Consider the following 144,179-nt stretch of genomic DNA (forward strand, 5'->3'; position numbering starts at 1 on the left):
AATTAAACTCAAGACCAGACAATATATCAGAGCACCTGCCTTGCAAAGACTTCTTATTGAGCTGCATTAGAAAGTCTGTGATTGGACAGCCACAGGAAGTCTAGGCGGAGTTACAAGGGATGGGTTTGCAAAGGTAGCGGATAAGAGAACTTCATGTTTTGCAGCTATTTTTAGATTTACCCCCAATGAAAAAATGCATAATTAAATTCATGTACATTTTCATTGGGGGTATATCTACTAAACAGTGATTTTAAAAATGAATTCTGTATTTTGACAGTGAGGTGTCCCTTTACGAACAGGTAGGCAAACATGTGGAATCAATTTATATGGCATTCTGCAAGGTATTTGATAGCCCTTTGTAAAGTGTGACAAAACTTACATAGCTCATAATTAGAGTTGAGCGGACACCTGGATGTTCGGGTGCGCCGGGTTTGGCCGAACTTCGGCAAAAAGTTCGAGTTCGGGACTCGAACTTGACCCGAACTTGACCCTGAACCCAAACCCCATTGAAGTCATTGAACTTTTAAGGCTCTAAAAAGTCCTGGAAAGGGCTAGAGGGCTGCAAAAGGAAGTAAAATGTATTGCCTAAGTACTAATATACTTACCCAGTGGAAGAAGAAGAATGTTACACTGTATACAATTTTAAATAAAAAATATACAAACATAGCCAGGATTCAGCTGTAAGCATTTGCAACACTTACAACAATCAGGTAACACACATTCATATAAAATTTTACTTGGCCAGTCAATGTAATGACAGGTATCCCACGGTATAAGAGCGCTATCTACTAAAAGGCTGAAAGACCTGAATTGGTCTTGTAACCGCTGGCGGTTCCCTTATTTACCACTATAATGTCTTAAAGCATAGAACTTAGTAGGGCTAACCATACAGATATCTTAGCCATAATTTTACATAGTTAGTAAGAGATCCTCTATTTAACATATATAAATAATTGAGAATACAATATAAAATAAGGATTGTCTTGGATGCAATAGTTTTGTCTTTTAGATATTTATTATATAAAAATATAAATATAGACATATAAAATCCATTATAGTAGAGTTTATAAGATGAAATTAAATGCTTGCAAATATCATTAATAGGTTAACATACCCTTCTGAACATGTCATCATGTCAGCCTCTCTGTAATTTTAAGATGGAGCAGTCTCCAAGTCTCTCCTGTGTTAACATTTAAAATTACACCTATTTATACCTTAGGTGTCGTCATTTTATGGTCACTGTAGTTCATATATAAAAAAGTACCACTTCTTTTACTTTATTCATTTTAGGACCTCCCTTAACTTGGCAAAAATACAAGTCCATAACTAAAGGGTGTATGCGTCATGGAAATTTTCCTGACTTAGTTCAAGATGGCATCTTAAAGTCTGGACATCCTTATCTATTAAGGTTACCACAGTATATTGGGTACTGCAAGAGTCATAGGATAGCCTTGAAGCTTGTTTATGCATTATTGTTTTTGTAATTCGTCTGGGGCAAAATGGCGCAAACATGTAATGACCTGAGGTTATTGCTTAAAGAAACAGGTATGAAAAACATTGTGTTCCATTTCTAACACCTTGTCAGTTTGCAATATCTCTTAAAGACAAAGTACACAGTTTAAGAAATACATTTCATTCTAAACCTTGTAATATTTGCATTTGAACCTAACAGTCTTTCAGCCAAATTTACTAATACTAAGTAAAAATTACTTAGTATTAGTAAATTATGCCCCTAATCGCTATACCGCGAGTAGGGGCATGTCTATTAAACAGTGAGCAGCACTCCTGAACCCCACCCCTGAACGGCGGGTCTGGGCCCTAAAGTAAAATAAGTGGGGACCCCATGAGCGGTGGGTGGGGGCCCTAAATTTGAACAGGGGGGACCTATTGTCCTCCCCCTGGCCCCTACCCTGGAGCGTCGGGTGGGGGCCCTAAAGTAAAATAATGGGGGGAACCTATTGTCCACCCCCGGCCCCCACCCCTGAGCAGCGGGTGGGGGCCCTAAATTCCAATAAGGGGGGGGACCTATTGTCCTCCCCCTGGCCCCCACCACTGAGCGGTGGGTGGGAGGCCCTAAATAAAAATTAGGGGTGACCTAATGTCCTCCCCCCTCTCCCCCACCCCTGAGTGGTGGGAGGGGGCTCTAAATTAAAATTGGGGGGGGGGCTAAAGTCCTCCCCCCTGGCCCCACCCCTGAGCGGTGGGTGGGGGCCCTAAATACCAATAAGGGGGGACCTAATGTCCTCCCCCCTGGCCCCCACCCCTGAGCGGTGGGTGGGGGCCCTAAATATCAATTAGGCAATTAGGGGGGACCTAATGTCCTCCCCCCTGGCCCCCACCCCTGAGCGGTGGGTGGGGGCCCTAAATTAGAATAAGGGGGGGGACCTAATATCCTCCCCCCTGGCCCACACCCCTGAGCGGGGGTCCTATTGCTGCTCAGGGGTGGGGGCCCTAAATAAAAATGAAACCTCCCCAGGTGACTAGGGGTCCCAAAACCCCTAGTCACCCCCCTCCCCCCAAAAATTAACCCCTACCTACTCCCCTCACCCTAAACATAATGAGGGGGGGGACCTTTAACTAAGTACCTCTAAAAATAAATACCATTTGATGTTTTCTTTCTTATAAAATATTATTTGTTCAGCCCCAAAAAAGGCCAAATAAAAATCCACAATAACTGACGCACTTAAAAAAAAAACAAAAAAAAAAACAAGCGCAAATAAAAAAATCAATTTTCACCCATGGATGGCTCCGCGCAGACTGAGCTCTGCAGGGCCCTGCAATTAGGCTCAGAGCACCATGATTGGTGGGTTTAAGCAATCCAATCAGAGTGCTCTGACAGGTAAATGAAGATACTGACAGGTAAGTCTCTACATTTACCTGTCACAGCACTCTGATTGGTTGACTTGAAATCCACCAATCAGAGTGCTCTGTGTCATTTTACACACCGTGGGAAAGTTCTTTGGAATTTTCCCACGCTGTGTAATTTGATTCATAACACTTTGATTGGTGGATTTCAAGCCAACCAATCAGAGTGCTGTGACAGGTAAATGTCCTGCCCCCCTTATTCTAATTTAGGGCCCCCACCCACCGCTCAGGCTCCCCTCCCCCAATTTTTATTTATTGACTTGCTTGTGTGGCTGTATACTATTATAACTCTGAATGGCACTCCAGTGCCCGTCACTTGTGTGTCTTTCACTTTGGGCCCATCGTCAATCCTTCATTCTATCTGCTCTTGAAGACCTCCCCCTCTGCCTCATTTGAAGTCAAAATACCTCCTATGCTTTTTGTATGTCTGTCCCTACTGTCTCATCTCTGTTAATACATCCCAGGTGTGCATCCCTCCTGCCCATTTTCTCTAGAGTTGCTCTCTTTCACTTACACACTTGTGAAAATAACAGATACATGGGATCGACGGCAGGATTACAACATTGTCTGCATTGGGACTGCCTGAGTTGTCAGGTGGTACCCCCAAGATAGAATTAATAAAACAACATACTAATGGAAAATACTATATAAATATACACTTAAAATTAATTGATAATGTAATAAATAAATTATAAATATACAATTTCATTTTTAGTCTATTTTGATGCATGTATAAACTATTTTGAGACCTGAGTGAGGATTTTCCAAAGGTCAAGCTACTGAGTTCCTCAACGCTTTTGACCTCTCAGAGTTTTAGTATTCTTTGTTTTTGTTGCACTAACTTGGCTCTCTCCAAGTTAAAAGGGTAATGCAGATGTGGACCCCATGCTCACTGTGCCTAGAGGGGTATCAGCTACACCTTGCTGATGAGGCCCAAAGAAAACTGAAACGATTGTCCAGGGTTGTTGTATCTCTAGTGCAGAGAGAACTTGCCAGAATTGTGGTTCAAAACTGCCCTTATGGATGAGAAAAGTCTCACCTGCCCTGGGACTGGTTCTTTCAGTAAAGGCACAAGTGAACAAAAATGCAGAATTTCTCACACTTGTTCTTTAAGATTTTATGCAAATTAAATTATGTTTCATATAGAAATATTTTATGTGAAATGCAATCCTTACTTCAACTGGAGCAAAATGGTACATAATAAATGTGCGTGCACTTAATATGAAAGAGGTCAATTAAGGTTGAACAGACATATAAAGTTGTAATCAAAATTATTCAACCACTTGAAGCATTCGCTGTGTTGAGCTATTTCATTTGCTTTTGTTTGATTTGTTCATTGAAAATCTGTTCATTTTGACAATAAATCTGATTTTCACTGGGGTTTGAAAAGTTTTGATTACAACTGTAGCTCAAATTCTAGTTTTTGTTTTGGTTTTGGTCAGTACAATTTCCTTTGTCCTTAAAGGGTTCATTACCTATACTGGACCTGTTTGTATGCTTTTAAATCACCTATTTATTACTCTCCATTGCTTCTTAGCAGGCCTGTGTGCTGTACTTGGCATTTTAAAGTATTTTTGGTGCTATTTTCATGACATAGTGTTTATTCTATTGGCAAGCTCGAATTTGAAAGATGCAGAACCGTGGATTGGCTGTTTTCCTTTAATGTTGTTGATTTCCACAAAACTTCTGTTGGAATATAAGTGTGTGTGCATTTTAAGCAATCAGTATGGAGTTATACCAATAAGTTAACCTACGCTGACAACATTGGAGTAATGTGTGAGTTTACCTTTGTTGGTATCTACGCCGATAATACATATGAATTAAATGTACCATATTACTAGCGTGGGAAGCAATTTTCAGAAGTAGTTGTGTCCACAGTAAATGATTTTTGTGACAAACCTACTTTGAAATATTTGTATTCATCACTTATTTTATGTTAGTTAATATAGAGCTTGATTAAACGTTTTCATCTGTCTCTCACGTTTTGTTTGATGGCTCAGTTTTTTGCCAAAATGTATAGTTAGCTTTCCTCTTACTTATCTGAATAGCTCTAAGAATTCTTTCATCACAATCCAAAAAGGTGTTCAACTGATATGCAAGTGCCGAATATACACAATGAAGGTACTTAGGAAATCACAATAATACCAACTTGGCACATACATGAATATTGAATCTGAAGCTTTTCTCAAAGTCCTGCCATGTGAGAAAAACACACATCCTTTTTTTTTATTTAAATAATTCTATTAAAGTTCATAAAGTGAATCAGAGGTAATATTAGCATTGCATTATTGTCAACAGCAGACAGCAACTGTGGAAAACCAGTCAGAAACAGAAAAGTTCAGAATTCTGTCAGGTATACAAAATGAGAAGTGGGTTACAATAATCCATGCGGGAAAGTACTAGAGCATGGAAAAGCTCCTTGGTAGCATCTTGGTTGGGAGCATATATAACCATATATATGCCAGCGTGAGCAGTTTATCTGCGACTTTCTCCATCACAAAGGTATCTGCCCTTTGGGTCTCCTCTGCTCTTTAGTTCTTGAAATTGTCGCTAAATTATATGTTCTTCATTTGTCTGTTAGTGCGCCATGTGTCGGGTGTGTATCAGGTAGTCCCCCATCTGCGTTCCTCTGTTTCTCCCCCTCCCGCCGTTTTGTTTTTGTTTTATTTATATATGCCCTCCTTTTTGGTCGTTTTGGGTGTCTTTGGTGATAGGCAGAATGGGAAGCCCCATCTGTAGGGTATCCTACGGTCTTGCAGGATGGTAGACACTGGTCTGAGTGCCCTCCTAGCTTCCCGTGTGAGTGGCGATAGATCGTTGTAGAGGGCCACTTGTACACCCTGAAACTCCCAGGTTTGCCTGCTGCGGGCCTTACGCATTATAGTGTCCTTCAGTTTGTAGGAGCTTAGGCAACATATTAGATTCCTGGGAGCGGAGTTTTCCATTCTTGGGCGCAGCGTGCGGTGTGCTCTCATGAACTCCAAGGAGCTTGGTGCTTCTTTCCTGAGCATGGACCGGAACAGGCGGGTAAGTAGCCGCTCTGCATCTTCTTCACCATTAGATTCAGGTACTCCCTGCACCCTTATGTTGCACCTGCGGCTGTGGTTGTCAAGATCCGCCATCTGGCGTCTCATTTCCAGTAGCATGGTGCCTTGGTCTGTAGCCGCGGTCTGGGTCACGAGGCCCTGGGAAGTGGTTTCTAGGGCCTGTCGTCTGGAACCCTGTGCAGCTACCTTCGTGCGGATGAGTGCCATTTTCGTCGTGATGGTATCATGGAGTGTGGAGGTGAGAGCCTGTAGGTCAGTTTTAGGCTGTAAGGGACCTCAGTTCCGAGCAGTCGCTATTCATTGTAGAGTGGTCCAATCCCGCTGGAGAAACTCGTCCATGAGTCCCGTATTGGAGCTGGGATTTGTGCTCCTTGGGATCTGGGGTGGATCTGGGCATCAAGTTCTCCCCATTTGGACTCACTTAAGTAAGGTAAGTGCAGATTTTTGTGCAGAATTAGGGCTTGGAGGAGCAGAGCTCGTGGACTCTGCTGCCATTCCGGTCGCAGTTAACCCTTGTGATTATGCTGTGTCATCTCTATTTCAATAACCTATTTCATTGCTTTATTCATAGCTTCATCTCAGCTCAGTTCAAGTAGATTTACCTTCTTAACATTATAGGTGTGCAAGGTCAAGGGATCTAGACTAATTGGTGCTATAATAGATTATCTATTATTGTTTTACTACCCTTATCAGACCCTTGTAGCAAGTGAGATTATTTATCTGTCTGCCTGTCCGTCCATTAAGAAAGTATTCATACACACTCTAGTATATCCAGCATGTGGTGGTACAATCTTCACTCAGGATAATTATGAAGACTATATTATCATATGATGCATGTTGTACAGATGCATAGTGTACATCTAATTCCTATAGGGGGATTATACCGCTACATGCTGGCTGTCTTGAGCTTGTTGAAAGAGCTAAACTTTTGAGTCTGTTGCTTTATCACTACATTATTGTAAATAACTACTACACTATCAGTATTCTATTTGTGTCAGTTTATTTTTGTTCCATATGCCTCATGAGGACAATTAACCTAACTGGGATTGCACCAGTACACACTGCATAAAGTTCAACTAAATGCTTTTCTCTACTTTCAACCTGCATTGACATATTACACAATTGGATTTTCTCTTTTGTTTAATCCATATATTATAAAGATCTAGATATAAACCAGGAGTAGGCAACCTTCGGCACTCCAGATGTTTTGTACTACATCTCCCATAATGCCTTTGTCACGTTCCGTTCCTGGCTGCGGATCATTCTGGTAATGGCTTCTGGTATCCAGTACTCCTTTTGCTATTCTTGTTTAAAGGGACACTCCAGGCACCCAGACCACTTCAGCTCATTGGAGTGGTCTGGGTGCCAACTCCCACTACCCTTAACCCTGCAAGTGTAATTATTGCAGTTTTTTTAAAACTGCAATATTTACCTTGCAGGGTTAAGTCCTCCCCTAGTGGCTGTCTATTAGACAGCCACTAGAGGACACTTCCTGCTTCATAGCACAGGTTTTCTGTGCTAGAGCGTCACTGGACGTCCTCACGCTGTGTGAGGACCTCCAGCGTCGCTCTATTCCCCATAGGGAAGCATTGAAATTCATTTTCAATGCTTTCCTATGGGGTGCGCTAATGCGCATGCGCGTCATTGCCGCGCATGCGCATTAGGTCTCCTCGGCCGGCGGGCGAGATCAGTCTCGCCCACCGGCCGACGTAACCAGAAGGAGGAGCGGCGGGGGAGGAGGAAGCAGCGACGTGGGACCTCTCGCTGCCCCTGGTAAGTGACTGAAGGGGTTTTCACCCCTTCAGTAACCGGGGATTGGTGGGTGGGAGGGAGAGGGACCCTCCAGTGCCAGAAAAACGGATCGTTTTTCTGGCACTGGAGTTTCCCTTTAATATTTCTTGGTTTTTGGTTTTCTATTCTATGTCTGGTTTTCTTTATGCTGGGATTTCTGGGTTCATTCCTATAGTTCGTCCCTGGATTTCCCAGTCTCCAGGTTTCCTTTAAATGTTTGTTTTATGTGCCACACCCTTATGTTTCCAGCTTTCATTATGTGTTTGAGTTCCTGCAGGCAGCAGCTCAAAGCTTCTGTCCTTTCTTGCAGGTATATGTGTTCTTAATCTGTGGTTGTTTTAGCATACATTAGGCAGTGTAGGACCTGCCAGATATGGGGTACATTGGCGTTGTTGGCAGGCTTATGCAATGTATGATCATATAGTGTGACTAAACCCCCATGATTTCCATATGTAGTACTTAGTTATTTCTCCTCTTGTTTTGCCTATGTTTTCTTGTCGTGTCCTAGTTTGTATTTACCTGTCCATGTTCAGTCCTGTCCAGTCTTGCCCATGTTTAGTTAATGTTCCCTTATGTATTGTGTCATGTTCTGGGTTTAGCTTCCTATCCTTCTCTGCTTCTGGGTTCTACTAGTTCTGTCTTGTTTTCATGTTTGGTGCCTGTTCTAGCTTTGTCTTGTTTCTAGTACTGGATACACCCTTGCTGCAGAGCCTCCCTATTCAGCTCCTGGGAGGTCTGCTTATTTCCTAGTTCCTTGGATCCGCAGAAGCTGAATCAGGGTTCTGGTTGTGGCTGCACAAACGCTGGTGCTCAACACCAGGGGGCGTGCGGTTACCCTGCACCAGACCCTGCTAATCCACCTCCACGCTGAAGACTCCCACTTAACATCAGGCATATTGGGTCCCGGTCCATGCGCCGCCACCTGGACACTGTGTCTGGGTTCCGGCCACCGGACTACCACCCTGACAGCCTTTAAAGCCATAATGCTGGCAAAGCATCAAGGGAGATGTAGTTCACAACATCTGGGGTGCCGAATAGTGCCTATCCCTAATATAGACAAAGACTGGGACGTTACCATTGCCATATTTGTGTATGAGACATTTTTTTTTTCTATACATATGTTAGACGCAACCTGGTTTTCTTTTGATATATTGATAGATATATATATATATATATATATAGGTGCTGCCACATGCATCCATGGTGGGAATCCCCATCTATTCCAGTTTGATCCAGAATGATTTATTTTTCTGAAGAAAAAACCTTTAAAATGATTTTCACAATTCCAGGAACCAGAGATTTTCTTTACTGCAGGGATGAGATAATGCTGGGACCTTTAGCCAAGCTAAGTTTGTGCAGCTTGCTATACTCAAGTAGAAGTCCCAGTCTGTCAAATACATTCCAGGTTTAGATATATTAAATACAAGGGACGTTCCAACCACACTATTAAAATATCCACTGAACGAAATGAGGTGCAAAAATTTGTGCCATCAAGTCTATTGATTTATTTAGAAAAATATACATGGACAGAGAGAGGGACACACAATACAAAATAGGAAGGCAATAAATATTATTATACCAAGATACCACAGTCCCACAGTCAAAAAGTACCAGATGAGGTGAATAGAAAAAGGAAAAATAAAACAAAAATCAACATGGTGACGGAACTCGTATTGCTCTCACAAAATGGCACTTCATCTTAAATGTGTTAAACTTCACTATTGTCCATTTAAGAAAATTGCATTGTGAGTATGAATGAGCATGGTGCTTACCTTATTTCCAATGGTTCTCTCAGCACTCTATGATACACTCACTAAGCTTAGTAGGCTATATCTTGTATAAGACCATATGTTTGAAAACCCTAATCTATTGTGCCTTTAAGTTTATAATTATAGGTGATACTCGAAAAAATTGAATATCGTGCAAAAGTTCATTTATTTCGGTAATGCAACGTAAAAGGGGAAACTAATATATGAGATAGATGCATTACATGCAAAGCAAGATAGTTCAAGCCGTGATTTGTCATAAGGGAGATGATTATGGCTTCCAGCTCATGAATACCCCAAATCCACAATCTCAGTAAATTAGAATATTACATGCAATCAATAAAACAAGGAGTGTACATAGAACAATATCGGACCTCTGAAAAGTATAAGCATGCATATGGACTCAGTACTTGGTTTGGGCCCCTTTTGCAGCAATTACTGCCTCAATGCGGCGTGGAATGGAAGCCATCAGCCTGTGGCACTGCTGATGTGTTATGGAAGACCAGGATGCTTCAATAGCGGCCTTCAGCTCTTCTTCATTGTTCGGTCTCATGTCTCATCTTTCTCTTGGCAATGCCCCATAGATTCTCTATGGGGTTCAGGTCAGGCGAGTTTGCTGGCCATATCAAGCACAGTAATCCCACGGTCATTGAACCAGGCTTTGGTGCTTATGGCAGTGTGAGCAGGTGCCAAGTCCAAATGAAGTCAGTATCCCCATAAAGCTCGTCTAGGGAAGGAAGCATTAAGTGCTCTAAAATCTCCTGGTAGATGGCTGCGTTGACCCTGGACTTAATGAAGCACAGTGGACCAACACCAGCAGATGACATGGCTCCCCAAATAAACACAGACTGTGGAAACTTCACACTGGACTTCAAGCATCTTACAGTGTGTGCCTCTCCATTCTTCCTCCAGACTCTGGGTCCTTGGTTTCCAAATGAGATGCAAAAGTTGCTCTAATCAGAAAATAGGACTTTGGACCACTGAGCAACAGACCAGGTCTGTTTTTCTTTAGCCCAGGTAAGACGCTTCTGACGTTGTTTGTTGTTCAGGAGCGGCTTGACAAGAGGAATACAACATCTGAAGCCCATGTCCAGGATCTGTCTGTGTGTGGTGGCTCTTGATGCACTGACTCCAGCCTCAGTCCACTCCTTGTGAAAGTCCCCAACACTTTTGAATGGCCTTTTCTTGACAATCTGCTTGTGCACCTTTTTCCTCCACACTCTTCCCTTCCACATAACTTTCTATTAATGTGCTTTGATTCAGCACTTTGAGAACATCCAACTTCCATCGCAATTACCTTTTGAGACTTTCCCTCCTTATGGAGGGTGTCAGTGATGGTTTTTTGCACAACTGTCAGGTCAGCAGTCTTCCCCATGATCGTGATTCCTACTGAACCAGACTGAAAGACCATTGAAATGCTCAGAAACCCTTTGCAGGTGTTATGGCTTACTTAGCTGATTAGAGTGGGACACTGTGAGCCTAGAATATTGCACATTTTCACAATATTCTAATTTACTGAGATTGTGGATTTGGGGTTTTCATAAGCCATAATCATCGCACTTATGACAAACCACGGCTTGAAATATCTTGCTTTGCATGTAATGCGTCTATCTCATATATTAGTTTCCCCTTTTACGTTGCATTACTGAAATAAATGAACTGTTGCACGATATTCTAATTTTTCGAGTATCACCTGTATTTCTATTTCAGCTTTTAAAATACACAAGTAAGATGAATGCGATCAAAGGTTGATACTAAAATACATTCAAACCAGTTTAGCTTATTCATATAACCATTTAATTATAGCGATATATTTTTTACTTTCACAAAATTGTAAAAAACATTTGAAAAACTTTTCAGCTGTCGCTTTTAAGAAAATCACAAATGGAGACATCAAAACTAAGAAAACATTTTTAAAGTAAAGTACTGTTTTGGAAGGAGAAGAGCACAAGTGGAAAAATAGAAACTCTGGAACATTTTGTAAATTATTAAAAAAAAATCTATACGTTAAGCTCCTCAATCTGCCAGGAACAGATGTCAGAAGCTTACTTAATGTGCTGCTACTAGAATGATAGATACAAAGCTTTCTGGCATTAAACCAATGATCGTAAATGTTGTACATGTCAAAGTTTCCTTATGTAACAACCACAGACTTTCTGTTGATATGGTAAAGTTCTGACTTTAAAAAATACATGCTTCTGCTTGCAATATTTTCTGAATTATTATACTGTCAATGGGGAACATGCCCTGCTAAGGTGGAACACGCAATTATCACAATATATAAGTTCTGATACGCTATGCATCACAGTTGCATAATTTTGTGGCAAATACAATTACATTCATTATATTATTGAAATATTTCATAATTACCTCATCATACTAAATGTTCTTCCTGATCTCCTTGAGGGATATGTACTTTTTAAGCTGGCCTTACAGTGCTTCCATTGTAGTAGGAGAAAACACTCTCACTTGGAGACAGAGGATAGGGTGAAAGGATATACTCAGTTTGAGCTATGCAAAAATGATTGCACACTCTTTAGATTATGTTATAAAATAAACAGAATTTACATTTGGAGTTCATCTCACATTCTGATTTATTCACTTTTATGTTTTCTCGTGAATAATTATTTCAGCTATTTAAAATGTTACAGACAATCTCTACTCTATAATTTGACCACACATGGACTACCCCATAGACTAGGGCTTATCTTGGAGGGTTGTTCATTTCCCCACATTGACTCACGATGTGCCCATCAGTGGCGGAACTAGTGCCGGTGAAACTGCACCAGGCCCCGAGCGCTAAGGGGGCCCAGCACAGGACCACAAGTTCCCCCACTGATTTATGCTGCCACTACCAATGGGCGGTTTCCGCTGACCTGATAAGCTCTCTGGACGGTGCAACTGTAGAAGCGAGTGGTAAGTCTTGGGTCCCACCTCCTCTCAGAGAAAGAAGAGGGGCAGGGCCAACCAACTGGAACACTATGAGTGACTATTTGCCTAGGAGGGGGCTTCCAAGTTCCCATAACTAAACCAGCTTACTCAAATTGTGCACAATTGTCTGCAGTCCATGCTCTTCTCAAACTTAATTAAGCCAGTTAAGGCTTTGGTGACTAGAAAAATGGGGAGAAGCCTAAGCTCCGAGGATAGGTGGGGATAATAACTAGAATCAGTGTGTGAGTGTGTCAGTGTATTTGCCTGTGTGCCAGTGTGTGTATCTGTATGTGGCAGTTTCTTTTAGTGTGTGTATGTGTATCTGTATGTGTGTCACTTTGTTTATCTGCATGTATCTGTCTGTGTGTATCTGTGTGCCACTCTGTCTTATGTCAGTGAGTCTATCTGTATGTTTGTGTATCTGCTTGTGTGTCAGTGTGCACATGTGTGTGTGTCTGTCTATATGTATGTGTGTCAGTGTGGGTATCTGTCTCTGTGTCAGTAGGTGTATCGGTATGGGTGTCAGTGTGTACATTTGTGTGTCTCAGTGTGTGTGTATATATATATATATATATATATATATATATATATATATATATATGTGTGTGTATATATATGTGTATCTGTGTTTCTGCATGTGTGTCAGTGTTTGCATCTGTGTCTGTGCACCTACATGTATGCCAGTGTATATATACCTATATCTGTATATGTGCCAGGTATGCATCTGTGTATCTATGTATCTACATGTTTGTCAGTGTGTGTATATGTATGTGTATCTGTGTGTCCATGTATCTATATATGTGTGTCTCTGTGTATGTATATCATCATGTGTGTCAGTGGGTATATCTGTGTATTTGCGTGTGTGTGTGTGTGTGTATCTGTATGTGTGTCAGTATGTTTATCTCTGTATGTATGTGTATCATAGTGTGTGGCAGTGTATGCGTATATAGGAATACATTCAAATGCCAACATTACACACACCCTTTCATTAACACACACACTCCATACAAAAACATGCTTACATTCAAAAACACAAACACTGCTCAGTGCTAACTACAGCCCTGCATTGGATTAGCCCCTTTCGTCCAATGTAGAATTATTGGGGGTGCTGGCAGAGGAATCGGGCCACATTCCTAAATTAGTTATCACAGCTTCATGCAAAAGTTTCCAGTCTATTTAAAATTGATTGGATTGACGCCTATTTAAACAAAAGAACTTTGACAAAAAGAAAATCTCTTATTTGGCAACCTTATGTTGACTCTTTAAGTAGATCTCTCTAGTCCAAAATCAAATGTACTTTTGAATTCAAAAACTGGTATTTTCCTAGAGTGATAGTTTGTCAACTTGCTCATAGTATGAACAAAACCAATCTCTTAATGCTGAGCACATTTATTCTGTCAGCCCCCTCCCACCCTCAGTGATGCTTTAATCTCAAATGAGTGGGAGCCAATAGCTGTGTTTTTTTTTTTAAATACGAGAACATATATGTTTTGTTTCGATTTTCTGTTAAATGTTTATGTTAACAAAAAATGCTGTACACACTGAAAGGTTATAATATCATATTGGCTAACTTGAAATGTACTGTTTGTGACTTTTATGTTTGTAACCTCAAACTGACTCATGATATTAGAGTTAAAACTACAAAATGTTATGGGCAGTGAATGGGCTGGACTGGCTCATGCCATACATGCTTACTTTAAGTGGGGGTTTGAGGTAGGTGTCAGAATCCCTTTTGGACAGGAAATTCCAGGGGTGATTACAGTGGAGACCCTCAAGCCTCTTTCCACTATGTCAATCTGTTCTTTTCTGAAACTGGTTCCAACTCATGCATTTTTTATCTTTGCCTAAGCGTAGATGAAATTGACAGGGAGGTATATGCCTTTCAGTGTTGCGGTGTTGCTGGTTTAGGATTCATTAGTGGTTGTCTGATGGCAGAAGTGGTCAATTTCTCTGGTCTATTATCATGACCATTTTCCATGTGGACCCCAAGGTTTTGGGGTCCACATTGTCTGCATATTTCATGAATGACATTATGGGAGATGGATATGTGTAGATTTCTGTTGGTGGAGGATTAGACAGAAGGTTCTTCCTGCTGTCTTACTTTTTGGGGTTTGGAGATCAATTAGTTTCGATAGGTATCTGGTAGAAAGGCTCAATGTGGCTAAATTAGCTATTGATCTTGAAGATGGAGTTTGTCATTGGAAGGCTTAACTTTTCCTGCCAAGTTATCCTAACTGAGGGAGGTATTCTTGCGGAGATTAAAGGGGGCAAGTGTTAGCACTGTGTGGCAATCAAGTGATCAACAGGATGGTTACCTTCCATTGCAAAAAATGGAGGATTGTCCTACGTATTTTCATATTGGGGAGCATTATGTAAGTGTGTATAGGTATAATTTGTTTGATGCATTTTATACACTAGTGTGGTATTATGAGCTCTTTTTGATTTCCCTCTGTGCTTATACCTGTGTTTTGCTGAATTAATCTACTAAAAAATGACTTCAGCAGACTCAAAGTGGGATAAGTAAGATCTCTGTCCAAAAGAGTGCAGTTCTTGGAACAGCTAAGGTGCTGAGCAGAATGTTAAAGAAACTATACAATATGTATTTGGTTGTGATGCATAGTGACTTTTTAGAATTTAACTGACAAACTGGAATTGAAACTCAACCAGATGTATTCCTGGTCATTTTTCTTCCTTTTGGGAGCAAGGATGAGGAATGCTTGAATACCTTTAGATCTGCAATCTCTTTCATTATGAAATACAATGTCCAGCTGTTGTATTTAAAGTGTACTTGTTATGGAAAATACAACTTAATCTACAATCATAGAAAAATCTAAATTCATATATACATTGTGTTAGAAGAATTGCTAACAAATGTCTATATATGTCCAGCATGTACATTTCCAAGACTCATTATCTCAGACAAATCTGGACTAACCTCCCAGCTAGATATATATTGGTTAGATTACCAGAGTGATAAGATGGCATACATTAATTTCCAGAGTTTTGATCAGAAATTGCATATAAGCTTGGCCATCATATCAACTCCTGCTATGGGAAGGGCTCTACTAACTTGGCAGGCTAGTGGCAGATGAGAATCAATATAAATAAATGCAGAGTCATGCATTTTGGAATAAGGAATCCACAAGTCACTTATACATTAAATGGGGTTGATTTCAGGATAGCATTAAATAAAAAGGACATGGGAACAATTATAGATAACAAATTGGGCAGCCATATATAAAGAGGTATGTAATCAAAATGTAATATTATCTCTTTATCAATTAATGGTAAGACCCCCACCTTGAATTTGTGGTGCAATGTCAGGCACACACTTTTAAAACAAATACAAAAACTACAAAAGCTTAGGGGGGTCTGCCTTGACGTTGGAAGGCGGGCATTCCCTCCAATGGCCATTGGAGCAACTAAATGACCTCCATTTGTCTAAATATACATAGGGATTAAGGAGAAAGCGCAGGTAACATTTTCTTTTCTTTGGTTTTTACACACTTTTAAAAGAAGGATATTGCAGAACTGAAAAAAGTGCAGAGAAGAGCTTTCAAATTATTAAGGTGGATGGAGAATATTAGTTATGAAGAAAGGCTAGCAAAACTGCACACATTTTCTTTAGACACAGGGACAGTACAAACCACTATGTGATAACCTGTTCTTTGGCAGGAATATAGAAGAGGTCACCCATCGCGACTGGAAGAAAGGCTCTTAAACTTACAGTAGCGGAAGGGGTTCTTTCAGGGGCGGACTGAGAACCCTCAGGGCCCCCGGGCAAAATAAATCAAGGGCCCCCTTACAGGCCCCACCCATACTCCGCAGCAAGTGCCACCCATGTCCCGCCTCCATGCACCGCCTCCAGCCACACCCTACACAATCTTTAGACACAAGGAACAAAAGTGCAATAATCCCTTCAAGGCCCCAGTAGAGACTACAATTGAGGGCTAATGGGCCATGGAGGGGGGGGAGCATTCTAGCAGAGGCTATCTCAGTGTCCTTTAGAGAGTGTGTTAGAAAGAATTTCCTCCAGGTCCCATTAGAGACTACAATGGAGTCTAATGGGGCCTGGAGGGGGGGTCTCTCCAACACTCTGGTTCCTATTCACAATATAGCAACACAACATAGCTCGCTGATACCTAGGCCAAGTTGGCTCCTCTTACCTTAATTACTGTTGCTGGCTGGCAGTCTGTGGGCTTTCTGGAAGGCTGTGGGCTTACTGGCTGCGGCTGGCAGGCTGTGGGCTTACTGGCTGCGGCTGGCAGGCTGTGGGCTTGCTGGCTACTGCCGGCAGGCTGTGGGCTTGCTGGCTGCGGCTGGCAGGCTGTTGGCTTGCTGGCTGCGGCTGGCAGGCTGTTGGCTTGCTGGCTGCGGCTGGCAGGCTGTTGGCTTGCTGGCTGCGGCTGGCAGGCTGTTGGCTTGCTGGCTGCGGCTGGCAGGCTGTTGGCTTGCTGGCTGCGGCTGGCAGGCTGTTGGCTGGCAGGCTGCGGCTGGCAGGCTGCGGCTGGCAGGCTGCGGCTGGCAGGCTGCGGCTGGCAGGCTGCGGCTGGCAGGCTGCGGCTGGCAGGCTGCTGCTGGCAGGCTGCTGCTGGCAGGCTGTTGCTTGCTGGCTGCTGCTGGCAGGCTGTTGCTGGCAGGCTGTTGCTTGCTGGCTGCTGCTGGCAGGCTGTTGCTTGCTGGCTGCTGCTGGCAGGCTGTTGCTTGCTGGCTGCTGCTGGCAGGCTGTTGCTTGCTGGCTGCTGCTGGCAGGCTGTTGCTTGCTGGCTGCTGCTGGCAGGCTGTTGCTTGCTGGCTGCTGCTGGCAGGCTGTTGCTTGCTGGCTGCTGCTGGCAGGCTGTTGCTTGCTGGCTGCTGCTGGCAGGCTGTGGCTTGCTGGCTGTGGCTTGCTGGCTGGCAGGCTGTGGCTTGCTGGCTGCGGTTGGCAGGCTGTGGGTTTGCTGGCTTTAAGCCTAACTGGTGGCCTGTGGGCTGGCTGGCTGGCTACTGGCCAGCCTGTGGGCTGGCTGGCTGGCTGGCCGGCCTGTGGGCTGGCTGGCTGGCTGGCTACTGGGGCACTCGCAGATTATTTAAATAAATAATCCATGCACAATAACCACTACTGCTCTGTGTAGTCGTTATGGTGCCAGGAGGGCCGGGCCCCCCTCCTAGAGTAAGTAGTTGTAGCGGAACGCAGTAAGCCTGTCCTGCAAAATGCCTGTGTGACTGTATTCGTTATATTTTTACCTATGTTGAAATTGCTATTCGCCTATTTAATATGTGAATTGTATGTTATTCGGTAGTTTCCATCCGTACTATATACTTATGGAAACTACCGAACGGAGAGACCACCCCGGAGAGAAGTGTGCCAGCAATCAAGGTTCACATTCTCTCCAAACCGCAAGTTAACCGTCTCATTAACATTATGTCTGGGTGGCCGCCATTCGGCATGCGTACACGTGGCAGCGGCCATCTTACGCATGAAAATCTCAGCGGTGTTTTGTCGTTGAGTGTCTGGAACTCAAATCGGACACTCAAACAACCAAACACCGCTGAGACCTCCAGAGCTCCGTAACTGCCGAACGGAGGGACCTAACGAATCCCCATTCGGTAGTTACAAAGTACCGAATGAGGGAATCACTATCTAGGTGAATTAAAGTATGGATGGCAATTATAAATGTCTGTTTTAACTGCCGAACGGAGACCGACCGCAGGGCCCATTCTCATGGAACCCTTTTCGGATACCAACTCGTGTGCGGTCGGTCAAACTTCACCTTCCTGTAACTGCCGAACCACTGGTCCGATCTGGGTGAATTTTGGATATTATATTCACCCAGATCAGGGCTACCTAGCGGTACCCTAATATTAAGGATATGTGATGGTTTAGGGGTACATCCAAGTTTGGGGTAAAGTACTGTACAAGTTAAGGGGATTATGACTCACTCTGAGGGGAGGAGATGTGTGGGAGGTAACAAGCACTGCATTGGTTGCTGTCATAATTACTGTAGTTCCCTCCCTTGCATGGGAGCAGGCTTTATAAGAAACCTTGGAATAAACGATTGTCAGTTCTACTCCTGAAACTGTGTGTCGTCCAGTTATTGGGAGTGCTGTGGGGATTTTGCTGTACCTTTTTACCTGCTGGAAACTCTGCTGTGGATTTACTAATGACTTGTTCCTGAGCCTTCCTTGGATCCAAAGTGGAGAATAGCTGCGAGAAATCAGCTCTCCGCTACATTGGTTGGCAGCGCTGGGATCCAGACTCACAGAGGAACAAGGATTAATGGAGATTGACCTTTCTACGCTAAAGAGAACCACATTGAAAGACCTTCTGGAAGCGAAAGGTGTTTCTGCCAGCAGCAAATCCAAAGCAACGCTTATCACCGAAGTAATGGCAGAGTACAGAGCAGAAGAGGTCCAGGCCATGGAACAAAGACCTGAAACAGAACAGGAGGAGTTCCAAAGGCATTTACAATTCAGACTGGCCTTTTTATGGGGAAAACCCACCAACAGAGATCATCTCCAAAACAATGACAGAGGTGCAGGAGTTTGTGATGAGAAACAGGAGACCACAAACACCGGAAAGAAGTGCAGCAGGAGCTGTGACACAAGAGGGTAAGCCTAAAATTCCCTATCAAGCTTTTAAAACGTATGTGGAAGCAGAGGAGGATATAGATGCCTTCCTCCAAGACTTTGAGAGACTGTGTACGCTGCATAACATACCAAGGGAAGAGTGGGTACCCATATTAGCAGGACGGCTGTCAGGAAGGGCAGCTGAAGCTTACCGCACTGTGCCTGATATTGAAATTAGGAACTATAGCCGGGTAAAAGAGATTATCCTGGCCCGGTATGCAATAACACCAGAGGCATACCGGAGGCGCTTCAGGGAATTGAAAAAGGCGGACAAAGATTCGCACGCAGAGTGGGCTTGCCGACTAGAAAGGGCAGCTCTTAGGTGGATGCAGTCGAGTAAAGCACGGTCCATGGAGGACTTGTTACAAATGCTGCTGTTGGAGCAGTTTTATGAGGGGATATCCTCAGAACTACAGGAATGGGTGAGGGATCGTAACCCCACCACCCTCACCGAGGCTGCCAAAAAGGCAGATGATTTTATGGACGCTCGCAGACAAACCAAGGCAGTGAGTACCAAACCTGTCATGCGGCCACTAGGGGGGAATTCCTTCTCTCCTAACCCTCAACCCCCACCAAGACAACTCCCTCCACCAGCACCAGCAGCAGCGCAGCAGAGATACCGCACACCTGCTTCTGTGCAATGCCACCGATGCCAGAAGTGGGGACATTTCCAACGAGATTGTCCGCAGTCTAGAGACCGCACCACCTGGATCCGACCAGGGCCTCCACCACCACCACCGAGAGCAGCAGCGCATCACTACCAGGACGAGGTACCACTTCCCTACAGCTCTGCCGTTCCAGTCACGACTGTAGAACAGTGGGAAGTGCTGCATGAGGCCAACCCCTTACAAGCACAGGCGGATAATCGACAGCACCATAGGCAGACCGTGTATCTGGAAGGGAAGCCTATGCAGGGGCTCAGAGACTCGGGAGCCACCATCACCCTGGTGCAAAGTCATTTGGTTTCGGACAAAGCCAAACTGAATAAGACTGTGGCTGTCAGGGTTGCAGGGGGAGCCGTGTATCGGCTAGACACAGCCAGGGTACACTTGCATTGGGGTGCGGGGTTTGGGAATGTGGAAGTGGGACTAATGCTGCAATTACCTGCTGAGGTGGTCCTAGGGAATGATCTGGGCAAACTCACCTCCGCATTTGAACCACAAACTACTGAGGAAGCACACCCAGTAGTCACCAGGCAACAGGCCCGCACCCAACACAACAACGCACTGCCGGAGGTCCAGGTAAGAGATTCCTCCCCTTCCCTAGACTGTATCCCTTGGGCCCCTCCTGACGAGTTTGTAGCCGAGGTGATCACTGACCCTACCTTACAAGTATACCGAGACAAGGTCACCTCTATCCAACCGGGGGCGGAGGGGGAAAGATTTGTATGGAACAGGCAGTTATTATACCGGGAAACGAGTAAAGAGATAGCTGGGTCAGACCCCATTACTGCAAGACAGCTGGTGGTACCTCAGAGGTACCGAACCGAATTACTCCGGATAGCGCACGATATTCCGCTATCCGGACATTTGGGGGTCAGCCGTACCAGATATCGGCTGACCCAAAGTTTCTTCTGGCCAGGGATTAGCCAGGAGGTGCGCAGGTATTGTAATACCTGCGATACGTGCCAGAGGGTAGGAAAGAGAGGGGATAAGCGTAAGGCGAAGCTGCACCCCCTACCCATAATTGAGGAACCCTTTCATAGGGTTGCAGTAGACATTGTAGGCCCCTTCCGGAAGCCTAGCCCATCAGGCAAACGGTACATTTTGACCGTAGTGGACTACGCCACTCGCTACCCCGAGGCGGTAGCCTTAACTAATATACATGCAGAGACGGTGGCTGAGGCGCTGATGCAGATTTTCTCCCGGATGGGGTTACCCAGGGAGATCATCTCGGATCAGGGCACTCAGTTCACGGCAGAGGTCACCCAACAGCTCTGGAAGTTCTGTAAAATTAAGCCCATAATTAGTGCTCCGTACCACCTCTGAAGAAGGCGACAGCCTACCCCTCCCCGATCTGTTAGAAGACGGACAGCTGGCTGGGGATTTAGGAGCAGTTGTACTGGGGGATCGGTTGAGCCCACAGGAGCGTATCGAGGTACAACAACTACTGCAAGAAAAGCAGGAGACCTTTTCTAATGTACCTGGATACACCCCTCTGGCTACCCACCGAGTAGAAACCCCTGGTCAACTTCCCATGCGCCAGACTCCGTACCGCATCCCTGAAGCGGTACGGGAGAATATGCGCAAAGAGATTGAAGAGATGATACAGTTAGGAGTCATTGAGCCCTCAGATAGCCCCTGGGCCTCTCCAGTAGTCCTCGTACCAAAGCGGGACGGCACGACCCGTTTTTGCGTGGACTACAGGAGATTGAATGAGAAGACCGTATCCGACGCATACCCGATGCCTAGGATAGATGAGTTGCTGGACCGGATGGCCAGGGGTCAATACCTTACCACTATTGATTTGTGTAAAGGGTATTGGCAGATTCCCTTGGCCCCGGACGCCATCCCTAAGTCCGCCTTTGTCACCCCATTCGGCCTGTACCAATTTAAGGTCATGCCGTTTGGGATGAAAAACACGCCGGCTACCTTCCAGCGGATGGTGGACCGCCTCCTAGATGGGTTCCAAGACTATACCTGCGCATATCTCGATGATATTGCCATATTTAGCGATACCTGGCAGGAACACTTGGCCCATAAAGGAGCGGTTCTAGACCGGATCAGGGAGGCTGGTTTGACCCTAAAACCAGCGAAATGTAGCATTGGGATGGCCGAGGTACAGTACCTGGGCCACAGAGTAGGCTGTGGTAAACAAAAGCCGGAACCAGCCAAAGTAGAGGCAGTATCACAGTGGCCTACCCCGAAAACTAAAACCCAGGTGTTGGCCTTCCTAGGGACAGCAGGGTATTACCGGAAGTTTGTGCCCAATTATAGTGCCCTGGCCAAACCCCTCACTGACCTGACACGTAAAAACCTTCCCCGCCAAGTAACCTGGACCCCGGAGTGTGAGCAGGCATTCCAACACTTGAAAGATGCACTTGTTAATGCCCCTGTCTTGGCCGCTCCCAATCCAACTAAACGTTTTCTTGTTCACACAGACGCTTCTATGTTTGGATTGGGGGCAGTATTGAGCCAAGTCGGGGCCGATGGCGGAGAACATCCAGTGGCTTACATCAGTCGCAAACTTTTACCCCGGGAAGTAAGCTACGCCGCCATCGAGAAGGAATGCCTGGCTGTGGTGTGGGCCTTGAAGAAATTACAACCCTATTTGTATGGACAGGCTTTTTCTTTGCTCACGGATCACAACCCGTTGGTCTGGCTGAACCGGGTGGCTGGGGACAATGCCAGGCTGCTGCGCTGGAGTTTGGCGCTGCAGCCCTTTGACTTTAACATTCAATACCGCCCGGGTAAGCAAAATGGAAACGCCGACGGGTTGTCACGACAAACTGATCTGGAGAAATAATCCGTGAGCACCCCGGTCATCCCCAAGCCGATCCGTGTGGGATCAGACTGTGTATGCCGGCTTGTGGGCAAGGGGGAGCAGTGTAGCGGAACGCAGTAAGCCTGTCCTGCAAAATGCCTGTGTGACTGTATTCGTTATATTTTTACCTATGTTGAAATTGCTATTCGCCTATTTAATATGTGAATTGTATGTTATTCGGTAGTTTCCATCCGTACTATATACTTATGGAAACTACCGAACGGAGAGACCACCCCGGAGAGAAGTGTGCCAGCAATTAAGGTTCATATTCTCTCCAAACCGCAAGTTAACCGTCTCATTAACATTATGTCTGGGTGGCCGCCATTCGGCATGCGTACACGTGGCAGCGGCCATCTTACGCATGAAAATCTCAGCGGTGTTTTGTCGTTGAGTGTCTGGAACTCAAATCGGACACTCAAACAACCAAACACCGCTGAGACCTCCAGAGCTCCGTAACTGCCGAACGGAGGGACCTAACGAATCCCCATTCGGTAGTTACAAAGTACCGAATGAGGGAATCACTATCTAGGTGAATTAAAGTATGGATGGCAATTATAAATGTCTGTTTTAACTGCCGAACGGAGACCGACCGCAGGGCCCATTCTCATGGAACCCTTTTCGGATACCAACTCGTGTGCGGTCGGTCAAACTTCACCTTCCTGTAACTGCCGAACCACTGGTCCGATCTGGGTGAATTTTGGATATTATATTCACCCAGATCAGGGCTACCTAGCCCTAATATTAAGGATATGTGATGGTTTAGGGGTACATCCAAGTTTGGGGTAAAGTACTGTACAAGTTAAGGGGATTATGACTCACTCTGAGGGGAGGAGATGTGTGGGAGGTAACAAGCACTGCATTGGTTACTGTCATAATTACTGTAGTTCCCTCCCTTGCATGGGAGCAGGCTTTATAAGAAACCTTGGAATAAACGATTGTCAGTTCTACTCCTGAAACTGTGTGTCGTCCAGTTATTGGGAGTGCTGTGGGGATTTTGCTGTACCTTTTTACCTGCTGGAAACTCTGCTGTGGATTTACTAATGACTTGTTCCTGAGCCTTCCTTGGATCCAAAGTGGAGAATAGCTGCGAGAAATCAGCTCTCCGCTACAGTAGTCAAACCGTTTAAGAACAGTTTGACAACTTACCTGGGGTCTGCTGGGATATGAGGCTGTAGTAGGGTATAGGAGCAGTGGTGCAATGTGTAAGGGGTGCAGTGTGTGTGTGTGAAAGGTTCAGTGTGTGTGAGGGGGTGTAGTGTGTGAATGTGTAGGGTGTGTGGGGCAATGTGTGTACGAGGGGGCTGTGTATGTGTGTGGCAATGTTAGTATGGGGGGCTGTGTGTGTATGGGTGGGCAGTGTATGTGTATGTGTGTGTGTGTGTGAGAGGCAATGTGTGTAAATGTGTATGGTCTGTGTGGGGGCAGTGTGTGTGTATGGGGGGCAGTGTGTGAATGTGTATGGTGTGTGGGGCAGTGTGTTTATTGGGCTAGAGTTCACTCTCACCACTGCGACCACCAGGAATACCTGGTGGTCACAGTGTTGAGAGTGAACTCTAGCCCGTAGCTCTCTTTTAACCCCCTCTCTCTCTTTTAACCCCCCCTCCCTATTTTAACCCCCCCTCTCTCTTTTTACCCCCTCCCTTGTAGCGTGGCCGCGGTCCGCGGTGCCCGGCCGGACTGACAGGAAGGTGCACACACAGCAGCTTGGCCACGCTACAAGGGAGGGGAGGTGAGAAGCTGCAGCCGCCTGAGCGCTCTTAAGAGAGCGCTCAGGCGGCTGCAGCATTTAAAGGGGCAGCCGGGCCCCCTGATGGCGGGCCCCCCTCCCGGCCGGGCCCTCGGACCATGTCCGAAGTGCCTGACCGGTCAGTCCGCCCCTGGGTTCTTTACAGCAAGAACTTTACCCAGAGGTTGTCTAATCAGATTCTGTAGGCCTGGATGTTTTTTATGTTTTGCAAAAACAGAATATTCAAGGATATAATTAATATATGTGTAAACGGTTGGCCAATCTCCCCGCTCTCCATTTCCATTTTATTCAGTCCCCACTGGGCCATTTTGAACTGCTTCTGCCGCACTTACCTTGTGCACCGAGTGACCACTGAGACCTACTCCAGCCACCTCCCCCATTCAAGATTGTGGTTGTCCTACACCATGACACTCTGGGTCTGGGCTCATGAGACTATGTTTTGCTGTGCCTGAAGGAGCACTTTCGGGCCTTCAGGAGAAAATTCTGGGAGTGCTGCACGGCATCAGTGCTCCAGCTGCAGGATGCCAGAGAGGGGAGATCCACCATGGGGCTAATCAAGTTGCATATTGGCTAACACTGTTTTTTTTTCTACTGTTTACTTCATATCTGAGAGTCAAATAGAACCGTCAAATACTGCTGTGACACAGTGGTGGCTCTAGACTTTATGAGGCCTTAGGCGAAACTCAAACAAGAGGCCCCCAACTAACACTCATAATAAAAAAAACATATAGGGGTTGCATCTTGTGTATAATGAGCTGTAGTTATAATGTATGACAGGTTTGCAGTGCTGGATACAGAGTGCTAGTCTCTGTATTCACTGTTGGGGTGAGTGTGGCATGTCTAGGCAGGATGAGTGACAGGATAGGAGAAGTTAATGTGATAGGGTAAAGAGGGGGTGAGTTTGACAGGGTTATGGGTTATGTGTTGAACGGCTGGAGTAGGGAGTGTGACAAGGCAAAGGGAAAGTGAGCCGGACATGATTACGTGACAGGGTGAGTGTGGCATGGTTGGGCCCACGTGAAAGGGTTAATGTGAAAAAGGATGAGTGTGACAGGGTTGGTGGTGAGTGTGACAGTATGAGAGAAGATGAGTGTGATAGGGTGAGTGTAGAAGAGCGAGGGCCAGTAATTGTGGTATGGATGGAGGGGGTGAGAGCAACAAGATTAGGAGAGGTTAATGTGAGCGAGGTGAAGGGGGCATGACAGCATGTGGGGGTGAAGTGTGTGGGGTGGCTGTATGTGTGTGTGGAATTGTGACGGTGGGTAGGTGAGAGTGTGGGAGGCAGTGTTGGAAAGGGTGACAGTGTGTGCAGGGGCAGTGTGTGGGACTGTATGTATTGATGACATAGTGTTGGGGGCTGACAATATGGGTTGCAAGTGTGTGAAAGGGTAACAGGCTGAGAGAGCAGTGTGGAGGAATGTGACACTTTTGGGGGCAGGGTGTGAGTGGGTGACAGTGAGGAGGAAGATGACAGTGTGGGGGCAGGGTGTGAGTGGGTGACAGTGAGGAGGAAGATGACAGTGTGGGGGCAGTGTGTGACAGTGTGGGGGGACAGGGTGTGTTACAGATTGGAAGGGCAAGGTGTATGGGACACAGTGTAGTGAGGGCAGGGTGTGTGACAGCATGAGGGGGCAGTGTGTATGACAGTGTAGGGGGGCAGGGTGTGTGACCATGTGGGTGGGAGAGCAGGGTGTGTGACAGTGGGGGGCATTTTGTGTGAGAAATTGTGTGGGGGCAGAGTGTGTGGCGGACAGCGTGGGGGGCAGGGTATGTGGTGGTCACTGTGGGTGGCAGGGTATGTGTGGGAAGGTTATGTGGTGGTCATTGTGGGGGTCAGGGTATGTGGCGGTCAATGTGGGGGACAGTGTCTGTGGCGGTCAATGTGGCGGACAGTGTCTGTGGTGGTCAATGTGGGGGACAGTGTCTGTGGTGGTCAGTGTGATGGTTAGTGAGGGGGGCATTGTATGTAGTGGTCAGTGGGGGGAGACAGTGTCTGTGGTGGTTAGTGTGGGGGCAGTGTATGTGGTGGGCAGGGCAGTGTGGGGGGCAGGGCAGTGTGGGGGGCAGGGTATGTTGGGGCAGGGCATGTTGGGGCAGGGCATGTTTGAGGCAGGGCATGTTTGAGGCAGGGCATGTTTGAGGCAGGTTATGTGGGGGGCAGGGCAGTGTATGTGGGTGGGCAGTGGGGGTGGGAGGGCAGTGTTGGTGGGAGGTCAGTGTATGTAGGTGGACAGTGAGGGTGGGAGGGCAGTGTTGGGGCAGTGTATGTAGGTGGACAGTGAGGGTGGGAGGGCAGTTTTGCGGCAGTGAGGGTGGGCAGTGTTGGGGCAGAGAGGGTGAGAGGGCAGTATTGGGGCAGTGAGGGTGGGTGGGCAGTGTTGGGGCAGTGAGGGTGGGTGGGCATTGTTGGGGCAGTGAGGGTGGGTGGGCATTGTTGGGGCAGTGAGGGTGTGCAGTTTTGGGGCAGTGAGAGTGGGTGGGCAGTTTTGGGGCAGTTAGGGTGGGCAGTTTTGGGGCAGTTAGGGTGGGCAGTTTTGGGGCAGTGAGGGTGGGTGGGCATTGTTGGGGCAGTGAGGGTGGGCAGTTTTGGGGCAGTGAGGGTGGGTTGGCATTGTTGGGGCAGTGAGGGTGGGTTGGCATTGTTGGGGCAGTGAGGGTGGGTGGGTAGTTTTGGGGCAGTGAGGGTGGGCAGTTTTGGGGCAGTGAGGGTGGGCAGTGAGGGTGGGTAGTTTTGGGGCAGTGAGGGTGGGCAGTGAGGGTGGGTGGGTAGTTTTGGGGCAGTGAGGGTGGGTGGGTAGTTTTGGGGCAGTGAGGGTGGGCGGGTAGTTTTGGGGCAGTGATGGTGGGTAGTTTTGGGGCAGTGAGGGTGGGTGGGTAGTTTTGGGGCAGTGAGGGTGGGTGGGTAGTTTTGGGGCAGTGAGGGTGGGTGGGTAGTTTTGGGGCAGTGAGGGTGGGTGGGTAGTTTTGGGGCAGTGAGGGTGGGTGGGCATTTTTAGGCACAGTGTGTGTGGAGGCTGTGACAAGCCTCCACACACTAAAATACCTTTTTTTATTATATAATTACCTGGTGGTCCAGTGGTTGAAATTCCCTGGTGGTCCAGTGGCAGCAGTCCCTGGTGGTCCGGTGGGATGACTGTTCTGTCTGCAGCTCCGCGAGAGCTGCAGACCTTGTTCTCGCGAGAGCCTGTCAGAGCGTTGCCGTGGTAAACCGCGGCAACGCTCTGTAAGCCCGCGGGAACCACATTATGTGATCTGCAGCTCTGCACTCGGCGGAGCTGCAGATCAGAGGCTGGCTCTCCCTGTGGGCAGACCATGTGGAGGGGCCACCCGGCGGCATACTGGGCAAGCCGCCGGGACCCCTCTCACTGTCGGATCCTCGGTCATGGACCGAGGACACGACAGTTCAGTCTGCCCTGAGGCGATTTAGGCGGCCGCGAGGCCCCAGCAAGCGCGAGGCCTTAGGCGGCCGCCTAAATCGCCTAATTAGAGAGCCGCCTCTGCTGTGACATTGCAGTTTGACTAATTCACATTTCTTTGGTGCTAAAAAGTAAATTTGGGGCGTGCACTTCATATCTGAGAGTCAAATAGAACTGTCAAATACTGTGGTTACAGCGCAGTTTTAAAAGTTCAAATTTTTCAGCTGCTAAATAGTACATTTGGGGCCTGCACTTCATATCTGAGAGTCAAATAGAACGGTCAAATACTGCGGTGACATTGCAGTTTGACTAATTCACATTTCTTTGGTGCTAAATAGTACATTTGGTGTGTGCACTTCATATCTGAGAGTCAAATAGAACCGTCAAATAGTGCTGTGACATTGCAGTTTGACTAATTCACATTTTGTTTGTGCTAAAAAATAAATTTGGGGCGTGCACTTCATATCTGAGAGTCAAATAGAACCGTCAAATACTGTGGTTACAGCGCAGTTTTAAAAATATATTTTTTTAGGTGCTAAATAGTACATTTGGAGTTTTCACTTCATATCTGAAAGTCAAATAGAACCGTCAAATACTGCTGTGACATTGCATTTTGACTAATTCACATTTCTTTGGTGCTAAATAGTACATTTGCGGCCTGCGGTGCATTTCTTGCAGTCCAATAACTTCAAATAAATAATTTTAAAAAATGTTGACTATTGGCGGTTACATTGTCGCCTGACATAAACCATCTGTTAGTTTGGTGGGTGAACGCGAAAAATGAGGAAAGCATCAAATAAGGGACGTGGCCCTGGTCGTAGTGCTGCTGGTGTTGGTGGCAGGGGTGTATTAGCCGCGAGGCAAACAAGGCATTTGCCTTGGGCGGCATTTTCCAGGGGGCGGCAAAAAAAGCTTCCCCTGAGCTGTCTGCTCAGCTCCCTCGCCAGCCGCAGAGTGAGGCTGGGAGGCGGAGCCGGAATATGACGTCATATTCCGGCTCCCAGCCTCACTCTGAGGCGCGCGAGGGAGCTGAGCAGACAGCTCAGGGGAAGTGCTCCCTCGCCGGCCGGCCGCCCGCCCGCCCGCCAGGCAGTGCAACCCGATCGCCCAGCAGCCACTGGACCACCAGGGAGGAAGAGACCCCCCCCCAGCATTCCCAAAGGTAAGGAGGCTGGGGGGGGGGGGGGGGCTGTGTTAAAAATAAATTTTAAAAAAAGTGTTAATAATAAATTTAAAAAAATGTGTTAAAAAAAAATTTAAAAAAATGTGTTAAAAATAAATTTTAAAAAAATGTGTTAAAAATAAATTTAAAAAAATGTGTTAATGTGCGTGTCTGTGTCTGTCTGTGTCTGTTAGTGTCTGTGTCTGTTAGTGTGTGTCTGTGTCTGTGTCTGTGTGTCTGTGTCTGTGTGTGTGTGTCTGTTAGTGTGTGTGTTTGCCTGTGAGTGTGTGTGTTTGCCTGTGAGTGTGTGTGTTTGCCTGTGAGTGTGTGTGTTTGCCTGTGAGTGTGTGTGTATGTTAGTGAGTGTGTGTGTCTGTTAGTGAGTGTGTGTTTGTCTGTTAGTGAGTGTGTTTGTCTGTTAGTGAGTGTGTTTGTCTGTTAGTGAGTGTGTTTGTCTGTTACTGAGTGTGTGTGTTTCTGTTAGTGTGTGTGTGTTTCTGTTAGCGAGTGTGTGTTTCTGTTAGCTAGTGTATGCGTATCTGTCAGTGAATGTGTGTGTGTGTATATAGAATGCGGGGCGGGGGGAAAGGTTGGGTGGGGGTGGTGTAGGGGGGAAGGGGGGGCGCCTGAGTTTTGTCCTGCCTAGGGCAGCACAAAACCAGGATACACCACTGGTTGGTGGAGCTCCTGTTGCAGGGAGAGGACGTGGTCGATCTGTGCCAGCTACACGCACAAGTGAAACACCTTCCCCAGGTGCGAGTACGCGACAGAACCTTCAGCATTATTTGGTAGGCCTGAATGCCGCTCTACGAATGGTGAGGCCAGAACAAGTACAGGCGATAGTAGATTGGATGGTTGACAGTGCCTCCAGTTCCTTCACATTGTCTCCCACCCGGTCCCCTGCTGAAAGCTCAGAGTTGGCACCTGCAGCCCATGGCCATCTGTCTTTCACCACACCCCCTTGCAAATCAGCCTAACAGTCTGAGCCACAAGTCATGCAGCAGTCTCTTATGCATTTTGATGACTCTGCTGGCAGGGGTTCCGTGGGCCATCCACCTAGCCGTGCCCCAGAAGTGGAAGAGATTGAGTGCACTGATGCACAACCACTTATGTGTCAGGATGTGGACCACCGCAGCACGTCTCTGATGATGATGAAACACAGGTGCCAACTGCTGTGGCTTCATGCAGTGTGCAGACCGGCAAGGAGGGCAGGGTTGAGGAGTGGGTGGAAGATTATGTGGAGGATGATGAGGTCCTAGACCCCACATGGAACAACAGACCGATGAGTGGTTGTTACCACTGAGCCTCAAGCCCAGTCTAGTGGTGTGTGATAATGGGCGAAATCTCGTAGCAGCTCTGGGCCTAGCCGGTTTGACGCACATTCCTTGCCTGGCGCATGTGCTGAATTTGGTGGTGCAGAAATTCCTGAGAAACTACCCAGATATATCAGAGCTGCTGCAGAAAGTGGGGCCGTCTGTGCACACTTTCGGCATTCTCACCCTGTTGCTGCTCGCCTGTCTGCGCTGCAGCATAACTTTGGCCTTCCCACTCACCGCCTCATATGTGACGTGCCCACAAGGTGGAACTCCACCTTGCACATTCTGGAGAGACTGTGCGAGCAGCAGCAGGCGATAGTGGAGTTTCAGCTGCAGCACGCACGGGTCAGTCGCTCTGCGGAAAAGCACCACTTCACCACTCAGATGCCTGTGAATAGCTAGCAGTGTAGGTGGCTTTCGTGAGGTTGAGTGGGGACTGGGCTGGCCAGGTACAGGTCAAGGGCAGGAGCTGTGATAGCTGAAGTGGGCAGCTCTACTCCAGTGCAGATTCCTATTCATAAAAGCTGGGAGGAGATGATCTGAGATAATTTCCACTAAGTGTTGCAATGTGTAAATTCCTCACAACCTGCAATCACGCTCGGTTTGCAGTAGCAGATATCTGATCTCCCACTGGGACGTCTGATAAGCCAATGTTTATCTCCATCAGCCTTGAGTGCTGTGCAAAACTACCTGTTCTACTTTATACTCTTCGTAATGCATATTCATGGATAAATGCATACCTGCAATCAGGGCGGTTGTCTTGGGCCTGGTGGCCCGGTCACCCGGGCCCCACATGGAGTGGCGGAACTGCCACTGGTGCATCTGCACCGGGGCCCACACGCTGATGGGGCCCATCAGGTGGCCCAAGCCTTTATTTTCAGGGGCCTGATACACACACAAGCTTACTACAGACAAGCTCACTGTCACACACACACGCTCACTACAGACAAGCTCACTGATGCGCACACACTCTTCCTACAGACAAGCCCATTGACAATACAGAAGAGCTCACTAACACACAGATTCACTGCAGACAAGCTCGCTGACACACATATGGTCAATACAGACAAGCTCACGATCACACCCATGCTTACTACAGACAAGCTTACTGTACACACATGCTCACCACAGACAGGCTCCAACACACCCATGCTCCTTACAGACAAGCTCACTAACACACACACATGATCCCTACAGACAAGCTCACTGACACACATACAAGCTCGCTCACTAGCAGGCACACACACACACACACAAACTCACTAGCAGGCACACACACACACACACAGGCAGACAGTCACTGACACCGAGGCAAACATCCACACATTCAGAGACAGGCAGACAGCCACACCCACACAGGCAGACAGCCACACCCACACAGGCAGACAGCCACACCCACACAGGCAGACAGCCACACCCACATAGGCAGACAGCCACACCCACACACAGGCAGACAGTCACACCCACACACAGGCAGACAGTCACACACACACACAGGCAGACAGTCACACAGTCAGTCACACACTCACAGGTAGTCACACACAGACACACTGACCTGCTTCTTACCTCCTGCTTGGAGCTCCTGGAGGCTGGTTGTTGGGGAAGCACGGACTCCTTCCGGCTTCCCATGCTGCAGTTAGCCAGGCCCCCGCCGCACAGTAAGCTCCGCCCCCGCCGCACGCTAAGCCCCAACGCAATTTTTATTTTTACTTTATAATCCCGGCCGGCCATGTGTGAGCTGTGCCGGCCGCCTGGCACCCCCTGCTCCAATGGGGCACTGTGCGCAAAATGCAACTTATGACTTCTCCAGTCTCAAAATTATTCAACCCCCTGAATAGAATCACTCACAACAGCACAAATATGCAAAACAGGTGTTGTCTCAAGCACACCTGATGCAACCAGTCAAGGGCTTCATTAGTTGATGTGCTTGAGCTGGAACACTTGAAATACCTGAACTGGATTGTGCAGTGTCATATTTGAATGAATGTTAGAAATATGGCTAAGTTAAATGGTCCACAAAGAGAAGAGACAATCGATCTTCACAAACAAGGAACAGGATACAAAAAGATAGTAAAGATACTGAATGTTCCTGGAGACAGTGTTGGAAGCATAGTTTGCAAATTCAGTTGATGGAACACTGGTTACACTACCTGGACAGGGCAGAAAAAGGAAGCTATCATAGGCGTGCGCAGCCTATTGCATTAGGGTGTGCACCCTAAAGCACAAGCACACGCCGCATATATATATATGTGTATATATATGTGTGTATATATATATATATATATATATGTATATATATATATATATATATATATGTATATATATATATATATATATGTATACACACACACATACATACACACATACACACACTGCTGTGTGTGTGTGTGTGTGTGCTGTTAGTGTGATGTGTGTGTGACGGTGCTGGTAGTGTGCTATGTGGGTGAGGGTGTTTGTGTGTGCGCGCTTGTGAGGGTGCTGTTAATGTACTGTGTGTGAGGGTGCTGTTTGTGTGTGTGTGTGTGCGCTTGTGAGGGTGCTGTTAATGTACTGTGTGTGAGGGTACTGGTAGTGTGCTGTGTGTGTGTTTGTTAGGGTCCTGTTTGTGTTTGTGAGGGTACTGTTAGTGTGCTGTGTGTGTGAGTGTGCTGTGTGTGTGTGAGGGTGCTGTGTGTGGGTGCTGTATGTGTGTTGGTGCTGTGTATGTCTGTGGGTGCTGTATGTGTGTTGGTTCTGTGTATGTCTGTGGGTGCTGTATGTGTGTGGGTGCTGTATGTGTGTGGGTGCTGTGTATGTCTGTGGGTGCTGTATGTGTGTGGGTGCTGTGTATGTCTGTGGGTGCTGTGTATGTGTGTGGGTGCTGTATGTCTGTGGGTGCTGTATGTCTGTGGGTGCTGTGTATGTCTGTGGGTGCTGTGTATGTCTGTGGGTGCTGTATGTCTGTGGGTGCTGTATGTCTGTGGGTGCTGTATGTCTGTGGGTGCTGTATGTCTGTGGGTGCTGTGTATGTCTGTGGGTGCTGTGTATGTCTGTGGGTGCTGTATGTGTGTGGGTGCTGTATGTGTGTGGGTGCTGTGTATGTCTGTGGGTGCTGTGTATGTCTGTGGGTGCTGTGTATGTCTGTGGGTGCTGTATGTCTGTGGGTGCTGTATGTCTGTGGGTGCTGTATGTCTGTGGGTGCTGTGTATGTCTGTGGGTGCTGTATGTCTGTGTGTGCGCTTGTGAGGGTGCTGTTAATGTACTGTGTGTGAGGGTACTGGTAGTGTGCTGTGTGTGTGTTTGTTAGGGTCCTGTTTGTATTTGTGAGGGTACTGTTAGTGTGCTGTGTGTGTGAGGGTGCTGTTAGTGTGCTGTGTGTGTGTGAGGGTGCTGTGTGTGGGTGCTGTATGTGTGGTGGTGCTGTGTATGTCTGTGGGTGCTGTATGTGTGTTGGTTCTGTGTATGTCTGTGGGTGCTGTATGTGTGTGGGTGCTGTATGTGTGTGGGTGCTGTATGTGTGTGGGTGCTGTGTATGTCTGTGGGTGCTGTGTATGTGTGTGGGTGCTGTATGTCTGTGGGTGCTGTATGTCTGTGGGTGCTGTATGTCTGTGGGTGCTGTGTATGTCTGTGGGTGCTGTATGTCTGTGGGTGCTGTATGTCTGTGGGTGCTGTATGTCTGTGGGTGCTGTATGTCTGTGGGTGCTGTGTATGTCTGTGGGTGCTGTGTATGTCTGTGGGTGCTGTATGTGTGTGGGTGCTGTGTATGTCTGTGGGTGCTGTATGTGTGTGGGTGCTGTGTATGTCTGTGGGTGCTGTGTATGTGTGTGGGTGCTGTATGTCTGTGGGTGCTGTATGTCTGTGGGTGCTGTATGTCTGTGGGTGCTGTATGTCTGTGGGTGCTGTATGTCTGTGGGTGCTGTATGTCTGTGGGTGCTGTGTATGTCTGTGGGTGTTGTATGTGTGTGGGTGTTGTATGTGTGTGGGTGCTGTGTATGTCTGTGGGTGCTGTGTATGTCTGTGGGTGCTGTGTATGTCTGTGGGTGCTGTGTATGTCTGTGGGTGCTGTGTATGTCTGTGGGTGCTGTGTATGTCTGTGGGTGATTGTGGGGGTACATTACTTGCTATCCCCCTCCCTTCTTACCTTTTGTAGGGAGGGGGGATCCTTGTTGCTGCTGATTCCATCCCTGGTGGTCCAGTGGAGAGTGAACTCTAGCCCCTCTGGGGCTAGAGTTCACTCTCGCGAGATTTGAGCATTGCCGCGGCAACGCTCATATCTCGCGAGAGGAACCCGGCAGAGCTGCCGGCAATAGCTCCGCCGGGTCCTCTCCTGCCTCCCTCCCTGCATGTGGGTCAGTGAGGAGGGAGGCTGAGAGCAGAGCCGGCGCTCGGATAGCGCCGGCTCTGCATGAGCCGACAGGGGAGATCCTGAGATCTCCCCTGCCGGTCTCAATATACATAGGCGTGCCGCGGGATTAGGGTGTGCCCAGGCACACCCGGCACACCCCGTGCGCACGCCTATGGAAGCTATCAATTGCTGCAACCAGATGTCAGAGAAGGCAAGTAGTGAAAATACCTTAAGTGACTGCAAAAGACTTACAGCAAGACTTGGTGGCAACAGGGACTGAGGTTTCAGTGAGCACAGTAAGACGCGCACTATATACAGAAGGTTTCCATGCCATACAATACTAGTGACCCAAAAGCACAATAAAAGTCAGCTCCAATATGCTCAAAATCATATAAATACACCACAGACGTTTTGGGATTCTGTTCTATCTGTAGGAAAAAGAATAAAGCATACACTAAAAAGAGTACTCTGCCTATAGTTAAGCATGGTGCTGGCCTGTTGATGCTTTGCGGCTGCTTTGCATCCTCTGGTACTGGAGAAAACATAAGTTGCATGTTCAGTTGAATTTGAGGAAACCACTTATTGCATTCGTTTTGTTGAGCTATTTCAATTGCTTCTGTTTGATTTGTTTTGCAAACAGCTAAAAGTCTATAAATTTTGACAATAAACCTGATTTTGTTTACAACTGTAAGTATTTTATGTAAAATGAAAGCCCTGCTTCTCCTGAACAAAAAATTATATGTAATAAGTTTAGGTGCACTTAATATGAAAGAGTTAAATTATGTTTTTATAGGGAATCAACACAGTAAAGGAGGAGACTAGATTTAACTCCTTAAGGACCAAGGACGGTTCAGGACCGTCATCTGCATTTTTGCGTTGCCGACCGCTGACGGTCCTGAACCGTCCTAACGGTCCAATGTACTTACCCGATCGCCGTCGTTCCCCCGGCGGCGATCGGCGGTGCTCCCGTTGTGGGGAGACTGCCTGCAGCCCAGACAGTCTGCCCATGGCGGATTAGGACCCCTGTGGCCATGTGATCGCTCAACAGGGCGACCACATGGTCACAATAGGTGTCCATGTGTCTGCATGCAGGGGGACTGTCTGTGCTGACAGGCAGTCTCCCTGCCAGTGTAAAATCCTAAAAAAAAATAAAGTTAAAGTTAATAAATAAAAATAATAATTATATATGTGTATATATGATATATAGACGTATATTATATATATATATATATATAATATACGTCTATATATCATATATATATATATATATATATATATATAATGTCATACTAAGTGTATTTTTATATTAATATGTACATATATTAATATAAAAATACACTTATAATTAAATTACACACGTGTGTATATATAATATATATAATAACTATATATATTGTATATATATATATATTATAAAATACAAATAATAAGTAATTTAAATAAAATAAAAAAATTTAAAAATAATAATAAAAAAATATTTTTCTATATGAAATGTTATTCTAACTGCATTTTGATATTAATATATATATATATATATTTATATCAAAATACACTTAGAATGAAATTGTATGTATATATATTTGTAAATATATTTTTTATTGGGTGTTTTCCATTTTTTGTGTTGATATACAGTGTGGACACGCAGGTCCCAACAGAAACTTGTTTAGAATCTAATATGTTTAGGTAATTGAGAGAATGGAGTAGTTGAACATGCAATCATAAAGTGGTGACACGCAGGTCACAGTGTAGCGACAGTAGCAGTTACTAGTTGGACTCGCAGGTCCCATGAAACTTAAATATATACATATACATTTTTTTTTTTTTTATATTGAAGCAAAACATTGGGCTATAGCATAAAGAAAATTGGGATCGAGTGATTAGGTGGTGGCATGCAGTGATTATGTCAGTACATCACAGATCCCTGCTACAGAGTGCCTCTCAACATCTTCTGATAATTTTCGTAATTTTCGTAACGTTGCAACAGTATAGTAACAAGTCGAACTTGGATCACTCGGAGTACATGAATGTTAGCGGGGGGGAGGCGGGGGGGAGGTGTCAGACGGTGTGGGAGGTGGGCCTCTTTCTGGTCTCTGTGAAGTATGTCTGGTAGGAATGGCAATTCGTAGTTGAGCCTTTCGGCGGTATACCGCTGAGTGTCCGTGTTGGGCCCCTTTGCCTGTGACAATGTGTTAGGGTGTCTGGTTTGTTGACGCGTGTTGTGTACTTTAGTCCCCATGTCCGGAGAGCCTATGTGGCCTGGGCTGGGTGTGTGTCTTATTCTTTACTGTTACCTTGGTTTCTGGCAGCAGTGTCCCTGCCCATGTCTACCGTCTATGTGTTTCAGCCTTAGGTTTAGGTGGCCTGTCAGGCGATGGTTAGTATCGGTCATCATGTATCTCAGGGAGTGGTCTCCTGTTTATACGCTGTTGGGGTGTGGGTAACTGTGCCTGTTCTGTGGTAGTGTCGGTTTGGGCGTAGTGGGAGCTATATTATAGCTGCCTTGTATCGGCCTCCGATAATGCGCGTGTGTGTAGTTAAGTTTGATCGGTGTGTATGTGAGGTTGCTTGGGTGTGATAGAGCGGGGGGGGTGGGAAGGAGCCTAGAGGTAAGGGCGGGGGGGAGGGAGGGGGTAAGAGGGGGGGGAGGATGCTGCCAAGTCCCCCCTCCGCGTCTCTCGGACCTTCTCCCCTCAGTGGTCATGATCGCCCCTATCGCTAATTAGGCCGTGTACAGTATCCAGGGTGTCCAGCTTGTAATGTGTTTTTCGTATCTCCCTTGCAGTTCTGCTATTTTGGCTTCTGCCGTCCTAATGTCTTCTACTGTGCGCTTCCAGTGTTCCAGTGTGGGTGGAGTCTCCAACTTCCAGTGGAGAGGGATGAGAGTCTTGGCCGCGTTGAGCAAGTGTCTTAGAATTGATCTCCTGTAGGCCGGCACTGGGAGTTCCGTGTGGTGTAAGAGCGCTGCTTCCATGGTCAGCTGTGTTGGCTCATCCAGGATCTCTTTAATTTCGTGTTCGATACTGGTCCAGAACGGTTTGATCTTAGCGCAGTCCCACCATATGTGTCGTAGGGAACCAGGCTCTTCGCCGCATCTCCAGCAGATGTTTGGGATCGTTGGGTTATAGCGGTGTATCAGGCTTGGTGTGCGATACCAGTGGGATAGGAGTTTATAGTTTGTTTCTTGAAGGTGCGAGCTGGATGAGCTTTTGTGTTGTAGAAGAAGTATCTTTTCCCATTGTTCGGTTGTGAACGTAGTCCCTGTCCAGTCTTCCCATTGCCGTTTGTAGAGGGAGTTGTGAGTTCGATGTCCCGTTACCAGGTTTTGGTACATAGTTAACACCCTGCTTTCCGTTTCTGGTGTCTGCGTGCATAGACCCTCGAATCACGTTAGGTCCCTGTGTAGCAATCCCCTGCGCGGTATGTTGTGGTAGTAATGTGCGAGTTGGGCGTAGTGGAATTGGTGCATAAGCGTGGGTGTTCCCATCGTCGTTATGTCCCTGAGCTGTCGCACTCCCGAGTTATTAAGGACCGCGTGAATTGGGATATATCCGGCTCGGTTGGCCATCGGCCAGGCGCTCGGTGGCAGGTTGTCTCCTAAGTTTGGGTTGTACGTGATTGGTATGAGGGGGCTGGGTTTGGGTGAAATTTATTGGTCCTTTCTCAGGGTGGTCCAGTGTTGCAGGGTGTGCGCGATGGGTGAGTCGGCTCCCAGGACTGTTTGTGTATCTGTGTCCTTGTGCCAGACCAGCGTGTGTAGTGGTTTGTCTACCGCTTCCCTCCATAGTGTCACCCATCTTTTGTGTGGTGAGTCTGTGTGGAGTTCCTTGATCCTCTGTAAGATTGTTGCCTGATGATATTTTCTGATGTCTGGTAGTGCCAGTCCTCCCCAGGTCCTGGGGAGGCAGAGTTTGTCATAGCTGATTCTCGCTCTTTCCCCCCGCCATACGTATTGGATGAGCGCTGTTTTAAGTGTTGCGAAGAACGTTTGTGGGACTGTCTGCGGAGTTGTTTGTAGGACGTATAGTATCCGCGGGAGGACATTCATTTTTATGACTGCTATCCTCCCTAGCCAGGAAATGTGGGGATAATTCCACCGTTTAAGGTCCGCTAGGATGTTAGCCAGGAGCGGGGCGTGGTTATGGGCATAGACCTCCTTGGCTGTGTCCGGTATCCACAGTCCGAGGTATCTCATTTTGTCCTTACACCAATGAAAAGGGAACCTACTAATTTGTTTCTCGCAATCCGCTTTCGGGGTCGTGACGTTCAGGATGTCGCATTTGGGGAGGTTTAATTTGAGTCCAGATAGTCTGCCGTACCTGTCGAATTCGGCCATTAGCTTGGGGAGTGTGTCCACTGGATTATTAAGGAAGAAAAGCATATCATCCGCATATGCGGCTACTTTGTGTTCGGTCGTTTTGTACCGAAAACCCATGATCTGTTCGTTTCTCCTTATATATTCTAATAGCGTTTCCAGGGTGAGTGCAAATATCAGGGGTGACAGTGGGCAGCCCTGTCTCGTGCCATTTCTAATGTCAAAGCTTTCAGAGAGTGCTCCGTTTACTCTGATTCTAGCTGTTGGTTGACTGTAGAGTGCTGTGATCCAGGCGAGCATACCCGTACCCATCCCCGTCCTCCGCAGAGTTTCTGTCATGAAGTCCCAGTCGACTCTATCGAATGCTTTCTCGGCATCCGTGGAAAGCAGCAGCAGTTTGGTCGATGTGTGCCTGGCCAGGTGTTGGATGGTAAACAGCCGTAACGTAATGTCCCTAGCCTCTCGTCCCGGTATGAAGCCTGTTTGGTCGGGATGCACCAGTCTGGGCATGTGAGAATGAATCCTCATCACCAGTATCTTGGAGAAATCGGGCGATAGTTCCCTACCTGCTCAGTATCCTTTCCCGGTTTGGGGATCACTGTTATGGTTGCCGCCAGTGCCTCTCTATGAAAGGTGTGTCCGTCCTTTACCCCATTGAGGGCCTCGGTCAGGTGCGGTATTAAAATGTGCCTGTATTGTTTGAGGTATTCCACCGGGTAGCTTTACCAGATTTAGTCGTCTTCAGGGCTTGGCGTACCTCTTCCTCTGTGATGGGGGCATCCAGTTCTTCAGCTTCTAGTGGTGTTAAAGTGTCACGAGGCAGGTTGCCTAGGTATTTCCTAATATCGGTCTGTCTTGCGGCTATATTCGGTTCGGTGTCCCCTTCGCGGACGTTATACAGACCTGTGTAGTATCGCTTGAAAATATCTGCTATCTCCTCTGGGAATTGTGTCGGTGTCCCCTGGGTCGTTCGTAGGGTATGTACTTGCGCTCTCCCCTGCGTACCTCTCAGCATCCGGGCGAGCAGCTTGCCCCCCTTGTTGGCATGTAGGTAGAAAAATGCCCGCGAGCGTTGTATGGTTCTGGCGTGTCTGGAGGTGAGGAGGTCCGTTAATTGTTTCCGTGCAGTTACTAGATCCCTGTAGGTCTGTACCTGTTGATCCCGTTTGTGCGTTAGTTCTAGGTCAGAGATCTTCTGTGTGAGGTCCCTGAGTTGCGCAGTAGCTTCTGTCTTCCGTCGGGATGCCATCTGAATAAGGTGTCCCCTCATGACACTCTTATGGGCTTCCCAGAGTGTCATGGCTGACATTCCCTCAGTGTTGTTTTCGGCGAAATACTGATTGAGGTGTTCCGCGATCTGAGTCTTCGTGGTCGTGTCCAGGAGTAGGGAGTCATTCATTCTCCAGGAGGTCCTGCTCGGTCTGAACAAGGGTGATGTGGTGTTTATCTGCAACACACTGTGGTCTGACCACGGCATAGTGAGGATATCGGCTTTCCGTAGATGGGTCAGCCCCTCTTGTTGTAAAAATATGTAATCGATTCGGGTATAGCGATGATGAAGTGTGGAATAATAGGTGTAGTCCCTGGTATCGGGTTTTAGGGCTCTCCATGCGTCTATCAGGCGCAAGTCTCTGAGCGCTTTTCGTATCGTCCGAATTGCTGAATCTGGGACACTGCTGCTACCCGTTGAGGTATCTATTCGAGGGTCCAATGGTATATTGAGGTCACCCCCAAATATGAGGGTGCCTTCAGTGAATCGTGATAATTTGGTCAGAGTTCGTCTGAGGAAACTGGCTTGTCCGTTGTTCGGTGCGTAGGCGGTATCTGCCTCCAGTTTCTGACAGCACATCCATGGGGGTAAATTGTAGATGGGCCGCTAGGAGGATCGCTGTTCCAGCTTTGCGTGCGGTCGGATGATTGCTGAAGTAATTGTGTACGTAGTGGGTATCTTTTAACAGCTTGTTCATTTCGGGTCTGAGATGTGTTTCCTGCAGCAGGGCGACTGACACATGCTGTTGCCTAAGGCTGCGTAGAAGGTGGGATCTTCGTTCTGGAACATTGAGGCCTCTACAGTTTTGCCATCTATGCGTCCACCAGGGGGGCAGCAGGGGGAGGCTCCGTATAACTGGGGCCCCAGGTACACCCCACCGGTGCACACCTCTCTGGTTGGTAAGCCCGGGCGCGTCCCGGGTGGGGAGGGTGGGGTAAGTAGGGGAAAAGGGGGTCGGAGGGATGTAGGCAGGAGGTGGGGGGGTAAGTAGTTGTGAATAAGGCGGCTGGTGAGTGTATGGTTGTGTGTGAAGTGTCGTGGTTAGAGTGTTGCGTGGGTGTGTGTGTGTGTGTGTGGAGCTGACGTTACCAGATGCTCTGCTGCGTCGGCTGTGGGGTGTGTGGGGGAAGTCGGTTCTGACGGGGATATGGTGTCACCCCAATGTGGGGTGTCTCCGTGTATCTGGGAAGATAGACGATGCCGTACCGCTGGGTAGTTTGCCCAGCAAGGCTTCGGCAGGGGTCTCCCAGTGGGTAGTCTACACGGGTATCAAGTTGGAGGTGGCTTGTGCCTGTTGGAGTGGTCGTCCACCGTTCTGTCTGGTGGTGTAACGTGAGATGAATCAGTCTTTGTCTCGGGAGTTGTCTGTCCCGCGATAGTTGTAGCGGTGTGGGTGCACAGTGCTATGTCTTAAGGTTGTGTTAGGGATATAACCTTGATAGGGATGAAATTAAATTAGATTAAGCGGGGCGCCCCTGTACGTGGGCGTCCGACGGCTGGAGCATCAGCCAGTGCTGCGCTGTCATGCCATGTCACCTCCCGTTGTCTGTCGGTCATTGCAGTCGTTGAAGTCCCGGGGTCTATCTACAGGTGGTATGAAGCAGTGTGTGTCTAGTTTATACAGGGGTTGTGGGTTTGTAGGTTTCCCCCGGAGGGGGGGGGGGGGGGGGAGGTCCCGGGTCACTAGTGCCGGGACATAGAGTCACCGGCGGTTTTGCATAATTTGAGGTTGGTTCCCCAGGGGCTGGCTCCTCCGTCCTGTTAGGTGTCTAGTGGGGCGGGAGCAGAGGGGGGGGGGGCAGGGGACAGAGTGTCCCGTAAGGTCAAACAATTAAGCAGATATTAAGCATTTACAGTATTTACAACAATCTTATCCTATAACTCTACTGGTCTGCATAGTATATAGCGCATTTACTTTTCCAACAATATCTCATTGCTCTGCTGGCCCACATAACGTACCTCCCCCCAATGGTGCCCCCAGTCATGTCCCCCCACCCCCGACCCGATGCCGGTGTCCGCACCACCCCGGGTGAAGCCACCCCAGCGGTCCCCCCCAGTGGTTATATACTAGGTAGGAAGGAGACCCGACCGGTAGGTTATCATGTCTGCGTGGCATCCATGGGGTTACCCCCGGGATTATCCCCCCCTCCCGGGGCTACGCAGACAGGCCCGGTCCCTCCAGTGTGTGTGCTCCGCACCTCTTATCGGGGCCCAACTGTAGGACGGTGGCCCAGTGCAGGGAGCCTCATCACCTTTCCCATCCGCCGTCCCCCCCCACCCTCCATCACGCCCCCCCCCCCACATCACCTGTTAGTATCAACATTGGCAGTAAGACATTTTCAGCATATCCCCCCTCTACCGTATAGCGTTCGGATTTCTACAGCCAATAGCCTCAGTTATGCAACGTTTAAGGTCAAATTTATTTTTATTTTTTTCTTCCTCCTCTATTTTCTTTCTTCCCGTGGGGGGTTCTATGGTATACCTTTCCATGCCATCAGAGCTTCGACTCTATCCCCTTCCCATACCCCTCCCAATCATCGGGAGCTTCCCCGGGTGTTGCTGTCGGCCAATGTTCCAGGTGGTGGTGGGGCTTCTGTCTGTAAGTATAAAGGGGGGCATACAGGTCACCTCGAGTCTATGGGGTTGATGAGGTGGGGTGAGTCCCAGAATTTGAGTGAAAGTCAGTATAGTAATGTCAGTCCAAGTCCGAATGCGTCGTGTACTTATCTTTTGGGTCAGCAAAGTGGGTCGTTGTCGATATCGGTCCACGGGAGAGTTCATGGCTCTGCAGGTGTAGGCCGCACGGGCTGAATTGTGTCCTGGGGCCTACTCATCTTCAGGCGGTGCAGGGTTTTGGTGCCTTCGGGCCTGGCGTCCGTGTGGCGAGTCCTCTCTGCGGCGCCTCTGAGCTCTCGGTGCCTGAATGTTGGGTCTGCGTTCCAAGGGGCCCAGGACCCAGTCTTCCACTTCGGTGTGGGGAAGTCCCAGCGCTTGCAAGAATGCGGGTACCTCATCTGGCCAGCGGAGGGATTTCCATGCGTTCTCGTGTCTGGCATTTAGGCAGAAGGGGAAACCCCATTTGTAGGGTATATTGCGGCTTCGTAGTAGCTGTGTCACTGGTCTCAGAGCTCTGCGGGCCTCCAGAGTGAGGGGTGATAAATCTTGGAATAAGGCAACTTCTGCTCCGCGGAACCGCCATGTTTGCCTGGCTCTCGCTTTAGTCATAATGCGTTCCTTCATTCTGTACTCATGCAGGCAGCAGATAATGTCCCTAGGCGGGTTTTCCTATGTGCTCTGTCAAAGTCAAAGCGCTGCGGGGCTTCTGGGCCTAAAATTACGCTGAATAGCTCTGACAGTACTGCTTCTACGTCCTCCTCACCCGGGGCTTCTGGAATATTGCGGATCCGTATGTTGGACCTGCGGCCTCTATTATCCAGGTCTTCTGTTTGCCTCCTCAGTTGGAGTAACATGTTACCCTGTCTGGTCACTGCTGCATATGTTGCGTCAAGTCGTCCTACCGTGGTGTGGTGAGTGCCTTCCAGGGTTTGTAGGCGGCCATCTTGGGCTGTGAGATCCCGCTGAAGTGTGGCAACTTCTGACCTGATCGCCTCATGCAGGTTATCGGATAGGGCTTGTAGGTCAGATTTTGTGACCATCGTGGTAGTGAGAGCCCTGATATCGGCTCTGATATCCGCCAGTGAGAGTCCCTGTGGATCGGGTGTTCGTGCATGTGGCGTTGCGGCCTGTTCGTCGGCCATCTTGGGGCCTGGTGCAGCCCGTTGTTGCCTACCCGGCGTGCGGCGGTATCCGTCTAGCGTGCCTGACTGGGGTGATTGTTGGGAGCCCCTCTTCGTCCGGTGAGAGTCCGACCGTTTGGTGCGTCACATCGAGCAGGTTATGCAGGGAATTGTGCGCTAATTATAGCAGATCGGGACGGAGCTCCTCAGTTAGGCTGCCATCTCCGTCGGCGTTCAAGCCACGCCCCCATATCTATGTATATATAAATAAATAAAAAGAATATGAAATATACATATGTCCATATACAAAATTACATAAATAATTATATAAATATACACGTAGACTTCAAATATATAAATATGCATATATATTTAAATTCTACATGTGTATCTATGTCATATTTTTACATAATTAAGTAATTTTATTGATTGCAATTTAAGGGACCTGCCTGCCAACCCAGGTTGAAAGTCCAGAGAATTTAATTTGTTAGCACTGTATTTTACCCTGTAACGTTCTACGACACCCTAAAACCTGGACATGGGGGGTACTGTTTTACTCGGGAGACTTCGCTGAACACAAATATTAGTGATTCAAAACAGTAAATCATATCACATGATATTGTCAGTGAAAGTGACTTTTTTTTTATTTTTCACACACAAACAGCACTTTTACTGATGATATAATTGTTGTGATACATTTTCAAGTTTTGAAACACTAATATTTGTGTTCAGCAAAGTCTCCTGAGTATAACAGTACCCCCCATGTACAGGTTTTATAGCGTTTTTGAAAGTTACAGGGTCAAATATATGGGTCAAATATTTTTACATTGAAAATGGCCAGGTTGGTTACGTTGCCTTTGAGAGCTTATGGTAGCCGAGGAATGAGAATTACCCCCATGATGGCATACCATTTGCAAAAGAAGACAACCCAATGTATTGCAAATGGTGTATGTCCAGTCTTTTTTAGTAGCCACTTAGTCACAAACACTGGCCAAAATTAGCGTTCAATTTAGTGTTTTACTTTTTTCACACACAAACAAATATGAACGCTTTGGCCAGTGTTTGCGACTAAGTGGCTACTAAAAAAGTCTGGACATACCCCATATTAAATACCTTGGGTGGTCTACTTTAAAAAAAAATATGTACATGTGGGGTGGTTTTCAGAGATTTATGACAGATAATAGTGTTACAATGTCACTATTGATACATTTTAAAAATTTATGTTTTGAAACCGCAATATCCTACTTGTACTTATAGCCCTATAACATGCAAAAAAATAGCAAAAAGCATGTAAACACTGGGTATTTTTAAACTCAGGACAACATTTTGAATCTATTTAGCAGTTTTTTTCATTCACTTTTGTAGATGAGTAAAAGATTTTTCACATAAAAGTAAAAAAAGTAATTTTTTCAATTTTTCATCATATTTTTTCATTTTTTTTAAATTAAATTACATGAGATTATATAAATAGTATGTAAAAGCCCCTTTTGTCCTGAACAAAACAATATATAATTTGTATGGGAACAGTAAATGAGAGAGCGGAAAACTACAGCTAAACACAAACACCACAAAAGTGTCAAAAAGATGCCTGGTCGCAAATGTACAACATCGCAAAAACAGTCCGGTCCTTAAGGGGTTAAAAAAAGAGAAACTACCACAAGAGGACAGTCTTAAATTAGAGGGGCAAAGGTTAAAAAAAAATATCAGAAAGTATTACTTTGCTGAGAGGGTAGTGGATGCATAGAATAACCTTCCAGCTGAAATCGTAGAGGTTAACACAGTAAAGGAGTTTAAGCATGTGTGAGATAGGCATAAGGCTATCCTAGATATAAGATGACCAGGGACTAATGAAAGTATTGTGACAAACTTACTTGCCTGCATGTGTTTGTCCAGGATCTTTTGGCAACTGCACAGCCCTCTAAGGTAAGGAAACCAGGTCAAGACAAAGTCCAGTTGCAAAGGCCTCTGGCCTGTTTATTTTCTGTTGTTACGAAACAACGGGATACAACGGGATACAACGGGATACAACGGGATACAACGGGATACAACGGGATACAACGGGATACAACGGGATACAACGGGATACAACGGGATACAACGGGACCCTCCTTTCTCCACAAAACACTTCCCTCACTCCACCCTGCTTTAACAGCAGTTATAAAGCTGCTCACAACCCCTACAGGTGAGGCTAATGAGCTCATTAGGCAGTAAGCCAGAACTCCTCAGAAAACCTTGGCTGGACTCATACACGCCCACTCTGACAGTGGGTGGAGAATCGGCCGACCCTGCTCTTCCAAATACTCCACCCCAGGGACTCAAATAACATAGAAAAAAAAAAACTACATTTAAACTTAACTTTCCCTGGAGCTGCATGTGCTTACCCACATGTCAGGATAGTGGCTCCGCAAAGGTCTGGGTGCCAGATATACATCCCTGACCACCATCCCCAACACTCTGTCATAGTATTTAGAAAATTGGGCAGACTAGATGGGCTGAATGACTCTTTTCTGCCGTCACATTCTATGTTTCTATGGTTGAACAGAAATAAATAGTGATGTACCGAACTGTCCGCCGGCGAAATTAGCGTGTTCGCGTTCGCCGTGGCGGGCGGACACATGCGCAGTTCGATCCGCCCCCTATTCGTCATCATTGGGCAAACTTTGACCCTGTGCCTCTCGGTCAGCAGACACATTCCAGCCAATCAGCAGCACTCCCTCCCTTCCACACCCTCCAACCTCCCTCCCAGCATCCATTTTCGATTCATTCGGAAGATGCATGCTTAGTGAGAGGAGGGAAAGTTTAGCTGCTGCTGATTAGATTGGGAAATTGATAGCTAGGCTAGGGTATTCAGTGTCCACTACAATCCTGAAGGACTCATCTGATCTCTGCTGTAAGGACAGCACCCCAAAAAGCCCTTTTTAGGGCTATAACATCAGGCTGCTTTTTTTTTTTTTCCTGTGTAATGTAATTGCAGGTGCCTGCCTGCCAGCTTCTGTGTGAGGTTCACATTGGATACTGTGCCTATTTGCCCAGTGCCACCACTTATATCTGTTTTAACAATAGGTTAAGCTTTACATTTAAAATAAATATTTTTTTTTTCACTGTAATAGAAGAGCAGTTGCCTGCCTGCCAGCTTCTGTGTCAGGTTGGATGCCTTGCCCATTTGCACAGTCAGTGCCACCACTCATATATGTTTTAACAATTGGTTAAGCTTTAGATTTTAAATAAATATTTTTTTTCACTGTAATAGAAGAGCAGTTGCCTGCCTGCCAGCTTCTGTGTGAGGTTCACATTGGATACTGTGCCCACTAGCCCAGTGCCACCACTCATATCTGTTTTAACAATTGGTTAAGCTTTACATTTAAAATAAATATTTTTTTTTTCACTGTAATAGAAGATCAGTTAGTTGTCTGCAAGCGTCTGTGTGTCAGGCCTACTTCAGCGTGTGCTCTGCAGACCTGTGCAAGCGTGCTTTGACAGTTGCCAATCATATCTGGTGTCTCTTAAGCGTGCTTTTACAAAGAAAAAAGGTTTCCAGTGTAAGCTAATAGCAGACAGTCAGTGTCCTTCAAGCGGCTCTGTCAGGCCTTCCTTCAGCGTGTGCCCTGCACAACCCTGCCAGCGTGCTTTGACAGTTGCCACTCATATCTTGTGTCTCTATAGCGTGCTTTTACAACCAAAATTTGGTTTCCACTGTAATAGAAGAGCAGTTGCCTGCCTGCCAGCTTCTGTGTGAGGTTCACATTGGATACTGTGCCTACTTGCCCAGTGCCACCACTCATATCTGTTTTAACAATTGGTTAAGCTTTACATTTAAAATAAATATTTTTTTTTTCACTGTAATAGAAGATCAGTTAGTTGTCTGCAAGCGTCTGTGTGTCAGGCCTACTTCAGCGTGTGCTCTGCAGACCTGTGCCAGCGTGCTTTGACAGTTGCCAATCATATTTGGTGTCTCTATAGCGTGCTTTTAAAACCAAAATTTGTTTTTCACTGTTATAGATTGAATAGCAGTTACTTGTCTTCAAGCGGGTGTCTCAGGCCTACAGTGTGTGCTCTGCAGAACTGTTCCAGTGCACATTGCCAATCATATCTGGTCTCACAGTAGCTTGCACGCATAGTACCACTAATCCCCCAAAAAATGACAGGCAGAGGCAGGCAACCCCGCAGGGGCCGTCGTGGTCGTGGTGCTGTGATTCCCTTTTGCCCTAGAATAATGCCCAGTTTTCAGAAGCCACGTACCCTGAACTTGAAAAGTTCTGAGGACTTAGTTGACTGGCTAACACAGGACACCCAATCTTGTACAGCCTCCGCTCGGAACCTTGACGCACCATCCTCCTCCAGCTTAGCTTCAGGCACCTCTCAAGATAGCACTCACCCGTCTGCCGCCACCACCAAAACTAGCACCACAGCTGCTTTACTTGGTATGTCAGAGGAGTTATTCACACACCCGTTTGAAGAAATGAGTGATGCGCAACCATTATTGCTAGAGGATGTAGATAACAGGGATATGTCTCAGGCAGGCAGCATTAAACACATGGAGGTACGGTGTGATGATGATGTTGTACCCGCTGCTGCTTCCTTTTCTGAGTTGTCAGATACAAGCGAAGCGGTTGATGATGACGATGCATCCATGGATGTCACGTGGGTGCCCGCTCGGCAAGAAGAAGAACAGGGCGAAAGTTCAGATGGGGAGACAGAGGGGAGGAGGAGGAGACGAGTTGGAAGCAGGGGGGGGTCGTCGCAAGGAGCTATTGGCACAGTCAGACAGCATGCATCTGCACCCGGGGTCAGCCCGACAGCACGCCAATCAACGCATGCTGTGTCCACCACCAGAATGCCGTCATTGCAGAGCTCAGCAGTGTGGCATTTTTTGTGTGTGTCTGCCTCTGACAACAGCGATGCCATTTGCAACCTGTGCCAAAGGAAACTGAGTCGTGGGAGGTCCAACACCCACCTAGGTACAACTACTTTGCGTAGGCACATGATCTCACATCACAAACGCCTATGGGATCAACACATGAGTACAAGCAGCACGCCTACTCTAAGCCGCCATCCTCCTCCTGGTCCAGCATCTTCAGCCACGTCAACCACTGCTGTCCTTCTTGCCCCCTCTCAACCATCCGCCACTCCGTCTCCCGCCTTGAGCAGTTCCCGCTCATCTGCCCACAGTCATGTGTCTGTCAAGGACATGTTTGAGCGTAAGAAGCCAATGTCACCAAGTCACCCCCTTGCCCAGCGTCTGACAGCTGGCTTGTCCGAACTATTAGCCCGCCAGCTTTTACCATACAATCTGGTTGAGTCTGAGGCGTTCAAAAAATTTGTAGCTATTGGGACACCGCAGTGGAAGGTACCCGGCCGGAATTTCTTTTCACAAAAGGCAATCCCCAACTTGTACTCGATTGTGCAAAAGGAAGTCATGGCATGTCTGGCACACAGTGTTGGGGCAAGGGTCCATCTGACCACTGATACCTGGTCTGCAAAGCATGGTCAGGGCAGGTATATCACCTACACTGCGCATTGGGTAAACCTGCTGATGGCTGACAAGCAAGGAATGCGTGGCATTGCAGAGGAGTTGGTGACACCGTGTCAGGATCGGGACAGGGATCCAACACGCAAAGTACAAACAGGAGGTAGGTACGTATACCGGACCTTAGAATGGCCGGACTAACGTAAGGAGTAAGCAAAGAATGGTCTAGAGACAAGCCGAGGTCGAGGGAACGAGAGAGCAGATAAGCGAGAGACAAGCCGAGTCAAAGGGTAATAGAGGTAAGCAGGGTAGAACAAACAAGCCGGGTCAAAACCAAAGAGACAAATAGATAACAAGAGCACTGAGTGACTAGACAAGCTAGAACCACGACAGGGCAATGAACAAATGCAGAAAGCCCTACTTTATACCCTGGTTCTAGATAGGTAATCACGCCCCCGACGAGTCCTGATTCGTGCTCGGGACTTGATTGACAGGTCGGAACGGATTGTCGTCATGACGTCGGCTACTGAGCGCCGCGTCATAAAAGGAAGCGGGTCCCTCGTGGCCGGCGTGTAAACGACCGAGAGAACTGCGAGGAACGAGTGAGTCAGCCCCTCTGAGAGGATGAACGTCTAAGTGTCTCACCTCCTCTGAGGTAGAGACAACAGGTACCCTGACACACCGCCACGAATTGCAGGCAGTCCTGCTGCCACCTCCTCTACTCCTCCTACTCCATCCTCTTCCATAACCTCCTCGGCTGAGTCCTCTTGTGCCGCTGCTTCTTGCTCCACATCAACGGCACCCCCCCAGCTCCCCAGGTACTATTCCACATCCCGGATACGGCAGTGTCACGCCGTCTTGGGTTTGACTTGAAAGCAGAGAGTTACACCGGACAAGCACTCCTGTCCGCCCTGAACGCACAGGTGGAAAAGTGGCTGACTTCGCAGCAACTGGATATCGGCAAAGTGGTGTGTGACAACGGAAAAAATTTGATAGCGGCATTGAAGTTGGGCAAGTTGACACATGTGCCGTGCATGGCACATGTGTAATCTGATCGTACAACGCTTTGTGCATAAGTACACAGGCTTACAGGACGTCCTGAAGCAGGCCAGGAAGGTGTGTGGCCATTTCAGGCGTTCCTACACGGCCATGGCTCACTTTGCCGATATCCAGCGGCGAAACAACATGCCAGTGAGGCGCTTGATTTGCGACAGCCCTACACGTTGGAATTCAACACTCCTAATGTTCGACCGCCTGCTCCAACAAGAAAAAGCTGTTAATGAATATTTGTATGACCGGGGTGCTAGGACAGCCTCTGGGGAGCTGGGAATTTTTTTGCCACGTTACTGGACGCTCATGCGCAATGCCTGTAGGCTCATGCGTCCTTTTGAGGAGGTGACAAACCTAGTCAGTCGCAACGAAGGCACCATCAGCGACATCATACCATTTGTTTTCTTCATGGAGCGTGCCCTGCGAAGAGTGCTGGATCAGGCTGTAGATGAGCGTGAAGAGGAAGAGGAAGAGTTGTGGTCACCATCACCACCAGAAACAGCCTTATCAGCATCGCTTGCTGGACCTGCGGCAACGCTGGAAGAGGATTGTGAGGAAGAGGAGTCAGAGGAGGATTGTAGCTTTGAGGAGGAGGAGGAGGAGCAAGACCAAACCCAACAGGCATCCCAGGGTGCTCGTTGTCACCTATCTGGTACCCGTGGTGTTGTACGTGGCTGGGGGGAAGAACATACCTTCAATGACATCAGTGAGGAGGAGGAACGGGAAATGAGTAGCTCGGCATCCAACCTTGTGCAAATGGGGTCTTTCATGCTGTCCTGCCTGTTGAGGGACCCTCGTATAAAAAGGCTGAAGGAGAACAACCTGTACTGGGTGTCCACGCTACTAGACCCCCGGTATAAGCAGAAAGTGGCGGAAATGTTACCCAATTACAACAAGTCGGAAAGGATGCAGCATTTGCTAAATAAATTAAAAAGTATGCTTTACACAGCGTATAAGGGTGATGTCACAGCACAACGGGAATCTAACAGGGGGAGAGGTGGAAGTCATCCTCCTCCTCCTCCCACGACCACGCCGGCAAGGACAGGACGCTTTAAAGACGTGTTGTTGATGGAGGACATGCGGACCTTTTTAAGTCCTATGCATCGCCACAGCCCTTCGGGATCCACCCTCAGAGAGCGACTCGACCGACAGGTAGCAGACTACCTCGCCTTAACTGCAGATATCGACACTCTGAGGAGCGATGAACCCCTTGACTACTGGGTGTGCAGGCTTGACCTGTGGCCTGAGCTATCCCAATTTGCGATAGAACTTCTGGCCTGCCCCGCTTCAAGTGTCCTGTCAGAAAGGACCTTCAGTGCAGCAGGAGGTATTGTCACTGAGAAGAGAAGTCGCCTAGGTCAAAAAAGTCTAGATTACCTCACCTTTATTAAGATGAATGAGGGATGGATCCCGAAGGGACTGACACTGGGCGATACATTCGCTTAAAAAAGGCCTGATGAGATGAGCTGCCTTGGGCTAAAAATGGTCCACACGCTGCTGTATTTTAACTCTGAATGACGTTTGACTTGCGTGACTTATCCGCCACCAACTAGGGTTCAAGCCGCCATGTTTTAGGGCACTTTCTGCCTGTGAAACAAACATCGATTTTTCTGGCCGCTGCTACAGCAGCGGCTGCAACAATACCAAATTTTTCAGGCATGTGTACATGCCTAATTTTTAGGCCCACTGGTGCAGCACTGTGGCTTCAAAAACCAAACCAAAAATTAAAATCCTCCAAGATGGCACCAATATACCAGTGGTCTAAGCATCTTCCCACCTTGGCCTAAAAAGGGGAGGTGATTCAACAATTAAAAATCTCTGCCATTTACACGTCCACTGATAGACGCGGAAGGTATTAAACTGATATGAACAATACTCCACTCCTATCAGTAGGTCCGTCCCATTGTGATTTATGCCCCCCACCCACCGCGCAGGGATGGGGGCCGGGGGGGAGGAAAGTAGGCCCCCCCATTGTGATTTATGCCCCCACCCACCGTGCAGGGGTGGGGGCTGAGGGGGGGAGGACAGTAGGTCATCCCATTGTGTATCAGGGGCTTTGAGGACAGGTGTCAATCCATACCTGCCAAGTGACCCTATGTAGGGGGAACAGTCTCTATTCTGCTCTGTGTCAGTGTGTATCATGGTCTCTGTGGACAGGGAACAGTCTCTATTCTGCTCTGTGTCAGTGTGTATCAGGGGTTTTGAGGACAGGTGTCAATCCATATCTGCCAAGTGACCCTATGTAGGGGGAACAGTCCCTATTCTGCTCTGTGTCAGTGTGTATCAGGGGTTTTGAGGACAGGTGTCAATCCATATCTGCCAAGTGACCCTATGTAGGGGGAACAGTCTCTATTCTGCTCTGTGTCAGTGTGTATCAGGGCTGGGCTTTGAGGACAGGTGTCAATGTTAGGTGATTTCTGCCCTTTATGGATTAAAAGCAGACTCTGCATCAACTGTGCAATTTTCCATGGGAGTTTTGCCATGGATCCCCCTCTGGCATGCCACAGTCCAGGTGTTAGTCCCCTTGAAACAACTTTTCCATCACTATTGTGGCCAGAGAGTCCCTGTTGTTTTTAAAATTCGCCTGCCCATTGAAGTCAATGGCGGTTCGCGAACATTTACGGAAGTTCGCGTTCGCCGTTCGCGAACCGAAAATTTCGGGTTCGCGACAACACTAGAAATATCAAATTCGAGATTTTGTTTTGCTTCAGAACTTGGACAATGGCCTCCGTCCAATGCAGATTCTGGGCTAAAAGTATCCATTACACACATACCATAACTGTTTAGGAACAGTTGCCTAATTTTTAACTCTTTACAATAAAAAATATGTGTACCAACTAGTTCACAATATCACAATTTAATATTATATAAATATATCCCAATACAATAATGGAAGTTTCCCTACAGATTTTTTTTTTTTAATTCTTTATTTTTGCAGTGCATATGAGGGTAACATACAGGCATGTGGTACCCCAAAGGCAATCCACATGCATATTTCAAAACAAAGAGTACATAACATTGAGAGCAATGAGGTATGGTAGCACAATGCACTAGTTTTATATTTCCGAACAAGCTTAAGTCATGCTATTTAGGCAGATTATATATTGAGATTCTATCAACGTTAAGTATAATAGGCTAGCGTTGGTAAGTAACTTGGTTGCTATAACATAGATATGACATGGAGCCTATACATCTTTAATGCGATTTGTTATGTTTGGTGTTTCTAGCAATATCAGGCGTAATAGCAATTTACATTCAGATTATCATGCTGGTATTTAGAGACAGTGAGTTGGTAGCCTAGTGGTGCTGTGTAAAGTCGCAAGCTGGGCAAGTTACCAGTTGTTAAGGCAAGGCTGAGCTCTATGCTGAGTGTGGTGCACGGGGCGACAGTGATCCGCACCTGGCCTATCCCTACAGTGAGTGTAACCGGCTGAAGAAAAGTACAGTGCTTAAACTCCTCAGCAGTAAACAATACTGGCCAATGCTTAAGGCATAGGTATAGTACAGAAGCTTAATGTCCACCTGGGTGTCCTGATGCTCAAGAAGTTCTTTAGTGTCGCTATTGTGGCTTGGTGGGGCAAGTTTGCCGACGCTGGCCTGCTGTTGCGAGGTCATGAGGGCCCTAGCATAGTCTCCTTCAGCCGATGCCTCCTTTATGGATTTTGTTTGTCGCTGGGTCTCGGCGTCCTGCCACCATGCGCTTGACAAGGTGTCCAGGTGGGCTACGTAGTATGTGGGTGAGTATTCGGAGTGGCGTTGTGCCCAAGGGCATTTCACTCGTCCCCCACCTCCTGCGGCTCCGCTCGCCCGTCGTCTGTAGCGTAGGTAGCTTGTTTAGGGCTGCTTGTTGCCGCTTTATGCAAGCATTCCAGAAGCGGCTCGATTTTGCCTCTATACTCTGCATGGGCTCACTCCATTGCAGCTGTGTCGGCCGCGTGGTCTTTGTGTATGTCTCGCTGCCAGCCGCCATTTTAGGTGTGCCTTGTAGGGGCTTGCGGTCTCGTGTGTCTGGATCAGGCTTGTACTGCTGTTTCTGCTGGTTCTTTTGAATGTCGAGTGCGGGCTGGGATGACCCCCACCGGCCCGGGGTAGGAAGGCGAGTGCACTGGAGGTCCTGTCTGCGGTGTTACCATCCAGGAGAGCTTCCGTCTCTCCCTGGCTCGGCCGCATGTTGGCCCTGTGTGCTTTGCATGGGATCCCGGGTATTGAGAGTCTCACTTGTGGGTTCCTTTAATGCCCCCGGGTTTCCCCAGCTCGTCTTGTGTCCTCTGACTTGTGGGTGAGTTGGTATTCGGGGTATTTATCCCCAATATCGCCGTTTCTTGCAGGAGCTGATGTACAGCATGTCTACCATGCTCGGCAGTCAGGCTCTGCCCCCCCTCCCTACAGATTTTAACTATAGTATGTATGTGTATTTGTCAGGGTTTGGTTGGGAATAAAATCCAAATGCACAGAAAAACCACAATACAAAACAAGGTCAAAAGTATAACAAATATATTAGTTACAAGAACACACATGAATAAAACAAATGCAAAACAAGAAAACAGGGACACTCAATACAAGGCTGTTAACAGGGCATGCCTTTTTGATTCAGGTTACTGGGAGCATGGCCTCTGAGACTCAAGCCTTCAGGATACCAGGAGCTAGGCCTCTGAGATTGAGGGCTTCCGGATACTGGGAGCAAAGCCTCTAGGACTCAGATCTTCAGGATACAGGAAGCAAGGCCTCCAGGCAGGGCCGGCGCACCCTATAGGCCGATTAGGTGGCTGCCTAGGGCGCTACTTAAGAGGGGGCACCAGCAGCAGCTTAACTGCTGGTTTTGGCTGCCCCTCTATGTTGGTCAGATTGTGTTTGGCGTGCCGCAAGTGATGGCACTGGGCGCTAAGGAGCACTTACATGACTGCAGAGTAGCTCCCGGTGCCATAATCCTCAGCCAGTCAGGATCACAGAGCCGCCCCCTCCCCTCCACACCTCCAATGCCACAGCACACGTTATATAATCGCTCCGGCCCTTCCCCTACACTCGGGGTCAAGTGGGCGGGACTATAGCGGGGGCGAAGCTTAAAGAAAATAAAGGCAGCCAGGCCTGGAATGGGACCCACAGAGAGACCAAATTAAATAAAGGCAAGTGGGGGACTTCATGGTGTGTGTGTGTGTCAGTGTCAGCCTGTTTCAGTCAGTGTGTGTATGCTTGGATCAGTGTGTATGTGTGTGTGTGTGTATGCTTGGATCAGTGTGTATGTGTGTGTGTGTGTGTGTATGCTGGGATCAGTGTGTGTGTGTGTATGCTGGGATCAGTGTGTGTGTGTATGCTGGGATCAGTGTGTGTGTGTGTGTGTGTGTATGCTGGGATCAGTGTGTGTGTGTGTGTATGCTTGGATCAGTGTGTATGTGTTTGTGTGCTTGGATCAGTGTGTGTGTGCTTGGATCAGTGTGTGTGTCTGCTTGGATGTGTGTTTGTGTGCATGTGCTTGGATCAGTGTGCGTGTGCTTGGATCTGTGTTTATGTGTGTGTGTTTGCTTAGGTCAGCGTGTGTGTGTATGTGTGGCTACTTGGGTCAGTGTGTGTGCTTGGGTCTTTGTTTGTCTGCTTGGGTCAGTATGTGTGTGTCTGAATGTCAGGATCGGGACAGGGATCCAACACGCAGAGTACAAAGAGTAGAGAGATACGTATACCGGACCTTAGAATGGCCGGACTTAACGTAAGCACTACGTATAGAATGGTCAGAGACAAGCCGAGGTCGAGGGAACGAGAAGACAGGTAAGCGAGAGACAAGCCGAGGTCAAAGGATAACAGAGAAGCAGGAGAGTAATAGCAAAGCCGGGTCAGAACCAAAAGACAATCAGGATACAAGAGCACTGTGTGACTAGACTGGCTAGAACCACGACAGGGCAATGAGCAAATGCGGAAAGCTCCATTAAATACCCTGGCTCTAGAGAGTAATCACGCCTCCGACGAGTCCTGATTCGTGTTCCGGACTTGAGTGGCAGGTCGGACTGGATTAGCGTCATGACGTCGGCTATTGAGCGTCGCGTCATAAAAGGAAGTAGCTCCCTCGCGGCCGGCGTGTAAACGACCGAGGGAACCGCGAGGAACGGGAGAAACAGACCTTCTGGAAGGAGAAACGTCTAAGTCTCTACCCCTCTCAGAGGTAGAGACTACAGGTACCCTGACAGTACCCCCCCTCTCAGAAACGCCGACCGGGCGGAAGGAACCGGGACGAGACGGAAAGCGGGAGTGAAAAGCCCTGCGAAGACAAGGAGCATGGACATCCTCCTGAGGTACCCAAGTCCTCTCCTCAGGACCATATCATTTCCAGTCCACCAGGTATTGAACCCTCCCGCGGGAGATACGAGAATCGACGATGGAGTTGATCTCGTACTCCTCCTGGCCCTCAACCTGAACAGAGTGAGGAGATGAGACCTTGGAGGAGAATCTGTTACAGATTAACGGTTTCAGCAATGAAACATGAAAAGAATTAGGGATACGCAAAGCAGGACGAAGCGCTAAGCAATACGCAACTGGATTAATTCGAGTCAGAATCCTGTAGGGCCCAATGTAGCGAGGAGCGAATTTCATAGAAGGTACCTTCAAACGAATGTTTCTAGTGCTCAACCATACCCTATCCCCAGGCACAAAACTTGGAGCCACCCTTCTGCATTTATCAGCGTGTTTTTTGTACAGTAAGGAATTATGTAGGAGAATTTGTCGAGTCTGATCCCACAATTTCCTCAGATTGGCAACATGAACATCAACCGACGGTAACCCCTGGGAAGAGGGGACCGATGGAAGAATGGAAGGATGAAAGCCATAATTCATGAAAAAAGGGCTAGAGTGAGTTGAATCGCAAACGAGATTATTATGTGCGAACTCTGCCCAAGGAATCAGACCAACCCAATCGTCCTGGTGTTCAGAAACAAAACAACGCAGATATTGCTCAATTTTTTGATTGGTACGTTCAGCAGCTCCGTTAGACTGAGGATGATAGGCAGAAGAAAAATTCAATTTGATGCCTAGTTGAGAACAGAATGATCTCCAGAAACGTGAAACAAATTGGGAGCCTCTATCAGAAGTAATTTCAGAAGGAATCCCATGTAAGCGAAAAATTTCTCTTGCAAATATTTCCGCCAATTCAGGAGAAGTCGGAAGTTTAGGTAAAGGTACGAAATGTGCCATCTTGGTAAACCTATCAACCACCGTGAGGATAACAGTCTGTCTTTTAGAAGCAGGCAAATCTACAATAAAGTCCATAGCCAAACAGGTCCAAGGTTTGTCTGGAATCTCCAAGGAATGTAAAAGACCATATGGAAGTGAATGAGGTAGTTTGGTCTTAGTACAGACCTCACAAGCTCCGATGAAATCCTTAACATCCCTCCGTAAAGAAGGCCACCAGAAATCCTTAGAGATCAAGGAATATGTTTTGCGAATGCCCGGATGACCAGCTACCTTACTCTCATGAAGACACTGTAAGAGCTCCAGTTGGAGTTCAGGAGGAACAAAGTGTCTTGACGCAGGAGTCTGTCTAGGTGCCAGATGCTACAACTTCATGATCTTGGCAAGCAGCGGAGAATGGATTTTGAGAGTTGTGTTAGCGATAATATTACACTTGGGTAGTATAGAAGACAAAACCGGCTCCGATACAGCAGAAGGTTCATATTGACGAGACAAGGCATCGGCTTTAGAATTCTTAGAACCAGGTCTATATGTGAGTATGTAATTGAAGTGAGTGAGAAATATAGACCAACGAGCCTGCCTTGAGGATAATCGCTTAGCCTCCCCAATATAGGACAAGTTCTTATGATCCGTTAAGATAGTAACAGGATGCAAGGTCCCTTCCAATAAATGTCTCCACTCCTTTAAGGCCATGATAACCGCTAGAAGTTCCCTGTCACCAATGTCATATCTGCTCTCAGTACCGGACAATTTTTTGGAAAAATACCCACATGGATGTAATGGTTTATCCACACCTAACCTTTGGGACAGGATAGCACCTATCCCCGTCTCAGAAGCGTCAACTTCGAGTAGGAAGGGCAGAGTAGTATCAGGGTGAACTAAAATTGGTGCGGAAGCAAACAGTTCTTTGAGAGTCTTGAAAGCAAGGAGTGCTTCAGTAGACCAATTCTTAGTGTCAGCCCCCTGTCTGGTCATATTGGTGATAGGAGCAATAATTGAAGAGTATCCCTTAATGAAACGTCTATAGTAATTGGAGAAACCAATAAACCTCTGAATGGCCTTGAGACCCTTAGGTAAAGGCCAATCTAAAATGGACTGGAGTTTCTCCGGATCCATCTTAAACCCCTCCCCAGAAATTACGTAACCAAGAAAGTTTGTCTGGGATTGGTCAAAGCTACATTTCTCCAATTTACAGTACAAGCCGTGTTGAAGGAGTTTGTGCAAAACCCTTCTGACCTGTCCGTGGTGAGTTTCAATTTCTCTAGAATGTAGAAGTATATCATCGAGGTATACAATAACACAGTCATGTTGAAATTCCCTGAGAACTTCATTAATTAGGTCCTGAAATACTGCCGGAGCATTACAGAGACCAAAGGGCATTACTGTATACTCATAGTGCCCATAACGAGTATTGAACGCAGTCATCCACTCGTGTCCCTGCTGAATTCTGACCAAGTTATATGCCCCTCTGAGATCTAACTTAGTGAAGATCTTGGAACCCTTTAATCGATCAAAGAGCTCAGTGATCAAGGGAATCGGATAGGCGTTTCTTTTTTTTTTTTAAATTCTTTATTTTTGCATGCAATGGGTAAGGCAAGAATTAGACAATTCGAAGGCTTGCGCAGAAGCCAAAGTACAAAAGAACAGTAATGTGAACGTAATAATGCAAATATGCCCATAACACAAGCCCCCTTGTAAATGCTATACAACTTGCCCCCCATCGAGGATTTTGTGTTTTTTATATGGCATCAGTATTTAAATTCCTCACTCTTGCCTGCATTTGTCAAAACAGAAACAATATGACCGTGTGGCCTGCGCAGAAGCCTGAGCGTAAAAGAGCATTCTTAACCAGAAGCAATCTTAATCGATATCTGTCTACAAGACACGCCTATCCCTAAATTCCATTCCACCCGCCTCCCATCGGGGATTCGGTATCATTCTAATATGTTTTGGTTTAAGTCCCCGGTGTTCGATTCGACAGGAGGCACAAGTACATAAAGCTACGTGTCAGGTGGGTAATAGCTAATGGTGGTGATTCAAGAAGCGAACTGATAGCAAATGCACAACCACCCCTGGCTTCCCCGTTTAAGTCATCTAAGTCATCTGGCTCTCTATGAAGGTTGTTTATAAGTCTCAGGCAATTCTAATTCGTCCCCTAAGGGGGTTAATAGGAAAGGGAACCGGATAATACCAGGTCTCCACCTTCCCTTATCACACCGATCGCACCTGAGGAGATGTTGGTAAGGCAGGCAAAATAAGGAATAAGATAGAATTAGACCTATGTTATAAAGAGAGACCCACCCCCATCGTTCGAGAACCGAGAAGTAAGGGTGGTCGAAGAAGAAGGAGAAAAGGAAAAAGTCCAGATAGAGAGAAGAGAGAAATAAGGCGAGGCGCCGGAACCGGGACGCGGCAAGAGCGGGACGACCAGCCTGGGCCAGCGCGGGACGGAAAAAAACCCCAGGGCCCCCCATACCCCATCATACTGATGTGTATGGTCCGTCTACGTAGATCCTGCTAAACTATTATCCCAGGGCTCCCAAAGTTTTATGAATTTCTCCGTCGTCCCCTTCACTCGTGCTGTCAGATCATCCATCAGTCGGCAGTCTCGAATCCTAGATATCACTCCCGAAATCTCCGGCCCTGCAGGAGAGAGCCAAGCTGTGGCAATAGTTCGTCTAGCCCCAAGGGTTATTTTGTGGACAAGAGTCTGCTCCCTTTTGGTCCATCCGTCAATGGATCTGTTCAGTAGGTATACCCACGGGTCTAATAGTAGGGGCTTGTTAAAGGTCTGCGTCAATAGGCCTTCAACTGCCTTCCAGAAGCTGCGTAGTTTCGGGCATTCCCACCACATGTGGAGATACGTACCCCTGGTACCACATCCCCTCCAGCAATCATCCGTATCCAGTTTACGCATCTTATAGAGTTTGACAGGAGTGGTATACCAGCGGAACATGGTCTTCCATGTTTGTTCTTGGAGGGTGACGCAAACGGATGAACTTTTGTTAGCTTCCCATATTTCCTGCCAATCCACTCCTTCCAAAACTTCTCCCAGATCCGCCTCCCACTGGGCAGCGTAGGCCAAACGGCCCCATTCTTTGTTCTCCGTGCTAAGGTGGGCGTACAAGTGTGTTATCATACCCTTGGGGACGGTTCCAGCTCGGCATAATTTCTCATAGAATGTCAACCCTGCTTGCGCAGCTCCCTTTATGTGGGGCTTTCTAGCAAAGTCCCGAATCTGAAGATAGCGAAAAAAGTCCGTTGGTGTTAAGTGGGATTCTCGCTGAAGGTCTGCAAATTGGACTATCTGCCCATTATGGTAAAGTTGATGAATCCGCTGCAACCCTAATCTTTCCAGATTCTGAAATTCTCTAGGAGCCATTCCCGGCGGAAATTCCCTATTCCGGAGTATCGGGGTTAAGGGGGAGGGGGATGATGCCAGTCCGTATTTGCGACCGTTCTCGTCCCAAATGCGGAGTGAATTTTGAATGGACGGGCAAAGTGCCCGTATCCGAGGCCTATGGTCCTTCGGGACCCACATGGTAAAATGGGGGACGTCCCACCCCGTTATCTCGGATTCTATCTCCACCCACCGCCTCCCTTCCGGCAAAGAGTGCCACATCGCTACCTGTGTCAACTGGGCAGCTAAATAGTAGAAATATAGGTTCGGTAGGCCCAATCCCCCTCTATCCTTACGTCTGTATAGGACCTGTCTAGATATCCTATGTCTCCTATTCTGCCATATGAACTCACCTATTGTTCTTTGTAACGGAGTCAATTGGGTTTTTGTAACTCGAATAGGTAAAGCCTGGAATAAAAACAAGGATAGGCGTTTCTAATGGTAATTTTATTCAAACCTCGGTAGTCAATGCAAGGTCTCAAAGTACCATCCTTCTTTTTAACAAAAAAAAATCCAGCCCCAGCAGGGGAGGAGGACCTCCTAATGAATCCCTTGTCTAGGTTTTCACGAATATACTCCTCTAGAACTAAATTCTCTTTCGTAGACAAAGGGTATACATGACCCCTAGGAGGCATAGTACCAGGAAGTAAATTAATCTTACAGTCAAAGGACCTATGTGGAGGTAAAGTATCGGCTTTTCTTTTGTCAAATACCGCCCTTAAGTCCAGGTACAAGGACGGTATTTGTACTTCTGTAGAGTCGGTAGAATTAGTAGGTGTGTTAACTGTGCAAAGCGGTGACACTCTCTTTAAACACTTCTCCTGACAATTCTGGCCCCATGAGACTATCTCCCCTAATTCCCAATCAATAATAGGATTATGTCTCTTAAGCCAGGAGTATCCCAGGACTATGGGAACAGAAGGAGATGAAATGAGTAATAGAGATGTCTCCTCCTCGTGTAGGATACCAGTAGTTAAATTAAGAGGTATGGTTTCACGAAAAATCACAGGCTCAACTAAAGGTCTACCATCTATGGCCTCAACGGCCAAGGGTGTGTCCCTTAACTGGGATGGGATAGCGTGTTTGGTGACAAAAACTTGGTCGATAAAGCTTTCAGCAGCTCCATAGTCTATCAATGCCATAGTCTCTAGAGTTCCCTTCTCCCAAGTTAAGGAAACGGGTAATAGAAGCCTGTGATCTTTGTAATTATGATTAGAGGACAAAATAGAAACACCCAAGACCTGTCCTCTAGAGAAACTTAGGTGCGAGCGTTTCCCCTGCGATTGGGACAATTCAAACGTAAGTGACCTCTGACTCCACAGTACATACACAATCCCTCCCTTCTCCTGTACTGTCTCTCCTCTTCTGAGAGACGAGTATGGCCTATCTGCATAGGTTCTGGAAAAAGTGGTGTTTTGGCCTCAGGACTTTGAAAAGATGGAGTTAGTCTAAAAGAAGATCTACAGGTTCTATCTCGAGTGTTCTGCCTTTCTCTTAGACGTTCATCAATGCGAGAGATAAACGAAATTAAATCCTCCAAATTCTCAGGAAGCTCTCTAGTAGCTACCTCGTCAAGTATTACATCAGATAGTCCGTTTAGAAACACGTCTATATAAGCCTGTTCATTCCACTTAACCTCTGCCGCCAAAGACCTGAACTCTAGTGCTTAATCCACAAGTGTTCGGTTATCCTGTCTAAGGCGCAACAGTAATCTAGCTGCATTGACCTTTCTGCCAGGAGGGTCAAAAGTTCTTTTAAAAGCAGCTACAAAGGCATTATAATTGTATACTAATGGATTATCATTCTCCCACAACGGATTAGCCCATCTCAGAGCTTTCTCAACGAGTAAGGTGATAATAAATCCCACTTTCGCTCTACACTGTGTGCAGAATTATTAGGCAAATTAGTATTTTGACCACATCATCCTCTTTATGCATGTTGTCTTACTCCAAGCTGTATATGCTCGAAAGCCTACTACCAATTAAGCATATTAGGTGATGTGCATCTCTGTAATGAGAAGGGGTGTGGTCTAATGACATCAACACCCTATATCAGGTGTGCATAATTATTAGGCAACTTCCTTTCCTTTGGAGAAAAGGGTCAAAAGAAGGACTTGACAGGCTCAGAAAAGTCAAAAATAGTGAGATATCTTGCAGAGGGATGCAGCACTCTTAAAATTGCAAAGCTTCTGAAGCGTGATCATCGAACAATCAAGCGTTTCATTCAAAATAGTCAACAGGGTCGCAAGAAACGTGTGGAGAAACCAAGGCGCAAAATAACTGCCCATGAACTGAGAAAAGTCAAGCGTGCAGCTGCCAAGATGCCACTTGCCACCAGTTTGGCCATATTTCAGAGCTGCAACATCACTGGAGTGCCCGAAAGCACAAGGTGTGCAATACTCAGAGACATGGCCAAGGTAAGAAAGGCTGAAAGACGACCACCACTGAACAAGACACACAAGCTGAAACGTCAAGACTGGGCCAAGAAATATCTCAAGACTGATTTTTCTAAGGTTTTATGGACTGATGAAATGAGAGTGAGTCTTGATGGGCCAGATGGATGGATTGGTAAAGGGCAGAGAGCTCCAGTCCGACTCAGACGCCAGCAAGGTGGAGGTGGAGTACTGGTTTGGGCTGGTATCATCAAAGATGAGCTTGTGGGGCCTTTTTGGGTTGAGGATGGAGTCAAGCTCAACTCCCAGTTTCTGGAAGACACCTTCTTCAAGCAGTGGTACAGGAAGAAGTCTGCATCCTTCAAGAAAAACATGATTTTCATGCAGGACAATGCTCCATCACACGCGTCCAAGTACTCCACAGCGTGGCTGGCAAGAAAGGGTATAAAAGAAGAAAATCTAATGACATGGCCTCCTTGTTCACCTGATCTGAACCCCATTGAGAACCTGTGGTCCATCATCAAATGTGAGATTTACAAGGAGGGAAAACAGTACACCTCTCTGAACAGTGTCTGGGAGGCTGTGGTTGCTGCTGCACGCAATGTTGATGGTGAACAGATCAAAACACTGACAGAATCCATGGATGGCAGGCTTTTGAGTGTCCTTGCAAAGAAAGGTGGCTATATTGGTCACTAATTTGTTTTTGTTATGTTTTTGAATGTCAGAAATGTATATTTGTGAATGTTGAGATGTTATATTGGTTTCACTGGTAAAAATAAATAATTGAAATGGGTATATATTTGTTTTTTGTTAAGTTGCCTAATAATTATGCACAGTAATAGTCACCTGCACACACAGATATCCCCCTAAAATAGCTATAACTAAAAACAAACTAAAAACTACTTCCAAAAATATTCAGCTTTGATATTAATGAGTTTTTGGGGTTCATTGAGAACATGGTTGTTGTTCAATAATAAAATTAATCCTCAAAAATACAACTTGCCTAATAATTCTGCACTCCCTGTATCTGTAGGATAGGAGCAGGGTTGTAATTCGAAGTGGATACTTATTTGGTTTAAAAAACCACGACACCTCTCAGGAGATCCAGCATAACGTACAGGTGGGGTAATTCGGGAAGAAGCCCCTACAGTAGCTACCTCTAGACCTGAACCCACAGGAGAAATAGAAGTATTACGCATCTCCTCTGGTGGATTATTAGGACGAGATAACAACGCCTGTAGCGCTAGTGCCATCTGATCCATTCTGTGTTCCATGGCGTCAAACCTAGGATCAGAAGAACCAAGCTGACTGTTTGTACCTGCAGGATCCATTGGCCCTGTCGTAATGTCAGGATCGGGACAGGGATCCAACACGCAGAGTACAAAGAGTAGAGAGATACGTATACCGGACCTTAGAATGGCCGGACTTAACGTAAGAACTACGTATAGAATGGTCAGAGACAAGCCGAGGTTGAGGGAACGAGAAGACAGGTAAGCGAGAGACAAGCCGAGGTCAAAGGATAACAGAGAAGCAGGAGAGTAATAACAAAGCCGGGTCAGAACCAAAAGACAATCAGGATACAAGAGCACTGTGTGACTAGACTGGCTAGAACCACGACAGGGCAATGAGCAAATGCGGAAAGCTCCATTAAATACCCTGGCTCTAGAGAGTAATCACGCCTCCGACGAGTCCTGATTCGTGTTCCGGACTTGAGTGGCAGGTCGGACTGGATTAGCGTCATGACGTCGGCTATTGAGCGTCGCTTCATAAAAGGAAGTAGCTCCCTCGCGGCCGGCGTGTAAACGACCGAGGGAACCGCGAGGAACGGGAGAAACAGACCTTCTGGAAGGAGAAACGTCTAAGTCTCTACCCCTCTCAGAGGTAGAGACTACAGGTACCCTGACACTGAATCAGTGTGTGTATCTGCTTGGGTCTGTTTGTGCGTGTCTGGATCAGTGTGGGTGTCTACTTGAGTAAAGTATGTGTGGGGCGGGAGGGGGGCTTGTTTTCCTGGCACTGTAGAATCCCTTTAACCCGTCAAGGTAAGGCAAAGTTTTATTTTGTGGGATTAACCTACATGACCAATGTGGAGCGAATGGGGCAGCAAAATTTTTATTGCCTACGGCGGCAAAAATCCTTGCACCGGCCCTGCCTCAAGGAGCCCAAAAGCAAGATACAGGGAGCAAGGCTTCAAGGACCCAGTGATGAGGATACACTGAGTAGAGTCTCTGACTATCAGAATATAGATGAGTAAAACATATACTAAATCTAAACCTATTACAAGAATGGGCAAAATCTAATAGATTGTCAGATGGACAAAATACAGTGAAAATTATCAAATTCTGACCACAATGGAATTTCTCATATTTACTAAAGCCAAATATTACTTTAGTATTAGTGAATTTGATCAGGCCAAGCAAATCTGCAGCAATCACCCGAATGCATTCAGGGTCCGGATTGAAATCAGTTCTTATGCATCTGAAAACTATACAAAGTTAAGGATTTGGAAAACTCACAAAACTTTTTAGTTTTACTAAAATTCAGAACGGAATGCATATTCGCCAACTATTGCTCACTATCAGCATGCAAATTATTAAATAAGCCATGGTGATAAAATAATTTATTATGTGGCGCTTGCTAGTCAGATGCCACTTTAAAAAGAATTAAAAAAAAATAAAATGATTAAAATCCTATGTGGGGTCAATAATAAGGAATTTAAAATCTCTCTATGACCCCACCTGCTGGGCATATCTGCTAAATGTTTAAAACTAGTGATTAGGCAGTCATTTCTATTACATAAAAAAAGGGTGGACATAGTCCCACCCTCCTTTGGGTGGAGGACTTTAAAATAAACAATAGCGGTGGACAGAATATAATTTTTTTTTTTTTTTACTGCTCCTCCTCCTTTTCCCTTTTAGGTAACTTTTCTTTTTTCCACTTAATCTGTGAACCAAATGGTGGGAAATGTGCCTATCAGTGTACTGCAAAATGTATATATAATATTTGTATTGATTCAGTATTGATTTAAACTCATTGCCCTGTTGTGGTTCCCCTTTGCTGATTATCCGAGAGTGTGTTCCTGATCGTATTATTCTGGTTTTTGACTTTGGCTTCATTTTGACTTCCCTGATTTCTGGTATCCTTGACTTTTGGCTTTCCCTCATTGTTGTGTCTCATTCTCTATCCCTGACCTCAACAAGTATTGTGACTATTCTTGGGTTTGTTAAGTCCGGCCATTCTAAAGTCCGGTTAGACATTATCCTTAGTCCTAGGTGTGATACTATTTCTGCGTGCTTGATCAACTAGTAAGCCTGACACAGGGTACGTCCGACAAAAAAGTACCCTGCACGTCTGCGTCTTATTAGAGCGCTGCTCTAGGTGTATTGCAGCGTTGCCTGATTGGTTGTAACCGGCCTTTGACCCCAAAGGCAATTACCAGGTGTGCATGATTGCTGCTCAGCTAAACCCTCCTGTAGATTTGATTGGCCATGACCTGCCTTTGACCCCAACAGTAATTACCAGGTTTGCATGTGCATGATTGCTGCTTGGCACAACTTTTCCTGTCAGGACAGTAATGTTGCTCGGCACAACTTTTCCTGTCATGACAGTAAATGCCATTAACCACATTTTTATGTGCGGATGAATAAGTGACAAGTACATGGGGAGTATTGTTATACTTGGGAGACTTCGCTGAACACAAATATGAGTATTTAAAGCAGTAAAACCTATCACGACGATGAACTCACTAGTAAAAGTGCAGTTTTTGTGTTAAAAAAATACAAAAAACAAATAAAAAGGCTAACTTTGGCCAGATTTGTGACTAAGTGGCTACTGCAAAAGACTGGAAATAACCCATTTTGAATATCCTGGATTGTGTACATTTGAAAATGGTATGCCATGATGGGGTTATTTCACATTCCTGGGCTACCATATGGTCTCAAAAGGCAACACAGACCTAGCAAACCAATCTGACAAATTGAATTGGGCAAGCCCTATATTGACCCTGTTACTTTCCAAAACACCATAAAACCTGTAAATGGGGGGTATTGTTATACTCTGGAGAATTTGCTGAACACAAATATGAGTGTTTAAAACAGGAAAACTTAGCACAACGATGATATCACCAGTAAAAGTGCAGTTTTTTTGTGTAAAAAAAAGCAAAAAACAAATATGAATGCTAGCTTTGGCAAGCGTTTGTGGCTAAGTGGCTACTACAAAAGACTGGACATACCCCATTTTGAATAACATGGGTTGTCTACTTTTACAAATGCTATGCCATGATTGGGTTAATTTTCATTCCTGGGCTGCTATTTGGTTTCAAAGGCAACAAAGGCCCAGCAAACCAATCTGGCAAATTTTAATGTGCAAACATGAAAAAGGGAAAAACCCTACATTTGACCCCTGTAAGTTTGCAAAAACCCATAAAACCTATACGTTGCACTGTTGTACTCGGGAGATGTTGCTGGACACATATTGGGGTATTCTTTGTCAGAAACACATAGCAGGAACTGAGAATACATGCGTAAAGTACAATGTGAGAGGAAAATAACACCAAAAAAATGACTACCCAAAAGTTTGACAAAGACTGGTGGTAGAATAAGTGCAAGGAAAGTGTTAAAATACCACCATTTGAAATACCATAGGTTGTCTACTTTTTAAAAATATATGGTTTGATGGGGGTAAATTACATTGTCCCAAATAGGACATGGGTGCATGATGACCAGCTGTGAAAATTCCAAGTAGGAAAACTGGAACGCACACCCTCCAAATAAAGTATTTTAGACCCCAGAGAACCCGATACACCTATACATGGGGAGATGTACTCAGAAGATGTTGCTGAACACATATAGAGGTGTTCTTTGGCAGTAACCCTTAAAGTTCTCCACACATGTATTCTTAAATTGCTATGAGTGTCAAAAAATTTGTAAACTATTATTAAACTATTAAATACCCCAAGTTTAATACCTTAGGTTGTCTTCTTTTAGCAAATGTATACATGTGAAGGGTTATTCAGGGATTCCTGACAGATATCAGTGATACAATGTAACTTGCATTAATTTTGAGTTGGTTTGGAAATAGCAAAGTGCTAGTTGTACTTATAGCCCTAAAAACTTTCCAAAAAAGCTAAGAACATGTTAACATTGGGTATTTCTAAATCAGGACACAATTTAGAAACTATTTAGCATGGGTGGTTTTTGGCGGTTGTAGATGCATAACAGATTTTGGGGGTCAAAGTTAGAAAACTTGTGTGTTTTATAGTACATTACATGTTATGATGAAAATAATGGTATCTTTAGAAAGACCATTTAATGGCGAGAAAAATGGTATGTATTATGTGTGGGTACAGTAAATAAGTAAGAAGAAAATGACAGCTAAACACAAACACCGCAGAAATGTAAAAACAGCCCCACTCCATAAAGGTAAGAACATTGAAAAACAGTCTGGTCACTAAGGGGTTAACCAGCAGGAGTGAGGAACTGAAAGATTACAGCACAGCCCAACACTGGACACTAGGGAGAGGTAGGGTGGCTGGATGGGCCTCAAAAAATAAAATCACAAAAATTAAACTTAATTTGTGATGGTGTGCAATAATGTGTGAGTGTGTGTCTGTCAGTGAGTATGTGTGTGTGCTTATGTCAGTGAGTGTGTGTGTGTGTGTGTGTGTGCTTATGTCAGTGAGTGTGTGTGTATGTATGTCAGTGAGTGTGTGTGTATGTATGTCAGTGAGTGTGTGTGTATGTATGTCAGTGAGTGTGTGTGTATGTATGTCAGTGAGTGTGTGCATGTCAGTGAGTGTGTGCGTCAGTGAGTGTGTGTCAGTAAGTGAGTGTGTGTGTGTCAGTAAGTGAGTGTGTGTGTCAGTAAGTGTGTGTGTCTGTCAGTAAGTGTGTGTGTCTGTCAGTGAGTGTGTGTGTCTGTCAGTGAGTGTGTGTGTCTGTCAGTGAGTGTGTGTGTCTGTCAGTAAGTGTGTGTGTCTGTCAGTGAGTGTGTGTGTGTCAGTATGTGTATGTGTCAGTGTGTGTGTCAGTAAGTGAGTGTGTCTGTCTGTCTGTAAGTGAATGTGTGTGTGTCTGTCAGTGAGTGAATGTGTGTCAGTGAGTGTGTGTATGTCAGTGATTGTGTGTCATTGAGAGTGTATGTGTGTGTCTGTCAGTGAGTGTGTGTGTGTGTGTGTGTCAGTGAGTATGTGTGTCTGCCAATGAGTGTCTGTCAGTGAGTGTGTGTGTGTCTGTCAGTGAGTGTGTGTGTATGTCAATGAGTGTATGAGTGTGTCTGTTAGTGAGTGTGTGTGTCTGCCAGTATGTGCCTTGTCTGTCAGTTAGTGTGTGTGTCTATTGTCAGTGAGTGTGCTTCAGATCAGTGAGATTTTATGTCTGTCATTGAGTGTGTATGTCTTTAATTGCAAAGACAATTCATTGCAAATGAATGAGAGTCACAGAAATGCATTTAGCATTACATAAATAAATACATTGTAAATTAATTAGATATTTGTTGTATTTTTTAACATAGATTTGATTATTTTTTATTTTCAATAGTTCATAATTTAACTTATTGCTTTATTTTGTACATTTTTTCCTAAATCATTATTTTTCATGTACAATTTACATATGCTATTTATGTGCAAACTGAAGTGGAAATAAAAGCAAGACATGAACCTTTAAAAATTATAAATTGGGAGGTTTTATTCTAAGTTTACTAATATGACAATATGTTTCAGAATACAAGCAAACATGACCATAATGGTGAATTTCCAAAAAAAAAAAAGTATGTGTCTGTCAGTGAGTGTGTCTGTCACTGTGTATTTCTGTCAGTGAGTGTGTTTCAAAACAGTGAGATTAAGTGTCTGTCAGTGAGTGTGTGACTGTCAGTGAGTGTGTGCTGTCAGTGTGTGTGACTGTCAGTGAGTGTGTGTCTAGTTAGAAAAATGGGTGGGACTTAAACATGGAAATGTGTAGTTGTTGCCACAGAAACATTTATGTCTGGACATGTATAAATTGGAGGAGTTGGTAAGATATCCACGCCCACATGCAGCGTCAAGAAAAATTCTGCACCCAGGCATCTGTAACACTAGGATTGGCCCTACACTAGCTTTAGCAGTTTCTGCTGTATCTAGCTAACAGCTACTGATAGATATATCAGGAATATATATGATAGATATAGAAAGATATGTTAAACCAAGAAAACTACAATCACCTGAACAAGATCCAGCACATTCATTAACTAAACAGCAATTTCAAATCTCACAGAGTGTAATAGTTTTATTTATAAACACCTCACCAAGGCAAAAGGTCCACTGATGCTATATCTGATTGTACACAACAAACTACCACGATCGGTACCTCTTCCACTACTACCACTCTAGTGCCACTGGGGGATATGGGCCGGAATACCTTCAGTCCACATTATCCTAGCAGTAGGTCTGCCAGCCCACTTTTTGGGGAGATGTAGGGTTAGCTTCCTTTTCCATGATAGAAGGTGAGCTCAAAGATCCCCTGCTCTTCATCTGCATCAGGCTCCACCAATTCTCCTCTGCCCAGGTTCCCCCTGTTTTTCCAGGTTCACCCTGCTCCTCCTGTGCCACAGACTCATTTGTCCAAGTTCTGAATGTAAACAAAACTTACAGGGTTATTCACTAAAGTGAGAAATCAAATAGAATTTCAAATTTAAGGTCAAAATATGGCACTCTTCATTGGCTGTTGGCTGGAGGTTGGATGACATGAACATGTGGTGCTTCTCAATGACTGGCAGCTGCTGTTTCCAAATGGATGCAAACGTCAGTTATGTTCAGTCACTGAATAAATGTAGTGAGGGCCCTGGTGCAATCATTATTTTTGGGCCCTCCTCTGACAAAGGGTGGCCAAAACGTAGATCCCCATGCTGTGACAGCTGGGGATCTAATATTTGCACATCCTTGCAGGGTTGTATATATGAGCAGTGTTTGTTGTATATAAATTTACATTTAATTGCAAGGGTGTGTCTGCATGTAGTGTTGGGGTTTGTATGCTGGGGTGTATGCACATATACACTGCCACATACATACATATACATATACATTGACACACACACTGACAAATTGACACACACAAAGGCATTCACATATACATACACTGACATAAACACACTGACATGCACACACTGACGCACACAGAAACACACTGACAAACAGACACACACAGACACATACACAGAGATGCACACACAGACATACTTACACAGAGACTTACTCACACAGATATACATACACAGATACATATACACACATCATCATTTTTATATTTTTAGCTTCCCCTCCTGTTAACACCATAAGGCCCTGAGGGAACTGGTTCGTACCACTGGGGGTACGTTGGAACCGCGTCTGTATAGGGTCTATTATTTCAATGGCATTGTTTCGACTATGAGGCTCTGACTGATACAGTGTTCTACTTTTACAAACATAGTAACAACTTGTTTCCCTATTTCCAAGTGGTGTCTGATATTCAAACATTAATGGTCTCCTTCGACCTTCATATACTAATTGAAATCAAGGGCTTATTTTGAGTTCACATTTCTTAAAGCTCTTTGCTTAGAGTTTTTATTCACCAGCTAGTATTTAAATTTGGTAGTTTTTCACCATATAAATAATAGAAAATGGAATGTGTTTTCTTTATTGGGATGACTGGGGTATAATCTCATTATCTTTTCCTCTTCTACCTACTACTAAGTAACTGTGGAGGTTCACAAAAATACACACTAACATGATCAATTGTATGTAATAATAAAGAATTTCTGATTTTATACATTCATACTTGGGGATTCCCTTCTGGTACTCCTATTGTTGATGGTCTATTTGGTTTCTTGTGTTATTATTATTATTATTATTATTATTATTATTATTATTATTTGTGTTAGGTCATTTATTGGGGATCTCTTTTCACGACCACTTAGGTCCCCTATTGGAGACATTACTTTCTCTGTGATGATGTATATAATGTTCATTTTATTTTGGTAATAGGGACCTAATATTACTTTTCATAAAGCTCTTAAATACTAATCATATTAATGAATGTGAGAGTTCTGTACAGTAAGCTGATATGGTTATTGTGTGGTTGGTATTTAGTGATAATGTCTGGCAGGAATACCGTTTTCAGATTTTATACTGTTTGTTAATGTCGACTGAAATCAATCATGTGATATAACACTGACACCTACTGGTTGTAGAAGGTAGAAGGCACATACAATTCTGAGAGGATAATTCACAGAAAAAAAAAATAAACACCAATTAAAACAATACAATATTACAATTTGTTTCAATTCTTAAACCTAAGGTTTGAGATTCATAAATTAATGTCTGGCAGATCTCCAAATGTTCTACTAGATTTAAAGTAGTGGCGTAAACTGTTACACTAACATATGAGTAGTGATATACCATGACTAATTACGGCAATTATGTTATACCTCCTCCTCTCTGCCCATGTACAGCATGCAGCTTTTGCACTCCAGAAACTAAAAGGAATTGTCATAGTCAGAAACCAGCACATGCTGCACAGCAAGGCATTCTCTAACTAATATGTGCAGCAAAGTTCTGTTTTCAAGAACCCAATCCCAACAGTTAACTTGCAGAGCGCTATGCTAGTGATCTTTCTTTTTACAGTATATCAATATCAATATTCCATGGGTAACAACATCAACCAGTAATCCTTTCAACCTTATTTTGCCCCAAGTAGATATCTATCCATATGGCTTCCTCATTTTCATCTCCACATACAACTTGCATAATGCTTGGCTTTAACATATGGTTGACATAAAAAAAATACCCCTCCACCTTTCCTATTTTTTCTATCCATCATAAACAATGTGTAACAATTTTAGTTTATTGCCCAGTCATGTGTTCCCTCTAAAAGTGTTTCCTTTATGCCTATGTCATACTGTTTAGTATATGCCAGTGGTTCACAACCTTTTTTTGCTTGAGTATCCCTTGTCAACCAATTTCCATAAATTGCACACCTCATATTACGAAATATTTAAAATTATTATAGTTGCTGTTATTTCAAATTTATATATGTTTTTTTTCTGCCCTATCTTCCCTTTTCCTCTATTCTAGGCTCCCCTGCTTCTCCTCTGCCATATCCTCCCCACTTCTTCCTCGATACACACATGTGGATACACAGACACAATGACATACATGCAGATACACAGATACAAACTCTGACACGTGTACAGATACAGACACACTAACTTACATACAGATACAGAAACAAAAAATCACACAAAGATGCAGAAACAAACACTAACACACATACAGTTGCACAGACACACTGATTCAAGCACTGACACACACAGATGTACACACACACTGATACAAACAATGATACACTCATAGATACACACACTGACACACATGCAGATAAAGATACACACACACTGACACACATGCAGATAAAGATACACACACACTGACACACATGCAGATAAAGATACACACATACTGACACACATGCAGATAAAAAGATACACACTGACACACACGCAGATATAAAGATACAAACTGACACACATGCAGATACAAAGATAAACGGGTACAAGCACTGATACACATGAAAATACAAAGATACACATATAGTTGCACAGACACAATGACACATGCACATACAAAGAGAAAACGCTGGCACATACAGACACACAAACTGACATATACAGATACACACACTGGTACATATACAGATGTACAGACAGACCCAAACACTGCCACACATGCAGATACACAGATGCAAACACTAACACACATACAGTTGCACAGACACACTGACACACATACTGGCATACATGCAGATACACACAATGACACACATACCGTTGCACAGATACACTGATACACATACTGACATACATACAGATACACAGATACAAACACTGACACACATACAGTTGCAAGGACATACTCATACACACACTAACATATATACAATGTACAGACACACAGGTACAAACACTTCCACACATGCAGACACACAGATGGCAACACTGATATACATATAGTTGAACAGACACATTGATAAATACACTGCCACACATGCAGATACACAGATCGAAACATTGCCACACACATACAGATACACACACTGCCACACATACCGATGTACAGACACACAGATTCAAACACTGCCACACATGCAGATACACACAGATACATATATACAGACACACACACTGACAGGCATGCAGATACATAAGACACAGAAACAATCACACACACACAGATACAAATACAGACACACATGCCGATACACATATTGACACACATGCAGATAAACAGACACACATACTGACACACACACACAAATACACAGACATACAGATACACACACTGACACACACACAGATTAACAGACATACAGATACACACACACTGACACCCATACAGATACAGACACATAAATACACACACTCACACACATAAAGTGTGTGTGCTGTGGATGTAGTGTGTATGTGTGTGTGTGCTGGGAATGTAGTGTGGTTATGTGTGTGTGCTGGGGATGTAGTGTGCCTGTATGTGCTGGGAATGTAGTGTATGTGTGTGTGTGCTGGGGATAAAGTGTGTGCACTGTGGATGTAGTGTGTCTGTGTGGGTGCTGGGAATGTAGTGTGGTTGTGTGTGTGCTGGGGATGTAGTGTGCCGGTATGTGCTGGAGATGTAGTGTGTCTGTGTGTGTGTGTGCTGGGGATGTAGTGTGTATGTGTGTGTGCTGGGGATGTAGTGTGTATGTGTGTGTGCTGGAGATGTAGTGTGTCTGTGTGTGTGTGTGTGTGCTGGGGATGTAGTGTGTATGTGTGTGTGCTGGGGATGTAGTGTGTATGTGTGTGTGCTGGGGATGTAGTGTCTGTGTGTGTGTGCTGGGGATGTAGTGTCTGTGTGTGTGTGCTGGGGATGGAGTGTGTGTGTGTGTGTGTGCTGGGGATGGAGTGTGTGTGTGTGTGTGTGCTGGGGATGGAGTGTGTGTGTGTGTGTGCTGGGGATGGAGTGTGTGTGTGTGCTAGAGATGTAGTGTGTCTGTGTGTGCATGCTGGGGATGTAGTTTGTGTGTGCTGGTTGATGTAGTGTGTCTGTGTGTGCTGGAGATGTGGTGTGTGTGCTGGGGATGTAGTGTTTGTGCTGGGAATGTAGTGTGTCTGTATGTGTGTTGGGGATGTAGTGTGTCTGTGTGTGTTGGGGATGTAGTGTGTCTGTGTGTGTGTTGGGGATGTAGTGTGTCTGTGTGTGCTGGAATTGGAATTCCTATGTGCAGCACATTGTGTTCATTGAAGCTAATAATTACTTAACCCAGGGCTTGACATATTTGTTTGGAATCTAGAAGCCAGCTAAAAAAGTTAGGAGCCAGTCATTTTCAACGAGAAAATGCAATTCTTAAAGGGACACTATAGTCACTAGAACCACTTCAGCTTGATGTAGTTGCTCTGGTGTCTATAGCCTGTTCCTTCAGGCTTTTCAGTATAAACACTGCTTTTTCAGCAAAAAGGCAGGGTTTACATTGCTGCTTAGTAACACATCTAGTGACAGTCACTCAGATGGCCACTAGAGAGTCCTGGGTCACTGCTGCACCACATGCAGAACTTACATTCAGCGTCTCCAAGCTCTGCATGGAGGCGCTAAATGTTCCTCATAGAGATTCATTAATTTAATGCATTTCTATGAGGCACGCATGCACAATATCCTTCCAATGCTTTCCTAAGGGAAAGCATTTTTTTAGCATTTGTTTAGCTATCTGCCATTATAGGATAGCTAGCGGCCTGCTGGTTTGGTGCATAGACTACAAACAAATTATATACTTTCCTCTCTTCTCAATTGGTCCAGCAATGCTGCAAAGACAGAAAGGTATACAATAGTGCAGATAACTCACAGCCATATTAAATATTCCTTTTATATGAATGCACTCACAAGAGTAGAGACATAAACATAACGTGGCTCTGGTGTGGATGGCTTTAGGATCTATAAAGGTGATCCAAATCCCTCTGTGTCACGATTTGGGAACCCAACACGCTAACAGGTCACAGATAGTAAAGGGTGCAGTACCTGTCCTTAGAATGGCCGGGTTAAGAACACTAAGAATAGTCAGGAGACAAGCCAAGTAAAGGGAGCCAGAAAACAGGAGAACGAGAAACAAGCAGAGATCAAAGGAATGGAGAAAGCAGGAGAATCGGAATAACAAGTCAAATATACGGTAACCAGAGAGACACACGAGCAAAAAGCAATACAGGTAACAAAGACCACAACAGGGCACTGAGAGACAGGAAAGGTAAGTATTTAAATCCTGTGCTTAATTCTGATTGGATAACTTCCAATCAGAATTAACAATCACACGTGGGGGATATCTATACCTCCCACTGTGATTATTGTGCTTTAGCTTTAACGCCGGGTCACATGAGTGACCCCGGCGTTCAGATATTTGTGCCGGCTCCCAGCGTACAGCGTTATACACGCTGCCGCTGGGAGGAGGGGAGGAGGACGTGAGCGGCGTGTCAAGAAGAGAGGACGCCGCTCGCTGACCGGTAAGGGGAGAGGGGACCACAGCCGCCCGCGGAGCCCTGACACTCTGTGCACGATCTTGGTACCTGGTCTGGATACCTTCTTCTCTGGATTACTGGAGTGGTATAGTCTTCTCCAAGCAATTAATAGCAGGAACTCCAATGATATAAAAACCAAATTATTTATTAAACATGTGGATAAAAGAAAATAGAAATAAATACTTTTATAAAAATATCCAATTTGCTGCCAAAACGCGTTTCGCCTGATATGGCTTCCTCAGTTGGCTTGATTAACTTTCTCCAGTCAGTTTTGTTCTTTAAATGTATTTTGGTTTGCAGTCTTTTTTTCCATCGGTATCTCAGTTCCGGGTTGTATCACTTCCGGATTGCGTCACTTCCGGGTTGTGACGTATCGAGTCATATGATCGTGTGATGTAATTGAAATGCACCTCGCGTTCCATTTTGTCGGCAACATACACCCATTCTGAGTTTTGAGTCTTTGGAACGCACTTTGCGTTCCATTCAGCCGATAGTTAATAACCACAAAAGTCCTATGACTCTCTAAATAATCTCATATTACACCAAAATCATACATATGGCACATCATTATATTGGAAACATATGAATATCTATTAAATAGTGCCCTATTGGATAAACATATTGAATTAAATACCCCTTTTTTTTCATCCTCACAGATATAAGGATTAGGAAATATACAAATAGCCTTAATGTATGTGCATCAGCACAATCCTTTTTTAAAAACCCCAAACATATTGATATATGCTCCACCTATTGTGTTTGTAGTCTGTGTATTAGTGGTTTAGGGGATACCACACAGGTGTTTAGAGCTTACTGTCCCTATTAGATATACTATTTGTGTTTTTTCTTGTACATGGTTTGGTGCATAGTTTAGGCTGTTGCGATCGTTTGCAGTCTGTGTAGGTATACGGGTTATGATGACTGGGACCGGGATAACCCCTGCCGGTCCTAAGGGAGGGATGAAGCCCAATACTTTGGGTGCTGCATGCTTTGGTGAGCCGGGAGAGCGTCCGCCTCTCCCCTGCTCTGCGTGGTGTAGGCCCCAAGCCTATGGTCCGGTAACCCAGCGGGCATTCTGAACATGCGAGGTGTCCCCCAGTTCCCTAGCCTCTGTATTGCAAGGTGAGGTAAGTTGGGGTTCCAGATTAAGTGGTTTTCCAAAGTTTATTTGACGAAAATCGGGTCCAGGCTTGGAAGCTCACAGATAGCGTGTCTGTTCAGCTCCCCGGTCAGGCTCTGACCCCCTGAATCACTATTCTTAATTACAGGCCAAGTTTGATGAATTTTTTATGGTTATGGGACAGCAACTAAATGTTTATTTCACTTACAGATCAAATGATCCACAGTAATACAATAATTTAATCTTTGCAAATTTGAATACTCATTGTAAAAATGGTTGATATTTTGCAGGTAATATTTTGGTCATTTTGTTCAGTCATATATAAAATTTTTCCTGTTGTTCTAGCCAGTGGCGTACACATGACCTATGGGGCCCCGGTGCGAAAATTGATCCATGCCCCCCCCCCCCACCCCGCACGCTTACTCTGCGCAGGCCCGGGGCCGCAACACATGGCGGCGGGCACCTGGTCGCAGGGGTTGCAGGGCTGCGACCACGGTATGTACACCAGTGCATGCAGATGCACACACACTTAAAAGACCACTACAGACAACCAGATCACATCAGCTCAATGAAGTGGTCTGGGTGTCAGGTCCCTCTAGTTTTATCCCTGCAGCTGGAAGCATAGCAGTTTCAGAGGGTTAATCCAGCCTCTAGTGGCTGTCTCACTGACAGCCGCTAGAGGAGCTTCCGCGATTCTAAGACACTGAACGTCTATAGGAAAGCATTGAGTGATGCTTTCCTATGGGCGGTTTGAATGCGCGCACGGCTCTTGCCGTGCATGCGCATTCGGAGCTGAGCGGCGGAGGGATCCCCAGCGCCAAGGGAGTCCGGCGCTGGAGAAAGGTAAGTGCTGAAGACACACACACTCTCACGAACAGACGCATACACACTAGCTAACAGACACACACATTTACTGACAGACACACTCAGCGACAGACATACATACACACTCACTTACAAAACATACACTCTCACTGACAAACACACACTCACTAACAGACATCAAACAGACTCACTAACACAAACACACTCAGTAACAGACACACTCAGTAACACACTCACTGACACTCACACTAACACACACTAGCACTCACAGTAACACTAACACTCACAGTAACACACACAGTAACACTAACACACACACTAACACTCACAGTAACACTAACACACACACTAACACTAACACACACAATAACACTCACAGTAACACTAACACACACACTAACACTAACACACACAATAACACTCACAGTAACACACACACTAACACTCACAGTAACACTAACACACACAGTAACACTCACAGTAACACGAACACACACAGTAACACTCACAGTAACACTAACACACACAGTAACACTCACAGTAACACTAACACACACACACACACAGTAACACTCACAGTAACACTAACACACACACACTAACACATTTTTTTTTTCATTTAATCCCCCCAGCCTCCTTACCTTTTGGAGTGCTGAGGGGATTCCCTGGGGTCCAGTGGTGCTGCTGGGCTCCTGGGGGGCCGGTCACCCGGCGGGCAGTCATCTTCCGGCTCCGGTATCAGTACGGTGCGCGAGGGAGTTGAAGAGGAAGCACTCAGGGGAGAGTGCTCCCTCGTGCACCGGCCAGCCTGACTGCCCGCCGGGTGTAAGCAGGGCCAACCTCGGGGGGGCCGGAGGTGGCCGGCTCCTGGACCTCCCAGGAGAAGAGGCTGGCCCAGTGCGTACATACCGGGTCGCAGGGGCGGCCGGGCCCCCTCGTGGGCCGGGCCCGGTCGCAGCCGCGACCCCTGCGACCCTGGTATGTACGCCACTGGTTCTAGCTCTCCAAATGGATTCCTTGAATTTTTTTTGCTACTGAAAGTCAGTTGAAATGAACAGCAAAATTAATGAAATTCTCTAGACCCAATTTTTAGCCCTGCATAAGTTTCATTATGATTCTTATGCATTATTATTATGTCTAGGCTGGTAGAAGTCAATTTCCAGAGAGGGCTGGGGTGATTTATAGGCTGGTGGCAGGTTACTAGGTACCTCATTAGATTGTCGGTAAAATCCCAGGACTGTACATATTCATTTGATTAGTTAAGATCTATTATATATTAACACTATAATGGTATACAAATATATCTATTATCTCTGTAATGGCACAAGTTGAGCTAAAACCAGCTTAAGATCGGAGCGGAAATCACCGAAGGCCATGGGATTTAAACTTAACTGCTAATTGTACCAGACAGGATTTTTAAATCCTGACAATAGGTTAAGTGAATCCCAGTATCCCTAGACTGACAAGTAGTTGGGCAAACTAAAAAATGGTAAAATGTTACCTTAAAGATGGGAAGGCAGGCTTATTCTGAAAGGTTTAAGTAGCAAGGTGAAGGAGAATAATACACATAAAATACTAATAAAATTCCACGGCACATGAAGTGTGGAAAGGAAGCACTCTTGGCACAGCAAGTGTTCTCTGCTAAAAGGAAGCACATTCGGCTGTCACTACCACACTTGGATATCACTTCCACTCTGGTCTCAGCATTTCAAACTGACATATGAAAGAGACTCCTTGATTCTAATACCCTGAGCTTATCCTCTGACATTGGCTCCCAGGCATTCACTGCACAGGGAGTGACAGATCCACTGAGCCTTGTCAGACTGCAGGACTCAGATGTAGTCAGTGGTGGGAATGTCACTTGAAGCCTCCTGCGACATTCATGAGGAGACTTCTTAAATTTATACATTTTGCTGCTGGGAAAACAGTATGTGTTTCCAGTTCATTGACGCGTTTAGACTGTTCTCACTAACATGTAATATTTTATCATAAAAAAAGCATAGTAACGTGTAATATTTATCTCTCTCTCTCTCTCTCTGGAATTTCACCAAATCTGAAAAAAACAATCCTGGGTCTTCAAACACTAAAACTTAATTTTTATTGCATATAAACAATAAAAGTTAAGTTTTAATGTATAAAGACCTACCAGTGCTTTCCATATTTGGTAAAATTATATATAATCTCATAAGTATTAAGAATTGTAAATTATGAAATGGCAGCACTTAGTCTTTCATTAACAGACAGACTAAAATACGGTCAGATTTGAGATAAAAACAAGGAAGTCATGAAAACCTTTTTTGAGATTCTGTGGATTTTATGTATGAAACTATTTAGCATTGTTAAACACGCCTAGTCTCCAAGACTTTAATAAAAAACTAAAAATGTAAATGTTTATGACATATTATCAACTGATTGGGCAATTTCTCTCTCTACACTAGTTAACCACCATCCCACTTTATATCATTTGTATTTGTACAGGCCATTTCTCTGTCGCACCTTTCCATTCTACAGCTGTCCCACACATTTTACAGATTTTTTACATATATTTAAACTGATGCAGATGTCACACTTGGCAGGCAGTCATTTTTATATTCACTTAAAATTCATGCACATTTTTTTTTTAAAATACAGTCCGTAAGTGATATTCCATGGCCTGCTAAGAAGGATCCTTCTGGAATGATTCCTTTATCTAGGAATTCCTAGGATGATTTGTATCCAGCTTCATGATGTAGCTGGGTACAAATCATTTAAACCTATAACTACTAATGACTATATACGGTATGTTTCTATAAAACCTTTTTAAAATATTTAAAAATGTTATTAGTTAGTATTACCATTATTGGTATTAGAGGCTTCAGGGCATACTAGAAACGGAAAGATTAGTGTATTCTTTCTGGTAAACTTGTGTTATCACTCTCTAAATATATTCTGTACTAAACTTGTGCACAGTGAAAAAAATGTATTTAAGCCAAACAATTTCATTAAAAAATATTTTTTGTTTTTCTGCTTGTCCAAATTTTGTTTATGAAAAACGATTAAGGAAAACTTATCGGATGAACCAAAAGGGTGCAAAAATGATCTAGATACATCTAGGTGCATTTTCCCTACATTTTTTTACTGCTCATGCTTATTCCCTCCATTGGCTACTTCAAACATGAACTGGGAATAAAATCAGCAATTAGTGTCTGTCCCGTCTGAAATGGATTAATGACACAATTGATTAAGTAATGTCAGGATGCTCTATTATAACAGCTGGCCTTTGATCCTGATTTGTATATTCTTCTTGTTTCCCCCCCTGCACTGGATACCCTGTTAACACCTTGCCTTTGTGACTATTGGAAAGTGTTTGTTTAATCAAGTAACACCTTTTGACCAGCTAATGCCAAATGTGCTTTAAGTTCTTTGAAGATGCAATTGACAGGACATGACTGTATTATGTAAAGACAACCCCTTTTGGATGTGTACAGAATTCTGTTATAAGATCTGTGTTTTCCCCATTAAATTTAGGAGCAGTATTTTGTCATACACTTGTGTGATGGAGTACTGTCCTCCAAGCTTGTATTTCTGCTGTGTCCATTCCTTGTCTTCATACCTGAGAGAAAACATTGCTGTCTGCTGAATTTAAACCACAACAATATGGTGTCAGAAGTGGAGAGAGAATCCAAATCGGGTAAGAACATCTTCTGTTTTATTTTTGTGTTCTTTGCCTTGTTTGGATTCTCTGAACAATTTTTTTGTGGTTGCAGAAAAGTAATGTTTTTTTGTTTTTGTTGTACTCTCAGGAGTTAAAAGGGTTTGAGTCCCCAAGTAGCTGTGCAATATAATATTTTACATAATATTATATTTTATTACAGCATACTTTATTATGTTATGGGTTAGAGTCCCATGTTAAGTTGTTATTAAGTTTGGGTTAGAGTCCCATGTTAAGTTTGGGTTAGAGTCCCATGTTAAGTTTGGGTTAGAGTCCCATGTTAAGTTTGGGTTAGAGTCCCATGTTAAGTATGGGTTAGAGTCCCATGTTAATTTTATAAGAGAAAAATTTATATTTTATGGGTTAGAGTCCCATCTTACCGGTAAGTTGTATTTAGTGGGTATAGCAGTCCCACTGAGTGACCAGAGTTAGTCACTATATTGGATGCACGGTTTGGACACAGTAGAATAAATCTTATTTTTGTTTATTGCAGCGCTGCATGTATAGTTGTATTGTTTAAAAGTGTGCATTGCTTATATATAAAGTGTTATATATTGTAAAGTGTTATCTGTGTGAAGTTGGAAATGGGCTTCAATAATGGTAAACTCACAACAAAATTCTGTAAAATTTCAATCATCTAAAGATGTCCCTAATAGTGCTGCGTCACGTACTCCTCAAGTCAAGTCTCAGGGTCCTCGATTAAGCCAAACTCCATGCCAGTTTGTTCAAGAGACTATTGGAGATTACTATGCTGAGCCATTTTGTACAAATTTAGTTGTATGGTCAGAGAATTGTGATACAATGATTTGTAATCCATGACCAAGAGAGGGTTCTTTTAGTGATTTTCATTTGCAAATGCTAAAAGGTATGTGTATTAAAGGTTTTAAAAAGTGGGGTCCAGGTGGAGATCCAAAATGGGATAAGAAGTATATGCATAATGCAGCTATAGGATGGTTAAAGTGTGCTCAGTTATGGGTTGTTCCTGATCAGGCTACAAAGTATGTTCAGGCTTCTGCAGCATCACCTGCTTATGTGCCTTCTGTTGTACCATTATATCACAGTTTAGATAAAAAAAATAAATAAAAAAAAATAAAGATTTTTTGGAATATTGATACGGAGGAAATTTTAATGGCAATTGGTAGAAGGAACAGGCATGTTGGACAGATGGTTGTGAGTCCTTCTGCAATGGTGAGATGCACTGCAGAAAGTGATGTTGGTATGAAAGATGAGAAAGTGACTAAAAAGTCTGTGGATGTTGGTGCAGGGAATAAGCATGTTGTTAGTGTTTTAGTGGTGGATGAGGATTATAAGAGTCATGGTGTACTAGTTCACAGGCGGAGTTGATTGGTCTTACACATGCTTGTATTGCTTTTAAAGATCAAGATGTGACTATTTATACTGATTCTAGATGTGCCTTTGGAGTGGTTCATGATTTTGGTGTAATTTGGCAGGCTAGAGGTTTTGTTGCGGCTGATGGTCGAACTGTTTCTCATTTTGCATTGATTGATGGATTGTTGAGAGCCATACTGTTACCTAGATCTTTAGCTATTGTGAAGTGCAAGGGCCATGATACAGATCACTCTATGGTCAGGGATGGTAATGATTTTGCAGATTTGGTGGTGAAAAGGGCGACTGCCTCTTTTCCCCTATGGCCAGATTACAGTACTGTTTCTCGTGGCCAGGTCTTAACTGCACTGCATATACCTCCTCATACTGATGATATTGATATTCTTTCTATGCAGGCTGCATCATCTTCGGATGACTTAGCTTACTGGAATATACATTCTGTTACACCTGATGCAACTTCTGGTATCCTCAAGGATCCTAAAGGTCGCATAGCAATCCCTCAAGCTTCTTCTGTGTTACTCGTGCTACAGTTCCATGGCTATGGACATGTCGGACGAAGAGGGGTATTGGCTATGCTAAAATAACGATTTGTAATTAACAGGTAAGATCATACAGTTACCAATATTTTATCCAGGTGCTTAACATGTGCAAGAGTTAATACTACCAAACCACAGTTTGGTAAACACGACTACCTTCCTGCAGCGGAAGGCCAAATGTTAAATTTACAAATTAACTTCATGCATATGACAACGGCAAAAGTGGACTCAAGTATTTACTTGTCATTGTAGACACATTTTGACTGCCCAGTTAGGATTAATAGTGATAAAGGAACTCCGCTTCAGCAGTTACACAGCAGGTTTGTAAAATGTTGAGTATAGATTGGAAATTTCATATACCCCATCACCCTCAGTCATCAGGGCAAGTAGAAATGATGAATAGAACGATAAAGGAGAAATTGACAAAAGGAGGCTTGGGTAGCACACGTAATTGGCCAGACAATTTGCCAGCAGTTTTAGCTGAAATCAGAATGACCCCTAGTTCAACTACGGGTTATTCACCATTTGAAATTTTAATGGGGAGACCTTTTCCAACTTCATGGTGTAAGTTCAAAGGTGCTTCGATGGTGAGCGGAGACCTAAATGTTGTGTTAAATGTATTGAACCTTGTAGACGAATTGAATGGCATCTATGGTGATTTGTCTCTATCTCTTCCTCATCCTTCAGGTACAACCACACATCCGTTCAGGCCTGGAGACCAAGTCTTGGTGAAGTCCCTCTTTAAATCTGGAACCTTTGATCCACCATACAGTCCTTCAACAACCGTTGTTGCCATCACCAGAAGAGCTGTTCTGACCGAGGAGAACCAGATGTGGACTCGTGAAAGCTGATTAGAAAGATGTCCCATCAAGCACTCTGGATATTCCAAGCAAAGAATGATCAACCTCAGACTGATCCAGAATGAACAATAGTGCTCGGTGCACCCTAATTATTCTTCTTTCCATGGGACTTGGTTATGCGTTGATTAATATTATTTGATCCCAAAGAACAGTGATAGTAAAATATGTTATTAATATATTTCACTCTAAGCAGGCTTTATCTTCTTCATCATGGGAAACAGACAATAATTTTATTGGATCTGCAAAGAATTTATACCAAGCCCTAAAATTTAACTAATTGTTTAATAAACCTTAATTCGTCCAGGAGGGAGGGACGGTCTTATTATAGCCATGGCTCCCCGGAGATTTTCTTCAGAAATAACGGTTCTGACGTTTTTTTTCTTCCCTGAGTGCTATAATAGACATTTAATTAATTTACTGATATGTTATTCTTTCAGAATAAAAGATTGGAATTAAATGGATTAATGACACAATTGATTAAGTAATGTCAGGATGCTCTATTATAACAGCTGGCCGTTGATCCTGATTTGTATCTTCTTCTTGTTTCCCCCCCTGCACTGGATATCCTGTTAACACCTTGTCTTTGTGACTATTGGAAAGTGTTTGTTTAATCAAGTAACACCTTTTGACCAGCTAATGCCAAATGTGCTTTAAGTTCTTTGAAGATGCAATTGACAGGACATGACTGTATTATGTAAAGACAACCCCTTTTGGATGTGTACAGAATTCTGTTATAAGATCTGTGTTTTCCCCATTAAATTTAGGAGCAGTATTTTGTCATACACTTGTGTGACGGAGTACTGCCCTCCGAGCTCGTATTTCTGCTGTGTCCATTCCTTGTCTTCATACCTGAGAGAAAACATTGCTGTCTGCTGAATTTAAAAGACAACACCGTCTATCAATCATCACATTTTTAGATGCCACAGGCTGCATAGTTCAGGAATTCAGAAAACCATATATCCCAGGAATATTAGACATACACACAGGTAGATCTGCCAACTTTGCAGATGGTTTTATTTTCTGAGAAAAAAAACTTTTCAAACTTTTAATTTCTGAGAACTACAAATGCACATAGAAACAAGTGCTAACATCACCCACCAAGACAGTCTCGCTCTATCGGAGGCCCAAAGAGATCACAATACCACATCCACCAGCTAAGTAATGAAACGTAAAAACACATTGCATGTACAAAAACAAAAATTACTGCCATAGTTCACTGTACTTAAGTTTTGACATACTTTTAGTAATCACACATGGATATATAGATACATATATCCATATGTAAGAAATTGATATGCCAAACTGCAATATTGTATATAACTTTCTGTGTATGTGACTGCTTTCACAATTTGGGGGTCATCTACTTGATAACAGTGTGATAAGGATCAAAGCTTTCAGTTGCATTTCACAACACCGAGCTAAAACAAAAGCTTACATCCCTCCAGCAGTTCTCCTGCCAACCGGTTTTCCATACATGTTATCAGAAGAACCACGGTAGAATTTGTTTTCCCAAGCTATCCTGTCTCTAAAAGAAGCCATCCTGGCCAATGTACCCATAAACCAACCCTAACTGGTCACTTCTTACAGTACTTTACAGTATAGCTGGAGGGAAGAGATCAAAGGGAAAGACTTGTGTAAAGACAGAACTCTCTGGAAAAATGGGGCGGGATAAACAACTTTTGGGAGGGAAAAGGAATTCTGGGACTTGTAGTTAATGACAGCAAGAATGTGTCTTTAAAAGAACAACAGCCAAGGAGGTTTGGCACCTCCTCTCCTCTCTCCCCTCTTTGTCTCGTTTGGGCAGGACAGCGCAGCAAGCAGTGGTGGCATGGTGAACTGAGAGAGACTGCCCCAGATTACCCAATATGAAGGCGCAAGGGGAAGATCTTCATTTAAATGTCTAAGCATTGCCCTTTTATTATGTATCTTTTTATTATGTACTGGATATGGTTATAATGTATAATGTGTATATCCTTTTAAAATCTAACAGTATCCTTAAATTAATATTAACAATACATCTTATTATACACTTGTGTTTGTGTCTTATTTGTCCCACATTCCCTAAAAGAATATCCTTGTATGAGGGTCAAAATTTCTTACGCATATGTGGATATATTTACATGAGGTGCTTTTGTCAAAGCCATGGCAAAAAAAAGAGAAGAAACCCCATGTGCTTTTGTTTTTTTGAGTTTATTTCAAAGGACACTATATTGTGATCACTACTTCCCAAGTGCTCACCTACTTGTGTTGGTCAAAAGGAATGTTGGAATGTTGGTCAAAAGATCAGCGTTGTTTGTTAAAACCAGGTCCAGACAAGCGTCCATTCTAGTTGGTGCTTGTACAAGTTCTGACATGAAGGTGTCATTTAACCCCTTAAGGACCAAACTTCTGGAATAAAAGGGAATCATGACATGTCACACATGTCATGTGTCCTTAAGGGGTTAACAAGTTTAAAAAACCTAATTCCCTTTGCTGAGCTACTAGTCCCGCTGTCCCAATTTATGTCCGGGTAATTAAAATCTCCAATAATTAAAGTGTTACCCAGATTTGCAGCTTTCTTAATTTGCTCAAACAGCTGATGTTCCTCGTCAATATTAACATTAGGTGGTTTATAACATATCCCAACCAATAGTTGGTTTCCCTTCTTTTCCCCCAAAGTAGAGGGGGCAGCTGTGGTTTAGTAGAGGGGGATGCTGGGTTGTACTTTTTAAAATAAACCTATGTTTCTATAAAAATGTACGTTTTTTTTTTTAAAGTGGCCCATGCTAGACTTTGAGTTTGACATGCTTGATCTGGATGTTTGAAAAGTCATATTGATGCTGTGTTACTGACTTTCTGCATATCTTTTTAAGGATATACCCCTGCTACATGCTCACAATCTCTCCCTAACTCTATGTCTGTCTCTCTAGGGTTTATTTACTAAATGGGGCATTGTAGTAAGTGTTCTGAAGATCAGAATTACAAAATGTAGTCAAATAGTACTTTTTGGAGAGATTCTAAAATTCACCTGCAGTCAAAACTTGGAGGTTTGAGCCTAAATGTTACTATTCAGATTCCAGTACATTACAATACACTTTTTTTGTCAACAGACCACAAAATGTCTAGTGCAATAAACTATTCAAGCACGCGTTTGTATAAAATTTGACTGGGCCATATAAAAGTAAAAAATCTATACTCTATGAAGCATCACCATCCTCTAAAAGCATTGTCTTTAAAATCATATATAAAAAACTGGCTGCCCTGGGTAATCTATGCAATGCATCACTTGAGTGATGACATGCTGTCCTTATGATGTCACACCATATTTTTGGGGTTTTGCATTTGATGAGATTGTTAAGCTACAGAGGGAGTAGCACATTTTAGTATAGTGATTTGTATACATTCATTTCCAGAGAGGCGGGTGGGGGCCCTAAATTGGAATGTCCTCCCCCCTGGCCCCCAGCCCTGAGAGGTGGGTGGGGGACCTAAATACTAATAAGGGAGGGGTCCTAATGTCCTCCCCCCTGGCCCCGACCCCTGAGAGGAGGTTGGGGGCCCTAAATACCAATAGGTGGGGGGGACCTATTGTCCTCCCCCCCGGTCCAACCCCTGAGCAGCGGGTGAGGGCCCTAAAAAAAAAATGTTACCCCCCAGGGTGACTAGGGGTCCCCAAGCCCCTAGTCACCCACCCCCCCCAAAAAAATTAACCCCCTACACACACCCCTCACCCTAAAAATAATGAGGGGGGGACCTTTAACCAAGTACCTGTAAAAAAAATAAAACTTACCATTCAATGTCTTCTTTCTTCTAAAATCTTCTTTTTTCAGCCCCCAAAAAGGCCAAATAAAAAAATCCATAATAACCGACGCAATTAAAAAACAAACAAAAAAAACGAGCGCAATAAAAACCCATCCATCTTCACCCGGTGAAAGGGCTACGCGCAGACTGCTCTGCAGGGTGGGGGAAGGCTTATAAAGCCTTGCCCCGCCCTGCAATTAGGCTCAGAGCACTCTGACTGGTGGGTTTAAGCCATCCAATCAGAGTGCTCTGACAGGTAAATGAAGAGACTGACAGGTAGGTCTCTACATTTACCTGTCAGAGCACTCTGATTGGTTGGTTTGAAATCCACCAATCACAGGCTGCTCACTGTTTACTAGACATGCCCCTACTCGCGGTATAGCGAGAAGGGGCAGAATTTACTAATACTAAGTAATTTTTACTTAGTATTAGTAAATTTGGCTGAAAGATCAATTTAGGTCTTTCAGCCTTTTGGGAGCCCATGGGAATTAGGGAGTTATCTACTAAGTTACTGCAAGAGAAGTCCCGAAATTCCGAAATTCCGAAGTTCCAAAGTGTCGAAGTGCCGAAGTTGCTGAATTTCCGAAGTGTCGAAGTGCCAAAGTTCTGAAGTTCTGAAGTGCCAAAGTTCCGAAGTGCTGAAGTTGCCAAAGTTCCGAAGTGTTGAAATGCTGAATTGCAGAAGTCCCGAAATGCGAACGTCCCGAATTTCAGAATGCCGAACCGAAAATTTTCCCCATGCACCATAATGTGTCTCTACACTTTGCCGGCCCAGTAGTGATGGGAGTGAGCGCAGGACTTATCTTTTTGTATTTACTTTGTATCACACAGCCTTGTTACAATGCTGCCGCCCATCCCATGTGTTCCCTATTAAGGGTTAATAATTATATGGGGGTGTATATAAAAATTACCCCTCTCTGTCTCATTAGAGATATCTTTGCCAGAAGCTCAAGGAAGCAGGCTGAAGGGTCAGTGTTGAACCCGCTTTAGGGTCAGTTTAGGACCCGCTTTAGGGGGGTCTGCCTCCAATTGCCATTGGAGCAACTAAATTACCTCCATTTGTCTAAATATACATAGGGATTAAGGAGAGAGCGCAGGTAACTTTTTCTTTTTATTGGTTTTTACTATATATTGGGGCTGATGTGTACTGTAGTCATTGCTGCCGGCCCAGTAGTGATGGGAGTGAGCGCGGGACTTATGTTTTTGTATTTGTGTCTACACTTTTTAAGGCACCACAATAGTGATCCCACCGCCTTGCAGTTCTTCGGTATGCAGAATGTACGGAGACACTGGAGGGGTGGCAATTTGGAGTCCACGTTGAGCAAATGCGAAATGAGGTGGATATTTGACTTAGACACCTTGTCTCCAAGTGGACTCAATGTGGATTTCGAAATGGCAGTTTTAATTTAATTTCATCCTTTTATATGCACTCTATCTGTATGCTGGGTAGGAGCTTATATCTATTTTTATTTATTCTTATCCCTATGATTTTGTTGCAGGGCAGCACCCCTTCATGTCACGACAGAATGATCTGACCACTTGGAACCGGCAGAGTATAATGTCTAGGATCACAATGAAGAACCTTGTTGGTATTCACGCTGATTCACAGCAAGAGTGTGCTCTCATTGAGACTTGTTGTAATCAGTTAGGAAAAATTCAGCGGCAGATTGGAAAGGCCTCTAATTTATGCTTATCTATTATAGATGTCTCCTGTCAAATCCAGAAATCTGTATTATGTGGATTTATCTATGAACTTCAAACTTTTCACAAAAACATATGTGATTCATTGCTTTTTCAGTTACCTAATTGCGATATATGGTTGAGAGAGCCTCCTGTGATAAGTAGGGTGTATACACTTATCCGTATGTCTCTTAAAGAGATATCACATAAAAAATCTTTATCATATTTGCAGAGACAAGTGAGAGTAATGCACAATAATCTTGTTGCCTTGTTACCTGAAGTGCAATTTATTATTGATCTTGTACAAGAAAGAATGACTGTCTTTATGCCTGATAATAATGATGGTATTCCCTTTTCTGATGTACATAGCATAACAAATCCTCCTGACTCTGACTTGGGAAAATGGCTTGTTGGTCCTCCCGACTGCAAAACCGAAGTCCCTCTGGAAATTAAAGCTGAATGCCTTCCTGCCCAAACAAAAGACGAAGATGTTGAGGGGTTATACAGCACTGGCGATCCCCTCATGGACCAAGTCTTTGATGAACTGGGTGCTCGTTGCATAGCAGCTTTAGAGGACGAGCAGTCTGAATGGGAAGGTAGTACCAGTACGCAGTTTACTAATGTTGTCTCAGTACCAGAGACCCATAGTACCCATATATTACCGTCTCTTTTCTGCAAGATCCACTCGCCTATTCCCAAGGTGAAGCTACCGGCTACCAAGATGAACGATCTCAACACCGTTCAAGAGGGTACAAGTCTGGTCAGAGAAAGTCTCAAGCAAACTCTGCCCAACCACGAAGCAGAAACAGGCTCCCCTGAGTCTGCAACTAGAGATACGAATTCCTACCTCACCGTGCCAATTGAGGAGACCACCAGTGACCTTAACCAGGTAACGGGATCTGATCTGAAGGCCTGTCCCACAAAGGACAATGCATCCGAACTAGAAGAGTCACCTATAAAATGTGCTCCGGGTGATGCAAGTGACGACAAGATTGGACCATTGAAATTGGGGACCAATCTCGTTGAAGGTGAATCTCCTGTCAAAAAGTCACCACGTAGGAGACGTGGTAAACGACCTACTTCTTTCAAGACACTGGCTGAGAAGGCTGAAGAACCAAAGGTGAAAACTTCAGAACAACCAGTGGAAGAAGAGGCTATTGTGCCAAAGGCAGCTCATGACTTTGATGTGGGGAGGCTTGATGATTCCAATTTTAACCCTTCTACCTCTGGGGGTTTGAAGATTGGCACCCCTCTCACAACCGCAATTGTGGAAAATGAGTTGTCGCCAAGTAAAAAAGACAGTTATCTTCAAATAGAAGACAAAGACTCAGACTGGGTGCAACGTGACAAACCCGTGATGGATCAAGCCCAAGAGAAGAATCTAAATGAGACCAGGCTTGTTCTAAACCCACAGCCTGAAGAAGACTCTACAGTTCTTCAAGTTACATGCTCTGGTAGAACAATTTCTCTGCTGCAAGAGGAAACCCCAACTACCAAGCTTGTACCTGAACCAAGCGCCGAAGATTATTCTAATCAGCCGCTTAACCAAACGCCAAAGGAAAGGAGTGTAACCGAACAAGGAGGTACCTGTTCCCATGATGAAGGAAGCTCCTTCTATGACATTTCAGTTACCATGATGTCTATCACTCCACCTAAACTCCAGCAAGTATTAAATGAAGACTTGCCTTCAGTTGAAAGTCTATCTACGACAAATAAAGAACTACCTCGAGCTGAGTTCACAAGGGAAGAAGAGAATGATTTCATTAACCAGGTATCTCTAGCCGCTACAGAAAAATGTCAATTTGAGAGAGAGTCGTCTCTGCTTCGGTTAGCCCCGTGCTCGGAGAAATTTGGGGAACCGTTCCTTGATGCATATCTGCGGTCTGTGGAGGAAGGCTCGCAGAATGTTCTTGATCCTGTACCTATTAATTTAGGGGATTCTCCTTGTTTGGTTCCAGTGGTACCTACCCAAGATTACGCAGAGACTGTTCTCCCTTCGACTGAAGTTGCATCGCAGTCTTTGTTCCGAGGATCCCACAAGCCAGAAACCAAGTCAGACCCAGGACTTCTGAGTGATGAACCTGTTACTAGCAATAGTCCCAGATCTAGTGGGTTAACACATTTGTCGGTCACTGGTATGGAGTGTTTCTTATCTTATGTGCCTTTACCTTCTGTTTCTGTGTCTGCCCTTCTATTGCTAAATGTTACTCTACAGTCCTTGCTTTTGTATGTTTCTATTCTGCCTCGTTGGTTTCTCCCATGGGATTGTCCACCTCTCATTCCTCCTAAGCCTCCTCCTTGTTTTCCTCTACTGGTTGGGTGACCCTGATTTTCTTCTGTCACCCGTGGGGGATCTTAGGGTTTTGGAGCGCCGGGAGTCGCTCCTTAACCCCTTAAGGACACATGACATGTCTGACACGTCATGATTCCCTTTTATTCCAGAAGTTTGGTCCTTAAGGGGTTAAGGGGGGGGTACTGTCACGACACTCCTTAGTCGACATGCCCTCGTGCAGTACTCGCACTCACCACTCTTTCTGTTTGGCACTGTTCTCATTTCCTTTCGTTAGGCACTACACCTGGCCCTTGTTTAGCACCTATATATTCTGGTTTCTCCCCTCACTCCCGGTCAGATCATTATCCTCTATCCTCGACCCTGTACCTGCTGTTTCCTGGCTCCCATGATTCTGTCTCCTGTGTCTTGTTTCCTGAGTATCCTGAGTATCCTGAGTATCTTGTGTTTCCTGATCTGGTGTTCCGATGTCCTTATGGTCCTGTGTCCTGTGCCTCCTGTTCCAGTGTTCGCCTGCAATGTTCCTGTCTAGACTCCTTCTCCAGTGATTCTGACCTTGCTGCATTATTTCTGTGTGACCTGCTTAGGACTTTGCCCCTTGATGTTCATTTTGTACTTGGTGGCTGCACTAACCTGACTAAGCCTTTACCTTTGCCTAGGACTATCGTGGACTCTGCCTGCTCTATTGTATATATTGGGTTATTGTATATATTTATATATTTGTGGCATTGTCATATTTTGTTTTGTATATATTATATATATCTATATCCTTTTGGTTTGCCTTAATACATTTTCTTTATTACTCCATTTATCGTGTCCTAGAATTATTTCTCTGCTAAGTTGGTTCCCACACTTAAAGGGACAGTGCTGTTGCAGGGCAGCACCCCTTCATGTCACGACAGATTTATTTTTCAAAACATATTTGTGACTGCCCGCCTTGCACCCCGACCAGGTACCTCCGTCAATCTCTGCTTCCTAGTACTTGCGTACACCATAAGAACTGTACTGGAACACCATAAACACCGTAAACCCCACGAACCGCAACTGCTTGGTTGGGATCTTGCTGTCCTGCACCCACCCTAGGCACAAAACCAGGATCCAGTATCCAGTGGGTACACCTCTCCTAGTCCAGAGAGCATAGCAGAAACAGCTCTTATAAGAGCTAGTGATTATACTCAGGGGAATATTGTGATATAGCAATCCCCAGAGTGAATATAGTTCTCCAATCGCCCAAGCATGAGCCAAGATGTGAAGAAATCCCTTTTTATATACAATATTTCTTCCCTATTCATTCGGTAGATTTAACTACCGAACAAAGACCACCCCCCTGGCTCATTAAACTTCAAAGACTGCTTCACTTGAACCCTCTATCTGTGCGGCCAGCGTTCGTACTTCCGAACGCCACATGGGTGAGAAAACCGCGTCCATCTTTTTTTCAGGTGAACAAAGGCAGCGGGACTTAGTCGTCGAGTGTCTGGAACTCAAATCGGACACTCGACTTCCCGAACACCGGTCTCAAACAAACGAACGCTGGATCTATATTTCCCGAATAGCTAGAAGAGCGCTATTCGGTACTTTTGTGTATTCAAATGAGGGGAACAATCGCTGCTAAGAGCCAGGGGAATCCATTCGTGGAATTGTTCGGTTTTTACCCTTTTACTGAATAGACCGGCAAAACCACCCAAACTCCTGGAACTGTTTTGGGCAGCCAGCTCACGGTTAGCCGTTCACAAAGGACTTCCACACTTTTTGAGAATCCCTGAACCGATCTGGGTGAAATTTGAATATGTTGTTCACCCAGATCGGGGCTATCAGGGGACATATTATTTGTGGGGATACCCCATGTATAAAGGGGTGTTCTGAATGTTGGGGAAAATTTAGATTTTTCTGCCTGGAGATAATCAAGTTATTACTTTATCAGACTTGATTATCTCCAGGACTAGGGGAGTGAATTGTGTGTTTGTGCTGGGTGTGTTTTACGTTTTTACTGTAACTGATTGGTTATACTGTGTCCCTCCCTGTGGGATGTCCCCTTGCATGGGGACTTGCATAAAAGCCTGTGTGTGGTCATTAAAGCGAGTTCTGTTGTACCCTTCTTCTTGACTTCAGCTGATGTTTGGGGATTCGTATTAAGGGAATTATCTTATAAAGCTATTTGTATTCGTATGGATTTCGTCTATTTCAATGACCAAACGGAGAGCTATATTCACTGATGCTCTGGCGGTTCGGGAGGAAACTACCGAATGACGTTTAAATATACTAGGTTTCCTTACACAAGACTTTATGAAGGGGTAAACAAATCTCAGTTTAATGGGAGCCACATGAATCCCCATGCAAGTGGTACGCCCACATGGACCTGATGGTAGACTGATTTACAACGTCAGAGACCAATAACAATGAGGTTACAAGGCATGACACTCCCACACACAGCACACAATCCCTCCACTCTGCCTGAGAGATAATTGAGTCAGATACTGTATTAACTCAATTATCTCCAGGCAGAAAAAAAACACATATTTCTAAAAACCCCAGAAGTACCCCAAAAACACATAAAATCCCCACAAATGTTACATCCCCTGATAACCCAGTTCTCCGTGACTAACATATCCAAAACTCACCCAGATCAGTTCAGGGTTCAGGAATTCTATGGAAGTCACATTTTGACCAACCGCATGCATGGTCCCATGCCCAAAACAGTTCCAAAGAATCAGGCTGTGTGGTTGGTCTATTTTGGGAATTTGAAATAAAGTTCAAAATACCGAACGTAGCCATTCGTGAGCAAAGTCAGTTTATGGCTCTCGTTCATGAGTTTATTCTTACTGAACACCGTTGGACTCCCTTTCGAATAGTCGAACATCCATGAAAGATAAATATTTAGTGGTGTTTGTGCTGTCGAGTGTCTGATTTGAGTTCCATGAACTCGATAACCAAACACCGCTTATTGTACTTGCGGCTTAAGATGGCCGCTGCCATGTGTTCGAATGCTGCTTCGAACCACTTTGACCGTTTCGGGAGTTCGAAGTACCGCTTCGAACCACTTCGGGAGTTTGAAGTGTTAGTGTACCAGTCCAAAAAGGTACAAACAGTGGTTTCAACCAGGGTTTAACACAGGGGTCATAGTCACAGGGTAGGAGGCTGGAAAACAGACCCATCTAAAAGCCAGTGGCGAGGTTAGGTTCGTCACAGTATTATATATTTTTTATATTTAGATGTTTTTATGGTATTTTGTTTATCCTACCTCTCCAAAACATATATATTTTTCTCTTTTTACAGATTTATATCACATATATAGTCATGAGTTATAACAATCTCATATTCATATTTTAAAATGTATTGTTTTTAATAGTATTATTATTTAGTTTTTATTATGTTTACAATAAAGAATGTATGTTTAGCTTTTATGTATAAATATAAAAGCAGCAACGATCTCTAAGTAAGGGCACCATTGCATACAACAAGTATTGTGTCCCAAATGAAAAATGCCAATACTTCAGATCCCTTTAAGAACTATATTGAACCCGGAAGTGACCCGAAACCGGAAGTGATCGAATACCGCGAAAATTGCACAAAAATTCAACACTCCCAGGCTGCTATTTAAACAAACACGGGGAATGAGGAACTATGCAGCTGAGGAAGACCTATATAGTTGAAATGCGTTGTGATTTTACTTTGGACATTTTTAATTATTTGTCTGCTGCTATATCCTGCTTTCTGCACTTTATTGAAGTAAATCCATTTGAGAAAAACTGTCAAGTTTCCTGAATATTTGGGAGTAACAGAATTCCATGATTCATTCCAGCACCTTTATTTGCTGATAAGCCATCACAGCCCGAGCCTGCTATACATGGCTCTGGGAAGAGTGAGTGACCCATTACCTCTGTGTACTTAAATATCTATATATATACAGTATTACACTGTATACAGTTTATTATTTTACAGATAAGCAGAGACAAATTGTAAGGTCCTCCTTGATATAAGTATATCACATTGTGTGGTGGTGTTTTTAATTGCGCACCCTGTACTTTGTACTTGCTTATGATTTTTGTGTGTTTTCTGTTAATAAGATTCTGTAATTAGGCCCATCCTAATTGTCAGTAACAGGCCGAATGGTCTCTTACCCTGTGTAGGTGAGATTTACAAGCAAATCTGCAAATGGCCTCCCTATTGAAAAGCATTCACCAAACACGGACCCTCCCAGGGCAATAGAACTCAGGGCTAGAAAAAAATGTGTGACCACTTGATCCCAAAGCGGAGAGTGATCTCAGTGTGTTACGACTTTCTCCTCTATGATTCAAAACACCCTTTACTGAAGTATTTTACATATTGGGAAAATATTTGGGAAACACTATCCCTCAGACTCAGTGGTTGAAAGCATTTCAGGAACACAGAAAACATACACAATGCATATCCCACCTAGAACTGATCAGGAAAATGGCCTCCAGATGGTACTTGGTGCCCACGTGTTTAGCCTGCATTTATAAAACGACATCAGATAGATGCTGGAGATGAGGCATCGAAAGGGGCACCATGAAACACATATGGTGGGAGTGCTCAGGGATTAAACTGCTCTGGACAGACATAGTTAATATGAAAGGAGTGCGGGTGGGTCAATTGGTACAACCTACAGAGGAATTATTTTTGTTATTCATGCTCCCGAACATGCTCCCCAGAGAACATCGCACCTTGACATTCCATGTTCTGATAGCAACCAACCTGCTGATAGCTAGGGGATGGAAAACTAGGCTAGCCCCCAAGAAAGAAGAGGCAATAAGGCAAGTCACACTACATGAGATGTACAAAAAGATAGCCATTTTAAACTCAAACAGAAGACGCAATCTTGTTAGACGCATGGGCACTATGGGAAACAAGATTTGGTTCTATGCAAAATACTTTCACATGTATAAAAAAAAAGGGATGATATGGGTGATCAGCGCAAGGAGGTGGCTACTGTCTCAACACACGAGGACAAATCACCAGCATACGCTATATGAAATAGGATATAGGCTACGATTTCACAATGCGACACACAGACCAATCATTTACTTAATGGGTGCAGACTAGCCCCCTGGTATAAAGGAAGACTAAACTGAAACTCCATAAAGCCTTTCCTGCATCACCGGGGAAAAGCGTGCAAACGTTGGTTCACCTTATCAGATAGACAATATAATTGATGAGGATGGATAAGCTAAGGCTCTCTGGGAGCCTCTCCTCACAATTCTCCAACTTGTGTCTTCTCTATTCCTTTACTTCTCTCTTCTGAATATGTTGCAGAGTTGATGTCACAAGTTCTGTGACCAGTAATAAAAGGGGGTTAGTGTTACCCAAATTGATACTCTATGATTTCGTGATGCATTATAGTATGATATGAAGGTTCACAAATGTTTCTGTACACTGTAAATTGTACTGCGTACGAGGGCTAATAACGAGGTTTGTCCAGCAAATGTAAAAACAAGTAACACGCTATGTCAACATTGTTACGCATGACTGTGGTGCACGAATACCTAATAAAGAATTAAAGATCAAAAAAGATAAGGTCAGGAACTAATGAAATTATTTAGAAAATTGGGCAGACTAGATGGGCCAAATAGTTTTTATCTGCCATCTCACTCTATATTTCTATGTTTCTGTGAAATAATTAAAATAATAATTAGTTGGCTAGTAAAACAACCAAGCAGGCACACGACAGTCAAGTCTCATGACAAGAGAGACTTCTCTCGATAATTAACCCTTGAATTTCACTACACGAGAATGCACTATTTTGTGAATTTGCTGAATGTTAACTTGCTTTCCTTTGACATTACTTGAGTGATGTAATGCTGTCCTTATGATGTCACAATTTGTATTTTAGTATTAAGATGAGGAAAACCACACTGGCTGCCAAAGTGCCAATGTGCTTTTGGAGTGTGGAGTGGTTCTTTAAAATACTTTATGTTAACTGTCTGCTTGTCGTATCCCTGGCTGCCGCGTGGAATTTGCAGTCTCAGGAAAGAGACACACGGCACACTCAAGGTCTAGGGACCCGGTCCTCTTCTATTATACAGGAAATACTGCATATTTATCTCTGTCCATTCTAGATGCCACGTGGCATATTTAGGATCATGCCGTTCAATGTGCTTCTCACGTCAAAGTGTAACTATGGCAACCCCACATGTAGTGTAGGCATCCTTAAAGTTACCCCACAAAATACTATATTTTTTATTATAAAAAAGTTTAAGGGTCATAATTAGGGGACACTTCCTGCTCCTTTCCCAAGTCACACACCTTTGTGTGATTTGACACAGGATGCTGCTGCTGTGTAATAGTGTTTAAATTTAATATATATATATCCATTTTCCTGGTAGTAGTCGCCCTGTAATTTGAAAGAGCATTTTGTTATTGATCATTATTCCCGTTACTGACCGAGCTTTGTTTTGACCATTCTTTTTATTTCGTGACCTTGGCTTCTCTCTTTGTTTATGTGTACTTCTGGAATCCTTGACCTCTGCTTGTTTTCTACTTCAACAAAGCAGTGGTGAAATGGATATTGATATTTTCGAATGATTTAAGGGCCTCAGATGACCCTTAAGTGGTGATAGAAACAATAAAAGTGGAAAACCCCTTAATAAACCTCTTATACTAGTTAGGAGAGATGGCTGCCAATTTCTTAGATTCCATTTGGAAAACCGAACCTGATATCAGATCTGAGTCCAGTCAAATTGACATTTCTTCAATTTGCAATTCATTGACTATTTGTACATGCGTATGGTAAGAATGCAAGTCAAGAGAATGTACTAGCAGGTCATCCAGATTTACAATGACAAAAATGTGAATGTGGTCTCTTAGAACATCTTGGAATATGGCTGGGGCATTACATAGACCAAAAGCCATTAATGTATACTTGTAGTGTCGGCTTCTGTTATTAAAAAGTATTTCTCTCATGACCAGATTTGATTCTTACCAAATTCTATGCATCCCAAAGATCCAATTTGACTTGGGAACCCTTCAGACTGTCAAATAATTCAGAAATTAAAGACAGGGGATAAATATTGTGGACAGTGATTTTGTTTATATAACCAGGTGATTTTGTTTAGACCTATATTGTCTATGCAAGGCCTTCAGGCTCCCTCATTTTGCAGACAAAAAATATTAAATCTTGGACCAGTGGGAGAAGAGGAACATCTAATAAAGCTTTTAGCTAGAGCATCCTGTAAATATGCCCCCACAACCATGCTCTCGTTCACTGGTAAATGGCACACCATCTCTTTAAGGGGTATGCAGCCAGTTAGAAGTTATATGCACAGTCATATGGACAATGTTGAGGCAGTTTACTGGCCTCCTTTTTATCAAAACTGCTCTGAGATCATAATACTGTTCAGAACTTCAGAAGAAAGTTGAGCAGCAGTTGGAACATGAATAGCCATATGATAGCTGAAATGTATAATGTAGCCTCCCTGACAATAATATCTCTGCCACTAATGTTCTCTGCTGCTCTTAACTCAATGAGAGCCATAGTGTTTAGTGTATTACCCTACCAAGATAGAGATATAGGAAGTAGAAGCATTTCTTTTTTTTATTAGCTACTAGGGAGGACATGTTCATCACACCGAAGGCTTGTCCTCCATTTTGCCTAAGGTTTGGGAGTTTTCTGAATGCATAGGACAGATTATGCTGAGGTCCTTTTTTGTCATAGTATAGTCAAAAACCCTCTTTTCTACAAAATTGCTTCTCTTCCTCAATCAATTTGGTGAGTGCTAACGTCATGGTCTCTACTATGTCAGAAGTGGATGGCTCAGAAAGAGGAAACCTGGGAGCTGAGAGTAAGACTGTTTTCTTTTCTGTTTCTTCTTGATTTCTGCTCAAATCTTTCACCAATATGTGATAACTATGTAACAAACTTCTTAATTCCTCTGGGTTATATCTGGCTACAACCTCATCCAATATATTTTATGATAAACCATTGGTAAATACATCTACAGGGGCCTTGTTGTTCCATCTAACCTCAGATAGTTGCGTAAGAAAGTCAAAGGCATATTCATGCAATGATTTGGCTATCTATCAGTAAGAGTGCCTACTTGGGGAAGTAGGGGGCCATGTAAGTGACAAAGTGCAAGGGTATGTATCTTTACATAGTGTTCCAAAATATCAATAAAGACAATTTGGCTAGTAATAAACACCTGAGTATGGGGGTGGGAGGGGGAGGGGAGGGGGGTGGAGGTTGATGGACTGAGGAGAATTGTTGTTTGTTGTGTTTTTTTGTTTGTTTTGCTTTGGGTGGTTTGCATTGGACAGTTGACTGACCTTAGGAAAAAAAGGAAAACATGTATTTGGAAGTTGCAATACGGAAAATATGAGTATATATGTATCTTCAATGCTATCAGCTCAGTCTTGAATTAGAAAAAGAAAACAATAAGGAAATAGGACCAAAGAGCAGAATCTCATAAGTGATACACAGTGCACCTAATAAACATGAAGAGATCATAGAGGAGTCTATTAATAGAAAAAAAGCTGCTTTAACTAAAGCCTAGAAGGCACAATGGTCTAATTGCTCCAAACAAGCTCTGTTTACATCACTGGACCTTTTGGGGCAATCTGTTCTCTGCCAGGATAGAGAGAGTTTCTGCTGGTGCAAAGGTAGAGTTGGCAGATACCACATTCCACTATTTCCTAGTAATACAGTGAAGCTCCTCTCCTCTTACACACAAGCTTCTAGAACATGCCCCCTATTTACGTTTTATTTTTACAGTGTGAATATATTTGTGAAAGGAAACAATTATAGAGAGTCTGGGCCCACATAATTGGTGGAGGTGACAAACTGTGTGAGGGATATGAGTGGAGCATGCACACCTGGGGAAGATAGGCCAGAAAAAAATGAATATATATAAATAATAATAAAATAATAAAAAAATAATAAAATAAAAAATAATAATAATACAAAAAATATTAATGAAACAAAAAAACAATATTAAAATAATAATTAAAAAATAACCCCCCACTAAGGCTCTGCATCACACTCTGCATCACACACACACACACTGCACTCATACACACACACTGCACTCATACACACACACACTGCACCCATACACACACACTGCATTCTCATACACACACTGCATTCATTATATACACACACTGTAAATAAATGTTCAATTAATACAATTTTTTTAGGATCAAATTTTATTTAGAAATTTACCAGTAGCTGCTGCATTTCCCACCCTAGTCTTATACTCGAGTCAATACGTTTTCCCAGTTTTTTGGGGTAAAATTAGGGGCCTCGGCTTATATTCGGGTCGGCTTATACTCGAGTATATCCGGTAGTTATGCAATTAAAATTCCATTTTAAATTATATCTTCCAATGCCTGGTAAGGATGGCAAAATGGTTGACCGGAAACTATACAGCTGGCAGGTATTCAGTTGGTATCCTGGAAAACACAATTAAAAATGTGTTGATGCAGAAAGTAAATGCTTGTTTGCCTGAGTGATAGAGCTCACAGTGCATCAGATATATGTTAAAGAATCAACTGAGATACAAATACTGCTGCAGGGAGTGGCATAAGCAGTATTTTCAAGCAGACAGCTGCTCTCACTTTAGTGCCTGTTCTCAGAAATCTGCAAGCAAATGTCTGTCAAAATACAACTATACTGACAATTTCCCTTAAGCTTTTTTTCTAGGTTGACAAAAAAAACGTAGAGCACAGAAATTCCTAAACGTCTGTCCAGAGTACTAGAAACTGAATACCAAAGTACCCCAAATCAGTCATATATTTACTGGGAAACTAATAGTTGCATTCTATTTCTTTTACAATGTCATTTGTCCTGTGGTCAATATGAAGGTATATGTACAGGTGATACTCGAAAAATTAGAATATTGTGCAAAAGTTCATTTATTTCAGGAATGCAACGTAAAAGGGGAAACGAATATATGAGATAGACGCATTACATGCAAAGCAAGTTAGTTCAAGCCGTGATTTGTCATAAGTGCGATGACTATGGTTTACAGCTCATGAAAACCCCAAATCCACAATCTCAGTAAATTAGAATATTGTGAAAAGGTGCAATATTCTAGGCTCACAGTGTCCCACACTAATCAGCTAAGTAAGCCATAACATCTGCAAAGGGTTTCTGAGCCTTCAAATGGTCTCTCAGTCTGGTTCAGTAGGAATCACAATCATGCAGAAAACCATCATTGACACCCTCCATTAGGAGGGAAAGCCTCAAAAGGTAATTGTGAAGGAAGTTGGATGTTCCCAAAGTGCTGTATCAAAGCACATTAATAGAAAGTTATGTGGAAAGGAAAAGTGTGGAAGAAAAAGGTGCACAAACAGCAGGGATGACCGCAGCCTGGAGAGGATTGTCAGGAAAAGGCCATTCAAATGTGTTGGGGACTTTCACAAGGAGTGGACTGAGGCTGGAGTCAGTGCATCAAGAGCCACCACACACAGACGGATCCTGGACATGGGCTTCAGATGTCGTATTCCTCTTGTCAAGCCGCTCCTTAACAACAAACAACGTCAGAAGCGTCTTACCTGGGCTAAAGAAAAACAGACCTAGTCTGTTGCTCAGTGGTCCAAAGTCCTCTTTTCTGATGAGAGCAACATTTGCATCTCATTTGGAAACCAAGGACCCAGAGTCTGGAGGAAGAATGGAGAGGCACACACTGCAAGATGCTTGAAGTCCATTGTGAAGTTTCCATAGTCTGTGTTGATTTGGGGAGTCATGTCATCTGCTGGTGTTGGTCCACTGTGCTTCATTAAGTCCTGGGTCAACGCAGCCATCTACCAGGAGATTTTGGAGCACTTCATGCTCCTTTCCGCAGACGAGCTTTATGGGGATGCTGACTTCATTTTCCAGCAGGACTTGGCACCTGCCCACACTGCCAAAAGCACCAAAGCCTGTTTCAATGACCGTGGGATTACTGTGCTTGATTGGTTAGCAAACTCACCTGACCTGAACCCCATAGAGAATCTATGGAGCATTGCCAAGAGAAAGATGAGAGACATGAGACCGAACAATGCAGAAGAGCTGAAGGCCGCCGAGATTGTGGATTTGGGGTTTTCATGAGCTGTAAGCCACAATCATCACACTTATGACAAATCACGGCTTGAACTATCTTGCTTTGCATGTAATGCGTCTATCTCATATATTAGTTTCCCATTTTATGTTGCATTACTGAAATAAATGAACCTTAGCACGGTATTCTAATTTTTCGAGTATCATCTGTATTCTTTAAAAGAGTTAACATAGATCTGTTTTATGGAATGTAATCATTATAAAAGACAGTTTCTGTCATTAAAGGCACCACGAACACTTTATTTAACTTAAGTTGTCTGGGTAGTCTGTAGTTTTAACCCTGTAAGGTAAAACATTACACTTTTGTATATAGCTTTTGCAGGGGAGTTAAAGAGACAAGTATTACTTTTAGAAAACTGTCTCATTCAAAAGCTATAGATTGGATGAGACAGAGCCCTGGCTCTCCAGCCTTAAAATATCATATAAATATGATTGTTTTCTCAAACCTGCTTCTTTCTTTTTTTTTTTTTTTTTTTTTAATTCTTTATTTTTGTGGTGCAGAAAGATATGACAGCGCTTATGTGGTACCCCAACGGCATTCCACATGAGTATCAACGACAGTAATAACAGAGGGGTACATGGTATACTTGCACCTTTTTATATAATAATGCAGGATCAGTTCTATTGCGAGTAGTTTATGCAAAAAATAAGTACATGAGATAAGCGCAAGTTAATAAGGTTATTCAAATAGATTAAACAATCAGTAGTTTCCTTGGGCTTATATAAGATTGTAACTAAGCAGGTTCACGAGTAGTGTGGGGGTAAACAGGGTTAGCTTGTCGTGCATATGTTATAAAGAAAGCATTATGTTGCATGTCTAGTGTTTTGTGACGGTAGAGTGATCGTGTGTCTCGCTTGTGTAGGGCCTGCTGGGCTAGTGCTAGGTATGGTATGCTGTACCTACATAGGCTTAGGGCTCCGAAGAATAAAAAATATTGCTATGTCATGCTGTTAAATAAAGCAGCATCGCTTTGCAATCTAACAGTGTATGTAGGCTTAACTTATAACCTGTCAGATTGTGTTGTCGTCTTAGGCACTTGTAAAACATTCAAGTCAGATATGACATCTAGAAACCAATAACAGATAAACAGTGATATAAACAGCTTGCCGGAACAGTGATGAAGCAGGATAGTCCACCCTTGAGTCTGAATAGTTCTCGTCCTTCCAGACAGCTCTGCTGCAATGGTTGTGCATTACTGGAGCTATGAGGACTCGATGAACCTGTGTCAGTGTCTCTTTCAACCAACGCCTTTTGATGGGAGTATGTCGGAGCCCACTAGTGGTCCGCGGGAGGCCGCTGATTCATCAGGCCTCGTGAGGGTATCCTCCGTGCCCCAGGCTGGTAGGTAGGTCTGCGTCGCTTGATCGCACAGTCGGCGCTTACTACAGACCGGCATTTCTCCCCATGTGGGGGTAACGGGAGATCTGATGGCATGCTTCTTCCTGTGGCGTTTGAGCCTCCGTTGGAGTGGGTGATGCTTTCGGGAGTTAACCCATCTGGCCTTCTGCCCAGTATGGCGGCTGCTCCCTGCTCCGTGCAGCCTGGTTGTCTCGTGTGCTGCTGTTTGGCGCTCGGTGGTCAGCCAGGCAGACGTGCAGTGCTCTGGAGTGCTGCTGGGGCCCTGGGGTTGTCCGGCGTTTTCCTTGTCGCTTGAGTGAGTGCAGGAGCCTGCGCCTGGGTTGGCGCGCACATGTCGGTGCTTGTGTGGACAGATGCCCGCCTGAAATACCTGTAAGGGGACACCATAGTGGCGTCTGCGGGTCGTCGGTCGGATCCACCCGGCCACCGCCCGTGCCGCTTGAAGGTTGGGCATACCCCTGCTGCATTGCAGTTCAAAGAAGGCTGTGCAGAGCCGGTCCAGGACCTCTAGGGAGGGAGGCTGTGGATGGTTGCTCGTGGCTCCTGTCCGTGAGCTGCGCCTGGCGGCCATCTTGGACGCGTTCCCAAACCTGCTTCTTTCTTATGCTTTTCACACCCACTCCAGGGAAGACACTGATCTAACCAACCATTGTCCCACCTCTAGGAGTCCTGGAAAAGTGCATTGGGCACGACTGACAAATGTGGAGTTGGAAGATGTCTTCGCCTTGCAACATCCTGACAGGGGGGAAAGAAAGGGAGCCTGATCAGTGTGATAAATACAATGCAGGCTTCAGTATCAGGTTTCTTTCCCCTTCTGCTGCACAATGATCCCCACGTTTAGTGGAGTTATCCAAAACTAAAATGGATCGGTAAGAGGGAGGGGGCAAACTCCATTAGCTGAGAGGTGAGCCCAACCATGCAGTCTGACAATGCAAGTTTATAGTAAGTTTATAAATGTTTATTACATACTTTACAACATTTTTCTTGCTTTATTTTGGTTTGTATATTTGTTAAAAAGTGTTGCATGTCCCTTTAAGATGCCTCTAGTGGCTCTCTTCCTAAAATCACTAGAGGTGCTTCTGTGCTGAGAAAAATGTTTGGCTCAGTATGGTGACTTGCAACGGGGAAGCGTTTGATAATGTCAGCCAAAGAGGCCAAAGAGGTGGTACTGGCAGTAATAAGAGCAGCAAGGAGAGGGAAACAAAATAAGTTAAACAAAAAGAAACAGGAGTGGTGGACACATAAACTGTTAGTAGGAGATGATAGCATTAAGAATACATATTTGCATTCCTAGCACTATAGTGTTTATTTAACCACTGGAAATCGAGACTTACCAAGAAACCTTCCACTACTGACCTGCTAAGAATAATAACAGCAATAATAATAAATATTTAATTTCTAATGCTGGAGTTTACATTTTTCACTAAACCTTTGACTTAGATTTTGCCATCTCCCATTGTGCACGGACCTCTGTGAGTGGAGGGGGCATAATGTAATTTCCGCCTCTCTGGACTATCTCTGCATGCTGCTTGGAGCTCCCTGTTAGACCAAACAGAGAAACTTAAATATCCTCTACTGAGGCCCTTGCAGTCATGCTACTATACTGGACAGTGGGGGGAGAATAGACAGGCGAGCGAAGGTACACATAAGGTGATGTTCAGACACATAAGTGGCAAATGTAGTTTAAAGGTGCACAATGTGAACACAAAATGGAATGTTAGGAGACAGGGTTCAGAGACACACACAAGGGTAAGAAGGGGGCTAAGAAACAAGCTGGAGAGGGAAGTTAAAAGACAAACAAGTAGGTTTAGGGGGGTTAGCAGGAAACAAATGGTTAGAGGAAGGAGATATAAGGAGGGTCAAGACACAAGGCAGATAAGGGGATGCAGAGAGGCACAAAGGGGATTGGAGCTTCATAGTTTTGTCCCTGGTGAGATAGTATAAGCTTATATTTTATTCCAGGGGTAGGCAACCTTTTAAAAGCACTGTGCCGATATAGGATTGTGATGTCCCGTAGCGCGACGTTCCTATTTTTTTAAATTGAGGTGTATATGTTGCCATATTCTGCTTGTTTTATTTATACTGCAGTTGTTTTGTATCGTTCTATGTGCGTATATGAGCTATTATATTGCAAATGTTCATGAGTAGTTTGTGGTATCAGTGATGATACCTATGAATGTGGGCTGTGTATGGGGGCACTTGTGGAATTGTGTGTGTATGTGTGTGGATGGATGTCACATTGTGTGTTTGGTAGTGTGTGTATGTGTGGGGCTGTTTGGGGTATTGCATGTGAGAGACTGCATGCAGGGTTGTGTGCATGTATGTGGATTGTTAGTGGTGTTATGTTTGTGCGGATTGTGTGTATATTTGTGTGTGGCCTGTTTGTATTATTTGTATGAGGGAAGGGTTATTCTGCATTTCTTGTGAGAAAATTACACGACTAGAGGGGCAGGAAAAACCTGACCCCAGAGTCAAAAGTGGACTAAATAAGTAATATGGGCTTAACCCTTAAAAGACAAAATTGAAAAAAGAATAACAAATCTTTCTCTGAAAAAAGGGGATCCCAAGTCAAAAGACTATGGGTAACGATTCTCAAAAAACGGTTAGATTACCCACATATTACATGTATAACCCACTATAATTGGTAAGAAACAAAAAATGTTAAAATAAACTTTATTAGTATTTAAAGGGCATATCTACATAATAGTAAAAAAAGAAAAAAAATACAGTGAAAAACACAAAAGTGACATGTGAAAGTGTAATATTAAATAGGAGAAACCTAGGGGGTCTGCCTATCTGGCTTGTATATATCAATCACTGCAAGCGTGAGAAAATATACTAAGTCTTAATCAACATTAACCGACATTCAAGTAGGGGAGCATTTGGGAAATAGTGATCACAATATGGTAATTTTTTAAATAAACTCAAAAATGCAAAGGCACGTGGGGTATACTAAAACGTATAATTTTAAAAAAGCCAATTTCAATAAGATTAGGGCAGCTCTACAACATATCGACTGGCATAAACTCCTTAGTGATAAAAACATTGAGGATAAATGGAAACTATTCAAACAAATATTAGAAAGGTACATTTCTCAGTATGTACCATTGGGTAATAAATATAAAAGAAACAAATTAAAACCAATGTGGCTTAGTAGAGAAGTAAAACAAGAGATTACAAATAAGAAAAGGGCATTTAAAGCATTTAAATCGGACACATCAGAGGCATCCTTTATAAGATATAAGGAATCCAATAATGCTTGCAAAAACGCAATTAAAGTGGCTAAACTAGAAAATGAGAAATTGATAGCCAAAGAAAGCAAAACCAACCCCCAAATGTTTTTCAAGTACATCAATTCTAAAAAAAATAAGAAAATGAAAGTGTAGGTACACTGGAAACAGAGATGGGTTTGTTAGCTAATGAAGAGCAGGAAAAAGCAGAATATTTAAATAACTATTTTTCTTCAGTATATATTAATGAGGATCCTATGGCAAATGATTGCTGCAAAAAACTTGCAGACAACTTGTGATTGGATAACTTGAGACAAGGTGCCACAGCTATTAAAGAAAATTAATGTAAATAAAGCTCCAGGGCCTGATGGTATTCACCCACGAGTACTTAAGGAGCTAAGTGGGGAAATAAGTGAACCTCTGTATTTAATTTTTCAAGATTCTTTTGTTTCAGGTATTGTATCAGAGGATTAGAGGAAGGCAGATGTTGATCCTATATTTAAAAAGGGTTCAACATCCTTGCCTGGAAATCATAGACCTGTAAGCTTAATTTCTGTGACTGGGAAAATATTTGAAGGGCTATTAAGGGATAATATTCAGGAATTCATTGGGAAGAACTTTGTTAATAGCAATAATCAGCATGGTTTTATGAAACATAGGTAATTTCAAACTAACTTAATTGCATTCTACGAAGAAGTAAGTAGAAGTATAGATCAGGGTGTTGAAGTGGATGTGATCTACTTGGATTTTGCCAAGGCATTTGATACGGTTCCTCACAATAGGTTAGTCTTCAAACTAAAAGAAATTGGTCTAGATGAATATTCTTGTTGTTGGGTAGAACATTGGCTTAAGGATAGAGTACAACGAGTTGTCATTAATGGTAAATTTTCAGGCTGGACAAAAGTGGTAAGTGGTGTCCCTCAGGGTTCTGTTTTGGGACCGCTTTTATTTAACATATTTATATATGATCTTGAAATAGGCATTGAAAGTTATGTATCAGTGTTTGCAGATGACACAAAACTTTGTAAAGTAATAAAATGTGAGCAGGATATTGCTTTGCTGCAGAGGGATTTGGATTGATTGGGGGACTGGGCACTAAACTGGCAGATTAAATTTAACGTAGAGAAATGCAAAGTTATGCACTTCGGGGTTAAGAATGCACAAGCAATTTACACCCTCAATAGTAGTGAATTAGGGATAACCACACACGAGAAGAATTTGGGAATTGTTATAGACAACAAATGAAACAGCAATATGCAACGTCAATATGCAGTTGCTAAGGCCAGCAAGGTTTTGTCATGTATAAATAGGGGCATAAATTCTCGGGATGAAAATATAATTTTGCCTCTTTATAAATCGCTGGTAAGACCACACCTTGAATATGCTTTTTTACAGTAAGAGCAATAAGGATATGGAATTATCTGCCTGTAGAGGTGGTTTTGGCAGAGTCTATACAGATGTTTAAACTGCAATTGGATAAACACTTGCAAAAACATAACATACAGGGATATCATTTCTAAATAGCGGGGTATTGCTTGATCCAATGAGACATCTAACTGCTATTTTGGGGTCAAGAAGGAATTTTTTCCTAGTTTGTTGCAAAATTGGAAGCGCTTCAGACTAGGTTTTTTGCCTTCTTTTGGATCAACAGCAAAAATATATGTGAGGAAGGCTGAACTTGATGGACGCAAGTCTCTTTTTAGCTATGTAACTATGTAACTATGTAACCCAAGTAGAGAGAAAGTATCAAGAAAGACAGCTGTTTAGTAATAAAATGTTATTCCAAGTGGAAGGTATCTGGGATTAGTCCAGGTAGCTAACCTAGGTAAATACTGCATCTGAAGGCACCTAAACCAGGGTTAAAGCATACCCCATAGACTCCATATTGAGATACCTTTCTAAAGGTTATAATCCATAAACCTTACTCTCATACCAAGGGTGGTACAAGTGCTTAGAGGTAAAGGAAAAGGTAAATCCCAACCATAAAAAAGTCAGAATCAGTCACACAGATCCTAACACACCCCAAATCTCTCTAGCTGCTTCGAGGCAGCTCTAAAATAAAGAAGCTAAGTTTACTATCCTGCCAAAGTGTGGGATGGCATAGCCCCTAGGAACCCCTAATTAAATAGAAATCGCCTATAATGGCATCCTCCTTGATGCGCGTTTCAGCGCTATGATGCGCCTTTGTCAAGAGAATATCTAGCAGTGTGGGTGGCTTCCCTAGGTTCCATTGGGGACCAGACTGGCCAGGTATAGGTCATGGACAGGAGCTGCAATAGCAGCTGCGGGCTGCACTACTCCAGTGTGGATTCCCATTCACAAGAGCTGGGAGGAAGTGATCACTTCCTCTAAATGCTGCAATGCATAACTTGAGGATTGTCCTTCACCACCTGTTCGTATTAGCATATATCTAAAGTTTCACTGGCACTCCAGATAGGCCAGAGCCTGTTTGGCTCTAGCAGCCTTGAGGGCCATGCAAAGACTCCTTAAGTGCCGTGCATGGCACACGTGTCATAGGTTGCCTACCCCTGCTTTAGACTAATGCATATAAGCTTGATCCTGTAACTAAAATAACATACTTGAAAATGAGAGAAATCTCAATGTATCTTTCCTGGTAAAATATTTTATAAATAAATAAAATATTAGAAAAATCATAAATTATATATATATATAAACATTCAAATTTTGCCTCAACAGTATCTTAAAGGATCACTATAGGGTCAGGAACACAAACATTTATTCCTGACCCTATAGTGTTAAAACCACCATGTAGCCCCCCTGGGACCCTCATGCCTCCATAAATATAGCAAAATCTTACTGTATTCAAACATGAAGCTGTAACTCTGCATGCTATTTGCCTCAAACAAACAAGCAGTCTGCTGACATCATCAAAAGTGGTAGTCTGATCCAATCACAATGCTTCCCCATAGGATTGGCTGAGACTGACAAAGAGGTAGATCAGGGGCAGAGCCAGCACAATTCAAACACAGCCATGGCCAATCAGCATCTCCTCATAGAGATGAATTGAATCAATGAATCTATATGAGGAAAGTTCAGTGTCTGCATGCAGAGGGAGGATATACTGAATGTTTGGATGCATTTTAGGCAGCCATGACCCAGGAAGGATCTCTAACAGCCATCTGAGGAGTGGCCAGTGAGTTATCACTAGGCTGTAATGTAAACACTGTATTTTCTTGAAAAGACAGGGTTTACAGCAAAAAGTCTGAAGGTAATGATTCTACTCACAAGAACAAATTAAATAAGCTGTAGTTGTTCTGGTGACTATAGTGTCCCTTTAAATAAAATTTAAGTAAAAATGAATGACAGTAATGTAATTAACTCCTTCACAATCAATTAATTTGAGCCCACAATGGATCTTATTTGGTGTTATGTTGCATATTTGTATGCAGTTGCATCTTTTTCCTCTCCTTGTCTTTTTTCTCTAGCCTAATAAAAGTTAGTGAGGCGAACAGAGTCAGTTTGGGTTACGTTAGAATTTGGAAATCACACAGTAACTCATGAAGTTGTGATTTATAGGCCCCCAGGACTAATAGAAGAGGTAGATAATCTACTAGTTGAGGAAATAGCTAAAATGACAATGAAGGGGGACATTATCATCATGGGTGACTTTAATCTTCCTGATGTGGACTGGAAAACCAAAATAGCTGCTTGTGCCAGGAACACACATATTTTAAACTCCCTGCTGGGATTGTCTCTAAAGCAAGTTGTTGAGGAGCCAATTCGTAAAGAGGCCAAACTAGATTTAGTGTTAACAAATGGAGATTTGGTATCAGATATTACTGTAGGTGAAAGTTTAGGATCCAGTGATCATCAGTCAGTGTGGTTTAATATAAGAACAGTGACTGAGTCACACCACACAAAAACAAAAGTTTTAGTCTTTAGAAAAACAGACTTTTCTAAAATTAGAATATGTGCAAATGAGTTATTATCAGACTGGATCAGTTGAAATGGATTCCAATAGAAATGGGATTAGTTAAAGGTATATTAGTACTTCAGCAATACTGTGCTTTTGAACTTCGGCACTTGGACACTTTGGAACTTCGGAACTTCGGCACTTCGGAAATTCAGCTATTTCGGATCTTCAGCAAATTCAGCTATTCGGACATTCGGAAGAATATTCAAGTTGATGGATTTCTCAGAAGTGTAATTCACACATAGTAATTTAGTAGTCTATTGATTAAAACAAACGTCAAAAGTCCTTCAATACTACAAATTCTAAATGACTAGACCAGAACGCAAAGCATGCAACTAATATTTTTATTTGAGAAAAAAAAACATTTGAGAATATGAGTAAGATTTTAACTCAAAGTGACTAGCTTTGAAAAAGGAAACACAAATTTGGGCAGTGTATACTGAATACATAATAACCTCAAACTGTATAAACTGACATAAACTGAAAACTGAAGGCTTCAAGGAGTGTCAGTGGATTAGCAGTTAGACAGCATGCCTAAAGCAACAGGGTCACCCCTAAGGAGTTACTTCACTTCCCTGTCCTAATGAATATTCAGCCTGTTCTCTGATTAGAGTAGAACCCTTACAGAATAAACAGGGAAAAGGAGAAAATGGCAGATGACAAATGCCTAACTTCTCAGAGAGGAGACCGCAGATGATAAATCTTTGAACACCATATAGTGTGGAAATCAAGGACTGACCTGGTTAGATTGCAAAGACTATTTGCTCTTGAGATTTAAACGGAAGACGTTAATTTATTTATTCTGCAATGACACAATGTAAAAGCATGTTACAATTGTAAACTCATATACTGACCTGTAATGTCAGACAGCTAACAGGATTACACACAATGCTGACAACAGGGGGTGACAGACAGTATTCCAATAAGGGATCCAGTGGAGCATTGGGGCCTGAATGTACAAGACCCCTTAATAGCCTGTATTGACTGCCCTGTTTTCCATCTTGAATGGAAGCACTAGGAGGAAGTGATGTCAGATTCCTTCTTCCAGCACTTGCAGAAGCTGCACATAAGTTTACAAGAGGAGCCTGTAGCCCGCACGCCAAGGCCCTGTGCCTCTTGGTCACTTACTTTAATAAACAAGGTAAAATCAAAAATAACTGTAGTTTACCCAGTTGTTTTATCACTCTTTACCTTTGAAGTTGCATGCATGACCCTGAGTGCAGTGCTCTTGAGGGGAGATAAAAAAGAAAGAGGGGAGGGGATGGCAGGTGGAGGAAAGAGGAGAAAAGGGAGAAAAAGGAAAGAGATAAGGGAAAACAACAAAAGAAGGAGGAAAGGAAAAGCTAAATAAAATAAAAAAATAATAAAAAATAATAAAAGAACAAATTGATGATAACTAAAGGAAAAATAAGAAAACAATAGAGAAAAGAAATAAATAAAGAAAAGAATAAATATGAGAAAAAAAAAATAAAAATAAGAAAAAAAATAAAGAAAAATTATAGATGTAAATAAAATAAATATAAATAAAAGTAAATATAAGGATAAACATAAAAATAATAATATAAACAAATATATAAGCAAAAATAAATATAAAAAATATATTAAAAATAATTTATTATTTACTTTTATTTATTTATTTTATTTAGCTTTTCTTTTCCTCCTTCTTTTGTTGTTTTCCTTTATCCCTTTCCTTTTTCTCCCTTTTGTTCCCTCCTTCTTTGTATTCCTTAGGAGTTCTTTTTTTTTTTTTCCACTTTCTTGCAGCCTTAGTGTCAGGCATGCGCCTTAGTACTGGTGTTTCGCACACCTGTTTTCTCCTTTGGCTGCACGCATGTGCATATATATCCCAGTTCGGCACATTACCATGGGGTGCATACAATGCACGACTAGCAGTTTGTGTTCTCTGTTCGAGCGCTCATGCGCATGAACTTGCAATTGATGAGTGCCGTTCGTACGTATGAACATGTGAACAGGCATTAGTTATTTTAGGATCAGCCCTCCTCTCTATTTTTTTGAGCAAGTGGTTCAGCATTAATGTAGTCTGATCTAGTCTGATCTGGTATACATACGCTCTTCCTCTTGCGTTCCACGGAACAGAAAACACTTTTTTTGCATTCCATTTTACCCCTTAAAAACGGAGGGCGTACTATTACGCACTATTCTAAGCGGCTTTAAACGCTGCAGGGCATAATAGTACGCCCTCCGTTTTTTTTTTTTTACTTACCCGGTCAATGGCGATCCCACGCCAGCGATCGCGGTTGGGGGGACTCCCAGGGAACCCCCCGCGTCTGATCCATCCTCCTGCAGCCCCCCCCGGCCATGTGAGAGTGAGGTTCTGGCGAGTACCTCACGATCACATGGCCGGGTTAGCTGCCTGCTGCATTACCAGCATGGGGACTGCCTGTAATGACAGGTAGTCCCCCTGCTGGCTGGAAATAAAATAAAATAAAGTTAAATAAGTGTAAAGAAAAATAAATATATATATATATACTTAGATCATATATATATATTATATATATATATGATCTAAGTATATATATACACATATACACACACAGACATACACTGTCTAGGTGTATTTTACTATTAATATATATATATATATATAACTATATATATATATATTAATATCAAATTACACGTAGACTGATACTGATTAAATATAATTATTGTTATATATATTTATATATAATATAAAAAAATATATTTGTAAATACGTTAAAAAATAAAATTTAAAAAATAATGAAAAATAAATAATAAAACAATATATAGTGTTATTTCGTTCTGCGTGTATTGTGATATTAATATATATATATATATATATATATATATTTATATCAAAATACACGTAAAACGAAATTATATATATCTATATACATAAATATATACGTATATATCACTATATAAATATACCTATATATAAATAAAAATATTTTACAAAAATTATATATATATATACATATATATACACAAACGTATATATATACAGGGAGTGCAGAATTATTAGGCAAATGAGTATTTTGACCACATCATCCTCTTTATGCATGTTGTCTTACTCCAAGCTGAATAGGCTCGAAAGCCTACTACCAATTAAGCATATTAGGTGATGTGCATCTCTGTAATGAGAAGGGGTGTGGTCTAATGACATCAACACCCTATATCAGGTGTGCATAATTATTATTAGGCAACTTCCTTTCCTTTGGCAAAATGGGTCAAAAGAAGGACTTGACAGGCTCAGAAAAGTCAAAAATAGTGAGATATCTTGCAGAGGGATGCAGCACTCTTAAAATTGCAAAGCTTCTGAAGCGTGATCATAGAACAATCAAGCGTTTCATTCAAAATAGTCAACAGGGTCGCAAGAAGCGCGTGGAGAAACCAAGGCGCAAAATAACTGCCCATGAACTGAGAAAAGTCAAGCGTGCAGCTGCCAAGATGCCACTTGCCACCAGTTTGGCCATATTTCAGAGCTGCAACATCACTGGAGTGCCCAAAAGCACAAGGTGTGCAATACTCAGAGACATGGCCAAGGTAAGAAAGGCTGAAAGACGACCACCACTGAACAAGACACACAAGCTGAAACGCCAAGACTGGACCAAGAAATATCTCAAGACTGATTTTTCTAAGGTTTTATGCAGCACTCTTAAAATTGCAAAGCTTCTGAAGCGTGATCATCGAACAATCAAGCGTTTCATTCAAAATAGTCAACAGGGTCGCAAGAAGCGTGTGGAGAAACCAAGGCGCAAAATAACTGCCCATGAACGGAGAAAAGTCAAGCGTGCAGCTGCCAAGATGCCACTTGCCACCAGTTTGGCCATATTTCAGAGCTGCAACATCACTGGAGTGCCCAAAAGCACAAGGTGTGCAATACTCAGAGACATGGCCAAGGTAAGAAAGGCTGAAAGACGACCACCACTGAACAAGACACACAAGCTGAAACGCCAAGACTGGGCCAAGAAATATCTCAAGACTGATTTTTCTAAGGTTTTATGGACTGATGAAATGAGAGTGAGTCTTGATGGGCCAGATGGATGGGCCCGTGGCTGGATTGGTAAAGGGCAGAGAGCTCCAGTCCGACTCAGACGCCAGCAAGGTGGAGCTGGGGTACTGGTTTGGGCTGGTATCATCAAAGATGAGCTTGTGGGGCCTTTTCGGGTTGAGGATGGAGTCAAGCTCAACTCCCAGTCCTACTGACAGTTTCTGGAAGACACCTTCTTCAAGCAGTGGTACAGGAAGAAGTCTGCATCCTTCAAGAAAGGCAGACTATGACTTTTTAACTTCACAGCACTGTATTCACTTCACATGGTTTGGGGTGTATTACTGAGGGGGGAAGATTGTTAGCCTGATTGGAGCGTTATGTAGGGCATTGAGAGCTTTTCTTTGTTTAATCGACTATCTTAACTGAGGATGTACCTCATCACTAGTAGATAGCATTTAGCTACTGTGTAATATTGAGTTAACCTTATCCTCCAGTGTAGCCGTTTCTATTGTGACGAATATGCCTCTTTACCTGTAGTTAATACCTCCCCACAGAGGATTGATTCAATCTCAGCATACTGTGGGGGTTTCTTATGCTACATGGGGTTTAAGAGTGACCCTCTATAGAGCCACTGTTTGTGTGCATCTATTTAGGCATTTTTGAGAGCTTTTTCTCTGCTCACAACGACTACCTCAACTATGGATGTACCTCATTATTAACAGACAGTATTTAGCTACTTTGTAACTTATAGTCACTTTATCCTCCAGTATAGCCGTTTTAACTGTGACGAGTATGTCTCCTTACCTTTAGCGTATACCTCCCTACTGAGGATTCATTTGGTCTCAGCATTGTTTTGGGGGGGTCCCCTATGCTATATGGGTTTTAGGAGCAAGCTTCTAAATAGCCACTGTTTGTGTGCACCTATTTAAGCATTATACATACCGTCTATTTAAGCCTCTCCCTTGCTCCCTGAGCTATTTATCTATCCTCCCCCCTGTTTTTTGAGTGGGTTTATATATATTTTTTACTCACTTTTTTTCTTTTTTGTTTGTTTTATATTGTTCATGGTTCTTTATACCGATTAAATATATTTTTTATTTTCAATACTACAGTGACAGACAATTCAGTTCTATATCTCACAAGTGTTCTCTGAGACATTCTGTCTGAAGTCTACACTTTTTCCATCCTTCAAGAAAAACATGATTTTCATGCAGGACAATGCTCCATCACACGCGTCCAAGTACTCCACAGCGTGGCTGGCAAGAAAGGGTATAAAAGAAGAAAATCTAATGACATGGCCTCCTTGTTCACCTGATCTGAACCCCATTGAGAACCTGTGGTCCATCATCAAATGTGAGATTTACAAGGAGGGAAAACAGTACACCTCTCTGAACAGTGTCTGGGAGACTGTGGTTGCTGCTACACGCAATGTTGATGGTGAACAGATCAAAACACTGACAGAATCCATGGATGGCAGGCTTTTGAGTGTCCTTGCAAAGAAAGGTGGCTATATTGGTCACTGATTTGTTTTTGTTATGTTTTTGAATGTCAGAAATGTATATTTGTGAATGTTGAGATGTTAAATTGGTTTCACTGGTAAAAATAAATAATTGAAATGGGTATATATTTGTTTTTTGTTAAGTTGCCTAATAATTATGCACAGTAATAGTCACCTGCACACACAGATATTCCCCTAAAATAGCTATAACTAAAAACAAACTAAAAACTACTTCCAAAAATATTCAGCTTTGATATTAATGAGTTTTTTGGGTTCATTGAGAACATGGTTGTTGTTCAATAATAAAATTAATCCTCAAAAATACAACTTGCCTAATAATTCTGCACTCCCTGTATACACATATATTAATTCTACATATATATTTATGTAATATTTTTACATAATTAGGTATCTTAATTAATTACAATTAGCGGGACCTGGCTGACAACCCATGCCGAAAGTATAGGGAATTTAATTTGCTAGCACTATATTTAACCCTATAACTTTCCAAGACACAATAAAACCTGTACATGGGGGTTACTGTTTTACTCGGGAGACTTCGCTGAACACAAATATTAGTGTTTCAAAACAGTAAAATGTATTACAACGATGATATCGCCAGTAAAAGTGACGTTTTTTGCATTTTTCACGCACAAACAGCACTTACACGGACGATATTATTGCTGTGATACTTTTTACTTTTTACTGTTTTGAAACACAAGTATTTGTGTTCAGCGAAGTCTCCTGAGTACAACAGTACCCCTCATGTACAAGTTTTATGGTGTTTTCAAAAGTTACAGCGTCAGATATAAGGCTTGTGTTTCTTTTTTTTCACATAAAAATTTGCCAGATTGGTTATGTTGCCTTTGAGACCCTATGGTAGCCAAAGAATGAAAATTACCCCTATGATGGCATACCATTTGCAATAGTAGACAACCCAAGGTATTGTAAATGGGGTATGTCCTGTCTTTTTTAGTAGCCACTTAGTCACAAACACTGGACAAAATGTGCGTTTTTTTGCATTTTTCACACACAAACAAATGCTAACGCTAACTTTGGCCATTGTTTGTGACCAAATGGCTACTAGAAAAGACTGGACATACCCCATTTGCAATACCTTGGGTTGTCTACTATTGCAAATGGTAGGCCATTAAGGGTGTAAATTTAATTCCTGGGCTACTATACAGTCTCAAAGGCAACGTAACCAATCTGGCGAATTTCAATTTCAAATGTAACGTGCTATACTTGACCCTGTAACTTCCCAAAACACCATACAACCTGTACATAGGGGGTACTGTTTTACATGTGAGACTTTGCTGAATACAAATATGTGTATTTTATTACAGTAAAAGCAAACAGTATTATGACATTGACAGTTAAAATGTCACGTAGAACTAAAAAAAAAATTTCTTATTTTCTACCATTTTTTTTCATATTAAATTATGTTACATAGCTAAATATTTGATATTAAATGAAAGCCCTGTTTCCCCTGAATAAAATTATATATAATAAGGGCGAGTGCATTTAATATGAAAGAGGTGAATTACGGTTGGACAGACATATAGCGCAAATGCCAGGTTTTGTTTACGTTTTGTTTACAACGTGTACATTTGGCTCAGTCCTTAAGGGGTTAAACGGACGTTGTTCCTTGATACTTTGATTAGCGTTTTTTGTTTACTTTATTTTATACTTTATTTCTATTTTCTCCTGTCTCTCCTTCCTTGGACACACACAGGTAAGCTATTAATGGATTAATGTTTTATGTATTTTTTTGTTATTTGCATAATTTGTGTTAATTACTAATGGTAATGAGTTATTTGTAAGTTAATCGTTTGCACTGTTTGATATATATACACTTGTTTTGGCTATGTGGTGTTAGCTTGACAAAGACCTCATAGTAGGTCGAAACGTTGCTGCTCCTTTATATTCTATTAAAACAGCCTGCGGCTTAAACACCTTGAGTGCCTGGAGAATTTCTTGTTTAGCATTTATCTATTGGGCACATGGGTTTAAACAGACATTAATAACAATTTCCCTGTCATGTACCATATATGGATAGCCCCTTAATATGCTACAGCAACCCTAGAGAAATCTAACCCATCCAAGGTCCGCTGTATCTTACCGGGGGCCCTCAAAAGGCACAGAGGCAAAGGTACCCACTCCAATATTAGCTACCACGTCATGAAAACCAGGCGGGAACAGTAGAAGGGGCAGTCCGGGTCAACATGAGTGAAACAATTCTACAGTACCCCCTTCCTCCAAAACCACTCTAAGTTGTATCTCATGACATCATAGCTATGCATAGATATACAAATTCAGACCTGCGGGTACCAGTACTCAAGTGTATATAGTAACGTGTGCACTAAACAATATGCATTAGCCATTTGAATATCTTTGGTATCCCCACACACACCACACAGCAACTCCAGAAAGAGCTAACCACTCCATGGCCTGTCGCAACTCACCGGGATCCTCTAGGAGGCACAAAGGTGGAGCCGCATGCATCATTACTTCAATACCCCCTCCCCCCCAAACCACTCTTATCCCTGTCTTGTGATCGATTAATTCATGAGAATATAGAAAAAAGTAAAAGAATTAGTTGCGCCAGTATGTTAGCTGCAGCATTTCACTCCGGTGGTCTGGCGGGTGGAGCAGTCAGTGCTTGATAGTTCCCGTGTTGTCATCCCCCTCTACAGCCCCAATGTCAACCTCTGTACAGCTCTGTGTGTCCCCTATCTACAGCGCTGTGTCCCCCCTCTACAACCCCTGTGTCCCCACGCTACAGCTCCTGTGTCTCCCCCTCTACAGCCCCTGTGTCCCCAAAGACCTTGTAAAATTGGGGCTCACCCACACAGTGTAATGTAAAAATCCCCAACAATTGTGTAAGTCAGCCACTGCATATAGAATAAGTCAGAATGTCAGGGAAATGCAGACAAGCCAGGAAAGTGGAGAAAAGGGGGTGGGGGGAGGTCAAATGCTAACTATATAAAAGCTTATAGAACAATTATGTCCACCAAGCCCTCCACACCCAAAATAGCTATACTCACACATTACCTCTTTAACCCTTAACCCTCCTAACCACAGCTCTTAAAAACACAGCACCTACTCTCCTACTAATGTTCTCACTTCTATTTTTCACTTTCTCTCTCACTCCCCTCATCATTAAAATCTCTCTATCATTTCACTTACCTGTTCCTGCTAACACCATCTTCATTGCTCCCTCCCTGCTCCCCTCATCTCTGTATTCATCACACACACTTTACTCATACTTATCCAGCCTTTCTCCACACACCCCTCCTAAATACCTTAAATACAAGCTCTCATCCCCAACATTTAAATCTTACTCGCACCTTCTCTTCCTTTCCATCCTACTACTCCTAGCAGCAGGTGATGTCTCTCCAAACCCTGGTCCCTCCACTACTCAGCCACCTGGTATAAACACCAGAAACCACAACAACCTAATACCCATTCCATGTAATTCTCACTATAATTCCTCTTTTAAAGCTGCCCTCTGGAATGCACGCTCTGTGTGCAGCACCTTTAAATCTACTTCCATCCATGACCTATTTATCTCACACTCCATAAACCTACTTGCACTAACAGAAACATGGCTCTCTCCCTCGGATACTGCTACCCCTGCCTCACTGTCCTTTGGTGGTCTTTACTTTACCCACAATCCAAGACAAGCGGAGATTAAAGGTGGCGGTGTAGGTTTTCTTCTCTCACCCCACTGATCCTTTAAAACCCTGCCCACCCCCCCCTTCCCTCTCTTTCCCATCATTTGAAATTCATTCAATTCGCCTTTTCAAACCCTTCTCTGCTAACATTGCCGTTATCTATCGTCCCCCTGGTTCCCCTCTCCTCTTCCTTGACCACTTTGCTGCCTGGCTACCCTACTTCCTCTCTTCCAACATTCCATCCCTAATTCTTGGAGACTTCAATATTCCCATTAACCCACCTTTAACCCCAGCAGCCTCTAAACTACTTTCAATTACTTCCTCCCTTGGACTATTGCAGTGGGCTAATTCTCCCACTCATGTAGCTGGCAATACCCTCGACCTTATTTTCTCTTATTCATGTACATTATCTAATATCTGCAACACTCCATTTCCTCTCTCTGATCACCACCTCTTATCGTTTGCTCTCAATTACCCCCTCACCCAACAACGTCAGCCTAACCCCCCTCAGCTCAGGAGGAACCTTAACTCTATTGACCTCCAGCAGCTGTCGGCTGACATTGATTCACTGTTATCCATCCCTTCCCTCTCCTGTCCCTCACTGGCCATCTCCACATATAACACTACCCTCACATCTGCCTTGAACACTGCAGCCCCACTCCAAACATGCACCTCGAGGAGAACACGACCCCAACCTTGGCATAATAAATCAACACGCTATCTGCAGAGTTGCTCCCGCTGTGCTGAACGCTCCTGGAGGAAGTCCCGCACCCAGGCAGACTATCTTCATTATAGATTCATGTTGCTTTCATACAGCGCAGCCCTTGCCCTCGCCAAACAGTCCTACTTTTCCTCTCTCATTAGTTCATGCTCCCGCAATCCCAGACGTCTCTTTGACACTTTTAATTCCCTTCTCCGCCCTGCTGTGGCCACCCCCCAAACTAACCTTACAGCTGATAGCTTTGCATGTTACTTTACTGACAAGATTGAACAGCTAAGGAAACAATTCTCCCCTCCTTGCCGTTCTCTTTCTCAACCATACATAAATCATGCTTTTCCTACCCTTCAGACTTTCTCCCCAGCTACTGAACAAGAGGTGGCTGTGCTTCTCCATTCCTCTCGCCCCACCACTTGCCCACTCGATCCTGTCCCATCTCACCTCATCAGATCTATCTCCCCTTGTCTTGTGCCTATCCTAACACACATCTTTAACTGCTCTCTCTCTTCTGGCACTGTTCCTGCTGACCTTAAACATGCCACTGTAATACCTATCCTGAAAAAAACATCTCTTGACCCGTCCTCCCCCTCTAACTATCGTCCCATATTCCTGCTCCCTTACTCATCAAAGATTTTGGAAAGACTTGTCTTTACCCGTGTGTCTCACTTCCTTAATTCCAACTCTCTCCTTGACCCTCTTCAGTCTGGCTTCCGCCCTCTCCACTCTACTGAGACCGCTCTTATCAAAGTGACTAATGACCTAATCTCCGCTAAATCCAAAGGTCACTACTCCATATTAATTCTCCTTGACCTCTCTGCTGCCTTTGACACAGTTGATCATGCTCTCCTCCTTCAAACTCTTCAATCACTCGGTCTCTGTGACTCTGTCCTTTTTTGGTTTTCCTCCTATCTCTCCCAACGCTCATTTAGTGTCTCCTTTTCCAAGGATACCTCCTCCCCTCGCCCTGTCTCGGTTGGAGTTCCCCAAGGCTCTGTCCTTGGTCCCCTTCTATTTTCTCTTTATACTGCCTCTCTTGGAAAACTTATTGCCTCTTTTGGATTCAACTACCACCTGTACGCTGATGACACTCAGATATACCTCTCCTCACCGGACCTCTCCCCTGCCGTCCTGCAACGTGTCACTGCTTGCCTCTCTTCCATCTCTGACTGGATGTCATCACGCTTTCTCAAACGTAACCTCTCTAAAACTGAACTCCTTGTCTTTCCTCCTCCTAATACTGATCCTCCTCTCTCACTCTCCCTTCAAGTCAGTGATATCCACATAAGTCCATCCCTACAAGCGCGCTGTCTTGGCGTCATACTTGACTCTGGTCTCACCTTTCAGTCTCACATCCAGTTTGTTGCCAAGTCCTGTAGGTTCCAACTCAAAAACATAGCCCGCATCCGCCCCTTTCTTACACAAGATGCTACCAAGGAGCTTGTCCATGCTCTAGTAATTTCCCGAATGGATTACTGTAACCCTCTCCTGATTGGTCTCCCCAAAAGCCGTATTGCCCCGCTACAGTCTGTAATGAATGCTGCAGCTAGACTGATTTTCCTCTCCAGTCGGTCCTCTCACACCTCGCCCCTCTGCCAGTCCTTACATTGGCTCCCTGTATCCTATAGGAGTCAATTCAAAGTGCTAACCCATACATTTAAAGCACTGAACAATTCCAGCCCCTCTTATATCTCTTCACTGATCCAGAGGTATGCCCCTCCTCGTACCCTCCGCTCTGCCCGCAACCACCTCCTGACCGCTGCTCGCACCCGTACGGCCAACTCGCGCTTGCAGGACCTCTCGCGGGCGGCTCCTCTCCTCTCCTATGGAATAACTTGCCTACTGCCATCAGACTCTCCCCTAGTCTTCAATCATTTAAGAAGGGCCTTAAAACCCATCTCTTCAGGAAAGCGTATGGCCTCCCAGAGTAATCTCTCCCTTACATACCTGTCTCTTGCTCTCTCCTATGGGACAGTGCTTTGCTCTCTCCTCCAGCTCTGCTTCACTCCTACTTGATATTTCCTATCCTAATGTTTCTAATACCCCACCTCCTATAGACAGTGAGCTCATTTGAGCAGGGTCCTCTTCAACCTATTGTTCCTGTAAGTTTTCTTGTAATTGTCCTATTTATTGTTACATCCCCACCCCTCTCAAAATATTGTAAAGCGCTACGGAATCTGTTGGCGCTATAAAAATGGCAATAATAATAATAATAATATAAAAGACAAAAAGGAAGTAAAAGGTGTTTTGGCGCTTTTTGTGTATAAAAGAATAAAAAGGTGTAACACTAGGTGTATTCCTTATCACCATAAATACAAATTGTAACAATAAAACCAGGTGTTACCCCTTAGTGCATATATATATATATATAAATTATTAGGCAAGTTGTATTTTTGAGGATTAATTTTATTATTGAACAACAACCATGTTCTCAATGAACCCAAAAAACTCATTAATATCAAAGCTGAATATTTTTGGAAGTAGTTTTTAGTTTGTTTTTAGTTATAGCTATTTTAGGGGAATATCTGTGTGTGCAGGTGACTATTACTGTGCATAATTATTAGGCAACCTAACAAAAAACAAATATATACCCATTTCAATTATTTATTTTTACCAGTGAAACCAATATAACATCTCAACATTCACAAATATACATTTCTGACATTCAAAAACATAACAAAAACAAATCAGTGACCAATATAGCCACCTTTCTTTGCAAGGACACTCAAAAGCCTGCCATCCATGGATCCTGTCAGTGTTTTGATCTGTTCACCATCAACATTGCGTGCAGCAGCAACCACAGCCTCCCAGACACTGTTCAGAGAGGTGTACTGTTTTCCCTCCTTGTAAATCTCACATTTGATGATGGACCACAGGTTCTCAATGGGGTTCAGATCAGGTGAACAAGGAGGCCATGTCATTAGATTTTCTTCTTTTATACCCTTTCTTGCCAGCCACGCTGTGGAGTACTTGGACGCGTGTGATGGAGCATTGTCCTGCATGAAAATCATGTTTTTCTTGAAGGATGCAGACTTCTTCCTGTACCACTGCTTGAAGAAGGTGTCTTCCAGAAACTGGCAGTAGGACTGGGAGTTGAGCTTGACTCCATCCTCAACCCGAAAAGGTCCCACAAGCTCATCTTTGATGATACCAGCCCAAACCAGTACTCCACTTCCACCTTGCTGGCGTCTGAGTCGGACTGGAGCTCTCTGCCCTTTACCAATCCAGCCACGGGCCCATCCATCTGGCCCATCAAGACTCACTCTCATTTCATCAGTCCATAAAACCTTAGAAAAATCAGTCTTGAGATATTTCTTGGCCCAGTCTTGACGTTTCAGCGTGTGTGTCTTGTTCAGTGGTAGTCGTCTTTCAGCCTTTCTTACCTTGGCCAGGTCTCTGAGTATTGCACACCTTGTGCTTTTGGGCACTCCAGTGATGTTGCAGCTCTGAAATATGGCCAAACTGGTGGCAAGTGGCATCTTGGCACCTGCATGCTTGACTTTTCTCAGTTCATGGGCAGTTATTTTGCGCCTTGGTTTTTCCACACGCTTCTTGCGACCCTGTTGACTATTTTGAATGAAACGCTTTATTGTTCGATGATCACGCTTCAGAAGCTTTGCAATTTTAAGAGTGCATCCCTCTGTAAGATATCTCACTATTTTTGACGTTTCTGAGCCTGTCAAGTCCTTCTTTTGACCCATTTTGCCAAAGGAAAGGAAGTTGCCTAATAATTATGCACACCTGATATAGGGTGTTGATGTCATTAGACCACACCCCTTCTCATTACAGAGATGCACATCACCTAATATGCTTAATTGGTAGTAGGCTTTTGAGCCTATATATATTTCATTTGCCCTTTCTTGATAAAGACCAGTTAGAGGTTGAAACATTGATTTTCTTTGTTATGTGAATTTTGATTTATGCAAAATCCAGTGAGTGCTCTCATTTTTCTTTTTTCTTTTTTATATTGGACCGTGTAGCATGCTGGTTTGATTATATGTGAGTGGATATTTAGGAAGACTGCTAGATTATTGATTATTGTATATACAGTATCTCACAAAAGTGAGTACACCCCCCACATTTTTGTAAATATTTTATATAACCCATCCACCTCACAGGTGTGGCATATCAAGATGCTGATTAGACAGCATGATTATTGCAAAGGTGTGCCTTAGGCTGGCCACAATAAAAGGCCACTCTAAAATGTGCAGTTTTATCACACAGCACAATGCCACAGATGTCACAAGTTTTGGCCGAGCGTGCAATTGGCATGCTGACTGCACGAATGTCCACCAGAGCTGTTACCCCTGAATTGAATGTTCATTTTTCTACCATAAGCCGTCTCCAAAGGCATTTCAGAGAATTAGGCAGTACATCCAACTGGAAACTCTTGTTCAGTATTAAATCATTAAAAAAATATTTTACACTGAACAGAAGGACTCCTGTATAATATAACAATAATATAACAATATAACCAGCTTTATGAGATGAAGTATTTACATTTTCTACAGCGTCCCTTAAAGGGGCACTATAGTCACCAGAACCACCCCAGTTTAATAGTTTAAGGCTCTGGTTCTGGTGTCTATACCATGTCCCTGATGACGGAGCTCTAAATGCTGCATTTTTAGAGAAAAGGCAGTGTTTACATTGCTGCCTAGTAACACCTCTGGTGGCTGTCACTCAGATGAATGTTCCCCACAGAGATGTATTGATTCATGTGTAATAGCCTCCCAATGCTCTCTTTACATCTAAACCAACAGCTTTCAGTTTGTACAGTACGCTTTTATGCAAAACCATATAAAATGCCATAGGAAAATCCAAGAAGATCACATCAACTACAACAACCATAACTATAGCCCTACTCACCTCTTCATGACCTGCCTTTCATAAAACCATACTAATTCATATTAATTATATTGTTCACAATGAATTCCTGCATATTATCCTATTATCTTTTAATAGCCTTTTAAATATTTTTCCAACTAGTGTTTTTTGACTTGAATATTATCGCTATTTTCCAAATGCTTCCTTACCTGAATGTTTGATTGTAGCTGTAATAAAATATTGATTATTACAAGATCAAGAGAACGTTCTATTCTAGTTAGTGTTCATACTAATTGTGACATGAAAGTGTCATTCAACAAGTTCAACACAAGTTTCTCTTGTTAAGTGAATGTCTGACTAAGTAAAATCTTCAATGATTAAATACTTACTGAGATATACAACCTTATTAACCCCATAACAATGCGTGATGGAATTATTCCATCATGGTTGTGCTTCACTTATGGACTAGGGGCCAGTGAGTCCATAAGGCTGCACAGTCGGGCGCCACAGCACAGGGGCGCAAAAATCCGAATGACTCAGGTTTTTCACATCACCTGTCTCCCTGCAGTCAGCACAAAGCTGGGGATTTCTGGGAGAAGACTCCTCCTGAGATCATCAGGAGAGGCTGACTGACTTCCCTGGCTGCCCTGTGGGGGGGGGGGGGGGGGGGGGGGATACCACTGCCCTCTCTACAGCTCCTGCCCCCCCTTTACAGTTCGTACCCCCCTTTATAGTCCCTGTGCCCTCCCTTCAACAGACCCTGCCCACCCCTTCTATAGCCCATGTGCCCCAACCACAGCCCCGTGTTGTCATCCCCCTCTACAGCCCCTGTGTCACCCTCTGTACAGCTCTGTGTGTCCCCCATCTACAGCCCCTGTGTCCCCCCTCTACAGCCCCTGTGTCCCCCCTCTCCAGCCCCTGTGTCCCCACTCTACAGCCCCTGTGTCTCCCCCTCTACAGCTCCTGTGTCCCCACAGACCTTGTCCCCCTTGTACATCCCATACCCCCAACCACAGCCCCTGACCCCTTCTAGAGGCCCTGTGCCCCCATCTACATCTACAGCTACTTTCCACCAGGAATAAGGGTGTCTCAGCCCCTGTGGGGTTTTTGGGAGGGGGAGTGGGGCAGCAAAATGCTCCTTTGCCTGTGTTGCTAAAAATACTTGCACCGGCCCTGTAGGGACCCATGACAAAATTATTTGATACAAATACACAAAAATAAGACCTGCTCTCATATTCCCAATACACCTGGGAGTCAGCAATGACCATAGTACACAACAACCCCAATACATACAATAAAAAACAAAGAAAGAGTTTGATAGCTAGTGCTCCCCTCTATCAGCTGGCTCCAGATTTAGTGGCTCAGACTGATTAATGCTCAGTTTGCAACACTCAATGTAAGCACTGCAGACAAGAATTTAAATGCTTATTTTACATGGCCTCCTTGGGCTTCCATACAACTGACCTGCCTGCTTGTCTACTTTTTATTGTGGAAAATTAATGATAACAGGTGGTATGTGTGGCATTACATGTCGTGTTCAAAATCAACTTTGAAAATGGTGTGTGTCAATTGGACATGTAATTTTTGTGTTAGTGATTATGCTAAGCTGTGTTACTTTAACTCGGGAGGGTACTGCTTAAATTAGCTGAGTTGTTTTTTTTCAATGAATTATGAAGTTATTTTGGCTGTTGAATTTGTAATGCAAAAAATAAATAAATGTGTCAATAAACCTGCTCTGTGGCTGTAACACAAATGATAGGGCCTCTTTGGTCCTTTTTTTATTTTTGTTATTTTTTTTTACAAAAAAACGTTGGAAATCATCAGAACATCATGATTTGTTTGCTACTCTTATCAGAAGCCATTAACATATGAATATTTATCATATGATAGGTTATGATTAAGAGTGGCCTTAGAGTAATTTTAGCAATGCACAATTATGTTTATTTAACCCCTTAAGGACACATGACATGTGTGACATGTCACGATTCCCTTTTATTCCAGAAGTTTGGTCCTTAAGGGGTTAAAGACAAAACAAGTCTAAATGTCGCTCCTACAGTAAAAATAGATCATTATTCAATTTATGCTGAACTAAATAAATGTATAAATAAACTATGTGTAATAAAAACATCTAAAAATTAATGTTGTCCTAGCTGCTAACAAAGGTAATGACTATTTATATAATGTATTAAACTATGGTTCATCTTTTGCTTGGAGTGTTCATGGAGTATTTTCTGTAACACAGTTAATATTGAGCCCTTCATGTTTCCACCACTAGATGGTAGCAGACTACCAGTTGCATAACTGAAAATTGTACGGTGCACTAGACATCATTTGCAATTATATATACTATTTAATTTATCTATTTATTGCTAACTGTAGCAAGCATTCCTCAAACATTACTCCATTCCTGATACCATGTACTGCTTTCTGCTCGTAAATTGAACTGGCAGTGTGAAAAGTTAAAGCACTGATAGAACTTTGCACAGAGGTTGCAAGACAAATCTGTATTGTTGTTTTTTTTTTTTTTTTTTAAACATGTAATTTATTAGTTTTACATTACAAGAAAATATAGATAAAGTTATGCCCAAGTGGGTATAGGCAGACACGCAGGGTCGCAAATAAAACATTGCATAATATTACACGTGATCAACATATAAAGAAACCTTGCCACTAATGCCTGCCAATTCGATATACTCCTGTGTCACAAATACTACAAGGTTTCTACCTATATATTAGGAATAAGCAGTATGTCCAAACGTTGTCATGTGTGACTTGTGCCCACTGGACTACCAGACATTGCACTATACATTCGCTCATAATACCCAAAAGGAAACATAATATAAATACTACAAAGGAAAGTAAAAAGTAAAGGAAGCAAAGAAATAAAACAGAACAAGTTAAACAAACCCTAACAGCGGGCAGGCACAACTCCACTACATGCCACAATACCTTGTGCCATTGCCAGCAAGATACTGTAGAAGTCTACGTATGTTTGGGGAGAAAATGTGGGGCTTACTCAGGAGCAACAAAATGTCATGATGCACCAATGGATTAGGCCCATACAAAGGCAGAGCATATCTTGTGAGAATCCCTGCTACCCAAAGGTATACAACTATATATATTTAAGGTAGATTATAAGCGGATGCCAGGGCCGAACATGGTAGGATCTTATCACCTGGTAGTATATCACCAATTTTTTTCTATACCCAGAATTTTTTTCTATACTATTTTAGCTAGCACACTCATTTTTAAGTGACCAAATAATTGGACAGTTGACCATGATCACGTTCCATCTGTCCCTTGGCTAAGTGTGGGATGTCTATACAAGTAAAGGAGACTATCATTAGTTTGAAGTAAGAAAAAAAAAGGAATGCTTTGGTGATTTCAGGAACAGCAAAATGTGTGGACACTTACTGATGACACCTTTGGTGGATGATAGCAGAATTCTTTCCTCGGTGAAGAAAAACCTAGCCAAGTAAAAAACACACTCCAGGAGGTAGGCACTTCTCTAAAAACCCTCAATAAAGAGCAAACGTCATTAAAGTAAATAACAAAAGTGGTGAACTTCAAGAGTGGAAAGGATAGATTAGACTTTTCCAGAAAACTAAATAAAAACTTCTCTCCAGTTTTGCTGTAAATGTTGAGGAGATTTTCCAGGGCAAACCTCCCCCCCCGCCCCCCTACCTCAGCATTGAGGTATTTGTACCAAAAATAGCACCTGTTTGCCTCTTTGGACTGATGGGGAGAAAAAGAGTATGTGAGGGAATGAATTGCTGATGATCTAAGGCATACTACCTCATCTGTGAAACATGATGGAGGCAATGTAATGACATTTGCATCTCCCCCCTCTGTCAGTCCCTACACTAGCTTCTCGGAAGATAATTTAAGATTCTGGTACTTACCAATTCTGGTGCTTACAAATCTCTATATAACCTTGCTTTTACTTATCCTCCCCAATACACAAGTATGTAATTATTGTGTACTTATTTTATTATTATTTTTTTTAATTTCTGCCCATCATTATTGTTTTTATTCTTTTTTTAAAACAAATTTTGCCAGTGTATGTGTATGTAACAGGAGCATTTTTAGAATTTATCTATTATTGTTGTTGTATTACATAATTATTTATTAATTTTCATTTAAAATATTGACTTTTGTAACAGTATGCATGTGGAACATTTTTAATATTTTAGGCAATATTCTCCTATTGTTTATATTCACATTGTCAAGCATTGGGACAGCTGGTTCAATACAAGGTTTAGTATTGTAGCCAATGATATCACAAGATTATTGGACTTTTTGGGCTATTCACACCAATTTCTTGGACATAAATATATACTGTGGACTGACGCATAATTACGGCTCTGATGTCATTAGGCATCCCGGTCTGAAGTCCCATCTCCCAGAAGCACTGAAGTGGTGCCCAGTTTCTGGAGTCATTCGCAACTGGAGTCTGACAGTAAGACAGAAAAGAAGCCAAACCGGAGGGGCCAGAGAGAGTCAGAAGGGTTTACCTGCCTACCTGCATTTTAACATTGTTTAATAAAAGGTTTTGGATTTCACAACAGTCTTTAGACTTCATACATTTATTGAGAGGAGCGATCTTAGTTACTGCAAGCTGTACTGTTCTTCTTTTGCAAGTGTTTTTCTTAAATATTTGATCCTATGATTAGTTTCAATAATATTACCCTACTTGTTTTCTTTTGTTTTTCTCTTCTATGATATACGCAACTTGGACAACGTAAGGCATATCAGCTTACTAAACTTAGTATATGTGAGCAATCGTTATGTAAGTAGAGAGGGCAGTCTGTGTGTGTGTGTGTGAACGGGCAGAAGGTGTGTTAGGGGGCAGTGTGTGTGTGAGGGGTGTAGTGCGTGTTTGTGTGTGAAGGGAAATCGATCTTAATGTCTCCCCCTCCCTTCTTTTTACCTTTTACCAGGGAGGGGGGACATAATGCTGAAAGCCCTGGTGGTCCAGTGGTGGCATGTTCACTTTAGCCTGCAGCTTCTCCGGCTGCAGGCTGACTCTCCTGTTTGCACAGTACTTTATTTGAGAGTTACCATGTAACGTGCGGCAACGCTCTGACCAGCCTGCTCGTGGGAGGAACACAGAGCCTCCCAGGCCCTTCCCTCCCTCTTCCATACGTCATGAGGAAGCCGGCGACACCGGCAAAACGCATTGACGTAATACGTGGCGGCGGAGACTTCTCGGAGGAACTATACAACGCTGCCTGTTATACAGCAAAATCGGATCAATGCATCCCACGTACCGCAGCCCCTCCGAGCCGTCAGCTCCATCACTACCATTGGATGTATTTTAACAAGCTTATCAGTGAGTGTGAGTAATGGCGTATGCCGAGTGTACTCACAACTCTATTCTGTAAGAGACAGTGTGTCTATTATTTTATTGTCACTGATTTTAATTGAATAAATTTACTTGCATCTTATTAGATTCAACATAGACTGTCATTCATTGCCATTGATCTTTATTTAAATATCTAGTATTGGATTTCTTTATTCTAATATATATGGGCATTTCTATGGTAACCTATGTGTACTAAGTAATCTTTACTCTACATCTGTTTATTGCAACAGTCTGCACTATTATGTGTATGCATGTTTTTCTTGAGATGTGTCGATCTGGTGCCATCTACTGATCACTAGTATAACTACAGCACCTTTACTTTCACAGTAATTTAAATTTGTTCCTGGTTTTTCACCTAAATACTGGTTTTACCACGCTGCTCCACTCGTATTTACATTACTATTCTTAATTTTACATTGTGTGTGGGGTACAACACGTGAGTGTGTCAGCAGCATTTAAAAGTTTATAAACATATTTCATACCAACTCTAATTATTAACTATTTACTACTATTTAATATTGCACTAATTTGAGCACTCCAAAATCAATCAAATTTCCTTTCCTCCCTCTGCTGGAACTAAGTGCCAATAGGTCAGTGAGGGAAATCTTTGATCTCCTCACCTGCCCGAGAGAGCTTACAGCAATGCTGGCTCTGCATGGGCCAGCAGGGGAGATGAGAGGATCTCCACTGCCGGCCTTGGTTCACTGGGCGTTTTCTGCAGAACCCACCACCACCTCTGCTTCAGAAAATCAATAACTGCAAAGGATTTTCAAACAAGTGTTAACAATGATCATTTTAAAGGGACACTATAGTCACCAGAACAACTACAGCTTATTGAATTTGTTTTGGTGAGTAGAATCACTCACCAATTCAGAGAAAATGCAGTGTTTACATTAGAGCCTAGTGATAACTCCACTGGCCACTCCTCAGATAGCTGTTAGAGATCCTTCCTGGGTCATGGCTGCCTAAAATGCTTCCAAACATTCAGTAACTCTGCCCTTGTGGTGGAATCTCGGTAAAAATAAATTTAGTAGGCCGAGATTACCACGTGGCATGTGTACGTGCATATGCTGACGTATCGATCAGTTGGTTGCACGAGGCAAGATACGATCAGTAGTGTACGGAGCATGTGCAAGAATACAGGATGTAGTATTCCCCTCCTCCATTGTGCTGGACAGGCCATGCGGTCAAGCAGGAAGTTAATTCTTATTTGTATTGATTGGTCAAGAGAATGTGCGGGTGGAGCTTAATATGGGAGGAGTTATGTGCCTATATAAGGAGCCTGCACTATTGTCCGGGGCTCAGAACTTGCTGTATTTTGGTGACATTAGTCCCTCTGAGTCCCGATCGGTGATCCAATAAAGAATCTCTTCCTTCCTGAAGAAACCTGTGTCCATCTCTCTGTGCTTGGCTTCAGTCAGTTTCTCCGGTATCATTTGGTGCATTGGCCGGGAAGCTCATCGTTCAACGGTAGCTGAGAGGCAGAGGCGTGAGACGGTCTATCTTTGCCCACGTTCTCTACGGCTGCACCCCTGAACTTCTGCGTGGACCTCCCTTCGTCTCGGCGCCACTGGTCTGTTGTCCAGGAGATCATCGGCCTCTACGTAAGAAGTGCTGTGGTGTCCCCGTCAATGAGTGTGAACTCAGGTTCAGGAACGAGGAGGTAAGACGACCGCTGTTTTAGACGGCGGACCCACTAGGGGTATACCGATTGTGCGGTAGGCCCAAAAGGGGTTTAAATCTGTGTATGGAATCTGCCCCCTCTGTCGGAGGGAAGGAGCGAAGGCGCACCGCTCAATCGAACGCTCTTTAGTAAGACCGTTTGATTTGGTTTGGAGTCAGGCGGGGTCCTGTGTAAATAGCCCTAGCCGGGCACCGGTGTCTTGTCTAGACTAGCGTTCTAGGGTGTATATTTTGTTCGCTAGGTCGGAGGGACCGGGAGACTAAGCGGCGTCTGTGTAAATTCGGTCCGCTAGATCTCAACCTATCTTGGCTAAGTGGGAAGGCGTGTAAATTTGGAACCCACTAGATTTTTGATAGAGTAAATAGACTAAGAGGGTTCTGTTGTAAATTCCGCCCTCTAGTTCGCTATATGTGGTGCTTGGGCAGTGTGGCTAACCAAAACGGGTGTAGATAGTTTTAGGTAGTCCATTCAAGGTACTGGCCGATAGTTTAGTTGGGATTGTATATGTGTTAAAGATTGTTAGTAAAGTGTATATCTTGTTAGATAGCGCGAGCTCAGCGGTCTAGCGAGAGTGTTAATAGTGTGTTGCTGTATCATAGTGCACGGTACCATAACCCTGTATATTTACTGACACTGTATATAAGTACTAATCATTGTCGTCTATTGCATGTTTAACACCATAACCACTAATAATTGTATTGTGACCTTAAATTGTGCTTTGACCTATGCTAACCGTACTGTAACCGCTATTTGTAAAAGACGATGTTACTGGGGTGTGTTATAGACGGGTAATTCATATATAGAGAATTGTATAGTTTCGCCAAAGGGCATAATATTGATTATTCTAGTGACTGGTGTAACAGCTGTGTGTGTACGGGAATTCCCTGAGTGTTTATTGTGTTATTGTGTAAGTTTCACTTGGTAACCGTACCACGTGGTGCTGTTGCCGAAGGAAACGGGTGTGACTGTTGAATAGAACGCGTGCATAGTATTCGTTGTCAACGACGTTCCATTGATAAGTATGGGCGCGTCGGAGTCAACGATTTTGGATCCCTTAGGTTGTATGGTAAAGAATTTTAAAAAGGGATTTAAAACATGTGATTTTGGGGTTAAAATGTCTCCTGTACGTTTGGTCACTTTGTGCACTAGGGAGTGGCCTACTTTGGTTGCGGCATGGCCGCCACGTGGTAGTTTGGATCCAACTCTGGTACAGCGTGTACACGTGGCTGTATCAGGTAGGCCTGAACTTTACGGACAGTTTCCATATATTGATTGTTGGAGACAGGCCGTAAACGACTCGCCAAGATGGATTCAGATATGTCACGAGGAGCAATGTCGCCTCATGGTGGCCAGGACTTGTTTGTCCACTAGGACTATGGTTAGGCCCATTTTGGACACGCCCCCTGAGTCCGAGATCCCTTTGCCGCCCCCTTACTTCCCTATAGGAAGAGGTGACGCGAGTGCAGGAAGTTCTATACCCCTTCCCTCATTGCCCCCATCCACTTCCGCTTCCTCCTCCAGTACAGAATCCACCCCCCCTCGTATTACATCTCCCCTTCCGGAACCAGAACCAACCCCCGTTAGATCTGAATATCCTGATTTGGCGCCACTTCAAACTTCCGGTCAAGCTTCTTCTAGCTCGGCTGGGAGTATTCTATTTACCAACTTTTCCCAAAATCAAGCTCCCACATCCTCATGCCTTACCACCCCCCGACTGGAACCTCTAACCGACGCCCCTTCACGTAGCCCTATACTAACCCGACAACTGACCGGTACCCAACAACTCAAACATTACCAGATGCCCCTTCGTCTGAATCCTGGGTCAGCCTATCTCGATGCCGCAGGTCAAATGGCATATGCTGACCCAGTCTTCGTATATGTCCCGTTCACGACTACCGATCTCTTGAATTGGAAGACCCACAACTCCTCGTACACTGAGAAACCACAAGCTATGACCGATCTGTTCACCTCGATAGTTCAGACACATAATCCGACATGGGCTGATTGCCAGCAGTTATTAATGACATTGTTCAATAATGAGGAAAGGACTAGGATTAACCAAGCGGCCATTAAAGCGCTAGAGGATGAAGCCCGTGCTTTAAATCAAGCCAATCCAGCAGCATGGGCCGCAACACATTACCCTAACACCGATCCCGACTGGAATGTTAATGGCGCAGATATGGTTCAGTTAAAAGCCTATAGAGACGCTATAATTGCTGGCATGAAAGCCGGAGGGAAGAAAGCTATTAATATGTCGAAGACAGTTGAGGTGATTCAGAAAAGTGATGAAGCGCCCAGTGTCTTTTATGACCGATTATTGGAGGCATACCGCTTGTATACCCCCTTTAATCCGGAAGACGCTGATAATTCCCGAATGGTAAACTCCGCCTTTGTCAGCCAAGCTTACGGAGACATTCAGCGCAAGCTGCAGAAGTTAGAAGGGTTTGCAGGTATGTCTATCACCCAACTAATGGAGGTAGCGAATAAAGTGTACATGAACAGGGAAACAGAGACAAAGAAAGAGGAAGAGCGCAAGATGCGTAGAAAGGCAGATATGCTAGCGGTAGCAATCGCAGGCGTAGATAGACGGGGAACAGATCGAGGCAATAGTAGATGGAATAGGGAGCCTTTGAGTAGGAATCAGTGTGCGTATTGTAAGGAAGAAGGGCATTGGAGAAACGAGTGTCCGCAAAGAGAGCAGTACGAGAGAGACCTACCCAGGGCAGGTTACGGAAACTTTAGAGGCAGAGCAAGAGGTAGAGGAGGCCCCGGAGGGAGCAATGGTAATAGAGGAAGTAATGGGAACAGAGGAAGTGTAAGGGAAGATAGGTACTATCCAGCAGCGCAAAGGTCCCGCGATAGAGAAGGTAGGGACTTTGTAGGATTGGCTGACACGGTCATGGAGGACTATTGATACCGACCGGGCTCCATCCCCCTTGGTCGAGCGGAGCCTATGGTCGATGTGTCAATAGGGGGAAAAAGGAGTGCGTTCATGATCGACACTCAGTCTAGTTGCTCCTCCATCTGGAAGAACTATTACTGTAATAGGAGCAACTGGAAGAAGTGCTGCAAAACCGGTTCTTAAAAGTCGACTCTGTACATTGGGAGGCCACGCAGTAAAACATCAATTCCTTTACATGCCTGAATGTCCAGTCCAATTGCTGGGACGTGATATGCTATCCAAATTACAAGCGCAGATTACGTTCCTACCAAATGGAACAACATCCTTAAAGTTTAATGGACCTTCAGGTATTATGACATTATCCGTACCAAAGGAAGAAGAGTGGCGACTTTATACAGCGTTGACTAGCCAAAACCCTAGGAGTGATGAATCCTTATTCAACATACCAGGAGTTTGGGCAGAGAACAACCCACCAGGACTGGCCCGCAATATTCCACCTATTAAAATCGAACTAAAACTTGGGGTTTATCCAGTGAGCCTAAGACATCACATCCCGCAGAAGGCTAAGAAGAACATCCAATCTTATCTGGATAAGTTCATACGGTATGGTATCCTAAAATTCTGTACTTCCCCCTGGAATACCCCATTGCTGCCTGTTCAAAAGCCCGGTACAGATGAGTATCGACCTGTGCAGGACTTGAGAGCAGTCAATGATGCGGTTGTTAGCATACATCCAGTTGTACCCAATCCATATAACCTGCTTGCTTTAATTCCGGGCGGGGCTACTTACTTTACAGTCTTAGACCTCAAAGATGCCTTCTTTTGCCTCCGAATTGCCGCAGAAAGCCAATGTATCTTCGCTTTCCAATGGGAAAACGCTGTGACGGGCTCAAAACGCCAAATGACCTGGACAAGACTGCCCCAAGGGTTTAAAAATTCACCTACCCTATTTGGTTCAGCTCTAAGTCAAGATCTATTAGATTTCGAGTCCATCCCAGGAGAGTGTGTATTGTTACAATATGTAGATGACTTGTTGATAGCAGCAGTTACAAAGGAAATATGTCAGCAAGCAACACACGATCTACTACACATTCTCTGGAAGGCAGGATACAAGGTGTCTAGAAAGAAGGCTCAGTTGTGTTTGCCAACTGTCAAATATCTGGGATTCCATATCTCTGAAGGTCAAAGAATTATGGGGCCAGAGAGAAAAGAAGCTGTGTGCCAAATACCGATACCCAAGAATAGAAGACAAGTGCGAGAATTCTTGGGGGCAGCAGGCTTCTGTAGGATATGGATTCCCAGCTACGCGATACTGGCAAAACCTCTGTATGCAGCTATCAAAGGTACAGAGCACGACCCCTTCTTATGGACTCAAGAACAGCAAACGGCATTTGAAGATGTGAAGAAGGCTTTGATGAGTGCCCCAGCATTAGGTCTACCTGATCACACACGACCATTCTACCTGTATGTACACGAGCAAAGAAGAATGGCTGTGGGAGTATTGACACAGTACTTGGGATCATGGCAAAGACCTGTTGCCTACATGTCCAAGCAACTGGATGCAGTGGCCAGCGGACTTCCACCTTGTCTAAGAGCCGTAGCTGCAGCCGCCCTGCTAGTAGCTGAAGCCGATAAACTCACTCTGGGTCAAGAACTTTATGTACGAGTCCCACATGCAGTACAGATGTTGTTGGATTACAAAGGAAATCATTGGTTTAGTAACAGCCGTATGACCAAGTATCAAGCAATGTTGTGTGAAAACCCAAGAGTGCATTTAGAGACTGTTAATACCTTAAATCCAGCTACCGTTTTGCCACAACGTACTGAAAGTCAACATGATTGTTTGGAAGTGATGGATGAAGTATTTTCAAGTAGACCAGATCTTCGTGATTTTCCCATCCAGAACCCCGATGTTCAATATTACACAGATGGCAGTAGTTATGTGAAAGAAGGATGCAGGATATGCAGTAACAACGATAGACAAGGTGATAGAAGCTCGGCCACTGGCAAAAGGAACATCAGAACAAAAGGCAGAATTGATAGCACTGACACGAGCGTTACAATTGGCTGAAGGTTTAAGAGTGAACATCTACACGGACTCCAAGTATGCGTTTTTAACCACTCATGCCCACGGAGCTTTGTATAAAGAAAGAGGACTATTGAATTCAGAAGGCAAAGAAATCAAGTACGCAGCTGAAATCCTACAACTATTGGAAGCAGTGTGGGAGCCGAAAGAAGTCGGTATTATACATTGTCGAGCGCATCTGAGAGGAGATGGTGATGTAACCAAAGGAAATCGGATGGCAGATAGTGCAGCTAAGCGTGCCGCTGAATCGGGAAGACAGGAGTATGTGGAGCATATAGCTGCTCTTATACCAACTCCACTGTCTCAATGGATTCCAGTTTATACAGCTCAAGAAGAGGAGTGGCTAAAAACTGAACCTGGAAAGTATTTGGAGAACAGATGGTATCAGTTAGAAGATGGAAGAATAGTCATTCCAGCATCACTAGCGGTAGAAATTGTCCAAAACTATCACAACGGGACACAACGGGACACATTCTGGGAGAGACAGTACCGAAGAATCTCTCAGAAAACATTTCTACATACCAAGATTGTCCAACTTGACTCGCCATTGTACGAAGATGTGTAACGTGTGCTAAAAATAATGCAAGGCAAGGACCAGTAAAGCCACCAGGAGTCCAGTTTATGGGGGGACTCCCCATGTCCGATCTACAAATTGACTATACAGTAATGCCTAAATCTGGTGGACATCGCTACCTACTGGTAGTTGTGTGCACCTATTCAGGCTGGGTAGAAGCATGTCCTACTCGTACAGAGAAAGCAGGAGAAGTTGTGAGATTCCTGCTACGAGAAATAATACCCCGATATGGACTACCCTGCTCTATAGGATCGGACAATGGTCCAGCTTTTGTTCATCAGTGCCTACAACAACTGACTCATATGCTTGGTACCCCTACAGCGATAAAAGTAGCCGAAGTGACTCCGTGGATACATCACTCCAGGGTTAAACCAGCAGCAGTCGATTCTTGGCAAGCTACAGCAGATCCAGAGAATCCCTGCAAGATCCGGTTAAAGCGCACGACTCAGTCGGAGTGACGAGGAACCTTGTGGATTACAAATTTTATTGTTTCAGAGATTTGGTAAGTGAGTGTGAAGGCCATAATAAAGCCTGTCCGCTCACCGACGTGTAGTATATAAATCAGGAGAAGTCTCAGGAAAAGTCTCGAAGGGACCCCTGTGAAGACGAGCAGAACTCCATTCCCTGCAGCCCTTACATCCTGGAAGCTGAGGTGCCTTCGCACGGACGAAGACTGAGGATGACGACGAAAGATGTGTTTCTAATAATGTTTTTATATGTGTATTTTTATATTCAGGAAGGTAGAGGTACCGACACTCCTAGCTGTGAGGTATGCATTAAGACTACAAGAACAGGTAACCATATTTCCCAGACCCTAATTTGGCATTCGCAATACGAGTGTAAAGGAGATGTATCAAGATGTAGATACTTAAATATAGAATATAGTGTGTGCCATTTAGGAGTAGGAGAACCTAAGTGCTTCAGTCCAGAGTATCAACCCCGTACGATTTGGTTGACTCTCAGGAATGGAGATCCGCAGGGGACCCTAATTAACAAAACGGTATTAGAATCCGTATATTCTTCAGGTGTTCTGCTATTTGATGCGTGTAAAGCGATATCAAGTGGTAGAAAGCCGTGGAATGTATGTGGGGATCTTAGATGGGAGAGAACGTATGGGTCTAACGATAAATATATTTGTCCCAGTAGTAAAAATAAGTATGTGAGCCCTAGATGCCCAAATAGAGATTATAACTTTTGCCCATATTGGTCTTGTGTGGGGTGGGCAACTTGGGGACAGACAGTAGACAAGGACATGATTGTGACTAAGTTGCCTACCAGTCCATATTGTAAGTCTATGGAATGCAATCCAGTCCATATACTTATAAATAACCCTGACAAGTTCTTAGATAAATATGGTAATTTATTTGGGTTTCAAATATATGGGACGGGTTTAGATCCTGGGACAGTATTGTTTATAGGGATAGAGACTGATACGGTATCCTCCCAAACTCATCAAGTATACCATTCCTTTTATGAAGAGATGAGCATAGATAATAAGATCCCCCATAATGCTAAAAACCTGTTCATTGATTTAGCCGAAAGTATTGCCGGTAGTCTTAATGTTACCAACTGCTATGTGTGTGGAGGTACTAACATGGGAGACCAATGGCCTTGGGAAGCAAACGAGGTAAAGTCTGGTTCTGAGGCAGTTGACCAATTAATATCTACACAAGCCGATTATCATATGAGTGTTAGAGGTAAATCTGAGTGGAGATTAAAGACCTCCATCATAGGTTATGTTTACATAGCGAGGAAAGGAATGATGTATAATACTTCTGTAGGAGAATTAACTTGTCTAGGGCAAAAAGCTTATGATGATGATACAAAGAATACAACTTGGTGGTCGGCTTCAAATGTCTCAGAACCATCTAACCCGTTTGCAAGATACGCCAATTTAAAGGATGTGTGGTTTGATCTATCCATCACATCTAACTGGAGAGCCCCAGCAAATTTGTACTGGATCTGTGGTAAGAAAGCCTATTCGGAGCTGCCACAGGACTGGGAAGGGGCATGTGTGTTGGGTATGCTCAAACCATCCTTCTTCTTGTTACCTATTGAAACAGGTGAGACTTTAGGTGTTAAAGTGTATGATGTGAATCATAGGAAGAAAAGGGGACCCATAGAGATAGGCACCTGGGAAGATAATGAATGGCCTCCCCAGCGTATTATAGATTACTATGGGCCAGCCACGTGGGCAGAGGATGGTACCTTTGGTTATAGAACCCCAATATATATGCTCAACCGTATTATAAGATTACAGGCAGTGGTTGAGATCATTACTAACGAGACATCACAAGCGCTCAATCTTCTAGCGAAGCATAATACCAGGATGAGGACAGCAGTATACCAAAATAGATTAGCTTTGGATTACCTTTTGGCAGTAGAGGGAGGTGTATGTGGGAAGTTTAACCTGAGCAATTGCTGTCTTCAAATAGATGACGAAGGGCAAGCAATAGCTGAGCTTACTAGCCATATGGTTAAACTAGCGCATGTGCCTACTCAGGTATGGAAAGGGTACAATCCAAGTAGTTGGTTTGGTAGCTGGTATGAGTGGTTTGGAGGGCTTAAGGCAGTGGTAGGTGGAGTCCTACTGATTTTAACGTTGTGTCTACTCCTGCCATGTCTTATACCCTTAGTAGTTAGGTCTGTGCAAAGCCTGATAGAAAATATAGCAAAGAGGAAGGCTGCTGCACAGATAATGGCAATTTATAAATATAAGGCTCTAGATCAGGGAGAACCAATGCAGGAAGATGAGTGTTGAAGATTCACATCATAGATAAGTCTGGTCTGGTTCATGGTAACTTGCGGTGTATGCAAACCAAGGTTAAGTGATGCCTCAAGTAATTGTGAAATATCAAGAGGCATCAAAGGGGGGAATGTGGTGGAATCTCGGTAAAAATAAATTTAGTAGGCCGATATTACCACGTGGCATGTGTACGTGCATATGCTGACGTATCGATCAGTTGGTTGCACGAGGCAAGATACGATCAGTAGTGTACGGAGCATGTGCAAGAATACAGGATGTAGTATTCCCCTCCTCCATTGTGCTGGACAGGCCATGCGGTCAAGCAGGAAGTTAATTCTTATTTGTATTGATTGGTCAAGAGAATGTGCGGGTGGAGCTTAATATGGGAGGAGTTATGTGCCTATATAAGGAGCCTGCACTATTGTCCGGGGCTCCGAACTTGCTGTATTTTTGTGACATTAGTCCCTCTGAGTCCCGATCGGTGATCCAATAAAGAATCTCTTCCTTCCTGAAGAAACCTGTGTCCATCTCTCTGTGCTTGGCTTTCCTCATAGAGATTCATTGATTCAATTAATCTCTATGAGGAGATGCTGATTGGCCATGGCTGTGTTTGAATCATGCTGGCTCTGTCCCTGATCTGCCTCCTTGTCAGTCTTAACCAATCCTATGGGGAAGCACTGTGATTGGATCAGGCTACCACATGTCAGCAGACTGCTTGTTTTTCTGATTCTAACAGCATGCCGAGTTACAGCTTCAGGTTTGAATACAGTAACATTTTTACTATATTTATGGAGGCATGAATACATGTTTGTGTTCCTGACCCTATAGTGATCCTTTAAGTATAATTGTTACTTTGGGCAATTACTTTTGAGACCCTGAAAATGGGCAGACTGTATAAAAATTACTCTAAGTGTTCATATGCTATATTTCTCAAACCTGTTGAATTAAATCTTACAGTCTGCACTTCAATCATATCCTGATTGCTTTATTTTCAAATTCATTGTGGTGGCATACAGAGACAAAATTGAAAACCGTGTCCCTGTCAAAATAATTATAGACCTGAAGCCAGGTCAGTTTATGTTTTGATATTGTGGCTTCTACAGAGCTAACATGTGAGCAGTGTTTGTTTGTTTTTTGTTTCAGCTTAAATGAAAAAGCTAATGTATATGTAAAATTGTAAATGATAAATAGAAAAATAAATATAAACAAATTTAATGGAAATATAATTTCCTGAATTCATTTTTTTTTTTTTGTGTGTGTGTGCAAGATAATCCTGTGTGAAGTTCAATATACTTCAAGCCGTAATAAAGGAGGGGGAAGAGCATTGCTTCTTGTAGGTAGGGTAGAGGTACCATATTGAGGAGATTGATAGTTTCATAGTCCTTAAGGAAATGTGATGATAGCTCCAGATGTAGTAATTGGTTTCATAATATTTCCAGCTGTACGTGTCAGGATTTCCACCTCTAGATGGCATTGTTCTGTTGTATTCAAGAGTGCTGTGCACCATTCCTGTGTCAGTATTTACACAGGGTCCCCTATTCAGCAACAGTCTAACAATGCTGAGCATTAGACATGTACAATTCGTTTCAATCCGAATATGAATTCGGACGAATTTCGGGCAATTCAGACATTCGG

This window comes from Pelobates fuscus, chromosome 2, assembly GCF_036172605.1.
Source record: "Pelobates fuscus isolate aPelFus1 chromosome 2, aPelFus1.pri, whole genome shotgun sequence".
Taxonomy (NCBI): Eukaryota; Metazoa; Chordata; class Amphibia; order Anura; family Pelobatidae; genus Pelobates; species Pelobates fuscus.